We start from the raw sequence: 143,608 nt of genomic DNA, 5'->3' as shown, positions 1-143,608 counted from the left end.
TGGCAGTGTCAGTACCTTCTAGGTTTACAGGGGATAGATTCAGATACTATAGTATCATCTATGTAGCAAAGGTACTACCAACTCATCCTTACAGCTTGTTATTACCCATTGAATACACTTCAAGGGATCTCCTCTCATGTGTATTGGGTTCCCACTGTTGATGAATTATGATGGGTTGACAATCCCATCCCCAACCTTGACTTAAGGACCACTGCAGGTTCCAGTCCTTTAGTAAGAGGATCAGCTATATTATTCTGAGTTCCTATGAACTCTATAGCTATGATCCTATCAGTCACTAAACCCCTTATAGACTTGAGTCTAACTTGGATGTGTCTCTTAGTTTTAGCATTATGCTTTTTACTACTAATCTTGTCGATAGTTGTTCGACTATCACAGTGAATAGCAATAGCAGGGAGCGGTCTGCTTACTACAGGTATTGCAGACATAAGTCCGTGTAACCATTCAGCCTCCGTCCCTGTGGCATCAAGTGCACACAACTCAGCCTCAAAAGTAGACCGAGTAACAATAGTCTGTCTGCTTGACTTCCAGGATATTGCTCCACCAGCCAAGGTGAACACGTATCCAGTCACTCCATTGGAACCAGACTTCTTAGCTATCCAACTTGCATCACTGTACCCTTCAAGCACACCAGGAAATCTCCTGTAGTGTAAACTAAGGTACATTGTGCCATTTAGATATCTAAGTACTCTATCAAGAGCATCCCAATGAGTTCTGTTTGGACAGCTTGTATATCTCGCCAATTTAGACACAGAATATGAAATATCTGGTCTAGTACAGTTAGCAAGATACTGCAAGCTCCCAATAATCTGAGAATACCTTAACTGAGACACAGGCACTCCTGAAGTATTCTTGACAAGGGCAACTTTCGAATCATAAGGTGTACTAGCGATTCTACACTGTGAATAACCATATTTCTCAAGTATAGATTTCTCTATATAATGAGATTGATTCAAGGTTATTCCTTCAGTGGACTGAATCAATTTGATTCCAAGAATCACACTTGCCTCACCCATATCCTTCATTTCAAAATGCCTTTTCAAGAATTCTTTAGTCTCGTTAATAATCTCAATATTGGTTCCAAACAGTAAAATGTCATCCACATATAGGCACAAAATAACACACTCATTACCTTTAACTTTAGTGTAGACACACTTATCACTTTCATTAATCTTATAACTGAAAGGCAATATAGTTTCATCAAACTTTTTATGCCAATCTCTGGGAGCTTGTTTCAAGCCATAGATGGACTTGATCAACTTACATACTTTCCTTTCATTGCCTGATGCAACAAATCCATCAGGCTGATCCATATAAATCTCTTCCTCAAGTTCACCATGAAGAAAAGCCGTCTTTACATCCATCTGATGAATGATAAGACCATGGACTGAAGCCAATGCTAGAAGCATTCGGATTGTTACCATTCTTGCAACCGGAGAGTATGTATCAAAATAATCAATTCCTTCCTTTTGCTTAAAACCCTTAGCTACCAGTCTAGCTTTGTACTTATCTATTGAGCCGTCAGGGTTTAACTTCTTTTTAAAGACCCATTTGCATAGTAGAACACCCAGGAGGGAGATCAACCAACTCCCATGTTCCATTGGAAACAATAGAGTCAATTTCACTCTTGACAGCGCCCTTCCAGTGCCTTGACTCAGAAGAATCCATAGCTTGCCGGAAAGTTAAAGGTTCGTCCTCGATATTGTAAGTGATGAAATCACCTCCAAAATCCTTGACTATTTTTGCACGCTTACTTCTCCTTGGTTCCTCTAATTCCTTAGGAATAGAGCTACTACTAGGTTCCGCCCCCACATTTGTCATCTTTTCCACATGATCAGGAATAGAACTTGATGTGTGAGTAGGATCTTCCTCAGAAGTCGTTTTAGGTATTCCAGTCTTCATAGGGTAGACATCCTCAAAGAATGTCGCATCTCGAAATTCAACTATCGTGTTTGCCACTATACCATCTATGTCAGATTTTAACACTAAAAATCTCATAGCTGTAGTGGTTTCAAGATAGCCCAGAAAGATACAGTCAACAGTCTTTGGACCTAGTTTCTTTCTCTTGTGTTCAGGAACAAGCACCTTAGCAAGGCACCCCCACACACGAAGATACTTAAGACTAGTCATCCTGCCTTTCCATAACTCCAAGGGTGTTTTATCCATGTGTTTCAGAGGGACTCTATTCAAAATATGGCAAGCCGTATTTAGAGCCTCTCCCCACATGTATTTAGGCAACCCAGAGTTAATAAGCATACTATTAATCATATCTTTAAATGTTTTGTTCTTTCGCTCAGCAACCCCATTAGACTCAGGTGTGTATGGTGGAGTAACTTCATGAACTATACCATTGTTTGCACAAAATTCATTAAAAGCATTACTCGTATACTCACCACCTCTATCAGATCTCAATCTTTTAAGTAACTTACTAGTTTGTTTTTCTACTTCAGTTTTATATATAATGAATTTACTAAGTGCTTCGTCCTTATGTCTAAGTAAATAAACATAACAATATCTACTACTATCATCTATAAAAGTAATGAAGTATCTAAACTGGTCCTTGGTCAACACACCACCAAATTCACAAATATCAGTGTGTACTAAATCTAACAAGTCTGAATCCCTAACAACGTTATGAAAAGGTTTCCTTATCTGTTTAGCAGACACACATACTTGACATTTAGAATTCTTTTCTATGGTATATTTTGGAATCAACTCTAAGTTCATCATGTTCTTAAGAGCACCAAAGTTTAAATGACCTAGTCTAGCATGCCATATATTTGAGGATTCAATACAATTAACAGTAGGAATAACATTATTATTCAAACTTCCCAAAACGGGATCCGCATTAATAACAAATAAACCATTTGACAAGTAACCCTTGCCAAAGAATGTACCAGTGTGAATAAGAACTACTTTATTACACTTGAACGAAATTTCAAAACCACTAGAAACTAAACAGCTTCCACATATTATATTTCTACGCATGTCGGGAACATGATGCACTCTCGTCAGAGATAGAATACGTCCTGAAGGGAACTTCAGATCCACATTTCCAACTCCATGTACTTTAGCAGCACTAGCATTCCCCATCTTTACAGTCAGGCTATGACTCTGTTGATAAGATACAAATAAACTAATATCAGCACAAATATGTACATTAGCTCCAGTATCTATCAACCATTCATTTGACAGATAGGTAGAAAATATCACAGGGTTGTAGGATACATACCGGTCAACGTTGGTTTCAGAAGCCGTAGCCTCACCAACAACCATGTTCACTACAGGCCCACTTGCGGTTCCAAGCACAACATTTGCTTGTGCTACCTCGGTTTTCTTCGCTTTCTTCGTAGGGCAGTCCTTACTCCAGTGCCCAACCTGCCCACAAGACCAGCATGGTTTATTCGCCTTGGGTTTCTTGGCCTTGTCCTTGTCACTCTTAGGTTTATTACTATTAGCTTTCTTAGCAAAAGCCTTCCTCTTTTGTCCTACAGTTGCTATGTTTACCTTCGAGGTACCGTGTTCAGTTGGCATCACATGTCCCTGTTTGGACTTGTGTTGTTCTTGTACCGAGATGTCCAGCATAAGGTTGGTCCAGGTGATCTCTCCTTTCTGTCTTTTCAGGGAGAGAGAGAACTCTTCCCAAGACTTCGGGAGTTTTTCAATCACACTCATCACCTTGAACTTCTCCGGGAGATTCATTCCAGACTCCTTCAAAGCATGCACTATCATCTCGAACTCATGCACCTGCTCAGTCATGGACTTATTGTCCACCAGCTTGAACTCGAGGAACCTTGCCACAGAATACTTTTCTAGACCTTGTGAGTCAGTATTATGTGTCTGGTCCAGCTTCTCCCATAAGAGTTTTGCAGAGTAGGCATCAGAAGAATAGACATCAAACAAAGTGTTTGTTAGTGCCGCAAGAATGGCCGCTCTAGCCACTCCATCCTTCTCAGCCCACTTCGCAAAAGCCTTAACTGTGTCAGCCTTCTCTTGATCCACTACTGGTTTCTCATATTCCACAACCGGCCACAGACCCTTTATAGTCAACCACAGCTTCATCCTTTTCTGCCAGCGAGAAAAGCCAATGCCACCGTTGAATTTCTCCGGTAAACCGGTTAGTTCAACAGCCTGTGGGAAACTATAGGTGGTCCAATCAATGGCCCCAGCAGTTACACCCGAACTGCTACCACCACCAACGACAAGAATGTTGAGAATCTCACTAACAAGTATAGCAACATAGAGGCAAGTGTATAAAGAATTTAACAAGTTTAGGCCAAGACCACAGTTAACAAAACAAAACATGCAGGTAAACAAAATCAGTAACTGAAATAACGTAGAGAGAAAGAAAGATGTACCCGAAACCATAGCTTTCAACAGTGACTGAAATAAAGGTTTACAGATACAAAACGCCAAGAAAATGATTACAGCTGAGTCACCAGGCCTTGCTTGAAGTCCTGGCTGCTCTTGAAGAGATTATTGCCCCCTACCTGCTGCGTTTGGGATGTGCGCAATATCTCCACCAGGATAAAACAGCTCGGAGTTTATGTTAACAGCAGCAACAAAACCTCCACTTCGACCAGCACCTCAGTCGCCGGAAAATATCAGCACTTCAGTTCTTGTGGGAGAGAAATGCAGAGAGGTTGAAGAGAAGAGATGAGAATGTAGTGTGTTGTATTATTTATTCATTCAGTTTAGCCTCTATTTATAGGAGAGGAAAAATGAAACTGTCAACACACTTAATGTATGAATTAAACTGCTTCATTAATAAAAAATAAAAACTGATCAGATTTTGAATTCATAAATGAAAAAATCAAAACTGAACAGCTTTTGAATTTAAATTATTTGTAACAGCTTTTCACATTAACACCCACATTATTATCAGAACTTAAGTTAAGTTCTGATTCGACTCATCAGTACTTAAGTTCTGATTCGACTCATCAGTACTTAAGTTCTGATTCTGATATCAGAACTTGTTAAGTTCTGATTTTATTCATCAGTTCTTAAGTTCTGATTCTTATATCAGAACTTGTTACAGATCAGATTATTTGCAGGTTCAATATATTTAGACTACTTAGCCTATTTCAGAACCCAGCCCAATAATCCAATCACCGATAAATAAATTCGAATTAAAATAATTCTCAAATAAATAAAATCCTCGCCCAGGTCGCCTCGCGTACGCGAGACGCCGAGACATTCGCCCAAATCGCCCTTCGACCCGACCCGACCCGGTCCGGTGCGGGGCGGGCGCGCGCATGTGTGTGTGCGCGTGAAGCACACAACAACACAATGGACCATCAAACACCTTAGTAGTTGTATACTACTCATGTGGGTAATACCATATAAAGCACACAACCCCCTTTATTTATTTCAATGTGGGACAAACATTCTCAAATTTTCCAAGTTTTTCCAAGCTATTTTCAACTCTCATTTCATATGGATTTCATTAAGAAAATTCTTAAAACCATACATGAAAATTTAAGTTCAAATATCATTGAACAATTTCCAATCATTAGATTTTAGGATTAACATCAAGAACATAATTAAATTAAGCTCTAAAATCCTAATTTTCTAACAACTTATCAATTATTTTTTAACTAACAAAATACTTAAATTCTAAAAAAAAAATCAGATTATGGCAATACAAGTATGTATAAGATATAATACTCCCCGTGTTTTAAAATATTTATTAAATTTTGAAAGAAAATTTGTTTCAAATTAATTTTTAAAATCAATTCTATTTCAGATATCATTATATTATATTTCCAATACCAACTTCATTCCCATATGCGTGATTTCTGAAAATGGATATTTATATTAAAATGAAAGGAGTATCCACCAAAAATATTAAATCTACATCTATGCTACTATATTACAATACGAAATATTAAAATTTGCCGATAACAATCCAACCACCTGTATATTTTTATATTTTTTAATTAAACTACTTCCATTTTATAAAGACATCATGAACATAACTTTAAACCAACAAACTTCGCATTTTAAAACCTTTAATTAAAATTGAATTAAGAATCATATAACACTACAAAGAAAATTCGTACATGCTCAATATATAGTGCGTATTTAGCAACAAGATATATAATCATAAATGGGCACAAAGCCTTTTCTCAATTTTTGTGGACTGTTTACGAAAAATTGAAATGCCATTTCTTAACTGAAATGCTCAAACTCAAAATTAGAAAGTGGGTCTACAATTTTTTGGTTTTTCCCTTGAAAAATATTTATAAATTTGAGCCATTTTGATTAGTGAAATTTATGTGCATTAAGAGTCCATCACTATTAAAAAAACGAACAATCAAAATAAGTTAAATTTATTAATTTTTGTATTTATTGTGTGGCCTTGGTATTATGTAGAAAAATTGTTTTTTATATTATGTAAATCATGTATTTTTTTTTACTTTACCTTTTTGTTTTAAGTAATTTCTAATTCAATATTTATGTTCTAAATTTTGTCTTTTTGTATTTACTATTAACATATTTAATTATTATAATAAATTTTAATTTTTTATTAAATAATTATAACTTAAAGTTATGATTTACCAAAAACTTCAACAACTTATAAGTAAGTTATACGTAAAATTATTTAAACGCATAAATAACTTATAACTTCAAATTAAAAGTTTGAAATGACAAACATGCCCATAAACTTTTATACATATCCATTATGAGTACCGACAAAAAATAAACAACCAATGAAAGCCATCGGACTAGAGGTGTGAAGCATATTATGTAACCAAGTCAATAGCAATGAGGAGGGTTGACTTGGATTTCATTCTTCTTTTTCGTAGACTTCCGTGACATTATCACAAACTTATAAACAATTCGTTTGGTAATTTGGCATTTAATCTTTGCCTAATCCTACCCCCGACATCAAAATATATTATTTAAATATACATATTTACAAGGGCATGATTCAGATACAGCATTTTTAATCGTAAGAATAAAATTACGAGAATTTATCAAAAATTCTAGTTTTTTTAAGTTTTTTTGCGATTTTACTATCTTCTGATTTCTTTTGTAAAAATACGGAATAAACCAAAATCAACTAAAATCAATCAGATATGCAAATAATTGAATGAAGTTTTTTTGGTTGATTTGAGGTTGCATTTAGTTGCATAAACTCGTCAAAGATTGCGTGCGGTTGATTCCAGTTGTCAAAAAACCGTATTTTTGCAAAAAAAATTGAAAAATAGTATTTTTGCAAATTAAAAAATTTTTTTACAATTTTTTTTTAAAAATAACAGTATTTTTACAAAAAAATTTTTAGACTTGGGTATTTTTCAAAAAAACGCCTAAAATTATTATGCATCTTCTTAAAAGTGCGGAACAATTATTATACTTATTTTTAGTACCCTCTTCATTTTAAAATACAATTTTCGTTGATTTTTTACACGTACTTTAAGATGTATAAAAGTCATAGTTCAGCATATTTTTATAAACTTTGTTTGAATTAAAATTTATTATTTATACTTTTATTCAGGAAAAAAATTATGGAACTATCTTTTTTATTCATCTTAAAATACGTATAAAAAGTCAAAGATTTTTGAGACCGAGGAAGTTGCTATGTTAGGGAATGATATTGACCTCACTATTTTCATATTAATATATGTTCTCAGTAATGTAATTTTGGATAGTATTATTAAATCAAACATGATATTTTAATTACATTTCGTATTCATTTTGTTTTAAATCGTGTCTTATTATTCGTCTAACTTCCATATTAGTCTTAACAAAACTAAAGCTATAGAATAATACCTTATGTTCATTTATATAATTTAATTAACTCTTTTTTGTCTCCACTCCACCGTGCAGAAGTATAGATAAGCATGAATTGTCAACTATTTCAACTAATGGTGTGAAGTTGACCTGACTAACCATAATTATAATTAATAGCCAGATTATCTTGATATATACACGGACCTTTCGCGAATCCCGAAATTAAATTCTCGAAAATATCGATCATATTTTATGAATATATTTTTATATTTTTTTAAATTTTCAGGATATTTTTATATATTTTCAAAAATATTAATAATAAAAAAATATAAAATTTTATTTTAGGGAAACACTTATCCTCCGTTCCCCTTACTAGATCCTCCCCGTAATGAATGAACAATTAATTTAATTAAGTAATTAATTCAAATAGAAGGGAAATTGCAATTCAGTGAATCATGTATGAGTTAGACTTTTGATCAAAAAGATTCAAAACCCACCTACTTTATTCTGTTTGTGAGCCTACCCAACATTCGGAATTAAATATTATGTTATAACTTACACACGATTGGTAGTTAAATTCCCAAACATTCGAATTCGAAAATTCCCCTTTTATTTAACAATATTTCTGTTTATGTCTGACTTAACCACCTTGTTTTTCTACACAGATTAAAGTACACTTGCTTTTCTTGTTCAAGTTATAGCCATCTCATGTTTAGATCTCAAATTTTGTGGATACTTAAACACGGTCACGTTTTATGAAAACATGTTTTTATTAGAATTACATCCAAATATTATGACAGATAGCAGTACACGAGCTATAGAGCAAAAATTGAGATGTCCCGTTTTTTAGATATCTTTTAATAATTTATCCCTATGTAATTATGAAATTGCATTCGCGTTTATTTGTGGTTGTCCGAAAGTGAATCAGGACTGAAACCAATGAAACTATGTTTCACAATAATTTTCGTAGGCAGTAGTACACGAGGTATGGAGCAAAAATTGAGGCGGCCCGTTTTTTAGATATCTTTTCATAATTTGTCCCTATAGATTTATGAAATTGTATTCGCGTTTATTTGAGGTCGTCCGAAAGTGAATCGGGGTTGAAATTAATGAAACTAGGTTTTCAAATAATTCTCGTAGGCAGTAGTACACGAGGTCTGTAGCAAAAATTGAGGTGGCTCATTTTTTGGATATCTTTTCATAATTTGTCCCTATGAATTTATGAAATTGCATTCGCGTTTATTTGAGGTCGTCCGAAAATAAATCGGAGTTGAAACCAATGAAACTAGGTTCCGAATAATTCTCGTAGGCAGATAAATTTTTACTATTTGAGCTATCTAATCGTGTTCGATACTTTTTAAAAGAGTCCAAAATATAAGCTTGCAATTCTCACATTAAAATTGTTCGCATACAAAATTATTATTGTTACAGAATTATTATTGTTAAGTAAACAGTTCGTCTAAAATTTTTAGGTGTCGGTCCAAATCGGATAGTAAGATTCACTACTATTGATAACAACAATATAACAAATACAAATACACATATTAATAAAAAAAATTTAAATTAAATAAATAGGGATGAGAGGACTTGACCGAGTTCCTTTCTAAATTGAACTCTGATATCATATTAAGTAATCATTTCATATAAAATTTCAAGATGATAGATTAAGATCAGAACATGATTTTATTCTTTTTAACGAATATCTACGTAAAAATATATACTTTATCCCATTTAAGTGATTTTAGTAAAAATTATGATAATGACTATACAGTTTATAATGAAAATGACTTGACATAACATGCAGAGGCGGATCTAGGGGGGGTCCAGAGGGGTCCCTGGCCCCCCCTAAATTTCCAAATATAAGTTGGTAGTATGCAAAATTCATCACTTGTGACTGTAGCCTGGCTGGTTGTTGCTGTTTTGGTTCTAATGGAAAACCAGGGTTCGAACCCTATCTTTCTAACTTTCCTTCCTATATGCCTCTTCTATATTTACTTCTTCTTTTTTTATGCAAGTCTGTATATAAATCATGGGGAGCAGTTGATGATGCATCATGGTGACCCCTTGATGGATACAAATCTTCTTAGAATGATTTTCTAAAATTTTTTTGGACCCCCCTTAAAAAAATTCCTGCGTCCGCCACTGATAACATGTTTATGCAGTTTTTCAAAAGGCTTTTGTTTGATACCATAGTAGTATATTGGCCGGCACATAGGTGCTGAAAGACTGATGATTTTCTTAACCTGCATAGAAGAATTAGGCAAGTAGCTGTTTTCTAAGTGAAACAATTAGTTCAACGCATGACACTTGCTTCACCATCTTCTAGTACTTGTGCATCAAAAGTCTTCATAAGCTCCACTCTCCTTTCACATACATTACCCCAACTATACTACCAATCATTCCCCTATTACAATATGCATTTATCTCTAGTATATAATCTTGTAGACTAAGCCTAGCTCTCACAATATCTCTCCACATTTCCTAGTAAAATCAGCTCATCATCTTCTATACATGGCTTCACTTTTGAGACCAAACTTTTATCTTCTTGCTCTAACATGTGCTTTGATCACTTGTTCTTTCATTGAAGCAACCAATACTCAACTTCTTAGCAATCAAAGGCATTTTAGTAGTAGAAAACTACTTGACATTCAACAACAAGATCAAGATCAAGATCAAGAGGACGTTGTCGGAGCAAGTGCTGCAGTTATCATTGATCAAGATTTACCAATCAAGAAGAAAACACCAAATAATCTCTCTTTAAAAAACCAAACCAAAACCATCAAAAATGGTTCACCAAAGAACCAAACCAAGCTTCTCAACCTCACCACCACCACCTCATTACCCAAAAACAAAACCAAACTCATTAAACCAACCACAACTTCAACCCAACCCACATTCAAAACCAAGCTCAACACCACCTCAAAACCATCAAACTCAACCAAACCAAAACCTAAAGATCACTCAAATGAAGAACCAATGACCCAAAAACCAATCCAACCCATATGGGTTGATGTAGAAATAGGAGATGATGATTTGATCTCAGAGTTCACAGACCTCACCACAAGATTTCAACAAAACTTATTGCCTGATTTGGAAAAAATCTCATCTACTTCCAAAATTTACATCAAAAAAGCCAATAAAGAGATCACAAACAATGTTGCACCTATAGTAGGTAAAAAATATGCACCACTCATTGCCTCTATAGTTTCTTGTGCATTCATTTTAATCCCTCTCATTCTAGCCTCCTTCATTTTTAACCGGATCAAAGCTTATTTTTCACTCCAAAAAATATTAAGTTTCATCCACATATATTTATATATTTACTTTTTTATTCTCTCCCTCTCTGGTTTGCTAACTGGTCTTGAGCCACTAAGGTGCTTCTACAAGACTTCACCAACTATTTACATATTCATACAAGTGGTGCAAACACTTGCTTACATGTTGTATCTTTTGTTGGTGGCAATGTACATGATTTTAGTGTTCTCCATGAACACTGGGCTGGGCTCGAAAGTTTTGAGTTTGGGCCAGACATTTGTGGGCTTTGCAGTTGGGTTACATTACTATGTTACTGTGTTTCATAGAGCATTGTTACATCAAGTGCCCAAGACAAGCTGGAAGGTGCAGGCAGTATATGCCACGTGTTTTTTTGTGATTTGTCTGCTGGATAGGTTTGAGAGAAGGAAGAAAGCTTACCTAGAAGATGATGGTTCTGAGGGCAAAAAATGCTAGAACTTGAATTTTAATTTTTTTAAGTTGTTAATATTGTAAAGTAATTTGTGCAATTTTGTTTACAATAATGTATAATGTTCCCCAAACTTGCAATGTTCTCCTTGTAATAAGTTATTATTCGTTAACATAATCAAGGTTAACATTATCAAGGGTGAAACTCGAATTGAAGTGAGTTTCGATCTCTATTAATTATCCGAATTTAAAGTAATTTTAATGTAATCTTGGATAATATAAATAATTTGGATCAGTAGTCTTAAACATTATTAGGTACATATATTATATTTCTAATTCCGCCGCGCCGCACAACGAAGATTTCTTAGCCCGAGGACACAAATATATATTATTTGAATTTGATATATAACATATTTTAATTTATAGACGCACATGTATTTACATACATGTTCTTTTATTACTCAGAAATTTATTGATTAAACACCGATTATAAATATTTGGGTGATAATTAAAATTTTTTTGAGATATTTAATATTTCCATAAATAAATAATTTCATTAATTTATTCTAATTAAAAATAAACTAGGAAATGTGCCTATGCTACGTGAGAATAATTTAATCTAAATAAATTCGAAGCGAACCAACCCAAACCCAATTCTATAATAAGGAGAATTTTCAAAACCCAGACCAAATTGGGTTACCCATAATTCCATTACCCGACCCGACTGTCCTAATAGATACACACAAATAATCTAGACATACACACAGAAACCTCAGACTTCTTGCCAAGAACTCATAAAGGTACAATCTTTCATATCAATTGCATGTTTAATCATCAAACCCTAGTTTTAAATTTCATATTTTTTCACAATACGATGCCGTTTCATATTATGCACTTCAATTCTTGGTAGCCCAATTGCTTGAATTTACTTTTCTTGAATGATTGTAATTATTTTTACAATTATTGTTTTTTATTTCTTGAATTTGGGTATTTTTTTTATCTTGTAAAATTAGGTTTGATTATTGTTTTATATTTAAAGATTCTTGGGTGCTTATGTTGTGTGAAAATGCTTTCTTGGAATTTATTTATATTTTATTGTTGATCGAATTGTTTATCGTATTGGATGTGTTAGTTGATGTACTCAGAGGTCGGTAAACTATGTACATTGTGGTGTTTTGGAATGATTGTTGTGATTGAGTAGATTGTTTGTCATGGTAGAGGCATAATTGGTTTATGTGGTGGTATATCTTCTTTTGATGATCGAGAAGCAAGATAGAAAAAAGAAGTCGAGCACGAGGTGTTTAGATACTGCTATTTGTAGTGTGGAAAGTAGAATTCTACGGGTTATTAAAATTTTGCGATTTGTGTGGACTTTAAATTACAAAAATGGCATTTTGAATTTTGTTTACTTGTGTATTTGTTCAGCTACTTTTATATAAAGGATATATTGTTTAAGCTCTGTCTATTGACATCTTTCATTAAAAAGACAAGTTCATGTGTCCTGATCCCGGGACATGTTAAGTAATGTGTTTACAATGAAAATATATTTGATCAGCCCTCGTTTGGCCGTAACCTATAGATTTTAAGTTATTTATAGATGGAGACTCGTAATAAATGTTACTTATCAAGGACTTCTCAGAGTAGATAGATTCGATAATTACTTTTTTCCCATTTATATTAGGAAGTAGGGATACTTGGATCATCCAACGCGCTACATGTCGAAACTTGGGGATACGCGGATACTCACACAAATTCAACTATAATATCTTATTCTATAGTCGCTTTTATCCCGTGCATAACGGCTTTTTTTATATATATCTATTAACTTGATATGATTTAAAATCTAAACCTGCATTTATTCTTGGAGTTGATAGTATAAATTTTAATTTAATATGTTACTGATGTGATCCAAACCTTGATATGTTACAAATATTTGATTAAATATGTTGTACATGAGAATTGAACCCTTTAGTATAACTTCCGACTTTAATTTTTGTGTTTTAGAAGCTTAAGTTGTAGTTCTGTTGTTGGATTCTATTTCTTGTAACATCGTAGACATATACATATTATTCTATATGTTTTATCCCACCTGAATTCCCTTATCGTATTTGTTCAATATGTCTCCCCCCATTACGCACCTGCATCCACACACCAGTATCCATATTCCATGCTTCTTAGCATTTTAATAAGTATCATGTGCCATTTGTTAATGACGGTTTCATTTTTTAGCATATGTAAAGAATATTGCAGTTTTTAAAGTAAACCTTCGAAGATAAAGGGTTGATGCTATTTTCGTAGCAGTTCTAGGGTAATTATCTCTGATGCTAGTGATTAGGGAATCTGTCTTAATAGGCGTCTTCTTTTTGGTATACAATTAGGTTTTGGTTGTAGCCTGTTCTGTTGATCTGCTAATGTTGTGGTTTGTGTTTGGTTAGGGAGAATGGATTGGAATGAGTGAAAATAATGGAAAAAATGAAGGTAGGAGGGGAAGTTCGAAGAAAGATGAGTAGGTTAAAAATTTATGTGATGTAATTTGGGAATAAAATGGGTTATGACCGAGTATGGAGCATTCCTTCCCAAATTGGCGGGTTTGAGCTCTAATGTAGGTGTTTGGGAATGGAATGCGGGAAGAAATGCAATTTGTGTACATTTACTCATAATATAGTTCAGATCTCATTCCACTCCTTCCAAATTCATTCATGCCAACCAAACACAATTTAACTGTACAGCTTGGTAACAACCTTTGCTTTTTGTACAAAAAAATGTTTAATACTGACACTCTGAGGGGATGGTTTTGTACTTCTGTTGGTGAACCAGAAGAAGTGTATTGCTTCTAATATCTAAAAACAGCTACAGCTTCGACTTCTCCGCTACAACCTTGACCAGGCATATGCCGTGTTTTACTTATTTGTCAAGTATATTTTGTAACAGATCAATAATGTGCTCCAATTTTTTTTTCTGATTTTAGTTTTGAAGAAAGGAACTAGTTGACATACTTGCATGTATTTGTTTTGCCAAAGAGAAGCCAAAGTATTAGAGCAGAAAATTATTCTTAATGTCATCAATTTTTCTTTACCTTGAGGATTGCGGAATAGGTTTTTAAACTGAAAGTTTATAGAGGGAGTTCCTAGCTTATCTCCGTCAAAATTGTAATTAAATAAGATTTTACTTGTCATATTTCTCTCATGTGTCTTTTTTCTTAGGAGCAGAAAGATTTTCCAAAATTTGGATTAGCTTAAGTGAGATAGAAGATGAACCAAAGGCAACAGTTGGAAGAAAACAGACACGATGATGATGCCGCACTTTGCAATTTCTTGGCATCCTTAATGGACTACACACCAACTATACCGGATGAAGTGGCTGAGCATTATCTGGCCAAAAGTGGGTTTCAGTGTCCAGATGTGCGACTAGTTAGGTTGGTAGCTGTAGCTACACAGAAGTTTGTTGCAGATGCCGCCACTGATGCTCTTCAGCACTGTAAAGCAAGACAAGCTGCAGTGGTCAAGGATAAAAGAGACAAGCTTCAAAAGGATAAACGCCTGACCTTGGCTATGGAGGACCTTTCGAAAGCGCTGCAAGAGTATGGTGTGAATGTTAAGCATCAGGAGTACTTTGCTGATAGCCCCTCAGCTGGGTTAGATGCTGCCTCAAGAGACGAATGAGATGCTCTACCCATCATATCCTTTATCTGCATTAAGTGATCTAGTTGGAAATGAGCAAGGCATGATTTTGCAGGTACCAAACTGTAATTTCCAGACCACCAATCTTTTCTGTTGTTTCTGATTGTACTCGCATTGTTTTCAATTTTCTCACCCTAATGCAAGGAAAAATATGAATTGAAGATAGAATTTTTATTTGGCTATTCTTGTGTTGGTATTTTTACGTTTTATCTTTTATACCTTTCTATATGCTTTATAATCTTAAATTCACCAACTAGAAATTGTCAACTCGGAAATTTCATCCTCTAAACAATATATCAGTTGTGTAGTAATGTACCTGGCTTTTACGTGAAGTGGACATATAAAACAAGTGTACATTACGTAACAAGAGAAACTTTAGTACATTAGCAATTTAAGTGAAACAGAAATATGTCACACACACATACACAACCTTATTGATGACTGTATAACAAATTAAATGATAAGATTCAACATTGAATCCTAAGAATGAGTAATTATGTTTTTGTTTCTTCTGAAAATGAAGCTTTTGTTATAGTTTCTGTTAGTTTTTGGTACAGTAGTATCTTAAGAACAGGGTTGGAAAGGAACAGGTTAAATGTCAATTGCAGCCATTTGTTGAATATTCATGGGAAAGCAATCTGAAGGTGGTCCAGTATAAGCCCTTTGAGCTATTACATAGTTAGCGGCTTCAGTAGTATGATAAGCATCCCAAAACAGATGTGATTTCCTGTTGAAACAAGGAGGCTGAAAAGGCATACAAGTTAGTTGCCCTTGATTTCTTCCTGATCCACAGCAACCCCTGTTTACGACACTTAATCCTGTTCTCATGCACACAAAAATTTAGTCAAGTTCTCCGAAAAGATTTGTCGAATATAATGGGATGAAAAGAGTCCTAGTCAATTCTTACCAAAATTATGTGGATTGTAAAGAATGTCACCAACTATACCATAAATGTTACCATATACAAAAACTGCACCAGGGTGATCTCTGTTCAATGAGATGACTAGCGATCGAAGCCCCTCGTTGAATGTACCAAGAATCTGATTTACATAATCCACACACTCTCCTTCTGGAGGTTGACCTATGGCCAATTGGCTAGGGATGCATCCAAGAGGAGGAACTCCTGCTAGGTAGAATTTTCGTAAACCTAAACTATGCAGTGCCTGTACATAATATAGTTGGCTTTATAGCAGTTAAGGTAGAAATATTTACTATTAGCTAGACTAGTGCGATGATATAATAATAAATCTACTCACAACAATTTGCCGGCCATAGTGGTCGAGGAGTAGGTTGGCAAAGTCAGGGGGTGTGTATCGATAGCTGGAAGGATACATGGAAGGCATGAGATAATTGTTGATGTAGTCATTACTACCGAACACCATAAATGCAAGAGATTTTGCAAGGTATTTAGCGAGGTCTTCTGGTGTCATCAGTATTCGAAGTTGGTCTAGTGTAGCCTGAAAATTTATTACTTGTTGGCTCAACGTGAATCGTTCTATCTGCATGAGTATATCGTATCACCAGCAAACACTAGATGCTTTAGTTTATGGTATCGATTAACCTTTAAGTCGTTACATATTGCCCAAAATCTGAGCCTAGGGGACTAAGAAAAAAAGAAGAAAGAAGTAATGGTACATAGTGTTTTCCAGTATCTTCCAGGATGCCTGAGGCTGCTGAAGCATAACTGACTCCTCCACTGAGTCTGTCCCCGGTTGTTGCTGGATCTGCGAAGGGCGGAGGCACTGTGATCCCTAGCATCTCTCCTGCAATTAAAGTTGTTATGGTAACTTATAATACATTCACCTACTATCTGCACTTTCATCTTCTTCTTTTTTGCAAATGTTAGCACTACTCTTTCTTAATGAATATGAGATAGCTCAAGTGGTAAGATCTTATCTCTTGTCGTCCCACATTCTGGGCTCGATTCTTGCTCACCCCCGAGATTTGTTAGAACAGATTCAAGTGAGTCGTTTAAATTATTTGTTATGGTAACACGACGTCTTGTTCTGACTATGACTCCCCAACTGTTAGCTTCCTAACAATAATCAATAATGTAGCAATGGCACCAGCACCAAATTCACTGATATTGATAAACACTGTCATATAGTATTAGTTGGTTGCCTTCAGTTCTTCTCTCAGTTAGATGAGGTTGAGGGTTCGAAACTTGGTGGAGACGTGTGTGTTAGCGTATAACTTGTAAGTTTGTGTCGGGCTAAGGGTTCCTCCCAAGACCCTGCCTGGACATAAATTAGTTCATTTACAAGCATGAAAGCTTCATTTGGAAGGTTAGCTAGCTAATAACTTAATCTTACCCATAAAATCGACGACAGTTTTGCCGTTACAGAATCTTCCAGTAGGAAATCCGGAGAAGGAATCACAGCCATAAGGATAGTAATTCGCTTTAGCAATGGAATTGATAAAATTGTTATTGCCAGTATCCACGATTGAATCTCCAAACACAAACATTGCTGGAACCTGTGAAGCTTCTGCAACGAAATCATCCATTGAGCACCGGAGAATCAGCATCAGCAGCATCACCAGCACACGTCTATGGCAATCCCCAACCATCTTTCTGTTTCTTAGTTCTTGAATTGTGAACTTTGTTCAAGTGAACCGCTTGATATAATGTTTGTAAAGATGGAACAAAGGTTGTTATGAAATTATGGAGATAGGTCATGGCATGTCATATGTAAGTAAAGTAGTTTGGGTTTCGAATTCATCCATCAAACGGTTAAGGTTCAAACAGAAGACAATAATTTATGAAGCTCTTTTCATAAAAATTCCTAGTACATTTGCCTTTTCTGTATTCTCAATCTTCTCCATCTTATTCTCTTTTTTTTTAAGGTGGAATACGGAAATTTAAATACTCACACATTCGCACAACAAATTTTCCGAAAACATTTAACATCCCGAGAAAATCACCATACTGTTTTTTACATTAACAACTTTCACAAAATCTAAGCATCCTTAAAAAACCAACAAATGGATTTTATATATCTAGTAATATGTTTTTTTGTACATTGCAAGTAGTATGTCAAGTTGCAGCATTGTCTAATTTCAAAAGGAACTGATTATGACATGAGATAAGTTATACTCTGTGGGTTCTTGGATGTACGGAAACTTCTGTCAAAGTAAAATTGTAACTTTTATTCTAAAGAGTAGCAGTAAATCTATATGTAAACAACAAGAATTTAAACAGAAGCAAACTATATGTTTATGTTACTATTAAGTTGTCTGTCGGGAGATAACTTATGTGGTTAAAAATTTATCATATATTGTCCCAAGTCATGGGTTCAACTCTCGCTCACCCCACCCCCGAGAATTTTTTAAGAACAGATACTTATTTGTAAAGTTATAAATCATATTTGTCAAAAAAAAAATGTATATAGGTATTTACATGGAAAACCTAAGAACTTTATGTGAACGTTTGAACTATGAGATTTCAACCTGTTTAACAAAAATGGGAATGAAATTTCAATCCAAAAATGTATTATAACGATTCTCATTCCATTAACCAAGTTGAAATCCCATGATCTAAATGGCAAATGTTTACTTGAATCACCACCTAGTCACAACTTAAAGTAATTTAGATTGCAGACAGTCAGACATCATGAACCATGGGAAACAACAAAGAAAGACCTAAACATGTAATTGGTTAGTGTCTATAACCCACAGAACTGAAGGTTTATCAACATACGAGAGCACAAGACATCATAAAAATTTGCAATTCAAGATCTTACTTCTCCTTGCATTATCACAAGGGCCTCTTGTTGTTTGTGTAATTTCTGCTAATGGTGTAATTTCAAAGGTAAAACTTCAAAAATTGTCATCTGGGGAAACTTATACTTATACTGCAAATAATCTGTTCAGTAACACTAATGACAGCAGCAGGCAGCAGCTAAAATGAAAACCCATTTCTTAAACTATTATCATATTTAGTTTAGGCCCAATAAGAGTAGCCCAGGATGAAGAGCGTCCGCACACGGGGCAACATCCCCACCATCCGGGGCCACGTTGGCCCATCACAGCCATCCACGTGTTTCTCAATCCAGAACTCACCAACGGTCCAGATCCTATGTACAAACCCCTAAATCCTAATAGCAAGCCGATAAAACGCTGATCAAAAGGTGTATTGGGGGTTACTGAAACTTTACCACCTGCTCACCTATACACACACCACACCACTACTATCTGTTTAATTCCTATCTTATCCTTTCTTCTCCAATACCTTATCTTACTCTCACACCGGAGGTATCGCGGGGACGTCATCCCCCTCCGGTTTTGTTTTGCAGGAGCCTATCCCACAACTATACCACAAACACTGTCATCCCTGCACAAATGAAGGTTAACACTCTATTTCTTTAAAACCCTTGAACACGTAATTACTAATAAAAGGATAAAGGGGGAATTCTGTCGAGTTTTTTCTTTTGATGCAGAATCACAGTTACGACTAAACATTTTTCAGTCTATCCTTATATAAAGGAAAATATTAAATCCAGAGCTGTTTTTTAAGTTCCAGAGCAAATAAGTTGTATAAAGACAAAACTGCCCTCCCTGGATGTACGTCGACAATCACTGAAAAAATTAATTCGAGGGTAATATAGTCTTTTCATAATATATTTGCTCTAGAAATTAGAAAACGGCTCTGGATTTAACATTTCCCTATATAAACATCAAAGAATATTGAAAAGCAACTGCTATTAGTGCTAATCAACTCAAAGTCACCAGTGTCAATATTAGTCTCCAACAAGCTCCAGAACAAATTAAAAAGTCTCGGACCAGATCAACTAAAGTTTAACAGGACAGGTTCCAAGTCTGAGAAATTTACTAGCAAGACTAAGATCACAACAAATTCAACTTATGAAGAAATAAACTGTACTAAGGAAAATACTGTCCGAAAAGAGATGCCTTCATAACTTGAAATGCCCCTTAAACCTCATAGTTAGGTTATCAAACACGTGAAATTAACATAACAACCACAAAACAAACATAAAGTAGAAACATTATATTTCTGAAAGAAAAACAGCCCTAAAGAGGTGTAATAAGGCGAGTCTACTATGAGGAGTGAGGACTGAATAGGTACTTATAATTATTTTATTACTTGCTAATCAGATAATTTGTTTTGCTCAGCTATGGTGCAATTACGTACTTTTCCTGCTTTCCTTTCGTGTATACTCAATTGACAAATGTGCCGAGTCTGAAAGTGAGTATACTCAATTTGCTAATCCGCACAATCATCCCAATCGGCTAATCTGCTGAAATGATCTCGATTATCCAAACTAATTTGTACAAATATGTAGATTAGCCAATTGAGTATACACATTTTCAGACTTTTACATGTTAGCCGATTGAATATCTACATTTTCATATTAGCCACGAAAAGATACCTTAGTAATTTGAAATGCACTTTGAACATCGTATTCATTTTAATCAAACACTAAAATTCACATAATAACATTTCAAAATATCAAAACCACAACAAATAATAAATTAGTCAACATACTCCCTCCGTACCAAATTACAAGTTTCTTTGAATTTTTAGGCGTATTTTAAGATGAATAAGTCCGGTCAGTAATGACACGTCTATTATCTATTTCTAACTCTAGCAAACGAGCTATTTCTCGGCAACTTAGACAACTTATGCCTATGTTTCTCCCGCATTTCACTCGAAAACTCAGGGTCCTTACAAAAGGCCTTCTAGTGGTGATCTTGTATGTTTCGTTTCTCTGACACTGCTGACAAATAATGTGCTAAGTTCAGGGAGGACGATGGTGACGTCAGATCGGAGGATGGTGACGTCAGATCGGAATATGGTGACGTCATCCTGGAGGAGAGTTTTAGCAGGGTGTTCATGATTGGGATTGAGATTGGGGAAGACCTGGAAGTTGGGTAGGGTTGATTTCAATTAGGAGGGATGAAAGTTCTGGGCCGGGCTTTGATTGATTTTTACTGGGCTGGACTTGAAAGGAATATTTGGGCTTTCTATTTCATAGTTTGGGCTCAAATTTTATCAATTCAAGATTCATTAGAAAAATAGATTTGTTTTTTGGGGAAATAATTAGAAAAATATATATTATTTGTTAGTTGCTCATTCGAAATTTATTAAAAAAGTGATTCCTAGTTAGTAGTTATCCCTCTGTCCCATTCAATTATATACATTATTTTTTGACACGCTTTTCAATACTCGTTTAAACTATAATTTCATAATTATTTTTTAAAATATTTTTTTCTGAATAAAAGTTTTATGTTTAAACTTTTATTCACAAAAAAAACAAAAAATATTATAAAACTATACGTTATAGAAGTCTCAAAATACATACAAACAGTGCACATATAGAATCCGTTGGGACGGAGGTAGTATTATAGTTGAGAGCATGTCTTGAGATTTATTAAAAAGAATGCATGTCTCCAAATTTAAGAAAAACTCATACTTATAGCGTATTTTAGCTTTAGCGATGAAATTTTTTCTTTGATTAAAAAAAATGTGTAACTAACAGCATCTCCTAATGTTAGGTAAAACATGATAAATCGAAAATTATATAAAATTTTAGCTAAGGAGAAGGGTGAAACTTCAATGATATTATATATAATTATAATATCATAATTATATTTAAGAAATTTAGTGGTTGGTCAAATTTAGACAACCAATTGTAATTATGTATATTCTTTGTTAAAGAGAAATCTATATATTATAAATTGTTGGATAACCCTTTCCTAAAGTTTGGTATCCATATTCTGGTTCGGATATGATTTTTAATTTTAATTTGACTCAGTGGACTATCCATTTTTAGGTTTGATATCCATATTAGGTTTATGAAAGATCCATGTACTTATTATGATCCATTTTAATTATTATGACCCATTTTAATTATAGAAACTTTATAATACAATTTTAAATATGAATTATGTTATTTATGATAATTTTTTTTTTGAAAACCACTTATGATAAGCTTTTAATACAAATTTGAAGTAAAATTTAAATTTTAACAGATATATTTATAGAAATAATCTCATAAAATATATAATATAAAAATAACATATGTGACGAAAGTAGTTCTTAAATAAATTTATCATAATATGTAGATGTAATACACTTATTATATAGATAATTTAATATTTCATAATCATATTATTTAATTTAAATTATAAATTTATTTATTTATTTATTTATTTTATTAAATAATTTTTGAAATTCCCGTGTGCAAAGCACGGGCTATAAACTAGTATGATTGAAATACTCCAAATTTTACATAATATCTAAATATTGACACAACGTTAGGGATGACAGTTTTACCCGACCCGTTCCGACCCGATTGGGTCTACCCGAACTCGATTTTTTGGATTTGGATCTTATTTTTAGACCCGAAAAAGTTTTAATCTGGATCTGGATATGGATTTTAGGTGTTCCGAACCGAGATCCGACCCGAAACCCGAAACCCGATCCAGACCCGATAAAATATATATATATATATATATATATATATATATATATATATATATATATATATGAAGTGTGTATATATATACATATTATATGAAGTATGTATGTATATATATATTATATAGATATATATGTTATATTGTATTGTATATTATATATATAACATACAATATATATATGTATATATATTGAAATATTTTGAATTATTAAATTTGTATATTAACATTTTACTTAATTTTATATATACGCTACATAATTTACATTCATGTTATCGATATTGTGTTTTTCTTAAATATTACACATTAAATAATTAAAACGAGTGATCGTAAACAATTAAATTAGGAATGTTTCACACGTCTATTGTGCTAAATAAAACATGTGAAGTTTTTTTACATTCCTAAATTTAAAATAAATAAATTAATATTCATGTTTTTGATAGGAAGATAATTTTTTGTTTTTATTTAATTTTTTATTTTTTAAGTATCCAAATTAGATCCGAAACCGAACCGAAACCTGAAAAAACCCTACGATTCGGATCTGGATCTTCATTTGAGATATCCGGACCCAAACCCGCACCGAACCCGAATATAATGGATCAAATCTGGATCTTCAGAAACCCGACCCAATCTGATCCATTGTCATCCCCACACAACGTAGACTCTGCATATAATTTAGCCGAGAATTTTGTAATATTAGATATGCTCTGACAACACGAAAGGGGGCTTATTAAATTTGTTTAACCTAGTTCAGTTGAATTTTGAGTTACCTCCTTAACTAAATTTCCTTTCTTCCAATCATTTTTCTTTGCAGCCTTATATAAAATGATTAAGTTTAGAAATGGTCTCGACCACAAAACAAGCATTTCCTTCCCATTGTCAAATGTTTTTTATTTTCTCCATCTTTTACCCAAGTCAATATTAATAATCATAATATACACACCAATTATGCTCCGTAACTTCGTTTATTTGCCCTACAATCCTTCCGATCCCATCATCATAAGTTGGTTGCTTACGTTCAACTTTAATTTAGCAATTAAACACAAACCGAAAGACATTAATTATCAAAAAACATAAAACACCGAACACATTATTATAATCTATGTTATCTTTGTGACAAGAACAAAAAATTAAAGATTCAAATACTCCAGTACTCCTTCCCTCCGTATGTTAGATTGTCACGTATTTTAAAACTCTTATCTACTAAAATTATATTAATTATTTTAAAATCTTTTTTTTTGAATTAATATTAAAAGTTTAACATTTAATTAAAAAAAGAAAAAAAATTCAAACTAAATTATCAAACTATACCAAATAAGTGTATTAAAATACGTATTGAAATTTTTGTTTCAAATGTTAATAATCTATTGAAAATTACGGCTCATGTGTTAGAGTAGTTGGACACACGATAAAACATTTGTTAGAGTAAGGTCACGAAATCTTGTACCATTCAAAACTCTCTCTTAATTACGATTCATTTATTATGATTGATCGGTATTCTAAAAATTCCCGATTTTTAAAAAAATCTCCGATTAATTCACTACAAAGTATTCGATCGATTCGATCTTTGAAATCCGATTTATTTTTACGAAATTTTCTTTATTGCAGTATATATAATTATTTATTAAAATTAAAATACTATATTACTTTAAAAATGAATATTTATAGAAATTATGATATAATAAATATATATTTGTTAATAAATAACTAATATAATCATAATAATATATTAAATATAATTTAATATTATAATACATTCGATTTTTACTCCGATTAATCCTTCCGATTAATTCCCAATTTTTAATTAATTCTAAATCGGTAGTTCGACTGATCTTCCCCTATTCCTGATTTTTACAACACGACCGTTCATAAACCGAGTTATGATATTTTGACAAATAGTTGACTAATCTAAAATTTTAAGGTGTTTACGCGAAATTCTCCGCATAGTTCGGTAATGCTAAACAACAAGAAAGCGAGAGTTCGGATCGGTAAATAAGTTTTAGCAACATGCATGAACATTTACAAAATTTCAATTTCATAATTTAAAAACATGAGCACCCATGGCTACAAGTCTACCATGCATATTAATTCTTAAGTAAGACGTTAAATATGCATTATGTGTTCCGTAATGATGTTTAAGAAACTAATAATGCTAGTTGCCGACTCGAATACTTTACTACTCCCTCCGTCCCGCTCGATAGTTTACGTACACTGTTTGCATGTATTTCGAGACTTCAATAAAATATAGTTTTATAATAGTTTTTTTTAAAAAAAAATTTGAATAAAAATTTAAACATTAAACTTTTTTTCAGAATTTTTTTTTAAAAGAAATATATTATAGAAATATACTTCAAACGAGTAATGAAAAGCATGCTGAAAAGTAACGTAAACAATCCGGTGGGACCGAGGGAGTTTTGAATAGAGACAAACGTTCTTAATTTTGCAAGTAACATTTTAATTAGTGCACTAAGAAAGTTTTGCACCATTATATATACTATAATTTAGACACTAATTTTACTGAAGATTTTGTCGGCAACAATGGAACATTTGTGCATTTTCAGCTTATCGTCAACTTAATTTTCTTGTTAATGTCAACGCTAATCGTTTAGAACTTCTGATAATGTACCTTGAAGGCTTTTTAGAATAATTAATTGGACACTAATACAGTTCATAATGATGAAACACATATGACCTACTAAAAGCACAAGTAACTAAGATTGTGTTGTATCCGTAGTTAAAACCACAGGCGTATCTGGTAAGGGGTATTAGGGATACATATGAATTCAAGATCAGAATTTTACGTTTTTTCAACATTTTAAAATTCTATGAAAATATTTTTACAAAAATTTTAAAATATAAGAGTGTCCTTCCTAAATTTATACATACTTCCGTAAAAGAAAAAAATGTTAAAACTGTTCATGATTAAAGCGAGCTCCACTGCTCCAAAGGAGCATTACGAAGGGATAGATACAACTTCAAAATCAAAATTTTACGTTTTCTCAACATTTTAAATTGTATGAAAATGTTTCTACAAAAATTTGAAAATATAAGAGTGTCCTTCCCAAATTTACATATACTTCCGTAAAAGAAAAAAATGCTAAAATCGCTCCTGATTAAAGCGAGCTGCACTTGCTCCTGAAGGAGCAGTAGGAAGGGATATTAAGGGATACATACGATTTCAAAATCAGAATTTTAGGTTTTTTCAATATCTTAAAATTGTTTGAAAATGTTTTTACAAAAACTTGAAAATATAAGAGTGTCCTTTCCAAATTTACACATACTTCCGTAATGGAAAAATGCTAAAACCGTCCTTGATTAAAGCGAGCTCCACTATTCCGGAAGGAGCATTACGAAAATTCTGATTAATTTGCAATCTCGTTTTCATTCCCGTCATCCTGAATATTGATTTTCATTCTCGTTACTCATCCAAACAGTAGTTTGCACTAGATTTGTCGAAAAATCAAGCTTACTAAACTAATGGGAGACAAATGAAAAGTAGGAAGATTTGGAATGACTATAACACAAGAAAAGCAAGTTACCATGAATCATAATGAAGGGTGGCTAAAGCAGCAAAAGATTATAGTGGGATAACCGCTCGACCCCAAAAACTTGGCTATCCAACCAATATGATCATTGTGCTTTCTTAATTCATGGCTAGTGTTTCTTACGCGACATTATTCACTGTCCTTGAAACCCTTCCATTACAGTGACTTCCCAAGTGATTTGATTTTACACGTACCCCTTACGCTCCGGTGGAAAGTGTAAGTTAAGTAAAATAATTTCACTTTTATTCTTAATCGTATTCCCGAGTTTTTAATGAAAACATGAGATGATGAATGTAAAGTTATATATTTTCACTCTAAAATGAGATGAAAGTATTTTACCTCCTTATCACTTAATTCTTTCCTAGATAAAACTCGGAAATAAGATCTTAATCACTTATCTTTTTCCATATACATCCGCAATTTCCCCCATAAACTTGTTTTTACATGGAGACCACACAAAAGTTGTAACTATGGATACATTATGTGCATCGTATCATATCGCGCTAAATTATTACGATATGATATATATAGATATATATATATATATATGATTTTTCGTAGATACATACTAAAAATGTTATTATACACGTACAGTCAAGGGATGATCTAGTAAGGGGCATGACTATAAAAAAATATTTTATATTTTTTCATCATTAAAACTTTTGAAAATATTCAAAATTATTGAGATACATTTACAAAATATAATTCATATTCCCCGAAATTTAATTTCTGAATCCGCACTTGCATACTGTCACGTGTTGCGGTAAATTAACGTGGTAGGAACTATGATATGCTTCTTTCATGAATTATGTTGCTTCTTGAGCATATGTGGAGAAAGGCACACAAATGTTATGTAGATGCAAATGCAACTATGCAAGATTTGTCTTGACACTAAAAAAATCTTGTTTATTTCTTAAAACTGATTATGTGGTCTTAATAGCCTAAATGAGAAGCTGAATATTGGCTTTGTGGGCCAGTCCACTATTGCCAAAAGTCAACTTGCCTAAGAGGGAACCATAGTGTAATCTTGATGCCAGATTACACTATAAATACTGCCAATGCAGAAGCCATTTTGTAGCCTTATCTAAGATTCATTAATTTATAACACACACTCACACACACACAAGATTCTTTTGTCAACTAAATGATGAATGGAGAAGGTACGATGAAGAATTTCAAAGAAGAATCAGGAGAGACCTCTATTGATTGGAGAGGAAGACCCTCCAAGTCTAACAAACATGGTGGCATGTCTGCTGCTGTTTTTGTCCTTGGTACCTTTCTTAAACTATGTTACTTATACTATTTTTTCGATGTTGCAATAGTCGAGAGCTCCTCTGATAGGTTTTAGATGAGTTAGTTACTTAACATGGTATAATCCTAGGTTTTGGATGAGCTGGTTATTTAACATGGTTTATTTCTTAAGGTTTTAGATGAGTTGGTTACTGATGTAGTAACGTTTGTCGTTGATTAATGCAGGCCTGCAGGCATTTGAGATGATGGCAATTGCTGCAGTTGGGAACAATCTGATAACTTATGTTTTCAATGACATGCACTATCCATTATCCAAGGCAGCCAACATAGTAACAAACTTTGTTGGAACTGTTTTTCTCCTCTCCCTTCTTGGTGGCTTTCTTTCGGATTCTTATCTTGGTAGTTTTGCCACTATGCTCATCTTTGGATTCATCGAGCTTTCCGTAAGTCTTACTATAAATGGCTCTTGTTGTATGAATCCGAAATTATGGTACCAAGCACTAGCTAGGCTTATATCAGTAAAATGGTGTTTTTTCATGTGTTTTCAGGGTTTTATATTACTCTCAGTGCAAGCTCACTTTCCACAACTGAAGCCACCTAAGTGCAACATGTTATCATCAAGTGCATCAGCTCAGTGCGCAGAAGCAAAGGGCTACAAGGCTTTAATATTTTTTGTGGCCTTGTATTTGGTAGCTTTAGGAAGTGGATGTTTAAAACCTAACATAATCTCACTTGGAGCTGATCAATTCAGAAAAGAGGACTCCAAGCAATCCAGAAAGCTTTCCACATACTTCAATTGTGCTTATTTTGCATTTTGCATGGGCGAGCTTATCGCCCTCACGGTGCTCGTTTGGGTTCAGACACATTCGGGTATGGACGTTGGTTTTGGAGTCTCTGCAGCTGCGATGACTGTTGGACTAATTTGCTTAGTATCAGGAACTTCTCTGTATAGAAACAATCGGCCTCGAGGAAGCATTTTCACACCAATTGCACAAGTAATCATTTCAAACTATTGCCTTCAACTTGAAGCTTCTTTCTTTTTAGATTAGACTTTGGAGAATGGCACACTGAAACTTATGTAATGTTAGTTATGCAAATTTTACGTTTACACAATTTCATGTAAAAGTAATTCTCTGTTCCAATTTTTTACCAAAACTTTGTTGCATGTTCTTCTCTGAAAGGTGTTTGTAGCTGCAATCACAAAGAGAAAGCAGGTGTGTCCTTCAAATGCAGATATGCTTCACGGGAGCAAAACCATCGTTCTGCAACGCGTTTCTGTCACATCGCCAACCATCAGCACTCTTCTGCACACAGAAAAGTTCAGGTGGAGTAAAACTTACAGGCACGCGTGCACACACAAAATAAACAAATAAACATATGACCATGGTGGGACAACTCGAAATTTTGTGTTTTATAACCTTTTATCCAAGATTCTGGTTTGATCAAATGTGTTTGATTAGTAAATTTATTCTAAGAAAGGTGTGAGTGGCAAGATCATATTTGTCGATTAATGTACTATACTAGGAGGGCATCCATTATCTTGTAGGCTTTCTCCCTAAGCATATTATTCTTACTCTGAAAAATCTGCAGGTTCTTAGACAAGGCCTGCATTAAAACTGAAGATGGCAATCAGATGAAGGAAACGCCATGGAGATTATGCACGGTGTCACAAGTTGAACAAGTGAAAATACTTATCTCAGTTGTTCCTATATTTGCCTGCACCATCATCTTTAACACTATCTTGGCTCAACTGCAAACATTCTCGGTCCAACAAGGTAGTACCATGAACAAACGTCTCACGAAAAACTTCCAAATTCCACCTGCATCTCTTCAAGCAATTCCCTATATCATGCTCATATTCCTTGTCCCTCTTTACGAGACTGTTTTTGTTCCAATGGCACGTAGAATAACAGGAAGAGATTCTGGAATAACTTCTCTGCAAAGAGTTGGTATCGGACTATTTATAGCAACTTTCTCAATGGTTTCAGCTGCAATTGTAGAGAACAAGAGACGAAAATCTGCACTACTGAATGAAACTTTAACCATCTTTTGGATTGCTCCACAGTTTCTTATATTCGGTTTATCTGAGATGTTCACAGCAGTTGGACTAATTGAGTTCTTCTATAGCCAATCTTTGGAAGGAATGCAGTCATTTTTAACAGCCATGACATACTGCTCATACTCGTTCGGGTTCTATCTGAGCTCTCTATTAGTCTCCTTGGTAAACAAAATCACTTCAGGCTCTTCTGGTGGTGGCTGGCTCAGTGGCAATGACCTTAACACCGATAAGTTAGACCGTTTCTATTGGCTTCTAGCTGCTCTTAGCTTTGTAAACTTCTTCAACTATCTGTTCTGGTCGCGATGGTACTCCTACAATCCATCACTGTCCCTCACCAGTCCTCACAATCAGCCTTATGAAGTACGCGAATCCAATAAGAACAGTGTCGAAACTAAACTTGCTAATTTACCTTAAACTACATTATCATCACCATCAGATCTCAGTTGATTTTAGTTTTTCCACACATGTTGGAATTTAAGCTTGTTTAAGGAAAAAGAAATACTTGAATCACTGTCATGATAGCTTAGAATATCCAGGGACCTCTAGCACCTTTGAGCCAAGTTCTTAACTTTATTACTGTAATATTGTGATGCCTTTTCTTACTTTGGTTAATTTTTTAGTGATCAGCTGTGCAACAAAAAGAGTCCCTAGTATCTGATATTTGATATTAGAATCTGTTTGTACAAGAATGTTAGGTCTAGTTCCATGAATGGACTTTCTTGTGTTGAAAAGAATTTGTATATGCTAGTGGTAGGGTTTGTTAAACCTTTATGCTCTAAAATTACTACTTAATTTTGGACAAAAATCTCAAACCTTTTTTTGATTTGATTTCAAGGGCTGTAAATGTTCCCTGGAATATTCTACTTTTGGAATCATTTTCACCTTCAACAGCAAACATGTCTAATGCATGTTTTCTACTCTTATCTAAAACCTTTCTTTACCGGTCCTTCCATCATTTGTTGTCGAATGGTAAGGTTCGTGATTGGGGTGATGGTCGATTGTCTACTTGATATCCAGTTGATCAAGGGCCCGAATTTTGAAAAATAAGGGTAAAATTGCGTACATCAGTGTCTATACCATAGTACATTGTTGCACATCCCTTGCGCATAACCTTTTTTTACAACCTTTTTTTACAACTCATGATACCTTCCACTTCCATGTTTGCTAAAAGATTTAAAGGCTCCCCATTACCATCAGCTTTAGGCTGCATAGAATTGGCCCCATGCTCCATTATACTTTTAAAGTCAAGAACTTGTCGAGGATAGCATTTGGGAGCAGTAACGTGGTTGGTTGATAGCGCGACAAGGCTAAGGTTATGTTTTTTGTATTTGTCACTTGCAGGCATAACTATATGTTAACAATATGTTCAAGATAACCATCATGTGCAATTACAATAAGACATCATTAGTTCACCAAACAAAATAACTGGTTCGCTATTCCAAAGATGAAACATGTTACACAAACTAACGTCAATCAACTCAACTCAAAACCAAAGATGAAACATGTTCCACAAACTTTAAAAGGTATGCTGCATTATAGTTTATAGATAGTAAAGCGACCCGACCATCTGAAACATTCTTCAAATCAACTCTCTAGTGTCTCCCCGTAATCAAATGGCATAATTCCGGGCTATTATAGTTTGCTGTAACATTTCGTCTTGAGCACTCAATTACAACCATTTAGTTTCTTGCTATAACTGTTCCTCGGAAAAATTATACATTTTGTTTCGGTATATTCATATCCCTAAAATGGTCCTTATCTGGTCGGGAGGATGCCTCGCCAGTGACTTGGGTTCTGGGTACCGATTCTTGGGATCCATAATTGCCTCGTAAATAAGCTCGTAAGCTTCAGCTAGCAATCTGGACAACTGTGCACAAGCTTCGGATCTTAGTTTTGGAACTTGCATTTGTTCAAATTCTGGTAATGAACTTTCACTTCCCAAAACAAGCCCAAAGAAAGCTTTCAAGGACTCTGAAACATAGGCAGGGGATGTCTCCTCTGTCTCCGCCAATGGCAAGGTCTCGGATTTAAATGAATTACGAATGCGAACCATCTTCTCTGACAAACCACATCTACTTAAAATGGCATCAACTTCTTTTCCTACAAGATCACGGAGGTGATTATCTATCATCCCTCCAAGCTTCAGTGCGTATTTTGATGCAACGTCGTGTCCTAACAATGGCTGTTGGATGGCACATAAGCAGTTGATGAGGAAGATTTTGGAAGGCGTTTCTGTAGTCTGCACGCAATTCACTCAACTGTTATATTCTGTAATTAACGGTACCTGATTAGTTATAACGTAGGGAAATGTCACAATAGGGCGAGTTATACGTGAATAGGTGATGACAATCATATAATTATCAACCATATATGTTTTTTTCCTTCATATTTTCTAAATTTAACCATATATGTTATAATACAAAAATGAGGATAAAATATTAAGAGGTCGTGCAGGTATTGAAAAGTAATTTGGGAAAAAAATACAAGAGTTGCAAGTCAATAATCTAGCATGAGAGAGAAATTAGAATACAAAGACACTGATTTTGGCAGAATATGCATCATAATACAGAAGCTGGAAAATAATTCATATGCTTCAATGAAATGTCTCTGTTGCAGTGGTGTAAACGTAAGTGTTTTAACAAAAATCAAAAAGGAAACAAGGGCATAAGATAAACTGAACAAACAGTAGAAAAGCTATAAACAGCCCAGAGTTGACCTGCTCTTGCACATATCCAAATTGAAAGATCACCAGAGAAGCTTAATATGAACAAATATTTACCGAGTAGGGATAATTAAGTACATCACTGAATAAACTCATTGCTAAAATTAAACTGTTGAATCTATGAAGCAATTAGCACAAAATAAAACTTGGCATCGAAATAAATAACATACACCTAAATGCAGTGTCTATAATCATTCCTGGAAAGCAGCTACTGTCGGTTAACATTATTGTGAACACCTGAGCACCTATTAACTAAATTTCGTGTAAACAAATAGAAACTTAAATGACTATGAGTAGTTTTATAAACAAAGTTAACCAGGTAAATCAATAAACGTAAATTATCATGTTTTACTTTATTACACTTTAATATGTGCTCTGTATCTAGCTGTCATTTACAATCAAATTACAGTAAATTTTTAGTATTAATGATGTAATAGCTGTGTCAGAATAGTTTTTATCCTATATTAAACAAATGTCATCACCAAACACAAACAGACAGCTACCATTACATAATAAGAACCTTCCAAGTTTTGTCAAGTTTTCTTGAAAATGGATTGGCGCCAGACAACTAATCAGGCTAGTTCTAATATAATTTTTTCAAGATTGATAGAGCATAACAAAGTATACTATGCCACACAGTAGAACTGCAAACAGGAATCACATTTCAGTATAATGCAAGCATGAATGGCATTTATGATATGAAATGAAATCCGCATCCATATAAACATCATTAAGTGCAAAAATATGAAACGTCAACATAATGTAACCAGAAACATACCTGGTATGCATGAGCGGACCTACTGTGTACCAACATTGCATCAACAGAAGATTTACTGAATTGGCCTTGATCAGTACTTGTTTTACTTCGTCTTGATGACTGAATGGATCCCTTGGATTTGTGTGCCTCAGCCGCTTGCTCACACATCTACATTAATTAATTTATGTTGAGATAATTTATTGTGAATATTTGTCATATGTAGATGTTTTTATCTTACGCGTTCTAATGAAAAATGCAACTTGACATATAAATTTGAATTGGAGTTCTGTTAAAAACAACTTTAGGTACAAGGTTAAACTCACTCCAGGAAAAGGAGAAATATCATATAACCATTAAGGTGACGGCATGCTTGATCAATATGTATCCTCTAGGCTTAATAGAAGCATTACATACTATTGTATTCTCTTATGTATTCTTTTCATCTTATTCAGTATGAAGGTGAAGGGAATTTAAACATTTTTTTTGTCAGGAGGGAGTTTAAACTTTTTTTTTTATCAGGGAGTTTAAACGTTGAATGACACTACATATCCTATGATAATTTTTCATACGAAGACTAAAAGTTGGCACTAATACAAATCTGGATTCAGACAAGTTAACCATTTAATAAGGAATTAGGTTTTATAGACTTAGATCCGTGTGTGTAACAATTAAAAGCATGTGGTTGTTCCATCAATTTCTTTTGTCTGTGCTAGTGAAGTTCAGGGTAAAGTATTCTGCTAATCTGGCACCAATTTATCAGATGTAACAAAGAAGAGTAAAACCCTTAACCGACTGTTGTGCAGAAGGATTATGAATGTACTCTGGATAAGGAAATTATATATAACAAAACATTTGTGCTTCTATTTTATCCATCAAACTCTTCATATAAGTCAAATCAGCCAATCAAGTGTAATATGATAAGAATTATTAAGTATCTCATAAAACAAACCTTAATAATTGGATCCAGTAAAGCAGATATTACTGGATCAAATTCAGGCTTCTTTGCTGATGCAGGAACCATCATGCTGTCATGTATCTCTATTATTTCAAGCAGAATAGATACACCATCCCTAACAGCGGGTGGTGGAGAAAGATCAACAGAAACCAGGGGAGGATATCTAATAAGTTTCTCTCCTCGAGCTTTTAGAATGTCAAAATATGTTTTCTGTGCAGCATCCTTAAGTGCCCATACAGTTTCACAGAGAGCTGTCTCTCTACCTAGTAGGTCCGATATCTGTTACAAAATTAAACAATTAAAGTTAAGATGTAGAGATACTCTAAGAACGTGTTAGTGATAAATCCGGAGCATATGATTGTAATACTTACAGTATAGCTGTAGAACTCCAATGTGTTACTGAGTTTGTACGAAATTATAAGATTTGGCTGTGACTGAAGAACTTGTTCAACTCTCACTTTAAAAGGCCGGCAAACTCCTTCAAATATCCTGTCTAGTACGAATGTTAAATCAAGTTCAGTTTTTCCTGAATCAGTCTCCGACTTCGTAGAAAATCGCCGTGCAGTTGGTCCGGTATCAACTGTTGCATCAGGATCAAGCAATACAAAGACTAGTTCTCTTTCTGATGCCAAGGCCTGCATCGAGTACAAGAGACATTATTAACGTATAATTATACACTCTTGCACTTAATTTGATAGCAACATTACAAACATATAAAGAAGTAGAAGAAAAGAGAACCTAAACTAATTTTCACCAAACCTGATGAAGCCAACCAAGCATATCGCCTACATATCTTAAAGGATCATGTGCATGCACTTCGATTGGTCTGGGCATTCCACCAGGTCCTCCACGAGTAAGGGCGCTTATAAACCTTCTGAACAATGCGTTATGTCTCATATTTGCTACCTATATATTTGCACATAAGTTAAAGGAGATATAGCAACAAAAAAAAGCTGGAGGAGATATCAACTGTAACTTAAAATATAATAGATACCTCTTCTGCACAATATTTAAAAAGCACAGGCCTCTCTTTGAGGCAACGAACAGCTGTTTTTAAAAGGTCACCAACTTCGGGATTGTCAGTGTCACCCAATCTCCGGCATTCATTTTGAACCCACCTAGATATAGTGAGAGTAATGAAGCCAATACTTGTGTGACCACAAAAGAATGAAGACTAATCATTGCTCATATGTCAAAGGAGAGGTACAAAAATACAGCTAGTGACAGCTGAGAAAAGATGAAAATACTTGAGCAATTTGGGATCTCGCAGGACATGAGTATACACAATCAGTGAACAATTAATCTGTTAAGTATAAGGCATTAGCATTGTGTGGCTGCAGAAAAGGAAAGTTGCATTTTCTTAAATAGCCCTTTTCTTTCTACCACTTATCCTTTATACAATTTATACATACCACCTCCCAATACAAGAGACTGATATGTGATTACCACCTACAGACCCATAGAATCAGAAACTAATGAACTGAGAAGCTCACAGTATTTAATGATTGAGGTAAGGATCTAAATTAATTTAGAAGAATGAAAGAGTAATAAATTAAAAAACAATTTAAAGTAATTGCTGCACCCGCTTTTGCAACATATTCGTAAAATAACAATTTTACATTCTGTTTTGTAGTAGGGCTCCAAACAACGGAATATTGATGGAAAGGAAGAGTAAGGAAGGTTCAATATGCTTCATAGTTCAAGGCATATGCTATTTAGGTAAATTTCACCTGCAAAGGCGCTCATAGGCTCCTTCTTGGTGCACTGCCATCATATCCATAAGCTCCAATCCTGCACGCTGTCAATGTTCTTAAAGTGAGAAGCAATAAGCTAGGCCAACTGGTTTTCAATTAACATATTGCAAATGGGAGGAAGGAATATACTTATAGATTATATGCCTAAAATCAGTTATAGCATTCGAATCTTACCACTTATCTCTTACAACTACATTTTTGCGAATACAGTTAACACATTTTTTAAATTTAAAGCATCTAGGTACTCTAATATAGCATTAAAGTGTGAGATTGCGATTCAGGTATTCAAGTAACTGATAATTTAACAAGTGTATCTCATAAAACTCTGGCACCCACGTTTTATGCATCCGTTTTCCATGCTTTCAACCCTTAACATCATGTAGTTTTGTCATTGCCCTTTAGTATAAACATCCACAGCAAATTTTTTACATCAATTTTACAAATAATGGATTCCAAATTTGAGTGGGGTGCTTGACAAAGTATACAACTATGTAAAAATTTATTTTTAACATCTACATGCAAATGAATTGTCAAGAATAGGACATAGTATGGTGAAAAACAACACTTGAGACTGATAGCGAGAGCCAATAAGTGAGTGCAGTCACCTGGTGATGTGTTCTGAGCAGTACTTTGCAGTTTGCATGGATCTCTTGGACATGAGAAAGTGCCTTAAAAAAATTCTCGGTCAACTCTTCTTCCCTTAGTGCATTTATCTATAGGATACAAAACAAGACATTTGATAAGTTGAGTCCACCCTAGGCTTTCTCTGAAGACGATAACCAAGTTTATACAAAGTAAATGATTAAGCTATCACCTCCTCGCTGGAAAGCTGATAATCACGTAGGAAACTTTCCACGATCTCTTGCCTCTGCGTAGTGATTTCAAGGTCATGCTTGAGCCTCTCTGTGGTACTAATAATATCACCAGTTGTAGCATTACAACTGCTCAGAGCCTTTGAAATACTGAAAGGTTCAGCTTCTCATCTCAGTAGATATTCAAATAGATTAATCAAGTGAAACATAGTTCTTTTAGAACAACGGCTATTAAAGTAAAGAGGGCAACAAAGCGGGAGGGGCATCATAGAGTCTAAGTGCGCTAAAATTTGAATTTTTTATTGATAATCAAACATATACATGCAATAACTAAATAATTTACACAATTTGGAAGAAATTTACATTGTTAAAGAAATATGATAATACTTATAAAAGAAATAATAAGAATGATAATAAATAATAATAGGGTTCTTTAACTGTAAAAAACAATAACATGTATGATTTTCAATTTTTAACAAGCAGGCAGATAAATTTGAGTGCAATTAATTAGAAGCCAAGAATAGCACTAACGACAGTATAAAGATATATTACAGCAATAAAACTTACCACTTTTTTGTTGTGAAAGGAACGATTTTACAGGCTACATCTTTTAACAACCCTAATGGTCTAATTTTCTGAATCTATTTAACTTCTTTGGTATGTAAAAAGTTGCCTACTCTTCGAATCATTTAAAGGCATTATCATATCATACAAAGAGAAATTATTATTTAATTATAAGGATTCCGATTGCAGACTAGGTGTTTTCCTAATTGCCTCTTATCTAAAAAATAACAATTTATAATCCTTTGTATAAATCAAATCAGATAAGAAGCAAAAACTTACTTATCACAACACTCGGTAATAGCATTAATCTCTTCCTCCACCCGATCCAAAGCCTTCGATTAACAACAAAAAAACAATCAATTACTTATAAACACACACATTTATATTGTTGAAATTAGAACTCAAATTGCTATTACGAGAAAGAGACTAAAAATGAGTACTCTAAACCAGTAATTTATATAGCTGAAACTGTTGATTCAGATGCAAATCGTGTGACTGTAGATCGGTATGCATATCACAATCACTCATTTGCATCCAAATCACCAATTTCACACAAATCATCATTTCTCACGTATTCTCATTAGCACAAGCCAAAATATATAAACAATATGTCTTTCCTGGCAAATTATACAAATAAATATAATTGTGTGTGTAGTGTTTGTACAATGTACATATAGGTAAATTCAATCACCAATTCACCATCACTCATTCGCACCAAAAGTTGCCACATTTCTCATTTTAAATAGTTCCAATTCAAGCATACACATGTGCGGTATAGTGTGTATGTGTAAATGAACTCGAAGTCAGTAATTTGCATCTAAGCATCCAAATCAACAGTTTCATTCTCCTACACGAATCACCAGTTCACAACTCTCATATTATAATGCTCTGATTCAATCATATGTGTGCGAGCGTATTCGCATTTACTAATTCTCATAATCCAAATCAACCAATTCACCTAAATAAAACATCAGTTCTCAATTCTAATTTTAAACCGTTTTAATTCAAGCATATGTAAAAAAATGTTGTGTGTGTGTATTCGAATAATCTAAATCAACAGTTTCACATAAACCAAAAACTAGTTCTCAATTCTCATTTTCAAACCATTTTAATTCAAGCATATATGTGTTTGTGTGTGTGTATTCGCATTTGCTAACTCGCATACTCCAAATCAAAGGATTCACCTAAACGAAACACTAATTCTCAGTTCTCATTTTTAAATTGTTCTAATTCAAGCATATATATAAAAATATATAAATGTTTCGTGTAGTGTGTGTACATTTAACGTAATCACAATCCCTCATCCACATCCACATCCACATCCACATCTAAATCACCATCAGCTAAAAAATCACCTACCACATTTCTCGCACTTCAAATTAAATCATTCTAAACTAAACTCCCCATGTATACACACATGTAATTACGTTTCACCTACACGAAACACCAGTTCTCAATTCTCACTTTAAATCATTCTAAATATCGCGCTCGTGCGCTCGTGTGTATATGCAAATGTAATTGTGATCACTCATTCGCATCGAAACGAGACACCAGTTCACACAACAATTCACATTACAAATCATTCTAAATATCGCGCTCGTGTGCTCGTGTGTGTATATACAAATGTAATTGTGATCACTCATTCGCATCGAAACGAAACACCAGTTCACACAACAACTCACATTACAAATCATTCTAATCCAAACAAAAGCCTAAAAAACACACAGAAACTTGTAATTTGACCTGTTGAGCGGTGGACGAAGCGAGGAGAAAGTCGCGATTGATATCGAGAGCGCGATTCTCGATAGTAGATCGGAGATTTCTCCGAGCAACAGGTGAATTATCAGTGTAAAATGAGGAGAGTGTGTTGAGAGACGCAAGTAGATCCGGCGTGTCAGTACGAGTTTCCAGAACTTTCTTCAGCTTCCTTGATAGTCCCGGCGCTAACACCGTCGTCATTGTTGTGTTAAATATAGACACAATGTTTTGTATGTATTGAATTGAATTGAATTGAATACCAGTGATTGCTTCCGGTGAGATCTTGGATTTGGGGTTTTGATTGTGATCTATCTTTTATACTGCTGATAATTAAAATAAAAATAAAAATAATCAAATTTACCGCTATATAATTAATGAAATATCAAATTTATCACCGATTAATTCGGGGAGCCATTTTTCACAAAAAATATTAATTTACGACGATAAATTTGAGATATATTTAACATATAACTGACTTGAAAAGTGACCGATTTGACACTCACTTACTTGAAAGTGGTCAGATATCACGAATTTGTTGTTGATAAATTTGAAAATTTTCTAATTATACATTGGTCAACTTGATATTTAACTCAAAATAAAAGTTCTTAATATTTTATTAATGAGTTTCTTATTTGATATATTAAAAAATAAAAAAGTCTACTCTCTCCGAGAAAATATAAATAACAAAAATTTAAAGCATGTCATTTAATAAAGTGCTATTTGTTGATTATATATTTTTCAGAAATACTTGATGACACAATAAAATTAAATTTAGATAAAATATTAATTGGAAATAAAATAAGTTAGACGTGTATCTGTCTAAATACATATAGTATTTTTTGAAAAATAGCTAAGTTCAAAAATAATTTTGTAAAAAAATATTATTTTTAGAAATTTTGTAAAAATATTTTTTTATTTATAAAAATAATATTTTTCTTTTCCTCAAAAATATGATTTTTCTGCAACTTGATGAAGTACCTTATATCTCGATTACAAATTCATGCAAATTAAATGCAATCAAAAAAATTGAAGATAAATATATTTGGTTAATTTTGATTGCATCATATTTTACAAATATTTTCGGAAAATATTAAAATTGTCAAAAAAAATTAGAGAAATTAATATTATTGTTAATTTGTTAATACATATTCGGTTAATTGGTCATTACATTCTTTTTTTGGTAAGTGAATATATATTAACCAAAAAATATATAAATATGTACAAATACTATAACAAAGTGATGTTTGACAAATTCATTTGTCCAAAAATTAACCGAATATGTATTAACAAATTAACAATAATATTTTAACTATCTACTTCCGTTAAAAAAGATTTATCACTCGTCCAAGAATGTTGTTCTTGTAATCAGAATACACGGTGTTAGAAGTAATCTAACAAGAATTCACACTGTTAGAAATGATCTACAATTTTCGGTAATAAAGTACACAGTGTTAGAAGTGATCTACACATAATATTTGAAGTGATCTATAACTCAATACCGGTAATAAAAATACAAATACCGCTAGGAACAAAGCATTTCAAGATAAATTAACTCACAAATTCCGCTAAGAGTTATTTAAAACTGCTGAGTTTGTTAGAATACTAATATTCGAGTTTGTTAGAATACTAATATAACATTGTAGAAAGGACCTTCCTCTACCACCTTGGGATTTTAAAGTGATCGGTTTCTTGACATGGTATATGAGGCTTCAAATAGCTATTTGATCCTTTTTTGTGTTGTGATCAACGAGTAATATATGAAGTGTGGTCCAAGCAATATCTTCTAGTGCTATTCAGTAGAAAAAAGAGAGAAAAGATGTCTAAGCGAGTGGCGATTATGCCGGCTGCCACCACCTCTGTCTCTGATCCACCAGTTCAACGTCTGATCGCGGACCTTCCAGATGAAATGTCTCGCCTAATTATCGGATGTATTCCAAAAGAAGAACATGATGTAGTTGCCCTTGTGTCAAAAAAATGGAACTCTGCCTTAAGTCCATTCGAATGGTCCAGCACTCGTTCAGAGCTGTGCTTGGAGAAAGAATCTCTTTACATCAGATTCAAAGTAAATTCAACCTACTTATGGCGCATCTTAAATCAAAGTCAAAACCCCAAGTTGCGTTTAAACCCTGATATCTTCACTTGTTCTAGCTTCCCCAATGATCCTATCAATTTACAAACATCTGGCTCTACGTTCGCGGTATTAGGCACTAAAATTTATGCATTTGGAGGTACAAGCAATGATATTCCGATAAATAATGTGTGGACTTATGATTGCAGTACTGATGCTTTAGAATGTGGACCTGAAATGCTACTAGGTAGAGAGTCTGCTGTTGCTGAAGTTGTCGATAAGGTTATTTACGTGATGGGAGGGCGTTTGAGTGAAGAACTTGATGAAAATTTGAACCAAGTTGTTGATGGGATTACACATGTGATGGGTTGGATGGAGAAGTTTGATTATGATATTCATGTCTGGCAGAAGGTATCAACTCCGATTAATATTAGTAAGATGCGGGTTTGTACAAGTTGTGTTGTAGATGGTAGAATTTACGCGAGGACAGTTAATAATTGGATAGTTTTTAATCCAAATACAGAAAAGTGGAGTGTTATTGAGTCGAAAAAGAGTAAATTAAGGTGGAGGGGAAGGCCTGCAGTTTTAGCAGGGGTGATATATTTTCAACGATTTACAGGCGATATTACTGGTTATGATGTCGAAAAAAATGTGTGGAAGGAGCTGAAAGTGGAGTTTCTAAAGTTTTTGGATGGTAAGGAGCTGAAAGTGATGTTTCCAAAGTTTTTGGATGGTGTTACTGTGGGTGCCTTGGATGGGAACTTGTGTGTGTTGTGGGAAAAACAACATAAAACAGAAAAGGGTGTGAAGGTGGACATTAAGTGTGTTGAGATTGAGGTTTCCGAGGCTGGTGATGGTGAATTAAACGGGCTGGTTTTGAGGGAACGTGTGATCATGCAGCTTCCTTCTAAGTCATCAGCTGTGCATTGCCTGTCAGTGTACCTCTAGCTTTCAGGTCATTTATCTTTATCAACTCTAGCTTTGTTATACACCTTTGTGCACATTTTGAATACTGTTTTGGCAATTCAGTGTACTCTGCTGGCATGATGTAACAGAATTGTGCACAGATATGGCCTAAAGGACTATGTAACGATATGAGAATTACTTATTTTAATATAGACTATAATGATGTACTTGCCTGTAAACTTATTGAAATGGTAATGTGCTTCGCAAAGATTGTTGTCGTTAAGGTTTTTATTCAGTTAGGATGTTCTTGACAGCATATAATGAAGGTTTTCCACCTTTTTTAGTACACAGTTGCTATTCGCTAAAGCTAATGTCGTAAAGGTAGGAAAACGCTCTACTGTTTCAGATACATCTAATACATGGATCAGATCACTGGCTCTGGCATTATCTTTAAGCTTACCGAGATCATAAATCTGATACTATGTCAACTTCACTTACACACCTGCAATTTTATTGACAACGTGGTCTGGTTTTGCCAGTTTATAGTCAAATATCCATTTGTCTAAATCTTTTAAAGTAGATTAGGTTGCCAATTTTATTTGTCCAAAAATTGGGATGGTATAAGATAGGTGTCAATTTCATTTGTGGTCCATTATGGTCCCAGTGCTATATAAATATTATTTATCTAATATATTTTTATTAAGAATTTTTTTATTAAATTAATGAAGTTTATATTTTGGATGCCTTTTTTTAAAAGAAAATGCTAAAAATTACATGAAAGAGAAAAAAATTAAAATATAATATTTTTATTAAATGACAAATTTGAGGGGTGCTAATTATTGGAGTGACAATTGGGCACACCTCCATGCGGTCTATCATTTACAAATTAGAATCAACAATGGACCAAAATGTCACCTTTGAGTGCTAAATGGTTCAAAATGTCACTTTTGAAAATAATGGCCCAAAATGTCACTTCATAATGGCACTTCGTGTTCTGTTTTGTATTTTTAATGCAAAACGGTACATAGTGTGCCGTTTTGGTACTTTAATTTTTTTTTTTTAATATTTTTATAATATGGAAAACGGTGGTTGAAGTAGTGTTTTGACTCTAAACGGTACATCATATAACGTTTTGTACCAAAACGGAACTTTATCTACCGTTTTACGCATAAAAAAAAATTCAAAATGTCAAAACGTTACGCGAAGTTCCGTTTTAGGTGTTTTGCATAAACGGTACATAATGTACCGTTTTAAAGTGACATTTAGGACTATTTTTAACCCACAAGTGACATTTAGGGCCAGCACCCCCATTAAAATAAGCAGCAACTAAATTGAATACACGACCCACCTGCACTTCAGTGCTGTTACATTTCATTGCAGACAACCAGGCTCCGTTTGCATACCAAAATGCAGCACTCTATCCCTGGCAGTCTACGTTCTAAAATAAGCCACATGATGAAAGCATTCTTTGAGCCTAAGAATTTTAGTTTAGTGGGACACCCGTCAAATTTTGAAAATATCCCTTCATATTTTTGAATTCCGAGAAGGTACTTTCATATATTTAAAAAAAAAAAATTAATGATAAAAAAATATAAAATTTGATTGGGGACACGTGTCCCTGATGTCCTTACTAGATCCTCTCCTGGATATCGACAAATTATTCCACGCCAAATCATGCCAACGAATCAATGAAGCCCGTTCTCGAGTAGAAATCCAAATATCTCAGACTCTCAGAGAATCTCATCCCTTGTTACAATGTTACAGTGGCATTAATATGGGATTTCCAATACTCTGTTGTCTATCAAGTATCAACACAAGAACTTAAAAAATGTACAGGAGCGGATCCAGAAATTTTTCTTTATGAGGCGCCTATCGCCAAAACCTCAGTTACTAAATTTTTGTACTGCATGTTAAACAAATATGAAAACCAGGTGTGATGCCTGTTATGATAACTCTTTTGTAATAAAAAAAGTAGCAGATAAAATTGCTTTTGGATTCAAACACTAGCTAGCTAGGTTACAATAAGCTCCAAGTAAGAACTTCAGAATAAAACTCGATTACAAATCAACATTCCACACAGCTTTATCGCCTTCTCCGCAAGTATTGTGTATGAATTCCATCCTCTCTACTGACTTGCATATTCCGCTGCATGGCCAATCAAACGATGCCACACAAGTTTTTCCTGATCTTGATTTCCATTCGCAATCTGGCCATGTCAATAAAACAATATTGTTAAAGAGTATAAGATCTTGTTGGGGTCTTCCTCTACTATCTTAAGCTTTTAGTGTGACTGGTTACTTAACAAATATAAGTTAATATTCCTGGTCCTAACATGCTATAAAACCAAACATAACCAGTATGTCCCATTGGGAAATAGGGTCTCGGAAGCACAAATGTAGTACTGATCTCAGGATATGAAGTTACCAGGAGGAGTTCCACAACACATGGAACGGTCATTAACATGCTCAACTTCCAAGCCAATGAACCACGCACCCAGAGAAACATCCTCATTTGCATATCTATGCAATATTGGCCTGTATATTCATGTACTTTGAACTATTAGATTCAATGTAAGTTCAATGCATGCATAGGTAGATAGAAAAACATTAGTACAGACCAGTTTACGGAGATGTAGTCAGCAAGGCCCTTAGAGATGGCGTAAATTTGGCCAGTAGCATGCCTGAAATACTTGTTTCCTTCTTCCCCGAATTTCCAAAACTCTGGTTCATGGTATTTCTCCTCCCTGTCCATCCCAAAACCACGCGAATTTGAGATTTTACACAAAAATATAAAGAATCAAGTCGGAGGCCTCTAATTACAGAACCACAGCAAAAAAGACTGAATTTCAATAGTGAATACGACGATATTAAATGAGAGAAAAATCTGATGATATTTCAACCAGGTAAAAGTGGCGTTAACTGATTCATACACGAACTTATGCAAAAGATTTTTTGTTTAAATTTGATATACCTAAAAAGACTTACTTTTTAGAAAGAACTGGTCCAGATTTCATGCATCCAATGTAGACCCTTGGCTTAGCTCTGTGTTGAGCAAGTGTATTCACTAGTGCACCTGCATATACAAATGTATGTTGCATTTGAGCAGCTCACACACTAAAATGTTTGAGTAATCGGTTAAGCACAATCACCATTTTTTTTGTACTTACCCAGATTTACATGGACATCATCATCAACCTTGACGTAAAATTCAGCGTCCCAAATGGAAACAATTGATGAGAAATACAGCCTAGTCTTGGTGGACAACTCATGGTACCCTTCAACATGCTTTAGCCTAAGAAAATCATTGTACTTGGCCTCTTCTTCATCAACTTCTCGATCAAGGACTCCTCCTGGTGTAACACTATGTCCTATAACAAACCGTATAACAATCCCTTTTTCTTTCTCCAGCTTCCTCAGTGCAGCTCCTGCATGTTAAATTTTTTGCTCAAATAGGTTGGTCATGTCGTCATAAAAAAATAAAAACAATTCATTTTGACTGAACTCGTGAAATGCAGAACCTGTAGGCATCCATGTCTGTCGAACAGAGTCACGACGTTTCTTGCTGCTAAAAGCTGTATTGATTCCAATGAACACAAAGGCTTTTTTTGCTCTGTTAATATCTGATGTTTTCTCCAGCACAGGTTTGCTTCCAGCAGTTTGGCTTGTTCGCGAAAGCATCAATTTAGTTTCCAGTGATTTTATTGTTTCATCAAGCTTCCTAATTTTAGTCCATGGAATAGTAACAACATTAAGCATTTGCACTAAAGAAAATGGTTACAGCAGGAATATGAATGATAGAAAAATTAAAAAGTTAGACGTCATTATAAAGCATAAAAATCTTACTGAATGGCTTGATTAGTCTTTGTAATATCTCCGTCAAGTGAACTCACTTCCGCCAATTTCTAGAAATAATTAAACAAATTATTTGATCAGTTGAGTAATTCAGAAATAGTTACATAAGCAAAGTTTTCTAACATTCACTCTAAAAAAAATACTCTATGCTAAAACTTACACGTTTGTGGTCACAATCAGCACCGACTAAGCTGAGCTTCTCATCGACATGGTGAGATATTCCACGTTTAATTTCTGAAGTGGGAGTCCAACTCCGTTTGGTTAAAAACGAACCTGCAAGAAAGCTTGTGATGCATAGCACCAAAATGACCTTTCCAGAAACAGATTTTGACCTCATTTTCTTGTTCTGGTTTTTGTCCAACACTAGCTGTCCTGGCCACAATCTTATTCCCAAATTCCGCGATAATACTATCAACTTGTTATTATCGCTCAGCAGCACTCTAAAGAACTCTGGTTTGGCAATATTGTTCATGGAGATGCCGAAATGAAAAATGTCACAAAAATTATGAATACGCCAAAAATGCGAAGTGAATGTTTGGTTAATGATCAAACAGAAGTACTGTAATTAGGCCATATTTATGCGGTTAGGCCAGGAATGTTTTTCTTGCATGAACATTAAAACCTGTTGAGTTATGAGTGGCCATGATTCCTCAAAACCTTAAAACATAGTTTGAATATATAGCATAGTTTGCTTAAAACATGTCATGTGAAGGAAAATGGGATGTTATCTGAGGTTATGATAGATTAATTACTCCAGCTTCAGCCACAGAAGATTTAATCACTACTCATTTTGAAAGGCAAATATGTGTTAAATAACATAAATTTATTTCTGCAGATGCAAAACCTTAGCCCAGGGGTGGCCTTGGCTATAGGCGAGCAAGACTTGCGTTTAGGGCCCCCCGACATATAAGGGCCCCAAAAATTTCTAACTTCTTTAAGTAAATATATATGAATTTCCATGATATATGTATATTAGGGTCCCATAAACTGATTTCAACTAGGGCCCCTCGAATCTCAGGTCCGGCCCTGCTTACCCCTACGTTTACTAAAAGAGTAGAGAGGTTGTTTCGGTTAATACATCCGACTTTAAGGGTGTGCGAGTGTGCTTAACTATCAAAAAATACATCCGACTTTAAAAATTAAAAAACTTGAGAAGTTATTGTACTTTTACATATTCAATCACTTTGACATATATCATGTGTGAAAATGTGAAACTATAACCAGACAAAAACCAAAGCAACTATATGAACCACAAATCAACCTAGTGAGTTAACAAGTGTGTATTTAAAAGAAACAGCATATGCAATGTTTTAAAGTTTGGCATCTAGTACTAATAGAGTAATTACATGTTAATTAACACATGGAAAATTTACTAAGATGATTAGAAGAAATGTACCTGATACTGACATGCAGGTTCTTGGGAATCACCAGAACTGAAGATTAAGATTAATTAGTAGTATTTCATTGTTATAAGTATTTTGAGAGTTAGTTAGAGTATGCTATGCTCTTAAATGGATGGCTCAGCTGGTTGCATAGAGTGGCAGTTCAGTCATGTGAGTTTCATGGTTCAACAACCTGTTTGTGTGATACATTTAGAAGAAACTCATGTCCATGAGTAGTAATGTAGACGTATTTGTGTGCCTCCTCTTCCTTGCACACGCGCATCACATAAAATCCGAAAATTTTAAATTTTTAGGTTATTGGAGTTTCGACATTATGAGAAAAAAATCAAGTCTTAAAAAAAAGTATCTTAATAGTCATGCGGGAGAGCGGTAAGATAGTTCAAGTGCTAAGAAGTCATCTCTTGTCGTTTTCGATCACTCGTTTCGAAATTTATTATATTAAGGCTCTGTTTGGGAGTGCCGTTAAAAACGGTTGTGCTGCCAAAAAAAAGTGTCGGTGGAAAAAGTGTTTTTAGCAAAATTAGTTGACTGTTTGGTATTTTTTTTAATTTATCCATATTTGAGAGATATAATATATAAAAATAATGTTCATGAAAAGATTTGATGGTGAAATTGATAACTAATTCTTGCAAAACTAAAAAGAGTTGTTTTCAAAAGTACAAGTTACACGTTTTTGCTAACAAAAGTTTTTTACCTTTGTGACAATTTTTCAGGAAAAAAACTGTTATAATACCTTTGTTGCTCACTGATGTTACGTTATTTTATACCAAACGGAGTCTAAGTGAAAAATTGTTCTTGCAACTTTCAAGTTTCAAAAAATACGAAAAAATTTACTTAGCACGGATATTTTTAAACAATTCAAGATTATGAGTAATTTTTTACGCCGTTAGTAAAAAAGTTACTTTTTACGCGAGTATAATAAGTAAAATCTATGTCGTGTTCTTAGTGATTCAAGAAGTGACGGAAAATGGTGTTGTCGGGAGCACAAGCAGAGCATCGGATTTGCAAGGGTATATAGGTGCACGACCAAGGGGGACAGTTGATTACCTACAAGTATCAAAGCTTGTTCAAGGACATACAATCGTGTTGCAGTCGCTCAAGGCACTGTTTAGTTTCTGGAATAAGACTAGTTTTAAAAAGTTTACATGCAATATTTTACGGGTTTAATTATAATTTAGCCCTTAAAGTATAACATAATGTACATATAAATTCCTGAACAAAAAAATTGTACATTTTAACTATTTTCTTAAATTTTTTACCGAAATCACCCTCGAGGGTTATAATGTTCACAATTGTATATTTTAAGGGCAACATTGTTTGTAAATCATTATTTTATCCCTTTTTATTTATCAAAAAAAAATTAAAAAAAAATGAATTGTGTATTAAAAAGTGATAAATGTCCACAAATTAATTGTTATTATAAGGATTTATTTAGTAATAAATTTTTATTTAATATACTACCTTCATTAACTTTATTTACAATTTTTCGATACTTTGAAAATTATTTCAATCTACACAATTTGTACTTAAATTATATATTACATACTATTATTTATTTATTTATTAAATATTTATAATTTGATTGTTCAAGATATAAAGAGTTTCAAATCCAATCAACTATTTATTATTATATTATTATAAAATTATTAAAGGTGATAGTGTTCAAAACTAGTAGTTAAGGGGCAGAAATATTAAAAACTCGTAGTTAAGGGGCAAAAATATATAATTGTGAGGGTAATATTGGAAAATATTTTAACAAAAGGGTTGAAATGTACAAAACTTATAATTAAGGGGTTACATTATACAACTTTTTTCTTTAAGGGTTCATATGTACAATGTGTTATACTTTAAAGCTAAAATTATAATTAAGCCTATTTTGCAACTTAATAACGTTCTCGCTTCTCCGCTTCTATTCAAAATTGATGTATGTATTCATAGCATTGTCCTGCACAAAAATATGGAAAATATTTATCTAACAAGAAAATGTAAACCAAATTGTATTAGAGGTGGAGTAATTCTTTTTTCTTTTTGCAGAAATAGGTGGAGTTACAAAAAAAAATTGTTATAAAATGACGTGACATCAGTGATGTGACACTATATAGTAATTTAATTATTTGATTCGACTCGGTTTTTACTCAAAACTGTTGTCGTATATGTCGGTATGATTCAGTTTTTAGCTATTAATCGTAATCGAACCATTCACAACGGTTTTTGTCGGTTCGATAATCCGTTTATCGATTTTGGTTCTTTTCTACTTTTAAGCTAATTTAAAAGTATTGTGCAAATTTATTAGAATTAAGTTTATTTTATAACAAAAATGAAAATAAATAATGATTTTACAATTTCTGTTATTATAAAGATACAAGGGAGTCTATAATTTACTTTAAAATTAAAAATCAGAATAGTAATAAATATAAGTGGAAACAAACTTTAAAAAAACTAAACACGTCTTATTTTTTGACATGGTAAAAATGTTTTTCCGTTAGGGTTAGAGTTTGTGTTGTTCTTTTCTTCGTGATGGATACTGTATTTATAATTGCTCTGAATCTGTTTTGAAGTATATTCAATTTTAAATATTAAATTCAAGGATGGCTGGGCCCGCAAGGGTTGGCTCAGTTGGTTAAGAGGGGATAATTATCCTCTTGGTCACCTGTTCGAATCTCACGGGAGGAGAATTTATGATTATGCCTCCCGAGCCAGAGCATGTCGCTTAAATGCGGTTTACCTTGATTCACGTGGTTTGCAGGCTATTACGTGAGCCCGTAGGGTTTACCCAGTGCGCACCCGAAGGGTAGCGGCTGCGGGTTATCTACGATAAAAAAAAAGGTAATGTAATACAGGAGATGGAAGATGTTTTTGCTACGATTACCATTGAGGATGAGGAACCGGGGGAATCACGTATGTAGAACATGATGAAGGCTTGAGTGAGATGGATACTAGGCGGTGCCTGGTTGGTCGGTTTCCGACGGAATCATCGATTGATTTTCAGGCTATGTAACATAAGATGGCCTCTCTGTGGCGTCCGGGTAAAGGAATGTATGTAAAGTAGCTAGAGGCTAATCGTTTTCTTTTCCAGTTCTATCATGAATTAGACATTACAAGAGTATGTAATGGCATCCCTTGAACCTTTGGACGTTTTCATCTAATCTTTGAAAGGCTGCAAGAAGGTGATAACTCACGTACTAAATTAACCAACAACTTGGAGATATAAGTTCAACTCCGTGGGATGGGAACGGGATTTATGTCACAAAGGGTGGTCACAGATGTTGGTAATTATATTGATAGGTTTATCGAATCTAATACAAATAACTTTGTTGGTGTATGGAGAGAATTCTTACGTGTTTGAGTGTCAATTCTCCTTGATAAACCACTCAAAAGAAGAATGAAATTGAAGAAGACTGGAGATAATTAGTATTTGGTCAATTTTAAGTATGAAGGTATTCTTACATTTTGTTTTATTTGTGGCATGATAAGTCATAGTGATAAATTATGTGAGAAATTATTTCATACGCCGGAGGACAAACTGGAGAAACCTTTTGGGACCTGGATGCGTGCATGTTAGGCACAAAACACGCGCTAATAATTCATGCAAGTATACGCGTTCGCAAGTAATATAGAATAATTTCTAGTTCGTTCCCACAGAGATTCAGACTAATTATGTTCAATTAACACTTACTCACCAATGTATGATTACTTCTCAATGTCAAGACAATAACACATAGATTTGATTAACTAATTATTAACTATAATTAACTACGAGAATTAAACACTTAGTTGACACTTGAATTAACAATATTAAACATACATGAGATCATAACTTCATTACTACTTCCTTCAATAGTTATTGTTATTACCCTTAGCATGTAACGGTGATGATATTAATCGAACAACACGAAACTGATAAAAGCCAACTTTCGTTGTACTAATACCATTCTACCAAACATCCACAATTAAGATAGAAGTTGAATATGCATCAATTATGTTGAGATCCTATATGTCTACAGAATTTGACAACATAACGATTTAAGCACAAGTTATTCCTTATGATTACACAGGGCAAGTAAAACGGTTAGAGTTACCCACTAATCATGCATACACATACATGAACCTATGCTAGCATGGCAAGTTCTAAACCTCAAGATCCACCGTCGCATCACAAGAGATTAACACCCTATTTTATATGTTCGCGACACACATAAGACGAATAAGCGCAACCTATACTGAATATCATACAATCATCACACACTAAGATATTAAACAACTAACTAAAGAATTCCATAGTAAATCCGTTACGACCCCATGATCACGATTAGCCCATGATAGAACTCATCGTCTTCATATGAAAACATGATAATAACACACAAAATAAACTAATAAAAATATTTATTAAAATCAGAGTACGTCACAAGAGTAATAAGGTTCAAAGTAAAGAAAACTAGCATCCACCGATACAACGAATAAAAGAATCACAAGAAAACGTATACTTCCTCTTCTTCGTTGCGATGTGCTAAAACGGTCTTCTTCCTTCTCTCCTTGCTCCTTGATTGATACCACGATTCATATGTGAAACGTCTCTGAAAACTACTTATATAGAAGCCCCACAAGACCCATCTATCTCAGAAGTCAGAAGTCCAACAGAATCAGGAGTCTAAAAATCAGTATTTTAATTTACGCCCCTGAGCGGCCACCCAACAATCCTGAGCGAGCGCCCAGCTTCCTGAGCGGCCGCCCAGCCAGGCTGAGCGGGCGCCAACACCTTACTGGAAAAAACTTTATTCTGCTCCCGTTTTCTGCTACGTTCTACTCCTAACTTCCCACTTGCAATGCCAAGCACTCCCCTAGGCTTATTCCTAATGAAATCTCCCCACAAACGCAAGTTATACCCTGAAATGCACAAATACTAGAAAAACGCATTAAATACACAAAATACTTGATTTTAAGACATCAATTCAAGCCATTATAAGACGTTCTAAGTGGTATAAAATGTCACTTATCAGTGCACAACCTCGATGTTGTGTACATACGATGGAAAGTAAGTGGCTGAAACAAAGTAGGTCAGTTTTGGTGAAGGATACGTATGACAACCCGGGTCAAATCCCAAACATTTTTCGAAAATCGGGTCAAGTCCCGATTACGTGTCTGAAATAAGCCGAAGCATACTGTCCCGAGAGCAGTCAACTTGGGTTACGACAAGCCCACCACAGGCCCCTAAAAGATCATGATTTGTTGGTGCATATAATAGTAGCACTTTGCCTTATAAACTGAACAGAAGTGCCAAATCTCCTCGATGTGAGACTGGAGTATTACAAACTCCCCCACTTAAACTCCTGATGTCCTCGTCAGGCCCGAACAGACAGCCCATAGGACCAAGATCATACCTCTCTAGCCATTGTGGGATAATACCGGCTGGCTTCGTGTCCCCACCTCCAGACCTCTTGCCATTGTGGGATAATACCACCAGCCTTCGTGTCCCCACCTCCGGCAACTTAACGCATCAAGCTTTCGAGAGTCGGCTCTGATACCATATGTGACAATTCGGGTCAAATCCCAAGTACTTTTCAAAAATCGGGTCAAGTCCCGATTACGAGTCCGAAATAATCCGAAGCATACTGTCCCGAGCGCAGCCAACTTGGGTTACGACAAGCCCACCACAGGGCCCCCAAAAGATCATGATTTGTTGGTGCATATAGTAGTAGTACTTTGCCTTATAAACTGAATAGAAGTCCCAAATCTCCTCGATGTGAGATTGGGGTATTACAATACGATAGCAGAGGGCGGTGACAGAACTGAAAGTGCAACAAACACGGAGGGGATAAATCACGTAAAATCAGGAATCAAATTAGATGGTAAGTTGCTCGGAACAACATTATCAGTGGGAGAAATAACAGAGAAATATTAAAACAGATGGCCATTTCTCAAGGTTTGGTATCATAAAATCAGGTTTAAACTTATCCAAAGAAGGCAAGTTTAATGAGATAGACGAAAATGAATTGATTGTTATTGATCCTAAAAGACGTAGAATGGATACTACTCTTGGGATGGAAATAACTGACAGCCCAGATATGGTGTTGGATTCAAGCCCGCAGGAAAATGAAGTCTCAAACAAAAAAAACTTATTTTTGGCGGGTGTTGCATTATAGGCCCGCCATTCCCCATGAGTACTGTAAGCTAGAACTGTTAGGGTATGGGGTCTCCCTGGAAACTTCATTTTCTTAAAGATGTTTGAAAGGACATCTTCGATTAAATTATTTATTTTGGTATTTGCATAATTTAACATAAAATTTAAAACACGTATATCCACTCCAAATATGCATGAATTTAATTGACATAATCAAAAGTGAAAAGCCATATCTAGCAAAATATTTTCAAAAATGTTTTTCAAAATATATTTATATTTTAAATATAAATACAAGAGATATTCCAATTTGCTGAAAATTAAAATATATATTTCTAAAGGAAAATACTCCAAAGCAATGAGATCGGAAATATGATCTTTCTTAGGCTCTCTTGCAATATTAATAAGGCAACAAGTTTGAAAAAGGAATATCAAAACTTGGATATTCTTTAGAAGGCCCGTGCTAAATTTATTTCAAAAACAGATGTTTTTAAAAGGAATAAAATATATATCTTTCACTCCATAAATATTTATAAATCTAAAGATATATTTTTACTCTCTTAGAAATTAATATTTGATAAAGAAATATTAATATCTCATTTTATCCCCCTCCTCATATTTTTTAAAGTAATTTTCTCTTTTATCTCAAATATATTATTTATTAGAGAAAATACTTTTATATACTTAAAAATATTTCTCACACTCTCAAAATAATTTATATTTAAGGAAATATATTCTAAGTATTTATCTTAGCCCAAACTGAGCCAACAAGGTCTATCTGCTTTCATAAAAGATCGTTCATATTTTATTTGGAAACAAACCCTGATTTAATCGTTTTAAATCCAAATAAAATACTTCCACTTGCTAGAAAATCTTGAAACTTAAGATTTGTCACTTAAATGGTATTTTCTATGCATGGTTAAAGTTTCGTAATTTTTGAGAAATTTTGTCCGGGTGTGATTTTTCTAGTTGTTGACTAAGACTTTGACCGAGCGTTTGACCAAGCTACCTTTGATCAAAATTGACCAAAACTTGCAGATCATCATTTTATGATATTTAGGTAATTATCATATTTTTGATTATATTTATTAAATGGTTTTCAAAGTCATTATATTTAATGGTGCTAATTACTTAATTAATTAAGTAATTAATGATTAATTGAAAAAGTTAAAAACCATTATTAAATAATTAATAGTTGTTGGGATTTTTCTTATTTGTCTTATATGCAAGTTTCAAACAAACACACCTTATCATCCATGTCATCAATCCACACCACTCTCTTCATCCATCATTCATTTTAACTCAATCTCAACCACTTCCTTCACCTAACTCCTTCTATAAATAAACACCCACCCCCTACCATTTTTAACACAAGCTAAGAGCTAATTAATTGCTCGGCATTTTCAAGAAGTGTTCTCTCTACACACTCTCTAATATCCAAACTCAAATACTTCATCTCAAAAACCTTCTCTCTTACAAATATATATAATATATTCAAGGTTTTTTATCTTCAAGCTTAGTTCCACCAACCAAGCTCTATCGTCCCAAGCAAAGCTCATCCATACCACTTTCTTGCCTCCCGAAGGGCTGCCCAAGTTCGACCAACAAGCCAAAATCCGGCCGAATCTTCGGCAAATTTTTCCGGCGAATTTTTCTGTTCATCTCTTAAAAGTGGTAAACCTTTTAGCTTTCATCCGAGTCTTAATTGACCACTCTTAATATTCATATAAGAAACTTAACAACACCTTCTCTTCATCTCTACAATCTCTTATATAGAATAACTTAAAGAAAAAAAAATCCGTACAAGGATTGTTTTCTACAAATTATACACTTATAAGCACGAAGTGATAATTTAATATAACGCTTGGTTTATATTCCTAATAGCACCTTTAGTGTTTCGTGGGAATTAAATTACAAAGCTAGCATTTTATTCTTTAAACTTAAACGCACTTACTTTGGCCATATATTGATATATTTGTTATAATTGTTTAACATGACTTAAGCAACTTCCCTTACTAGCACCTTTAATGTTTGGTGGGAAAAACTTAAGGCTTATATTATATATATACATATTTATTATATTTAGTTAAAAGATTTAAGTGAATTCCCTTACCGGCACCTCTAGTGTTTCGCGGGAAGATCTTAAAGCTTTTAAGTAAATATAAGTATATATATAATCATATAAGAATTAAGCGATTTTCCTTACTAGCATCTTCAGTGTTTCGTGGGAAAAACTTAAAGCTTATATTGTATTATATATATACACATAAAAACTGTGCTAATATAATTTAAACTATGCTCTTATATATTGTGATATATTGTGTTTAAATTACGCATCTTTTATTCTCTCGTCCAAATATTTTATAAGTGCAAATAGTTAAAGAATAAGTGTAATGTTCTCGATTTATAAAAATTTACACACGACTATATTAAACGAAAAATTATTTTATCAAATATCTGAAAGCTATAACGCTTCACCAATGACTTGATATATTTATTACTTCGGAAATAAGATATATTATTCAAAACGAAGTAAAACTAAGTATACTTTAACATTCACTTAATCTAAAGAAACATATACATTAATATTCCTTTAAGAATATTTGTTCGTCGTCCGGTCTAGTTAAGTGTATTACTAGTCCAAACTCTTTTTATCTATAACGGGTATTGTTTCGTAGATATTGTTTTCTTCGTTTTGCAGTGAGGTGAAGTATAGTGAGGTGATTCTCGTTCTAAGACCCAAGTCCTAGACGTAATAACGAGGAGTTAGTAGTCTTCGCACCGTGAGGAAGAGGAAAGACCAAAGACCAACTACTGAGATCCAAGACCGGCAAAAGCTTAGAAGGACAAAGACTACACCAAGGGTTCTACATCAACTTTGAATAAATAACAGAGTGTTATTGTCTAGGATAGGTTGTGTAGGTTTGCACATTTATTTTGAGGTGGTAACCCGGAGTTAAGCGCCAAGAAAAATATTTGTGAGGTTGTAAATGCTTCTCCGTCTACTTAAGGAGCAAGGTTATTTTAAAGGAAAAACTTGGGTCCTGGAGAGGAGTCGGGGACTGGACGTAGGGGTGAGCGAATCTATTAGAGGTTGCGTCATCGCGAACCAGGATAAATCTGTCGTGTGGTATTTTCTTCCTTGTCTTTTATTTTCGCATATATAATCTACATCGGTAAAATATTTAAAACGGGATAAATATTTTTAAAACGTCATAATAATTTTTAAATTGGTAATTAAGCTATTCAACCCCCCTTCTAGCTTAAAATAGCCCTTTAACGGGACCTAACAATGTTGTACGTCAAGAAAGACCTTCATTTATTTTTATGTGAAACGTTAAGTAGCAAGGAGAAGATGGAGTGGGTAAGATCTCGTTTAAATTTTTAGGGGATGGTAATTTGGGAAGCAAAAGGTCGAGGTGGGGGTTTGGCTTTTTTATGGAGAGAAACATAACATGTCACTCTTCTAAGCTTTTCATAAAATCACATTGATGTAGAAATTCATATTAAAGGCGTCCAACCTGGCTTTTAAGGCGAATGAAACAGGAATCTGAGATGCAGAACATGGGATTAACTGAGAAATTTGGCTCGAGATGCTAATTTGTCTTGGTGCGTTATAGGTGATGTGGACAATGTAGCTAACTAGGAGGAAAAAAATGTGGTGCAACATATTCACAAGGCCTAATTGATGGTTTTAATAGAGTTCTTAATGACACTAAATTGGTTGATTTTGAGTTATATGGTCATCCATTTACCTGGGAAAGAGGTCATGCTACAAAATATTGGATATAAATCAGATTAGACAGAGCTTTGATCACCCCCTACCTAGGATAATCTGTTCCCATTAGCGACACTGTACAATTTGGAGGGATCCCCCTCAGACCAAGTCCAATAATTAGGCTAATAGATAAAAACATAGCCTACTTACGGCTGACAGCAGGAAACTGCAACAGTGTCTAAGGCTCTGAAAGTGTTTTACTCTTTTTGCGAGACATAAACTCATTATTTTGTTATGGTCCCAGAAAATTGCTCGCATTACAATTCTTCTTCTGTAACATACTACCACTGGAACTCAGAGTTGGATTTTTTTTTTCTCCTTTACTACAGTAAAAATATCACAACCACAGAATGTTATTGGACTGACTAAGTTTGAGCCATAAAACTGAAAAAATAAATAAAAAATAATGAAAAACTATTCTCTACATCTATTGTTATTGCACTTTCTCTTCACACCCCGAAAATACCGATTCAACGTGTTTTTCACAGGCTTGGTTTTCCCCTTAATAGGAAAAAGGGATGTATATCATCCTGACATGACCTTGTTTACTGTGTGCACATGCTCCTCAGTTTGGTAGCCCCCTACATGGAAATAACAAAACACTGCTAAACAAAATAGCCAGCGGGAGTGATAAAAAGCTTGCTCACACATAACATTTATTATAAACCTATTCATCATTATACATAACATTGATTAGAGAATGATATTTATACTGAATATATATTATAGATATAAACTGATACTTTTCATTGATCATGACAACCAAACAAACAAGCTCCAACTTAACCAAAGAATCAAGCAGCTTAAAGGTATGTACGTCCTACAGTTTGAAAGCACCCACGGGCCATCCAGAAACTCACATACACACACACACTCACGGATAACAGAGAAAAGAAGTTGCAGATGAAAAGCAGAAGGGAAGCTGTAGATCAAAGGGAAGCACGAAGAACAGAATAAAATGAAGACGAAGGAAGACTAAGCAACTTTGCACAAAATATCAAATAACCCATAAAATATGAAAAAACTGAGGCAAGACCAGAGAAATAAAGTTGGTAGAAAAGGTTGGTAGGCCAAAGTAAATACCAAACCAAATCCGAAAGTGATAAAGGTGTTAACAAATCAAATGAGATGGTACATAATTAGTAGCTGATGAGAAGTTCCAGTTGATATGAAACTAAATGACCTCACACACAGCTGCCACTTTATCACGTGCTCGAGGCAGCAACAAACGTCAGCCGAGCACGTCACGACGGAGGTCATCAAGGAGGAAGCAATACGGAGAGAGATGGGCAGCTTCCAGACCGTATAAAGAATTTGATAGCGTATTCCTCGGTGCCGTTTTGAGCAGAAGAAGGTGTAAATAGAAGGAACAACAGAAGGGCAAGACAGTAATTTTACACCTATTTTGCCTTCAGGCTTTATAATTTAAGTAGATAAAATTGTGAGTTCAAAGTTGAATTTTCAGCTTCAATTTACTTGAAAGAGATTCTAAGATATCACAATCTTAATCACACCCTCAACTAAGAAATAAAATAAACATTATAAATAAACGGTGTATCCCACTTATTTTAAGAAGTATCCTTTTCTAGTATAAGACAAATTTGACTACTGCATTTGTCTATGCTAATTTAGAATACTTCACATGACATCCGTTCAATTTTTATGAAGTGTCATAATTAACCTTAGTTTCAGTTCTTCTAAAATCCATCTAAACTTTTTATAGGTTTTTTCATGTGCACACTGCAATACATGACAAATTGTTTGGATTCTTGATATTTATTTCTTGGAATTCTAGAGTTTTGTCTGTGTTGGAAAATGTGGGTTTTAGCCCCATATTGTCGAGTCATGTTTGAGCCATACTTGAGTGAGCGAATGTTGTGTGTACGCAACAAGTGACGTCTGGAATACGTGTTTCTCCTTGAGAGCTTTTCAATACACTTTGAATTGCTCAAAATGACCAAGAGATGAATGAGATATGGGTATCTAAGGATTATCCGTTGAAAGTGGAAATGTTGCTAAGAAACCTTATATCCCACATTGAAATAGAAAAGGGGCTTCCACTGCTTTATATAGCACAACATTCTAGTAGTGTCTGAATGTGTTACTAAAGTATTGTTCCATCCTCTACGTGTGTGCAGAGGACACTCTAGAAGCTTGCAAAGGCCGCGTGAGCGACGTGCGGACACGAATGTAGCTTAATATTGGGTCGTTTAATCACGAACTAGTTTTGCTAATTCTTATTTCCACTGGGCTTGGGATTTAAATGATTAATTTATTTTTTGATACGGATAATTATAATTTATTTGAAGGAATATTAATTTGAGGCGGTTTTGGATTAATAATTAATTAATTTGAGGCAGTTAATTAATTAGTGGAGTAGCACACAAGTTTTGATATATATATATATATATATATATATATATATATCCTTAAGTCGTGGGGTATTTTAATTCGAAACCCTAGCCGCTCTCTCTCTTCTCTTCTCTATGGTGATAGTCTTCTTACTCGGTTCAAGCTCGCTGATAGTGATGCCCTGCTTCACTGCAACTCATTTTATCCTGGGAGGCGATTCACATATATATACGGTGAGGGATAATACGCTTTAAGGAGACAATCACGCATTGTACTCGGGTTTTTGGGTTCCTGTCTCCTCTCTCTTTGCTTTTGTTAACTGTTTTATACACGATTTGTTATTCACACACACTAAAACGATTTTTATATTTCTAACTTGTATTTCGCAGATTATACAACAGTCTGTTGTGACAGTTTAAAATTTGTCCAAATATATATATCGTGAACTACTATAGAAATGCTAGACTTTGTGACACAATATATCTTTTCACAGGGTTGTTAGCCCGAGGACCTTCATAACAATACGGTTTCGTGGCATTTGTTATAGCATCTGTATGACTTCGAAAACAATCATTATATATGTAAATTTATTGATATACATACTAAGTTACTAACTAACAATTACACTAATATAATTAAATAAAAAGCCATTAGTTATAAATAAAATATAATACCAAATTACCAAGTTATATAGGTTAATAACAAAATAACTAATACACAAAAGGTAAAACATAAAATTATCATTAATTCAAAAGATGTAACAGTAGCTAGCAATAGTAGCAGTAGCAATATCTGTCAGGCAATAGCATGCTAACATCATGCAATAACTTTAAAGGAAATCATCAAGCACCATACCTTCTCAAACGCCACTTTCACCTCCATTAAGCCTACTACTTTCGTGTGCAACAGGTTATTCACCGTAATCATCAATTTCTTCATCATTTTGGAATATCTTCATCCTCTATATCCACATCAATCTCCTCATCACATCTGATTCAGACTCATCTTACTGAAATTATGTTCCTTATTACATCTCCGAAGATGAAATATTTTCATTACATTTACACCGAGTATATTTAAGATCACCCCATCACCACGAGCAGAAGACATTTCGCGGCTCATTTGTATCTGATGCACTATTTGCATCATCCACATGTAACCAAATAAGGTCATCAGCAGTTCATTCATTTTCACATTTCAAGTCCTCAAGTCCTCAATGACTAATGAATTAAAACTCTTATTACAACTATTTGACACATAATTAATCAAACATTGTTGTTATCCTTCGATTACATTATACTAATACCAAGCCATTCAATCGCTTCCATTTTAATATATTTCTCCTCTTCGTATGATTAATATATGAGAAAGAAGCAACAAAGTTGATCGAGATTGACTTAAAATATTCAAAAAAATTCATACAATTATTTTATAGGTAATTGGTACTTAAAAATTAGAAGGTAATCCAATTTAGTTCACATCCCGAAGAAAACTAAGTCTAATAAATTCTTTTTGCAAATTTTGAACTTCTTTAGTACGTTATGCGTACCCGCTTCATTAATCAACAAATTAAATGAAAATTTACGTGATGAAAGATCTAATATATAAATTATATATAATATTGATATGTCTAGTTATGCATATTATTTTAATTATATTGCATTTTCATCTTTCAAAAATCAATTAGTATTTCTCTTGTAAAGTTGTTCCTTTGATTATCGTACTCATAAACCTGGTCGATTACAGTAAATCGCAAATCTCTATCTAACACCATATGTTCAACAATATCATTGAAGTCTTCACGTAGAGTGAAAGTATAATCAATAGTGTCCCTTTGTATATCAAAACACTTTCAGGCTTTAAAAATAAAGCAGCTCCGTACGACTTTGTTCCCGTATGATTATTCTACCTCATTATAATGATTCATGTTAATTTTTTTCGATTCTTTTTCTGTTATGAAATGATTTTGAGATTACGTCTTTAACATGCTACATCACAAAATGTATTTTGAATATTAAAGGTTTATAATCACCATCAATAATATTTAATGCTTGTTGGAGAGGCCGTGAAGTTATAATGCAATCAAAATGCATTCCATAATTTAACAGAAAGCACAAAAGACTCCACCTTTTGTCCATTTAATATATTGGACAATTGTGACTCCTTCAAATCACCACTAATAAACAACAGCCTAGAACCTAGAAAATTGTACAAACATTGCAAAAATAAGAAATGAAGTGACAAGCCCGGTAGCTCCAGGTCTTACAAGGTCCATTTGATTGGTTTTTTCTGTTATGAAATCGAGAATCCTACCATGCCTGTAAATTATCGTAGTGATCCTTCTTGCATTTGTACTAATCCTATTGAATTCTTTGATTCCCCAATTTATTCCATCATAGTATCGATGCAATGGGTGATACATGAAGTCCATCAAAGTCCTGAAAGCCGACACTCAAGTATGTGACCATCCATCTTATAGTTGGCAATGGGTGATATATGGAGTTTTTGCATTTACTTCGTTATTTTTTGAGTTTCATTTATATCATGTCTATCTTTAACAATGTCTTCAGAATTTTTTCTCAACATTTGCATGATTGTTTTGCACTTATTTGTCGAGGGCTCTAGCTTGAAAATTTTCAACATCAAAACAACATTTTTTTTTAACTTTGTAGCTATACCAGAATTTTGACATTTTAAAGAAGTCAAAATCTCTCACAGAAGAATATTATTCATCCTGCTCCTGCACATGATCTTCATTGTCGTACTCGCCACAATCGTCAAAGTCTAATTAAATTATTTTTTCTCAGAATATATTCAAACATCTCTTTTCTTAACTCTATTTTTTATCTTTGGACAAATTAGAATGTCTCCAAAACCTCCAGCAAGATGTTGTTTTACCTGGTTAATTTCACTGATCATTTGTCTTCCACATAAGATACATTCGACAAAGTCTCTCTTTTTATATTCGGAAAAAAAATATATTTACATCCCAGATCACTTAAATTCTTGGTTTTCTTTTCGAGTCATCTTTAGAATTAATTTCATTAACACTGTGGGAATTTTCCATATTCTACAGATGACGCATAACAAAGTTCACATCAATTCTCTTTAAAAAAAGAATAATAAGATATGAAGTGAATTAGAAAATGACATGTCATCTGGAGAAGAATTAACAAGGAGAACTACTTTTTTGTGCGGTGGTAAAATTTTTGGGTTTTTTTCATCCTTTTGTATGCAATTAGTTAGTGGACCCTGTCAAGCCCAACTTTTAAAAAAAAATATTAATAACAATTTTGTGACATCTTGTGACGTCCTGTAACCCCTAAGTCTCCCTGTGACGACTTGAGATGCTCGATTGATACACGTTGACAAGGCGATAATGACGTTTTAAGCTTTTTTTTATGCCACACGGACGTCTAATGAACGTCACATGAACATCGTAACAATCGTTCCTTCATTGCTGAGACACGATATAACTAAAGTGAGTTCCATTTTGTGATACATTTGAAATGACTTGTCGACAATTAGTTTGACTAGTCAACATTTATAATTCACGATGTAAATTTTAGAGTCTGCTACATGTAGACTTCTTGATATAATTATCAGAGTTTAATTTCTAGATATTGTTATTACAATTAGGATTTTATGAGATGACTTATTAGAGTTTCCTATATGACGACTTTACAACATAATTTTATTGGCTTTGCTATACATTGACTTTATGATATTAGCGAACTTCTCGATATAAGTTTATTTAAGACTTATGGACATGTAAACTTCTAGAAACAATTATTTTAGACTTTGCAATATCATACATTAGTAGATTTTTTCACACTTTCTATAATCACCTTAATTTTATTCTAAATATTATTTCATTCATGGACATATGCATACATTCAAGAATTGGGTTTTATATCAAGTCGGCCACCCAATTCGTAAAAATATCTCACATAGACCACCATTTTCAACGACGACTCATTTAAATCATTGAAAAACTAATATATATCACGCCGTTATATTAATAAAAAAGTTAACGGTAATGCTGATGTGTCTGCTGATATGGCGTTGAATAAGCAACGGCTAACTTGATTGACTTCACTTTGACCCCTGTATATATAGCAACCATACAAACACAGTGTATGTATTAGGATTCTTGATAAAAATTATAATTTTCTCTTCAATTTATGCATAACTTTGTAAAAAACTTCTCACAATATCATCATCTTCCCTCATAATCGTAAACCCCCATGTCTGCTTTGTCAAACTCATCAGTTGTTAAGTCTGATAATAACTTGATTTTTTTGTTTTTGTGGTATGAATGCTCGAGTACTTACGTCATGGACTTCCAAAAATCCAGGAAGACGTTTCTGGAGTCGTGATAAAAGCAAGGTAAATGGAGACGTTTTTTGTGTTTTTATTTTTCTTTATGTTTTATTAATTTTTTGCGTGTTTTTTAGGAGGATAAAAGTTGTAGTTTTTTCTTGTGGATGGATGAAGAGTTCTGTGGTAGAGCAACAAATGTAATCTCCAAACTGACCCAAAAAAATGAAAGTCTCGAGGAGAGGATGTCAATAATGGAGGAAAAATTGGTGAAGTTTGGACATAAATTGAGTGAAAAAAGAAGAAAATAAAGGTGGTGAAGGAGCAAAAATAAGTCCAACATAAATTTTATAGTACTTTTATAATATGTTTACTTGCAATCATTGTAATGAGATGTGTTAGTAGGGAGTAATTGTACTGAACAAAATAAAATCAATGAAAAGAGTTCAAATTTAACTTTACAATGACATAGTATACCACAAACATACCACAACTTAAGTCATTAAAAAAAATAAAATCAATTGATAGTTTAAGCCAAGCAGCAGCAGCAGCAAAAGCCATAAAGGTCATAAGTGCAAATAAGTTAAAAGCTTAAATTAATCATCCAAGTGAATTGCTTCTTCTGCAGTGGAGTGAGATGTGGTAATTGGAACTCTAGTTGCATTTCCAAGCCTGCTACTTCTTCTTGCTGGCATGGTACTTGCTCTTGATGGACCCGAAGTAGCAACAACTATTGTGGATGTTCCTGCAGTAGTTGTTGTAGGAGTGTACAATGCAGAATAGCCCACACTTCCCAGAACTTGCTTCATGAAATTGCTAGTCTCAGGTGATTCAGTCATTAGAGGTGGTGTCACTTGTGAACCTTGAGTTGGAATTACATCTGGCTCAACCCTTATATTCTTAGTTTTAGACCTCCTAATAGTTAGTTTAGGTTTTCCTAGACCCAATTTCTTCCTTTTAACAGATGAATGACCTGCAGTCTCAGAACCTTGCTCATTCTGACCAACACTTTATTCACCATGAACTTCATTTTGAGCCCCTTCTTCACCTTCACGCTGATGTGCTTCTTCGCCCTCATTCTAATGTACTTATTCAACCTCATTTTGATTCACTTGTTCACCTTGCAGATCCGGGCAGTCTCCTATGACCAGTTTTACCACACTTATTACAGTGATGCACCCTTTTTTCACTCCACCTCTGAACCTTTTTACCTTGTTGTGACAAACCTTGTGTTGTACTTCACTTGATACCTGCTTTATCCATCCCAAGAAGCCCTCCACTTTATTGATTGAGTAATCCCGCCATCAAGCAATTTTTTAATCTTAGAGCATAGCTGCAAGTTAGAGGATATCATTTCATCCCTTTTCTCTCTAACTCTTGACGTCAGTTTGAAATGGATTTCTTGAAGCATATCTAGAATTGGCATAAACCTTAAATAAAAAGATGCAAGAATCAGACTTAAACATTTAAATAAGTACAATCACACATGTATATTTGAACAAGTCCAATTAAATTACTACCTCTCATTTATTATCTAGGAGTTAAAGTATTTAGACATATTATTCTCAATGTTGCCAATTTTTGGAATAGTAGATATGAATGTTTTAGGCCATGCTTTGGCATCAATTCTGTTCAAGTGCTCAGCAGTTAGTTTAGAGGTGTTCTCAATTTGCTTCATAAAATTTTTATGTGCAGCTGGGTGTGTTTAGCAAGCAGCATTCCAAAAAGCTTTTTTAATAAAACCCGATGGGAATCTGCACTTGTATATGTCTAAATAAGTGATGTGTACATGGAACAAGTATGACAAGTGACATTAAATTAACTTACTTTTTTCTAAAATTGTTGTAGACGTGTCTGGTACATAACCTATGTTCAGACCTAGGTAATAGCTCCTTAACAACATTTTCAAGACCCTGCAGTGCAATAATGTAACCACATATATATTAAATACAAATACAATACAAAGATATGATCAAGTTTAAAAGCAAAAACTTTAAAAATGTTGACCTTCTGTTGATCAGATATGATTGTCAGCCCCATTTCATCTGCCAGGTCCAATTCATCTTGCATGAAGGATATAAACCATCTCCAGGAATCAGTGATTTCACTCTCAACAACAGCAATATAGACTTGGAACATGCAATTATTCCCATCTCTTCCAACTGCACTGAATAATTGTCCTCCAGTAACAGTTTTAAGGAAACACCCATCTAACCCCAATATGGGTCTACAACCAGCTTTCCACCCTGATTTTAAAGCAGCATAACAAATGTATATTCTTTTAAATCTATTGACATCAACCTCATTCATTCTTGTCCCAGAAATTTTTACAGTGTTGTGTGGATTATTTTTCAACACTTCATACCCAAAGTCCCTAACCCCGGAGTAGTGCACCTTAAGTTGATCAACTACTCCATCAAGTGCAGCTTTTCTTAGCCTTATTATCTTGATCCAGGGGACTTTTATTTCCATTTTATTCCTAATGGTTTCAATCATCTCCTTTACCTTCCATTGGAGGTTTTTCCTTATCCTGTCACCATATCTCTCATTTAAGTACTTAACACTTGCTAGCTTGTTTTTGAATGGTTTAGTACAGAGATGCTCATTAACCAGTGTTCTTATCTCCACAGTGTCAACTCCTTTATGTTTCCTTACCCAAATCCTAAAAGGACATCCAGGGTCACATTTAACATGATATCTATCAGGCTCATTGCACACAAAATGCACAACTCTCCTCTCCTCCAACCCATATTTTCTGATAGTGCTCCTAAATTCTTCCATGTTTATAAAGGTCATTTCAGGACTCCACTATATTTTGTCCCTCTTTTTATTTGACCCACCAACAACCTTTCTTCTCTATTTCCTGGACACAACTGGGGTCCAATATACCCAATTTGACAATTTTCATCCTCACTTGAGGATGCAATAGACCTCAACTCATAAGAGTCAAAATCTGACTCTTCAAAAGGTGCAGTGGCCATTGTTTTCCTAAGTTCCTCTCTAACCAGCTTACTTTTCCTCTTGTTCTCCCTCAGCTCTTCATCACTCTCAGTGTAGAAAGATTCCTCACTATCACTATCCTCACTCTCAGTTTCTTTGTATTCATAATCCTCATCTTAACTATCACTATCCTCCCCATACCCTTCATCTCCATCAGAACCCTCACCCTCCTCATTAACAATAACTTTCTTGCCTTTGTCATTAGTAGCAGTAAGGTCAACAGTAAATGAGTGATCGACATATAACACAATTTTACGAAAAGGCGTACACACATCAACACACTCTCGAATTGTAGAATCATCATAAAGAAGCCTCATTCCATTCCCCATATTATTCCCATCAGTCATGAAATTAACTAAGCAATCAACACTATAGTGATACTTTTCAGCAAAATCATTTAAATCTCTAAACGATATCACATCAGTATGATTTTTTTTTATAATATCAACATATCCCCCAATATATCTAGGGTTTCTTGAATCCGAGTTAAAGGTCCCGTGGTGATGAATCTCTATATTTATCAACATACACTAACATGCATTCAACATATAAGCAATTACATTCGTATATTCACTTATTACTAAAAAATAACAACAAAATAAACAAGTCGCACAATACGATCGAATGAAACAGTACTACAACACAAAACACAAATAAACAATACAAAGAGGATTGATGATTACCTTGTCGAATGATGTTAATGAGTGATAATTGGTGTCCAGATTTTGTTGAAAATAGATACAAATGACGATTGAATGATGATTGATAGTGACGATTGAATGAACACGCTATTTAGGGTTTTTGTTTAACCCCAAATTAACCCGCCAATATGTCAGTTTATTTGTTTATTCGGGTTATTTGTTTAATTTATTAGGGTTTATTAGCCCAATGTGGAACATACGTGGACTACCAACTCATCACTTCTGACTGTTTCTGCTTGAACTAATGAAAATTTTAAAAAATTTAACATTTTCTGTTAATTTTTTTAGAAAATGATAACATCATGATATATATATTAATATTTTAATATTTTAAATGAGTCATCCTGGGAAATGGTGGTTTATGTGAGATATTTTGATGAATAGGGTAGCCGACTTGATATAAAACCCTTAAAGAATTATAGAAAATAACATAATTCTATTAAATAAAAACACTTAAAGTACGCGAAAATAAAGGGTTTTTCGATTAATAGTCCGTGCAATACATTATGATACCTTATATTTATTACAAGATTTATTTATACAAGCATATAAACTAATTTGGCAAAATTTACAATAATTAAGTAAAATTAATTAAGTAAAAATAATGAATTAAAGTCGATATAAAAATAATTGACCGATCGACTATCAACTATTAATATTTATTTTTATAGTAAGTTAAATGTTGAAGAAATTATATATACATATATATGTTTAATATTATTTATATAATTAAATCAATAAGTGTAACAATATATAATATAGCTTTATTGCGTTTTGGTTAGATTTAAATGTGATTTTAAAAATAACTAGAAATTAAATCGCAACCAAATTTTTATTACATTTTTGTTAGATTTAATTCATAGTTAATTTGTTTTAAAAAATTACTCAATGGGGTAGAAAAATAATAAATGAAAAACATGAATTAAATTAGCATTAAAAAAGGGTGAAAGACCAAAATAACCATTTTAAATAACAATCTCTCAAAATACCCACCATAATTTTAAGCTGCCCAAAATAACCTTAAAAAACTCCATTTTTAGTGGAGTACGAGTTTGATACTCTACTTCCCCATTAAAGTATCATGTTTGATACTCTTCTGTCACTGGATTAAAGTATCGATCCATATATTCCTTTGATCAGTGGAATAACATTTGAGATACTTTTTTGTTAGTGAAGTATCATATAAAATTTTAAATTTTATTTTTATTTATTTTCTAAATATTTCTAAACCCCAGATGGGAAATTGTTAAACCATAAAATATTAAAAATCTAAAATATGGTACATGTTTAAACAATAAAATATTGAATAAATATTTATTTATTTTTTTAAAAAATAATGTACAAATGACGGTGGAGGAGTATTAACCAAGACAATCTACTCACAAAGGAGTATCATTCTGATCTTTCACCGAAAGCGACCTATCATCCCGATACTTCAGTGCAATATCTGGTTGGTATTTAGGGCACCTTATTTCGGAAAGAGTATTTTGGGCAAAAATATATCTAAAAAGAGTTATTTCGGTCTTTTTTCATTAAAAAAATAAGAAACTAATCTAAACGACACCGTTTAGCAACTTAAAGGAACATGGCGAAGCAAGATAAATGGGTTCGCACATGAATCTGAGTAGTGTATGTATAGATTAGTAACATCGCAAGCTCTCCCAACATTACATCTCGCTCGTAAGTCTCTCTCTGTCTTCACACACTTTTAATTCATCAAATTAAATTTACATTTTGTGTTTTATATACACTCGTTAATTATCGATTTATTAACAATTTTATTTATTAGATCTCAATGTATCGATTTAATTTAATTCAATCTCGATGTGAATCACTGTAATTTATCTCTCGATCTGTTACTTCTATTACTTGTTTCATTTTTATGTAGGTGATTTGTTATTGAATGACACGATTACATGAATTGTTTCGATTTCGAGATTTCGAAAAGTTGTGTATTATCGTAATTGCTCCTCAGTTGTTTAGTTGATTAATGTTTTAGTGCTGTAGAATGACCTAATGTTGCGGATATTTTAAATTGACAAAGCTTCGTGTTGGTATTCATTTCACACTTGTGTTTACATTACTGTCGGTTATTCGTGATTTATGTGTCGATTTGTGGTTGCTTAGATTTGAATTACGTGATGCGAAAATGTGCTTAGTGGTTACGGATCTTGTTAAATCGAACAAAGCTCAGTGTTCTTATTCATAAAACTCACGTGTACATTACTATCAGTTATTAGCGATTCATGTGTCCATTTGTGGTTCCGTAGATTTGAATTATGTAATGCTTAAATGTACGTAGTGATTAGGGATTTTGTTATTATTTTGTTTGTTAGATCTGGATGATTCGTTTTCGTGTGTTGATTAGTTACGTTCATTTTACTGGATCTAGTGTTATGAATCTTGTACTTCGATGTTTTGGTTTGTAAATGTGATTTCATATTGGATTCTTTTGATTACATGAGGACTTTAGTTATTGTGAATCTGTGATCGGGAAGTGCTATAGTTTCGCAAATTGTTCAATTTGGTATTGCTTTATTGTCTGATGTTGTAAATTAAAATTATGTAGTCGTTCTATTAAGTTGATATTGGAAATGAAAAAGCTTTTTGGTTTCTTTTTTAATGTGCAAACAAAATTAGATGCTGTAAGTATGCAGAGCTCGATTGTAAAGTAATCGGATATTTGGCTTTGATTTTGCAGCATTGGATCAAAGATCTTTGCGTTGTTGTATTGTTAAGTGAGTGAGATATGGAGAAATCTTGCTCTCTACTTGTTTATTTTGATAAAAGTACTCCTGCTATTGCAAATGAGATTAAGGAAGCGTTAGAAGGAAATGATGTTGAAGCAAAGGTTGATGCGATGAAGAAAGCTGTCATGTTGTTACTTAATGGAGAAACTCTTCCGCAGCTGTTTATCACAATTGTTAGATATGTGTTACCTTCTGAGGACCACACTGTTCAGAAGCTATTACTTCTGTATCTTGAAATTATTGAGAAGAGAGATGCTAAAGGAATGGTTTTGCCGGAAATGATCTTAATTTGCCAAAATTTGAGGAACAATTTGCAGCACCCAAATGAGTACATTCGGGGAGTGACTTTGAGGTTCCTTTGTCGGCTGAACGAGGTGGAGATCATTGAACCGTTGATTCCTTCTGTTTTAGCGAACTTGGAGCATCGACACCAATATATTAGGAGGAATGCAATACTTGCAGTGATGGCCATATACAAGCTCCCTCATGGGGAACAGCTTTTGGTTGATGCCCCGGAGATGATTGAGAAAGTTCTTGCAACTGAACAAGACCAATCGGCAAAGAGAAATGCATTTCTTATGCTTTTCAATTGTGCCCAGGAACGTGCTATTAATTATCTTCTAACTAATGTTGAAAAGGTAGCTGAATGGGGAGAACTGCTTCAAATGGTTGTTTTGGAATTAATCAGGAAAGTATGTAGAACAAATAAGGGCGAGAAAGGAAGATATATTAAGATTATCATATCTTTACTAACTGTTCCTTCATCTGCTGTTGTGTACGAGTGTGCCGGAACACTTGTATCTCTCTCATCTGCGCCTACAGCAATCAAGGCCGCAGCAAATACTTATTGTCAGCTTTTGTCATCTCAGAGTGACAATAATGTCAAACTTATTGTGCTTGATCGGCTAACTGAGCTGAAATCATCACATGGAGAGATAATGCTTGATCTAATTATGGATGTACTTAGGGCTGTCTCGAGCCCAAACCTTGATATTCGAAGGAAAACACTAGATATTGTTCTTGAATTGATCACTCCCCGAAACATCAACGAAGTAGTTCTTACTCTGAAGAAGGAAGTCATGAAAACGCAAAGTGGGGAGCTTGAGAAGAATGGGGAGTACCGCCAAATGCTCATTCAAGCTATTCATTCTTGCGCAATAAAGTTTCCGGAAGTGGCTAGTACTGTTGTTCATCTGTTGATGGACTTTCTGGGGGACAGCAATGTTGCTTCGGCTCTGGATGTTGTTGTATTTGTCCGAGAGATAATTGAAACTAACCCAAAGTTGAGAGTTTCAATTATAACAAGATTATTGGACACCTTCTACCAGATTCGAGCAGCAAGAGTTTGTTCATCTGCACTTTGGATTATTGCAGAGTACTGCCTTTCCCTTTCTGAAGTTGAGAGTGGCATTGCAACCGTCAAACAGTGCCTAGGAGACTTGCCCTTCTACACCGATTCCGAGGAAGGGGATTCTGCTGATTCTTCGAAGAAACCTCAGCAAGCTGACTCCATTACTGTCTCGTCTAAAAGGCCAGCTATACTTGCTGATGGAACTTATGCTACTCAAAGTGCTGCCTCTGAAACTGCTTTTTCACCTCCTACTGTTGTTCAAGGATCGTTAAGTGCTGGAAATTTGAGATCTCTTCTTCTGACTGGAGATTTTTTTCTCGGGGCAGTTGTGTCCTGCACATTAACCAAACTTATCCTGAGATATGAGGAGGTTCAACCATCAAAAGCTGAAGTCAATAAAGCTTCTACCCAAGCATTATTGATCATCGTCTCCATAATCCAACTAGGACAATCTTCATTTCTTTCGCACCCAATTGATAATGATTCACAGGACAGGATTGTCATTTGTATAAGATTGTTGTGCAACACTGGGGATCAGATCAGGAAGATCTGGCTGCAATCATGCCGTGAAAGTTTTGTTAAGATGCTTTCAGATAAGCAGTTGCGTGAAACAGCAGAAATCAAAGCAAAGGCACTGATATCCTACGCACAGCCGGATGATCTTATTGATTTCTACCATTTGAAGAGCAGGAAGGTAAGAATCTACCTCAGCTTCTAACAAATTACAAAATGCAACTATAAATCAATGCTGTCACTTTACTAAACGCAGCGCAGGGATAGGGAATAGGTGCTCTGTTTTGGGTACTTATTGACTATATATAATCTCTCTTATAGTTACTAATTAGTTTGAGCAAAACAGGTTACATTTTAAGTGGTCTATGCCATTGTTGTCACGGCGGTCGACTAGTCGCTACTAGTTGACTAGTCGGTTTGAGAAAGTCGACTGGAGAGCTCGACTTGCGAATTGCGGTCGACTAGTGCAAAGTCCAATCAAAATTTAAAACGAAAACAAATCAAAAATTTTAAAAACCTACTCAGCATCAGCAACAATCAAACATGCTAATTTCAACTTATATATTATTATGTATGTGTGTTTATGTATGTATAAATTGATTAAAACTGAATATGCATGTAGTATAATCAGTAATATTTTTATAGAAGTCATCTTATTTATGTGAGTATATAAAAGGGAAAATAGATATGTTTGTGTTTAACATTTCTATTTTGCGATTTATATACATACGAGTACGAGAATGTTAGACTTTTGTTGTGGAAAGCCACATATATAAGATATATAATATTATATATTATTATTTTGTCAGCGACTAGTCCACGACTAGTCGACAAGCTGGACCTCCATCGACTCGACTCGACTTATCGACGTGACAACCATGGTCTATGCTAAGATGAAGTTGATGTAGTCCTGCAACATGTTATGTACTTGTTTTATTTGTTTAAAATAGTTATCCATTATGATGGTAAATCTACTATTATATTAGTTTATATGTTGGTAGTAGTACATGATAAGTGCTGGTTGTTCTTTTATTGTGTGGTGTGGGTACTGAATGTTCTCTAGCCATGCAGCCATGAAGGAGCTTAATATTGTTTTGAAAGAGTTTGTTATTCGATATCTAAGAGATACAACTAGATAATATGAGGAGTAATAAAAATTTGTCTTCTACTAAGGATATCCTAAATGTATCTTATTCAGAAAAGCTTTTCATTTATACACAAGTAGATAGCTTCCCAAATTTTGTTTCTAAATAATTTGAAGTTCCATACCTTAAAAGAAAAATTATTTTGTCTGGTGTTTGACGCTCTTCTCAAATGGTTGCTTCTATAGTAGTATTTTGTAATTCGAAAGAAGCAGTGCAATAGGCTGTTAGCTGGGACCTTGCCTTTCCCCTAGGAATTTGGTGATGCTTGAAGTTTGATCAAGTCAATGGTCATTGATCGATTACTAAATAGTATATGCGTCGTGCTTTTGTTCCGCTTGATATAATTTCTATCGTTACATTTTGGAAATTGTAATCCTATTTTCCTGAGGGTTATAACTTTATCAAGTTTTAAATGAAACTCCATCTATCAATTTTTTTGACGGGAATCTTCTGAGCTACCAGTAGCTGAGTATATTAATCATGGAAAAAGAAGCGCGCAGGCTTGAATATTTTTTGCAACTCACACAAAATTATATATATATATATATACACACATAAATCTATGTATATATATGTGTATATATACATACATATGTATGTATATATGTACACACATTTGTCTGAATATGCAAGTCCTGACTCTCTTTTTTTTAAAAAGCTGCATCTTTTTTATTCTGACTTCTCTTAATCCGACATCAGATGTAATTTTTATGTGGTAACTTCGTAATTTCATTATGTTATTGATTAATATCAGTTCAAATGAGTTAATCTCTGTGATTGAGATCAACTTGACATCTCTACTTGTATTCTTATATTTCTTGGTACATGTTTCAAATCATTTTGTCCTTGCTTCTGTTCTCTTCTGTCTTTTGTGTTTTTAATCTGCTGTTAAAGTTTGTACTTTTATTCTGAAATTTTGTTGCATCATTTTTACAAGGGTATGAGCCAGCTAGAGTTAGAGGATGAGGTTCAAGATGACCTGAAACGTGCCACAGGGGAATTTTTACAGGATGGAGACGGTGCAAACAAGCTGAACCGTATTCTTCAATTGACTGGATTCAGTGATCCTGTTTATGCGGAGGCCTGCGTGACAGTTCATCACTATGATATTGTTCTTGATGTGACTGTTATTAATCGAACTAAGGAGACCCTCCAGAATCTGTGCTTGGAGTTGGCAACCATGGGTGACCTTAAGCTAGTAGATCGTCCTCAGAATTATACTTTAGCTCCAGAATCAAGCAAACAAATAAAAGCAAACATTAAGGTGTCGTCAACAGAGACTGGAGTCATATTTGGAAACATAGTTTACGAGACTTCCAAGGTGTTCGACAGAACTGTAGTTGTCCTGAATGACATTCACATTGACATAATGGATTACATTTCTCCTGCAGTATGTGGTGATGCTGCCTTCAGAACTATGTGGGCGGAGTTTGAATGGGAAAACAAGGTATTAGACTCATGTCCAAATCTTTGTATATTCTTATCTTGTTGTTCTAAGGCATCTAGTCTTTTAGTAAATATAGACATAAATCATAATGTTCATGAATATTAAAACATGAACAACATATAATGCGAGATAACTTGTGTCTATCTCCGACTTGTCCTCCTATATGTTATCCATTCTAAGAATCGTCTGGACTTAAAACTTGTTAGTTTTTTTGTCATAGGACCACAAACAAATTTCTCTTTTGAATAATGTATTTTGCCTGTGGCTAAAAAAGATGCCTGAATTTGTTTTTTGTGCATAGAAGGTGGTTTGCAGGAGTATGTGTGTATACATGGGTTTCACATGATTCTCACGAGCACTATGTAGTACTCCCTTTTATTCCAAAGATTGTATATGTGCTTTAATCAATTTCACTTTTTTACAGAACTCCCTTTGACATATTTTAATCATCTTTAGTTGTACACTTTGTCTTATTACTGTTGGTCACTAGTAGTTTCTTATTTTTTCACAGTTTGTAGTGTGCTTTAAGTTGGATCTAACGTCCTGAATTGCAGGTTGCTGTCAACACTGTAATTCAAGATGAGAAAGAATTCCTTGATCATATTATCAAATCAACCAACATGAAGTGCCTCACAGGACCGTAAGTCTTATAGCTTTGATTTCCTTTTCCCTTTAATCATGTGTTTTTACTTATCCACTTGGATGATCGTAATAGTTATGTTTCTTGCAATAAAGCTTAAACATGCCAAAAACATTTGTAAAAAGCAGAGCATAGGAAGCATTTTTTTTCTTTTCCAAACCTGTTGAAGGGATTATAATAGAAATGGGAGATTCAAGCTCAAAGCTACAATTTGACATTTTGCGAATGAAGGAAGCTTGGGAAGGAAAGCTCGATGATTAGGTATTTAGGTTTGGGTGATTTGGGTTTACTAGCTATCCAAGTATGACAGAAATGAGAGAAATTAGAATGGACAGGTCTTGTGGGTCCCTCCCTCCAGACTTATTCTAGATAGACACAAAGGGTCTTTACAGTTGTCCTCCAGACTTATTTTCGAATATCATTGTACTGTTTTTGGTAATATTAATGTCAACGAGCCTTTTGAGTTGTGTAGCCTTCCAAATCTGATCTTTCTTTATTTATCAACTGTCGAGCTCCTTGAACTTTGCAGTGAGCTTATATATGTAAACCATCTGCCTAGTGTTGATAACCTGTTATAACTTGATCATCTGAATGACTTGATTTTATATTGTTGTTTTTTTATTCCGTAGGTCCGCTTTGGAAGGTGATTGTGGATTTTTAGCTGCCAACTTGTATGCAAAGAGTGTATTTGGGGAGGATGCTTTGGTAAATATAAGCATTGAGAAACAGGCTGATGCTAAGCTGAGTGGATATATTCGGATAAGAAGCAAGACTCAAGGAATTGCTCTAAGTTTGGGTGACAAGATTACTCTGAAGCAGAAGGGCAGTGGATAATCATCGTTGGAGAAGGGCATAGTTTATTTTCTTATAATATTGGTATGTTGACCTCTATTACAGTAGCTTGCCAATGTTGTGGTTTTTTTATGCTATTTTTTTAAGAATGCAAAAGAAATTAATTAGCTTTCAGTTTGTTTAGAAAACAATTGAGGGAAAACAAAAATTTCCAAGTTTCCTCCACTTTTCCTCTTGGTAGAAATATATATCGAGTTTGCTGATTTTGTTGTGTCTTTCTTCTTTCCTCTTCACTTATAATTTTTAATCTCGGTTTTCTTATTTGTTTCTGATCCTTGCATTTGTGGTATTGCAGATTTTTGCATTTGAAGAACGTTCTAAGAGAATGAAATTTGAGGTTTGAGGACTCTTTTTGTACAAGTGTTGCCTTTGTTTATAGTTACAAATACTCCATCAGAAATTTGTTTGTAGCAAACTGAGAATAATTGGATTTAGGCTTCAAATGTTTTTTCATTAGTAAATTTTTCTCGAGCATTTGTTTTATTAATTTCAATTAATTTCAAGTTCTTCAGCCTAAGTAGCAAAAGTAATTTAGTTTCTCCAACCTTGTGCCATTACATGGTTAATATGAAGTTCATTCTGTATGTGTGATTACAATATGTGTGATCAAACTGATTTTGTATAAGAATAAAGTTGCAAGAGTGAGGCGTAGAAATATGGATCCCAGGCAGATACTATGTATGTTTTCCTTTAGGCTGAAGCACAAGCTTTGTGGAAATCAAATGAATTTCAAACTATAATCCATTACAAAGTTACAGCTTACAAAAATTACATCTAGCAAATAATTAGAATCTCCTCTCTATTCGATGAGTAAGAGTCTGTAGCAAAATGAAGAAGATGTAGCTCTCGGGTAACAAGAGATTGATGAAATTACAAAGTGGTCTCTACACTGCAATAAGTGAAATTCAGTCGGTATAAGTGAATGCTGTCGCTTTTAAGTAATTACGATTAACATGACTTAGTTGATGTCTCGTGGTCGGTATTACAACTTATAACGACAATAATTAGGTTGATGTCTCGTGATCGGTATTACAATAACATGAATCAGTTGATGTCTCCTGTTTGATCTTACAATAAAACGTCATAAAAATATTAATTTTCAGCTAATTGTCGAACCCACAAGGTTGCATCGAAGAGAAATTAACCACTGTAACAATAGTAGATTAAGGTCAACAAGATCATTTATAAAGATGAATCAACACTCAAGCTATTGATAAACCAAAATGTCAACACACTAACGAAGGAAAAGTCCACTATTACATTTAAGCTGCACGTGTGGTTCCCTGTACTTTGGGGGAACATAAATTTAGGCTAATGAGTCGAAAAGATGGAGAATTACAGTTCTACCCCTCGATTAAATGTTGCAGGAACATCAAGTAACTTTGCACATAAATCTACTTCGTTTGTCATGCAGCCGGTTTTACAAGTTACCAATCATTTTTATTACTGTACTTAACTCAGATACACTCTACAGTGTTTGTTTTCATGTCAAGCATATATCTGATTTTGCACTGTGGGGAACAAAGATTAACAACATTTTGTGGTGTACCTCGCTGTGAGACAATTAAGATGTACACAAGCATGAAGCATTCATTTATTCTATTAAAGGGAGCCGAGAGCTTGTTTCCGTAAAAATGTTTCGCTTCTAAGAATTATAAAACGGGAGTTCAAGGAGGATCGACCCTGAAATTTACGGACCCGAATTACATTCGGTGGTTTATGAGACGTAATTCATATTAATATTATTATATGAAAGACGGAATATTAAAAAATTCGTTGTTGATCCTTTATCACTCAATTCAGAGCCGTTAGATTAAATTGACGGGAATCGTTAAATATAGTCTTAAAATTATTATTAAAAAGGTATAAGGTTCGAACTCAATCAACAACATATTAAAATTATAAATTAAAAATATAATCATAAAAATGACCGTGTATCGCACGAGTTATATACTATTATATGGGTCTTCCTCTATCACGATTTTTGATAAAAATTTTGACAAGCTGAATACTCTACATGCAATTAAAATTCCGGTGAACTGAATCTCAAAGACAATTTTTGTTCAAAAATTACTCGATGTGATATTAAAACTCTGGTCGACAGATCTTAAAGACTAATTTTGTCTTAAATATTACTCGACATGATATTATAGGAGCTCTGGTCGGTAGGATGATAAAGACAAATTTTATCTCAAAATTTTACGCTCCGTAAAAATAAATTTTATTACATGCCAAAGAAAAAAATTTACAAGAATTTAAGTTTACCTTAGTTCGCGTGTTTTGCAGGCTATTGCGTGAGCCCGCAGGGTTTACCCAGTGCGCACCCGAAAGGTAGCGGCTGCGGGTTACCTACGATAAAAAAAAATTACTAAGTCATTAGTAGACTTTAAAACGTGAAAATGAAACAACCTAACTCATGAGAAAATTCTTCCCCCACATGTGAATAGCCCCAGCTATGGCGACTGCATGTATCTCTCTGCGTATTTTCAATGATTTATTAAGTATAAATCATATTAATCCATGCTAATAATACATGTATAAAAATGGGCCGTCCAATGAAGATTGAGAATTCCAATAAGGTTTTAGCTGTTATTCAGAAGCATTGCTTGGATAACAATCAAATATCCCATGATTATAATCTTTAATATTCCTCGGGATCGTCTGTTTTACTTATCTTAATCACTGCACTTAAACCTTCTGTCAAGCTCCTTCAACGCGTGTAATAACAAGTGACTTGCAGTCACTAAAAGAATGTACAGTTACCTTTCTTTTTTCCATTTCCATTCATATTTTAATTTCGTGTACAAGATTCCGCGTGAAAAGTAACATGTCGTTCTAAAATTGTAAGGTAGTAAAAGAAGATCCGAACAAAACCTTATACTCAATTACACTCCCTTCAATCGTTCTACACATTTCGTTATAATTGACAACAACAAATATAACCAATACAGATACTATTCCAATAACAAATATTAAATTAAATAAACGAGGGGAGGACTCGAATCCGAGTCCCTCTCTAAACCGAGTTCCGATATCATGTTAAGTAATCGATCGCTCTAAAATTTTAAGGTGGTAGAGGAAGACCGAACATGATTTTATACTCATTAACAACTAGAATTACAAGAATCTAAGACCTAATTATTAATAGGATGCGATGAATGGCTAACGATTTTTGTAACATATTATACCGTAATGTAAGCCCGTGATACGTGACAATACGAGTCTCCCGTACTGCCATATGGGACAAATTCTATACGTAAACCAGTCTAAAAACAGCTGAACAGATATACAGAGCTGAAAGTATATCTGCTTTACGATCAGATGTGTTCCTTCTTGTTCTCCTAGTTAAGAAAGCTGCCTGCAGGCCACATTAAAATACATCAGATCTCTGTGTGAACTGTGAACATGCATGTTTGTTGTACACTGTGAAAAGATTGTAAGATTGTTGTGTCCAACAGTAAGAACAAAAGGTGCAGCTATATCTAATTTTACTTGTTGTTTGTGCTAGCACACGATCCAACACTTGACCCTTATAAACATGATGGGTTTTGTTTCACATCATGTTAACAAAGCTCCTACAGAACCCCATGCACTGAATCTTGAAGTTCAGCATCCATGTAAAAGTCATTTCATTCATTTGAGTAACCCAAAACAAGTACTATAATACAAAGAGTTCTAGATGAAACCTCATAAATAATCATTTTGGATATTTACGAGTCATTTGGATATTTACGAGGGTGATGGCCCAAAATGTGCCATACCCAAATTTCAGAATCGCCTATCACATTTCAAAAATCACGATCCTAAATGCCTTCTAATTACGGAATTTCGTCTGTTGTATCTCCTAATACGCATATTCGTGTGCCGTTTCTAACTTATTTCATACGCATTTTCATCTGCTGCACCATCACCACTGGCACACAAAAATGCGCATTATGAGGATTTTTTTTTAAAATCAGATACGACATACGAAATGCAGTGTTTGAAGTGTAGGTCATGTCCACACATCCCGAAAATGAGGCATTTTGGTGATTTTATCTATTTAAGAGAGCTTCTCAAATACTATTATTTAAGAAAAAAAGTAATGTAATCTTATTTATTATTTAGTATCGAAATATATGATCTGCTAAATTATATTCGGGTTCACATTACCCAAATTTTAACTTAAAACTATTAATATATATTAACAAAAAATTATTATCTTAAAATACATTTTTATATTTATGTATTATAATACATTTTCAGTTTATTATATTTTTAATATATTAAAGAGAAGAGAAACTACCAAAAATTATTACCTTATTTAACTTTATTTGTTATTTTACTATATTTTGAAAATATTCCCAAAAAATATGGTATGTAATAAAAAACAACCAGATATCCAAAAAATTTTACGTTTCCAAAATCGTATTTTTTTCCCAAAAGTTTTAAATAATTGTATTTTTCTAATTTCGTTTTGAAAACATATTTTTGCAAAACTAAGTGAAGAATTCCTATTTTTTAAAAACAATGAGAAGAGAGAACAGATGGTTCCATTCCCTGCACGCTCCGTAGATGCGTTTAGAAATAGCATTTCATACTACAACTAGGGTTTGCCTATCTTATATATTATGCTAATAATATTCATTCCATTCTACGTTAGCTTTTGCTTTTAAGCTTCCCCGCCGGCGTAGTCACCGGCCGTCAACCCAGTTACACACGCAGTTGACAATTTGATATGTGCATAATAAATAACTACATGCATGCAACTTCCAATGAGATACTCATATTTAAGTGCTCCCCATTTTGAAGAGTACTAGAGCTAATATACCTCCAATACAACAGTAGAGAAGTTTAGAGAGAGCAAAAGAGGCTGCAGATGGCTTCGTCGAACGGCGGGGTTCCACCGGGGTTTAGGTTTCATCCGACAGACGATGAGCTTCTTCATTACTACTTGAAGAAGAAGATTTCATTCGAGAAGTTTGAGATGGAGGTTATAAGAGAGGTGGATTTGAATAAGATTGAGCCTTGGGACTTGCAAGGTATAAAGACTAATTACACGCCCCTTCCAATTATTTTCTTTCGGTCTTTCCAATGGCACACATTAGTCACTAACTCCAATAAAAATTGGCTCTTTTTATTGGTGGAATTGATGTGAATGCAGAGAGTTTATTAACATTTATTATTCAACCATCAATAAGAAGAATCCATTTCTATGGAAGTTAGTGACTATTGTGTACCCTTGGTCACACTATAGAAAATCCCATTTTCTTTTCTTTTTATTAGAGTACACTTTGAACATCGAACCCCTCTAAATTATTACTCACTCCGTCCCAATGAATTCTTATGTTCATATGCATGGCTTGTATATAATACCTTTCTCTGGGGCTAACTGGCTAGCTATGTATATATCTTATGCAGTTTCTAGTTATATAATTCATTGGCAAATTAAAGTTTTTCTGTTGTTTTTTTCTAAAATTTAAAATTCTTGTGCTTTTTGAAATCATGATTCGTGAATGAAATAAATTTAAGTACTCATATACTTCCTTTATAGATGTCTGCAACCCATGAACATGTGATTAGGGATAGGATACACCTAATTAAGTTCTATAAGCAACAATAAAAATTCAGAGACTCGATCTTATATATTTTCGCCATAGCTAGCTACTGATGAGGTTCTTCATGTGTGGCAAAAACTAAGGTACTGTGTTGATGTGAATGATAGATTACATTTTTGATTCGATTCATCTACCTCTCCCATGTAATTTGTACCGTCCTTATAGCTCGTTAGCACCAACATAGTAAATCTCCCACCAGCTAAATACATTTTAATACATAAGTGAACAACTTAAACTGCAGAGAAATGCAAGATTGGATCGACACCACAGAACGAGTGGTACTTTTTCAGCCACAAGGACAGGAAGTATCCAACAGGATCAAGAACAAACAGAGCTACAAATGCAGGGTTTTGGAAGGCAACAGGAAGAGATAAATGCATCAGGAACAGCTTCCAGAAGATTGGGATGAGGAAAACCCTTGTGTTTTATCGCGGCAGAGCTCCTCATGGCCAGAAGACTGACTGGATCATGCATGAGTATAGGCTTGAAGACGGTGAAAATGATCCTGATGGAAGTCTCATCTCCAATGGGGTAAGAATCACACTGTTTTAGTATCAATTCTTTTGTTCTCTATAATATAGCCAACTGTTTTGGTCTTAGCAGAATATATAAGATCCTGAAAATGGTCATTCTCTAATGCCTTGAGGTTTTAGAGTAACTGGTTCCATGACAGCTACTAATTAATTAGTGGATCATATGTTCGTAATAAATCTGAGCAAGGCACACAGCACACAATCACAATAACACCGACAAAAAACAAAAAAGTGTCTATAATTTGAGTACATCAAATTTGAGGATTTGAACGAGAGAAATTTCCTCTAAAGTGGCGGAACCAGGATTTCAAAACAGTTCTGACTAAATTGAAATATTGTCAATATTTTAATGCTATCCGGGGCTTATTAAAAAATTTCAATTGATTTTTAACTAAATGGATGGGCCTGATCTGCAGGAAGATGGATGGGTGATCTGCAGAGTGTTCAAGAAGAAAAACTTGTTCAAAATCGTAAACGAGGGAGGAGGAGCAGCAAGCTCAGTTTCAGATCAGCTCATCAACATCAACTCATCCACTAACATGCTATCACACCGCGAAAATCATCACCAATATCTCCTCCACCAGCAAAACCAACAAAACTTTGATCTCGGCCTCAACAACTACTCTCACATTAACCCTGCAGTCACATTGCCTCAATACCATCACCAACATAATCTGGAACCACAAAACTTCATTCCTACTACTCATCACAAAGCAATTGGCTACGACTTCCCCTCGATCCCACCCGAGTCACCCTTAATGATCAAACAACTCATGACAAATCCTAGAGACCAATGTGAGAGTGGAAGTGACAATCTCAGGTACCAAAACTGTGACACTGGACTTGAAATTGGCACGTGTGAACCGTCGTCTCAAAATATGGTTGGAGATGGAAGAGATGAGCATGATCATCAAGGATTGAATGAATGGGGAATGATTGATAGAATTGTGACTTCTCAGCATGATCAAGATATTTCCAATGCAAGTAACTCCTCCATGCATCAAATTCATCAGTTGTCACTGCGTGGAGATTTCTGGAATTATGGAAAGTAATTTTGTGTTCGATTATATATTTTTTAATGAATTTGTATTGATTATTTTCTTCATACACAATTGTGAGTAAATATATATGGGAGCTGCTTTACATAAGCATGTTATAAGTGGCTCTCAAAGACTCAAACTATACCTATTTATTAAGAATATTGTCAGTTAATCTAATCTCCTACTGCTGGCTGTATTGATTTGGAAATAGGAGTTTGCTCTAGTTTTTCTAAATATTTTATTAATTTATTTTGGAATTAAAATTTTTCTTATGACTTACATATGGTTTTTATTCTTGAAACAATATTTATATTTTTTTTGGGGAATTTATAAAAAATAGCCATGTTTTTAAACTTATTTTCAAAATACTATAAAAGTTGCACGGTACTGATGGAAGTTGTATATGAGATTGCAAATGTTGTATTTCATGTTGCACCATATTTTTGAAAATATTTTCTGTAATTTGAATATTTTTGAAAAAACCATTTTTTTGAAAGCATATTTATAATAAAATATTTATAATTTTATTTGATATCACATGTTTTAATCAACTACATTAGTACATTAGTTGATTGCTTGTATTTCTATTTTATTGGAGGAAAGTAGATACGTTTAATTTTATATTACAAAATTTCATAACTTTCGAAAATTTTGATAATGTGAAAAAATAAAAGTTCTTCTATCCAGTGTTCGGGAAAGAATTACTAATTCTGTTAAAATTTTTCATAATTATGATTAATGAAACACAAAAATTATATTAACGCAGAATATTAATCCTCTATAAAATTAACACAAATTTACACTTTAAATTTAAATAATTTTTTTATTTAAATTTGAATCTACCGTAAAATCATACAGTAAAATCATTTTGATAAATTTGAAATCACTTTAGACAACTTATTTTCTTCTTCATCATCATACCCAATAATATAATACTTGCGCAGCCTTATCTCATTCCAAAAAATGAAAAAATGAAGAGACTGTTTTTTCAAAAAACCCCAGCTTTTGTGTGCATAAATATACAAATATGTGTGTCCTAAATAAAAAAAAATGATATATAAAAGTAAGTAAAAGTAAGCGAAACAATCCTTTGATTTTTTTCACATGGGACTTGGCTATTCGGTAAAAAATTATGAGCCTAATTGTGGTAAGTACTTTCTATTTGTCATATTGCAATCCTTCTGATGTCCTAAAACCCAATCTTTCCCATAGAGATCCCGCTCAAAAAATTATCCCTAATTCGCCGCTAATATGTTTCTTTTCTTCTTTCTTTAAATATATGTAACTTTTCCGAGACACAAATCCAGTGTCCATCAGTAGTCGCGGTTTTGTTCTTAAAGGAGAAGATTGTTAGTGGAACATGATATTATCAAATTGATAGAGAGTTTGACACATAAAATTTGATGATGTAAGATGTTAAAGGAGAGTTTGACACTAACCATTATTTAAAAAATATAAAATACATAATTTATTTCATTTTTCATCTTATACAGTTACAAATTTTAATTACCAAATTAAAAACGAAGTTGCACAATTTTTTTATTTAAGATATTATTAAAATTTGATGAAATAGTTTAAAGTGGTTCTGTAGTAGAATTACATTCTAATCACACTTATCTAAAATTATTTTACAATATAATTAAATTATTATTTTTTTTTAAATTTCAATTGTTAAATGTTTTATTATATTTAAATATAATTATTATTCTATATTAACAACGAATTTGATCAAATTTTATAATAAAATCAAGGGTTTCGTACGGTCTATATAAAGAGGGTTCTGTCTTGTATGCGACTTCATTGTATAACTTCAGCCCGAGTAATTCATCGCGACTCCTATTCGATAAAAACATACCGTACTACTGATGGGCTGGTATCCTCAATCCTTTTTGGTTAGCCCAATCTTTTGGCAAAAACAGTTCTCATGGGCCGTTCACGGGCCGTTTTGCTTAGCCCAATTAGTAGCTCATATTTTTCACCTTTCTTTTTTTCTCTTCTCCAGAGCAGAAATTGAGCTACTGAGAAACACACCATGTCAGAGAATGAACAAACAGCAAACGACAGTTCTCTAAACGACACTACAAGTAACCAAACGACGTCGTTTCGTCCACTTCAACTAGACGGCGAAGACGAATACGCCGATGACGACGGCGACGAAGAAGAAGAGGAAGAAGAAGAAGAGGAGGACTCCAATTACAAGATGCGATTCGACGGAGAGATTGATCCGTTAGATTTTATCGAAAACGACGCTGTTGAAAAGTATCATCAGTTTCAAAGGATTGAGAATGAGTACGAAGCTCTCGCTGCGAAAAAGCGAAAGTCTCTCTCCGCTCCTAGGTATAATAATATTCCCTCTCCTTTTACCTCTTGCTCGGTTATTATGTTTTTTCGAGTGCGGATATGTTAAGTTACCGGTTCTTCTAAAATCTCGAGAAGTTAGGTAGTAGGATATAATGTGACTTAATATCCATTAAGGGGTGAAGGACAAATTTAGCCTATTTTTACACAAAATTGACAAAAATAACCAGTTTCTGAAAAGTTGGTCAACTTTAGCCGATGGGATACCCAACTGTCAGTGGAGTATCCACTCTATACAAGATACCCAACTGGCAGTGGAGTATCCCATATATGAAATACCCAACTACCAGGGGAGTATCCTATACAAATTGGGATACCCTACTGACAGTGGAGTATTCAATCGGCCAAAATTGGCCAATTTTTTCAGAACGGCTATTTTTGTTAAATTTTTTCAAAAATCGGCTATTTTTGTCATTTTTTCATAGAATATGTTGCGACTTAATAGAATTTTAAAAATTACGAGTGCGGAAGTGTTAAGTTAGCTGTTCTTTTAAAATCTCGAGAAGTTAGGTAGTAGGATGGTAGTAGAATATGTTGTGACTTAATAGAATGTTAAAAGTTACGAGTGCGGAAGTGTTAAGTTAGTGGTTCTTTTAAAATCTCGAGTAGTTAGGAGGATATGTTATGGCTTAATAGAATGTTAAGAGTGTGGAAGTGTTAAGTTACCGGTTTTTCTAAAGTCTCTACAAGTTAGGTAGTAGGATATAATGTGACTTAATAGAATAGTTAGGTAGTAGGATATGTTGTGACTTAATAGAATGTTGGAGTTACGAGTGCAAAAGTTTTAAGTTACAGGTTCTTTTAAAATCTCGAGAAGGTTAGGAGGATATGTTATGGCTTAATAGAATGTTACAAGTGCAGAAGTGTTAAGTTACCGGTTCTTCTAAAATCTCGAGAAGTTAGTTAGGAGGATATGTTATGGCTCAATAGAATGTTACGAGTGCGGAAGTGTTAAGTTACCGGTTATTTTAAAATCTCGAGAAATTAGTTGGGAGGATATGACTTGTACTTGATAGAACGTTGAATTGTAACATTTTTAGCGAGGATATGACTTAATACTTAATAGAATGATGAATTGTAACATTTTTAGTGTGTGAACACGTCTATTGTTGTGAAGTTCTTTGGACTGTTAAGTCGAGTTAAAAAAAAATGTAATACGATCTATTAATTCAGAATGCGTAAAATATCACTACTAGGGTAATACAGAGACACTGTTAGTTTGAATGACATAAAATGCAATGCAATTTGTCAATCCAAAATTCCTAAAAAAATACTATTAGGATAGTACAGAGGCACCTTTTTCGGAATGTTTATTTGAGTTTAAAAAATTTGGTAAAGGTTTATTAATTCAGAGTTTCTAAAATATCACTATTAGAATAATAGAGAAGCAATATGAGTTTCATCTTAGGATAAATGTGATATGACTGGTGGTCTGGTCGAAAAAGTTGCGTTAGCTTGTTAATTAGGAGCAGGTAAATGTATGAAATTAATAAAGATGTTTTATTGACTTATATCAGTGAAGGCGTGGGATCCCACTTAATCAGATGAATATTTAATGCTCGTTAATTGGACGTTATACAAAATAGATCACAGTATAATATTGTAGATGATTGTTCCTTGATATATGTAAATAATTTGTTGCGCTACTTGAAGAACCTATTAATATTTTACAAACTAACAAATATTTATTCATTCTAAGAAATTAATACAAGAGAACTGCATCTTGTGCAATGTGGTTCAATTTAAAAAGATTATTATACGGTCCCGCCCTAGTTGACCAGTCCCCGTTTAGATAGGTTTAATTGAGCTCTAGTTCATATTTAAGTCATTTCATGCGGAAACCTGTTTTCTTATAATATAACCTGTCCCGTGTCTTGTACTGTTTCATAGCCCTTTATTTCTGAATATTTTGTCTGTGTGCTTATTGCGGACATAGTTAAGCAACTCTTATCTATCAAGTGCCTTAAAGATACACATCTGTAAGTTCAGTTATAATTGTAATGTGTTCACTTCAATAGTATTGAATGGAGTTGACTGGATGAAAATAGATAGGACTGTTAAAATGATTTTTGCAAAAATGGGTTTAAATGATGCATCAAAATGTTGTGGCAGCAATCCAGCAAAAAAGCTTAGAAACGATGACGATCACGTAGAAACTTTCGAAGAAATAATGGAAGCAATGGCTTATAATTCGGGAAGAAAACGGAGAAGGAAGGTATGTCGCTTAACAGCCATGTTGATTATAGTTAATTCAATGAAGCTCACTTTGCTATGTTTTTATTTAATTGATGCCTCCAAGCCCAATAACTGGGAAAGAGTGGCAAGTATTGTGTTTCCTTAAGAGCAATCTTCTGTTCATTTAGTAGTATTTACGTTTATATTCTTTGGACTTCTCGGTACAGGGATTGTAGCCTTTCTTTGTTGTTTAAAGAACTGTTTTAGGGAAAAATTTCATTGTTTAGTTTGTGTAGATAGCTTATAGGAGTTCCGCTGAAGATTTTGCTTATGCAATATCTTTTATTAGTCTTCTACATTGGTATCAGTATGCAGCATGTTAGTGTATATTTACTAATACGATTTCCTCCTATTTATTTAAACGTGGCATGTTATTACTACTAGCAGCTTTGTAGTTGTCTGAACATTACTTGTTATAATAGCTGGCAGAGGCATGAAAGTTCTACCTTTTTTTAGCTGCTCGTTATTCGTTTTGCTCTGTGCATTTGAGCATCAATATATACTTTGATAATCTTTCAGTTTATGCTTATATGATTTATCTTTTAATGCATGCAATACAGTAGCCTGTTAACAGTTTCTATCTCTGTTAATGAACAAATCATTTCTATCTTTTTGATAACTATCCTGCAGAACAAGAAAAAAGGTAGGAGAAGGGGATCAAAGAAGAGAGTTAATCCAGAAGTTGCACGAAAGCTTGGTGAAGCTACACTTCATTATTCAAATGAACGTTATGAAGAAGTATGTTAGCTAAATTCTCAATTATTTGATTCGTATATCAATTGAAAGTAGACCTTAGATTTTGATTCGAATATAGGTGTGTGTACAGGCATATTCTCAGGGATTAATTAGTTATTTAACTCAATATAATTGATCCTTCATTCTGCTTACTTCCAGGACTGCAAGTATTCTACTTGTCATTGTATCATAATTCATATCAAATAGAACTCTTAGTTAGTTTTTCTTTCTTTTCTTGCCTCAGTTTTTCTAATCTGCACCCTTAATGTTAGAAAGGCACTTGATTGCCTATTGTATGCATTTTTCTTTTAATCTACACCAGTAAACCTTGTTTGTATTTGGTTGTGTAACGAAAATATTTGAATGTGAGGACAATATTTTTCTCGTTTAATGCGTCCAAATATATATTTCCCAAATCACACTATTTATTTTGTCCGTGCAATTTCTACTTTGTGTTTGTTGGTCTTTTGTTTCTGCTATTGGGTAGAGTTATAGTTTATACCCTGTGATGTTTTCAGGGTCATTAAATCATCTTTATGTTTTTTTAGCTGTTTTCTAGGTGAAAATCATGTCCGTTGTGGAAGCCATGTGTTCTTTTCGACAATGACTGTTTTGATACTTTACTTTTGATTGGGTCTAGCTTTGAAATGTCCAGTAATTGAGAGAGATTAAATGTGTCTATACGATTGAATCTTATTGTATGATATATAGTTCAGGCATACCACTTGTATATTTTTGTACTGTTAACTGGTTCATTTATGCGAAGATATAGAATTATGTCCGTTACCATATAGGACATTGGAACTGCTTACTTTTGGATGATAATTTCTTGCTGACCTGTATACCATTTTCCTGTTATCTTAATTAGATAATTATTTACTTCTGATATGTAGGCCAGATGTCTTTTAAAAGAAGTTATTCGGCTTGATCCTTATCTGCCTGACCCTTATTATAAGCTTGGCCTTGTCTACGAGCAACTTAATGATAAAAAGAAGCAAATGGGTTGTTACATGCTTGCTGCCCATTCGTCACCAAAGGATGGTTCTCTTTGGAAACTCCTTGTTTTATTGTCTGTGTAAGTTCATCCAAAGCTTTTGACTTGTTATCCATAATCAAATATTTGGTTCTAATCAAATTTTTTCTTAATTTTATCTTTTTGACTATTTAGTGGTTAAAACACAATTGAAAGTACAGGGAAATGTGGGATCAGTAATTCGTTTTCTTGGGGAGAGTAATACAAAGTAAGAAGTTTAATTTGGAAACTTTGTCCATGTCCCTGTGATTGAGATTGGTGAGAATGAAGTATCTATTGTTTTGTGAATCTTCAAAGCTCGAGATAATGCAGAATTGCACGATTGTGTTTTCTGTTCTGTTAACACTTTTCAACTGTTCACGATTTATTGGTGTTAGTATGACGATCATAATGCTTTCACAGAGTGTCTACAAGATTTTTGGGTTAATTTTGCAAGAAGCAAGTGAGATTGTCAGTTTGATGTTATTACAGTCAGTCAAGAACTCAAGATAACATCTCTGTCAAAAGTAATTTGTTGTGTTATGTCAATTTTTTCAATCCTATCTTTAGCTAATACAATGGAATATATGCAGAGAGGAAGGTAATAATGAACAGGCGATGTACTGCCTTTCTAAAGCTATAACAGCAGATCCACAAGATATCAGCCTTAAGTTCGACCGTGCTTCACTTTATGTTGATCTGGGAGATTATCAAAAAGCTGCTGAATCATATGAACAAATTTCGCGGTTCCCCCCTGAACTTGTTGAAGCGGAGCTCCGCCCTGAACTTGTTGAAGCACTTAAAAAGGCCACAAAGGTCAACTTGGTCTCTTTTCTTTTAATCTTAATTAAGCCTTGTCAGTTTCTCTTCACATTAGTATTTTGTTATGGTTCTAATTTTAAAGGGAATTTAAGAGAACCTTACTGCGTCTTACTAATAGACTACTCTATTAACATATTTCTTTAGAGGTTTATATATCCTAAGACTTATATATGATAATTAGTGGTTATTGGTTACAAGACACTGCATATTCGCCATTATTATGTTTGTGTTTGGTCGCAGTCGCTGCATCTTACTTCCTTCTTGGCATCTTTCTTCCAGTTTTTGGTTGCTGAGTAGATTACATTAATTGTTAAGAAGATATTTTTTTGGTGTCATTGGATTATTGTTTTATCTGTGTATGCTATATTCTTGCTCAAAGCTAACAGCTACCACTCTCTTTCAGTTCTATGAAAAATGTGGTCAGCGTGAACGTGCTGCGAGTATCTTAGAGGAGTATGTTAGACGTAATCAAACTGAAGCTGAAATCAGCGTTGTTCATCTTTTAGTATCAATACACATAGAAGGCAAAGCATATCTGAAGGCTCTGAGTCATATTGAGCATGCACAACAGGTGTATCGTGCTGGAAAAGAATTTCCATTATCTTTGACTATCAAAGCAGGAGTGTGTCATGCCCATTTAGGGAATCTTGAGAAAGCAGAGGTTTGTTGCATCTTATATATATATATAAATTTATTCAGAGTAAGGTTTTGTAGTTTGTCCAATGGACTTGGCTTTTGAGTCTTGTGTTTTTGCTGTTACTTCAATCTTTTGAAGTAAGTGATTTTACCTCTTTACTAATACTTAACAAGTGTGTCTAGGCTATTTTCAGTGTCTTGCAAATGGGCGATGCATGTGATCATCCACACATAGTTACTGAAGTTGCTGATTCATTGGCAAGCCTTAAACACCATGAACTTGCATTGAAGTACTACAAGATGTTAGAATCAAATGATGACAATGTCAGTGTAAGAATAATCATACTTATTCCTATGTTTTTGGGTAATATAAAACATTATTATAGTCTCAATTACTTGAATATTCTGCACGATTTACATGCCAAATGATTCAATCTTGTCTATAATATCTCGGAATCGATCAGGGATCATATGAAAACAAGGATTTTGCTGTAGTATTCAGTCACATGTATTGGTTAGAATCATAGTTAAATTGTATAGCATGGTACAGAAGCGCTTGCATAGACACATTCAGGATATTATTAAGTTCTATGCTGTCAACATGTCTAGGACATGACCCTGAAGCTATTTTAACATAATATTTGTACATAATTAATATAAATTATTGTTGTGACCTTTGGTAACTGATGTGAGACCTGATTAAAGTAAAGTAATTGTTTATTATTTTAAACTTTTGTTTAGATGTATGTATTTGTAACTTAATGTTGGTATTGTCCATAGTCACATTAATTGATGTTTACAAATTACAAGCATCCTTGTTTTTTTGCTCAAATTTGTATTTACAAACACGGCCCTGTAATAATTTTATGCTACACTTAGAAACCTTGTAATGTTAGGTGGTTAGTTCATCGTGTTGACTCTCAATTAATATTTTTAAGTGATCAAAGCATCCACTAGAAATTAAACCCCCTTCCCTCAAATTAAAACTACTTACAAGTCATAAGCATTTTTTTTGTTATTGTGTACTTTTTGCATTATGGTTTACTTTGGGAAAATCAGTTCAATTTTTCTCTTACTTATTGTAGCCCCCCATCCCACCCCACCCCAAAATTTCATAAGCAGTTTTTGTTGCTGTGTACTTGTTGCATTATGGTTTACTTTGGAAAAGTCATTTCAATTTATTTTTTTTATTTTTTTTGTAGGGTGTTCTATATTCGAAGATGGCACAATGTAACTTTTTTCTAGGTGATCGACTACGATCAATTGAGTACTACTATAAAGGTATTAATTTATTGTCTGTTGGTGGTAATTGTGTGCATATTTATACACTAACTTAAATGGAGAATATCATTTTCAATGTTCAACAAGCAGTTGATGTTCTGCAGAACAATATGTTTTGCAAAGTTTGGTAGAACATAAATGATCTGTAAGTTTGAGACCATGCAAGATGATTCTTTCTATCCAATATAATGGATGAACACATCAAATTGTTACCATTGACAAGCATCCCCTTTTTAAACACTGTTATCCATCGGCAATCGCTAATAAAGATACTAGATTGTGCCATGTAAAATTGAGAAGATGACAACATGAGATAGATAGAAAGGTGCATCACCTTGTGTCAAGAACGAGGGTTTATGCACATGTTTAGTAATAAGTAATGGAATGTTAGAAAGGGTATTCTAGTCGATTACTATAGATACTATATATACTAGTTACAACTTGTAATCTCGGATGTTCAAACTATTATCAGAAAATGGAAATACTTTTCCATCACTTCTTTCTCTCTCAAAATTCTTCTGCACTCTCTATAACTGATTTCTCTCTCTCTCTAAAAGCTCTCAATATCTACTGTTTTACCTGCATATCTACTTGTAATTCCTGTTTCTTCACTTGTTTACTGTTCTATACTATCAAAAACATACAAAAACACCAAACATAATCCACAACCACCAGTAACAGTATAAAATCAAGCATAAACCAAACAGCAGTGATAAGCAATACCAAAGGGATTCTAACCTAGTTGTACCCCCTTGCTCCGAGTAGGGTGAGGGTTCATGTCTTGTCAAAGGTATATTGGGCCGATAGATTGAAATAACAGTTAGGGATACAACCTATTGATGGAATCATCTCTAATGTAGGAAAAGAAGATTAATTTTTGAAGGGATAATGAAGCTACACAATCAAGCCTGTGATATTTCTGGATTATTAGCTTTCTATTTAGATTATTGTGTCTTTATTTAAGATTCTAACATATAATTCTTGATTTAGAACTGCATGTGGACAGTCTACAACTTTTTCTGTGCTCAAATATATCATTATGATATAAAGTAAATATAATTTTTTGACTTTCAGCTCTGCCTAAACTCAATGACAGTGTTGATGCACGGTTAAATCTTGCATCACTTCTTCTAGAGGAAAGCAAAGACAATGAAGCCATTAGCGTACTTTGTCCTCCTAATCATGGTATGCTTAGTTCTAGTTTTGTTGGCACTTGGCACGCTTATTGTATTCATGTTGCTTATTTTTGGCTAAATCTTATGGACTTATTTGCTTGTACACTTCCAGATTGTACATTTGAACAAAACTTAGACAAACATGAGCCATGGTGGGAAAATTTTACGATAAAGCTAAAGCTTTCCCAGATCTACAAAGATAGAAAATCCTGGGACTCCTTTGTCGATACAATATATCCCTCTGTTCGAAAGTCGTTTCTTGAGGCAATTCAACAAAAGGTAATATATGCAAGCTTACTTATGTTAAACATTATTTGAACATTTTTAGGTAAGTTACAGCTGTTTTTTGAGATGGCGGAGTGAAATAAGCATTTTGTTTTGTGCACGGATTAATCTTACTAATTTTAGAAAGTATTGACGAGGATAAACATCCTAGCAGGTTAGTTGACCAAGTGTCACTTCAGTCGACCCTCATTCTGCATCTGAAATCTGAATCTTCTATTATGTGCAAAAAGAAACGAGGGACTTCTTTAGCCATACACTTGATGAGAAAAAATTGATAAAGAATCATGGTAAAAAGAAAGTAGGATCATCAGCATTCATCAACTTAAAACTTTTATTCCTTAAGATATTTTTATTCCTTAAGATATATGCCTTTCATTTTGGAAAATAGTATAAGTTTATTAGGCCCTGTTCAACTTCAAAAGTGGTAGGAATCCTGGTTTCAACTACATGTTTGAGCCCCGGGTCATTTGGAATCCTGGTTTTGAAATGTAACTTGATCTACTAATTTGTTATGTACTCACTAAGTTTTACAACATAGGAAGGCATCCCGCACCAGAAATATTGTTTATTGTAGCTGCAGGCCGCAAGTCAATTTTGCATTTTAATATTTCTCTTGCACGGTCTTGATAACTACCCAAGATCACATATCTTCATAAAGTTTAAAACTCAGAAATAAGGGAACAGGTAAATTAGCGTGCCTAATACATTACCACATCTGTAAAATTAAATTGAACTCCTCCCCTGTACTTGGAATGGGTTGTCACACTCACAACCTCTTGTTTCTTTTATCCTCTATGTTTTTAGTAGATATATGCTAACTAATGGAATTATGCTAGTAGAGCTGATTTTATGCCTGAGGTAACATGCTCTGAAGCATGACCTCTCTCACTAAACTATAGAAGAATGTGGAATTAACCTGTAAGACCATTTTGAGCCATTTTACTATACTTTTATATGCTCTCACTCTGGATTTAACAATCTATTAACAAGGTAAGTGTACCATAGTTGCACATGCAAGCAACAGGAGTGCTTTTAAAGATATTTTGTTGAAATTAGATGATCATATATAGATTTAAGTCAATTAACATGAATTAAACATGTTACTAAGTAAATGTAACTAAATGCAGCATGTAATTGAATTATAGCTTTGTTTGATAACAGTTACATATGGAAATAAGATTAATTTCCCCATTGATTTTTATTATGTTACTATTGAAGCTTTGACTATTATTGCTTTTGTTTATATAGAATCTATGTTTTTTAGGATAGAGCGAAGAAAAGGTTAACAAGAAGCGAACTATATGAAAGAGTCAAAGTGCTTGGTAATCGCAAAAATGATAATATATTCCAAGGATTTAGACCTATGGCATCAACATCGGAATTGTAAGTATTACACTTATTCTTTTCCATGATAATTATCATTTCTAGTATATGAGTCATATTATTCTAGAATTTTTAACTTTTCTAGTTAATTTTTTTTGTATAAATTACAGAATTTTATTAATTGATGATCAACCTTTATTTCTACTCTATTTTTGAGTAACATATGTGATTGTTGAATGCGGACAGTTTAGAAATTTAGTTTAAGCTTCTTACAACTCTTTTTTGCTTTCAATTATGTTTTACTGTGCAGTGAACTCGAATATACTCGATAATCGATATAATTTTTCTTAAAAGTTGCGCAAAGAGTTCTTTAAAAGTGTGTAACATCTAAAAGATATAAGCTTTTTATGTGAGATGTGATGATATTTAAACTTATAGTACTTTTAAATCTGTTTAATTTTTTGAGCCCGATAATCTATAACATGTAGGTACGATTGATGAACTTGTATAATTTGCGACCTTGTGATACTTATGTTTTGAATTGACAATAAATGGTCAAAGCTAATATATCCTTTTGTCAAGGGTGAGAAAAGGATGCCCTTTCCAGTTAATTTAGTTTTTCAACAAATGGCTTACATCTAAATGGTACTCGTGAACGTTCATTAATAGTATAGAATGATATAGATTTTTGGTTCTTCTATTAAGAAAACTAGCTTTATTACCCATGCAAGGCACGGGTTAGCTTTAATAAAAAAATTGCTATTTTTTGTGTACTTTTACGATATTTGCGTGTTATTTCATACAATATTGTGTGGTTCATGTTAGAAGGACTACTGTAATGACGAACATCCTTAAATTTATATTGTGTCGCGAATGTAAAGTTTAGAGTGCACCCTTACCATTAAAAATAATGGTTTTCTATCAAGTCTCAATGATTTTTTCAACTGGAGATACCAAAAATATAATAATATTTAGGTGCCATGTTTATCAAAATATAGGGCAATATAGTAATTTTTTTTGCACGGTCGGACTCGAACTTCAAATTACTCGACTCATAAGTTTCACGAGTCTTATCGAGCCGATATTATTTTTTAATAGAAATATATTTTTATCCAAATATTTAATATTTTATTCATATTTTATATATTTATTAGAATCGAATTCGAGCATAACCTATCATATTTCGAGTTTTTGTCAATATTTAGTGAAATTGATTCAAGTTTTCGAGACTGGACTATTTACGACCCGGGTTTCATGCTTGATTTAAGATTCAGGTGAAACCGAGCTCGTGCTCGAGCCCGAACATTTTTAATCGAGTTCAAGTCTGAAAGTTTTCGACTCGGCTTGGCTTGATTATACTCTTAGTTGTTGTAAAGTTGGTATTTCGAAGTGAGTTAATTACCCAAATCTCAATATTTAATAAACTATTATTAAATGGTAATATATTATCAATAAGTTAATATGTTAACATAATATCAACAAGTTATTTATTTAATATTTGTAATTTTTTATAAATAAAAAAATAATTAAAATCACGTGGTTGTACATGATTATAAAGTTAGTATATTGTAGTGAGTTAATTACTCAAGTCTTAGAATAATTTTATTATATATCAATATTTAGATTATATAGGTTTAGCCATCCAATATAAAGAAAAAAAATATATAACTCGGTACTTGATGTTATCAAAATATAATCAAATGAGGTTCTAGCTCAATCGATTGAAGTCAAATGTTTGGATATAGGTGTCACAGGTTCAATTCTACAAGTCAATAATATTTTTCCATATTTATTCAAATAAGGGCGCAAAATATTAATTTCGAATTATATGTTTTCCCTAAAAAATTTGAACCTATTGAACTTTTTATGACCTGAATTTCGAGTTTAAAATTTAAAGTTCGGTTGAACTCGAGTTCGTGCTCGAACCCGAACATTTTTAATCGAGTACGAGCCTGACAGTTTTCGGCTCGACTCAGATTGATTATACCCTTAGTTGTTACACGAGTATAAAGTTAGTATCTCGATGTGAGTTAATTATCCGATTTTCGATAATTAATAAATTATTATTATATGGTAATATATTATCAACAAGTTAATATAATAATATATTATTAACAAAAAGTTATTTATTGAATGTATAAATCAAAAAAATTATAGAGTAAAGTTCTATGGAGTCCACTTTTAATTGGAGTCCTCGGAGTCCATATATGTTCTGCAAGTAAAATATAGCTTAAAATATTGCAAAACATATTATTTTTCGACAAACATCACTATTCTATTAAAAATCTTGTAGATTGCATACATTTTACAAGCAGAACATTACAAAAATATATTATTCTACAAAACATGTTTAGTTTGCAGAACATAAATGTTCATGTTGCAGAATATATTGCAGAACATACATATTGTACTGTAAATATATGAGATTTGCATGATTTTGTTAAAGTTATGCTATTTGTGTGACATATTTTGCAAAATAACACGTTTTACAAGATATTTTATTTGCAGAACGTAGATGGACTCCGAGGACTCCGACAAAAATGTGGACTCCATAGAACTCAACCCATTCTATATAAATATTGAATTATATAGGTTTAGTCACCCAAAATAAAGAAAGAAGTATGTAACTCAATACTCGATTTTATTAAAATTTAAACTCAATTGGTTGAAGTCATATGTTTATTATAAGTGTAAAGTTAGCATATTGAACTGAGTTATTCAATCAAGTCTCAAATCATTATGTTTTATATAAATATTTAAAAATATATAAAATTTAATATAAGGCAAGACACCTCTTGTAAATAAGTAAGTTCTAACTCAATACTTAATGTTATAAAATTTTAACCAAAAGTGTCTCTAGCTCAAGTGGTTGATGTGTTTAATTTGCAAATAGTTGGCATAGGTTCAATTCTTATCAATAACAACTATTTTTAATATTTATTAAAATACATGGGCAAAACAGTAATTTCGAATAAAATATTTCCCCAAAAACTTGCAGCAGGTTATAAAGATAACATATTTTATATAAATATTAAAATAAATATAAAATTTAATGTAAGGCAAGACACCTCGTGTAAATAAATAAGTTCCAAGTCAATACTTAATGTTATAAAAGTTTAACCACAAGTGTCTCTAGCTCAAGTGGTTGATGTGTTTAATTTGTAAATAATTGGCATAGGTTCGATTTTTATCAACAACTATTTTTGATATTTATTAAAATACATGGGCAAAACAGTAATTTCGAATAAAATATTTCCCCAAAAACTTGATAAGTCAATACTTAATGTTATAAAAGTTTAACTACAAGTGTCTCTAGCTCAAGTGGTTGATGTGTGTAATTTGTAAATAGTTAGCATAGGTTTGATTCCTACCAACAACTATTTTTGATATTTATTAAAATACATGGGTAAAATAGTAATTTCAAATAAAATGTTTCCCCAAAAACTTGATGTTGCAGTATTATAAAGATAATAGATTGGCGTGCGAAGTTGTAAATCTTTTTTGACTTGCAATAGGTTTGGTGACCAACAGTGTTTTGTTAGTTTCTTGTCTTACTCTGAAATTCCAGGATGAGTTGGAGGTTATAAAATTGAGTGGAGTATCAGTAGCAGTAGAGGTTACAAATGGAATCTGATTTCTCCTACTCTCTTCCCTTCCTCCCCCCATTCCTCTCTATAAATATTCTCTCTATTCTTTTTGAATTTGAACTACTAGTGCCCCTCGGTATTATGTTTTTTATCTCTATCTTTGCCAGTTTCCCTAATATTTGTGTGGGCTACTCTATTTGCCATTTCTCAATTTTAGCCATGTATTGTATTGACGAGGAACGAAAGTGAAGAGATTACATATCTGCAGTATTTGTTAGTGTATATATATTTAATGTAGAGGTAAATAGTATATTATCAATATATGTATTACATATGGGGTTAAACTTTTATTTTATATATACTAGGTTATTCATAATAAGCCCAACTGTCTTAGTTCATTAGGTTTTTTAAATAGGGTTCCTATTTTCTGTATAAGCAGTGTAATCCCCACATAGTATTAGACTTGATTAATGTACAGTGACTTTTTATATTAATATTGATTTGGGTCTCGTATATGGGCTGTGATCCATAGTCTTCTCCCTTCGGCGGTGGGATACCCTTGGGGTCGTAAATGTTTTGCGGTTAGTTCACCCAAGTTCTATCTTGTTCTTATTTTTATTCAATAATTCCATCTTTTCATAATCTGTCTTGCATCACATGTTTGATGAACTGATAAGAGATTTAATATTTAGGGACATATTATACTTGCACCCACGTCCAAAAATAGATATAGACTGTAAGAAGCTTTATTGTGTGTTATGTTTATGAAATAAAGCTGCATATGTATTCTTTGCTACTTCTTCATATAATATAATGTTACACATTGTCCAGAAGTTGATCTGGTTTTACTTCTGCATTCCATCCACATCTTGTTGGAGAAAGTGTCAATTAATACCTCTATGTGGCAATACAATAGGACCAAAGCTGCCAGAGCAAAGAAGATGCTTCAGAAGAAAGAAGCATTAAGGGAAGAAAAAAGAGCCGCTGCATTGGCTGCAGGAGTTGAATGGAAAAGTGATGAATCAGATGTTGAACCTCCTGTGAGAACTTTTATTTATTTTGTTTGTGGTTGGATGCTTGAGCTCCTGAATTAGTGTCAAAATTTCGGCTTGTTTATTCAGTGTATCTACTTTTGTGATTTTAGAGTGTTGTATGATGCAGCAAGTCTCAAGGAGACGTCCTTTGCCTAATCTCTTGGTAGACGAGGAATATCATTGTCTCATTATTGATGTTAGTGTTCCTTCTTTCCTTTCTTCACTTTTCTTGTTTTCCCTTCTGTACATTTATCAATGTGCTATCATTTGGTGCTTCATTCTGATTTATATGCTACCATTGATTTTGTCTAATGCTTCCTCTTCTCATTTTCCACACTCAAACTAGCTAGTAGCTGTTGTGTTCTCACCAGTCTTTACTTGTGTGTTTTTCATAGTTATGCAAGTCATTGGCAACTCTTCAGAAATACTGGGAAGCACTTGAAATCATTGATATCAGTCTGAAATTGGCATGTAGCGCACTCTCTGTAGATAAGAAGGAGGAGCTTCGGGCCATTGGAGCTCGTAAGTTCGGTTCCTTGATATCTATATTATCTGTTTGCTTCTTTTCTTGCCACCCTCTATGTAATCCATATGTAATATATACTTTGTACGTCATTTATGTAATGAAGTATAGCTGAAGACTTATTTCCCTGCACTAAAGCATTTTCTCATTGTTGGTAACATACAGAAATAGCCTATAACATTGGTGATCCTTCTCAAGGATGGGAATGTGCACGATACATTGTCAATCAGCATCCATACAGCTTCGCTGCATGGAACTGTTACTACAAAGTAATTTCGAGGTATCAAAGAGCTGGTTAACAAGTTTCTTTTTTATTCCCTTGGTCTGGGGTGATGATGGGTTGGATTTTATATTTTTACTCCACCGTAATAAACTTTATAGTTTTTTGAAAATGACTCTTTTGTAGTTAATTGCCTGTTGAAACAGTGGAGCAGCTACTGCATGTGACAGGCCCTGATGCCGCGATGATACCATTTATTAGGGTTGTACATGGGTCGGACAAATGGGCCAAAGCGAATCAACCCAACCCTTTTTTTTGCCAATATAACTGGAAATTATAGAATGATATTAATTTAGGTTAGCACTGTCCAACTTGAATAGGTTGAGATGGTTATGGGTTGTACATTAGTTGGATCAACCCAACCCGATCCGAACCAGCTTGCAATTAGTAGGGTTGGGTTGTACAATAAGGGTTGATATTTTCTAGGTAAAACGAATCAGGCTGGGTTGTAAAATTTTCTTCAATCCGACCTATGTATGCCTCTACCACTAATATTTGGGTAAAGTAAGTTTACAAATTGTGTCTTAGGGTCTAGGTGAGGGACACAGCTTATTACCCTAGGTCTAGTGTGTTCAGAAATTAAGTGAATTCCTGACTTTTTTTGTTATATTTGGTGTTTTATGTTGTCTCAAGTAAAATAACAGCTATTGATTTAAGTTGGAAACAAAGAGATTAGACAGATTAGAGACAGATTAAGAGAGATATGAGCAGAACATACAGTAGAGCGATAGAGAATTAGGAGAAACTTGCAAGAGAAGATGAGTTTAGAGTGAGAAACCCTAGAGAGAGAGTGTGTGTTATAGAGAGAGGAAGAGAAGTGCTGAAAATCAATTCCATTTTGTGTATATTCAACATAATCTAAAATGCAGGACTCCAACACCTAATTATAGAACTTCACACTTGTAACCTACTCTTGAATGACCTGAATTGACTAAGCTACCCTTCCTATATAATACTACTATACTATAGTGTTGCTAAGACACAGATCTTGACATGGAACTAATTTAGTGCGAGTGAGGTTCCAGATAAAGTAAAAGGTGAATGTATGACAAACAGTTCCTAATTGATGAAAGGTTATGTTTTTCTTTTATAAAGTTAATCCTCTTCCCTACATATGAAATGTTATTATTATGCCCAAGTATTTTGAAATTTAAATAGTTGACAGCAATCATTATATATCAAGCACACACATATCTTTTAATTCCAAAGGGAGTGTGAATAACACAAATAAGGGCCCACCCACCCTCACAAAGGCTTTACAAGACTTAAATAAGGTATGCTAACTAGACCCATGAGCTAAACCCAGTTTGTCTGTTGAGCTATCAACCATGAACCACTAGCTACAGAGCTTTAAACCGCTGAACCAACCTAAAACCTTCATAATTTCCCCAGGGATTGAGCACTGCAACATATTATTGTTGGCGAGCAATGTTGTACACTTGACCTCTTACAGGTGGAGACAAGGGTCACTGGTGGATCAACTGGCACAATCATTTTGTAATATGGCTTGGTTTTCACTACTGTACGTACTAGAGGTCAATTCTTAAAATGTTATGATGAGTCGTACCTGCATAAGGTGAGAGTAGAGAATTGATCACTTTGATTTTACTGTGGAGTATTTACTATGTTCGCAGTCCATCTGCCTAGTAGGTTAATAGAGGAAATCATGTATTCTGACAATATGGTTTTAATATGCATTTGTATACCGGAAGGTACGTATAGCCTACACCTATAGCTGAAGTTTCTTACAGCTATTTTTTCATAACAGGCTGGATAATCGTTATTCGAAGCACGGAAAATTTCTTAATTCTATGCGAGCGAAACACAAAGATTGCATACCACCATATATTATATGCGGCCATCAGTTCACTATGATCAGTCAGCATCAAGCAGCTGCAAAAGATTATTTAGAAGCTTATAAACTGATGGCCGACAATCCCCTGATCAATCTATGCGCCGGTATGATTTTGCGTGGGATCTAATTATGTTTTGACATGTAGCATTTATTGCTTATAACCCATTATAGCAAAAGCAGAGAGAATTTCTTATCCTCTATTCTACAGGTTCTGCCTTGATTAACTTAGCCCTTGGGCATAGGCTTCAGAACAAACATCAATGTGTTGTGCAAGGCTTGGCATTCCTTTTTAAGAATTTGTTACTTTCTGAAAACAGTCAGGTACGCTTTCTGATGCTTATTTGCATGTAATTATTTAGTTCTTTATATGGCAAGTACAATCTCTAGTATCTGCATTTGTTTCGACAAAAATCATTATCGCTATTGAACTTTTTTGAGTGTTATAGGTTGTCTTTGGTTGCTCGTATATGTGATTGTTCCATGTCACACAATTCAAGCTTATGAGTTATATTACTGAATGGTGCATTGCATATATTTCCTTTCTTTAAGATTAGCCACTATGGACTAAATTACCCGGACTCGGGTACGGGTGTCGGATACGGGTGCGGACCCTAGTGTCAGACTTCAATTTTAAAAAAAAAATAGGATTCGTGGATATGGATCCAAAATCGGACACGGGTGTGGGGATTCGGATATAACCTTCACATAAGCGAAATTATTACATTTCATTTGTAAATTCGTTCTGCTACCACATAAAGTAAGATATACACAATGGTTTATGTCATATCAATAACATTAATCAAAAGGATAACATGAAAATAGTAATCTATAGAGACATCCCTCCCCATAATTAAGAAAATTGAGTTGTTGTGATGCCTTTTAAATCATGTTGAATTTGATAATTTAGATTTCTTAAGGTCAAAGTGTCAGGTTTCTATCCGAAGGATCGGGACTCAGATCCCATACCCACACCCATGTCATATCCGATGGACATGGGTATGAGGGCAAAATTGAAGAGTTCGGGTAACTTAGACCATGGATGCACTTAGTCCATAGTATTGAAGTACAAACGGTGGTAACTGGTTAGTACAAATTAATCGCAATAACATAGTAGAGAAAATGACCTTGGGATCTATGACGGTTTCTTGTATTTAACTGAGTGGGGGGTTTTAGGATATCCATATATATATATATATATGCTTCATGTACACAATGTAAAATGTAAACAAAGGAGAACGAGGGATGAAATTTGAATAAAAACAATCTCTCGTTCTCCTTTGTTTACATTTTACATTGTGTACATGAAGCAAAATTCCCTCAATCTTTTAGTATTGCTGATTGCATACATAGATATCTGGGAATTTTTCACTTTTGTCAATTTATTAGATTGGTAAAATAACTTTTAAATGTGTATCGATTAGTACTGTGAAATTTACAGGAAACTGCTATTTCCCATCCTCTCTTGCAGGAAGCATTATATAACATAGCTCGTGCATATCACCATGTCGGTCTTGTTACCCTTGCTGCTACATTTTATGAAAAGGTACTTACAATTCATGAGAAAGATTATCCTATACCTAAGCTACCTAATGAGAATCAAGATGATATTGATAGTCGGAAGCCTGGTTACTGTGACCTTCGTAGAGAGGCTGCATACAATCTACATTTAATATATAAAAGTAGCGGAGCAGTTGATCTTGCTAGGCAGGTGTTAAAAGATCATTGCTCAATTTGATTATGAACTCTACATGTAGAATCTGGTTTCTGTTTCAAGTTTATTTTGATAATGTTGACCGAACTTTACTGCTTATTTTCTAGTTTATCCATCTTGTTCAGAAAATTTAATCATTGTAGGCGGTGTAACAAGGTGCCTTGCTCCTCTTGGGTTATGAAGGCTTTTTGTTTAAAAAGAAATGCATATTTTCCACTGCATTGGCAAATCTTCTTCATAGAAAGGTTAAAAAACATTTTGACCAAATATAGAATTTCAAATGAAAATTTAGATTTCTAAACAGAACATAAAACAAATTTTCTAGTGAGAGATATGTATGAGAAATGATTAGAAATAAAAATATAGTTTGCAGAATTGCGGCTACATGGCATCAGTTGCATTTGAAGATCAAATTCATAAAGAAAAAGAAGAAAGAATTAAAATATGTATAGCTACAAAATTCCAATTAGATTAAAAATTTAATACTTCTTTTGATTGGGATTTTTGTTCCTAAAGTAAAAGAAAAAACTGAAAAATAGACTAAACTGTAACTAATGAAGGAGAAAATAGAAACTATATCTCAATTTTAATTAGAAAACAATTTATAAATACATTTCCAAATTAAAATCGCAAACACAACAAAATTATTAGACCTTGCTCTGGAGTTTTTTAAAAAGAATGAAGCAAGTGATAAACTGGTAAAGTAATTTTATCATATTTTTGGAGTGAAAATTTGTTAAATTTATATTAATTACCATTTATTTTAGTTTCTTTTAAAAATTCGGAAGGACAATTATGAATACAAGTGAAACAATTTCACTGACCCGGTACTTGCTTTCCTTTCTATTTCAAAGTCAGGAGCAAGGGGTTAGAGCTTTCCAATCTTTCTAATTACAATTGTACTAAATTAGAAAATATTATTAATGTAATTGTTACTATAAACGGAATTTATATTCCTCACCATCATGTAACAATTTTTTTTCAAATGCAAAATTTGTTAGTACATAATAAATCAAAAATAAAAAAAACCCCATTAAATAACTACTTCTTTCATGTAAAATAAAATTTATTTTAAATTTTAATCTCAAAAATCAATATTTAATTTATTTATCGAGATTAACCTTAACTGTACAGTAAAAAAATCACAGTAATTTTTTTTAACAGTCTTCTCTGGTTATTCAGCCACAAAATAACCCAAAAACCCACTTTAATCTTACAATTTGCAGAGCAAAAGCTCAGTGCTTTACTTTATGATATACACACAAACACATGTATGTATAGTTGCTTGTAGAATCTAAAGAGAATGGGTAATATATTTGTGAAGAAACCCAAGATCACAGATGTTGATAGAGCCATTCTTTCTCTCAAAACCCAAAGGCGCAAGCTTGCTCAATATCAACAACAGGTCTTTTTTATATTTTTGTATGTAATTTTATATGTATTTTTGTTTAAATATGTTTGTGTATGTATGTTGTTGAATTTATGTGAATGACTTGTGTTTGGATTATGATTGTTGGTTTTATTAGTATTGTGTAGTAAAGATTTGATTTTTAAGTTCAAGAAAAAGATTGGGTTTTTTATTTGGTTTTCGAAAAAATTAATAGAATTCGAGAAGGTTTTGTGGTTTCAATTGCATTGTGTAGTAAAGATTTGATTTTTAAGTTCAAGAAAAAGATTGCTTTTTATTTTGGTTTTTGAAGAAATTTATAGAATTAGGGAATGTTTTGTGGTTCCAATAGCATTGTATAGTAAAGATTTGATTTTTAAGTTCAAAGGTAAAGATTGCTTTTTTATTTTGGTTTTCGAAGAAATTTATAGAATTAGGGAAGGTTTTGTGGTTCCAATAACATTGTACAGTAAAGATTTGATTTTTTAGTTCAAGAAAAAGATTGGGTTTTTATTTTGGTTTTGGAAGGAATATATTGAATTCGAGAAGGTTTTATGGTTCCAATAACATTCTGTAGTAAAGTTTTGATTTCTAAGGTCAAGAAAAAGATTGGGTTTTTATTTTGGTTATCAAAAGAAATTTATAGAATTCGAGAAGGTTTTATGGTTCCATTAACATTGTGTAGTAAAGATTTGATTTTTAAGCTCAAGAAAAAGATTGGGTTTTTATTTTGGTTTTTCGAAGAAATTTAAAGAATTAGAGAAAGTTTTGTGGTTCCAAATTCCAATAACATTGTGTAGTAAAGATTTGATTTTTAAGTTACAAGAAAAAGGTTGGGTTTTTATTTTGGTTATCAAAAGAAATTTATAGAATTGGAGAAGGTTTTGTGGTTCCATTAACATTGTGTAGTAAAGATTTGATTTTAAGTTCAAGAAAAAGATTGGGTTTTTATTTTGGTTTTCGAAGAAATTTAAAGAATTCGAGAAATTCCAATAACATTGTGTAGTAAAAATTTGATTTTTTTAGTTCAAGAAAAAAATTGGGTTTTTATTTTTGGATTTAAAGAATATATTGAATTTGAGAAGGTTTTATGGTTCCAATAACATTCTGTAGTAAATATTTGATTTTTAAGGTCAAGAAAAAGATTGGGTTTTTTTATTTTGGTTTTTAAAAGGAATTTAAAGAATTCGAGAAGATTTTATAGTTCTAATAGAATTGTGTAATAAGGATTTGTTTTTTAAGTTCAAGCAAAAGATTGGGTTTTTATTTGGTTTTCAAAGAAATTAATAGAATTAGAGAAGGTTTTATGGCTCCAATAAATTGTGTAGTAAAGATTTGATTTTTTAGTTCCAAGAAAAAGATTGGATTTTTATGTTGGTTTTCGAAGAAATTTAAAGAATCCGAGAAGGTTGTATGGTTCATTTCGAGATAAATGTTGTGGGTTTTCTGAGGGAAAGAAGGTTGCTTGGACATTTTTTATAGGATTAATTGTTAAAGTGGTGTGCTTAGTTATGATGATTCTACGAGACATGTATTGATCATTGGAAAGGCGTTAGTAGTCGATGTTTCTCTTTTATTTAGCTGGGGTAATCAAGAAATTAACTTATTACGGAGATATGATTGAATTGATTTGGGTTGTGAAGTTTTTTAGGTTATGGAATATTAGTTTTAGATGTTTTCTGAAAATATTCGTCAATTAGAATTTGGTTACGGAATATTTGATTTTTAAGTTCAAGAAAAATATTGGGTTTTTATTTTGGTTTTCGAAGACATTTAAAGAATTTGAGAAGGTTTTATAGTTCATTTCGAGAAAAATGTATTGGATTTTGTGAGGGAAAGAAGGTTGGTTGGATGTATTTAGTAGGCCTAATTGTTGAAGTGGTGTGGTTAGTTATGATGATTCTACGAGAGATGTATTGATCATTGGAAAGCTTACATAGTCTATGATTCTGTTTTATTTAGTTGGTAACTGAGAAATTAACTTATTATGGAGGTATATGATCGATTTTGATTTGGGTTGGGCAATTTTTAAGTTCACGGAATATTTTTTAGATGGTTTTAAAAAAAACAAGATTCAAGTTGACTTATTGAGTTCAGGTAGGTAATTGTAAGTCTTTTCTTCGAATTTTGGTCTGGAACCCCTTCCCGTCAACCCATCTTACACCACTTGGTTACCAAAGCACAGCCTTCCTGTCAGTGTCATATGATATAAAGAAAAGGGAGGGGGAAGACGCGGGCAAACCCGGACTCCCTGACAAGAACAAGGAGGAGTCTATGTTACTGCAGAACAAGAAGAGCAAATCTCGCCACATGGATCTGGATATCCAAAGATAAACTGATCTAAGAACTAGGCAAGCAACTAACTAATTTTTGCCAGAACCGTAGTGCAGAGCAATCTTTAGTTAGCTAAAAGTTTAAATGGAGCAGAACAACCATAAAGACCAAGTTTAAATTAAATGTTTAGAGATAATTGCGTTAAACAACAATCCATACACAACTTAATGCAAAAAAACAAAACCCAGTACACATAGGTTAAATGCAAGCAATAAGAAAAACATCAAAAGCAGCACCCTTTTCGTCCGCATCAACCTTTTGTCAAGCCATTCCATATTCAAATTCTGCTCAGAGCCGGAGCTTCGGGAGACCAGATCAGTGATACTGTGAGGGGACTGCTGGCTAGGATCTTTCTCTTGGTACTGCAGTTGGTTAATGTCATGTTGTATTATGATTTTATAAAAAACCTTCACTGGGATTTTAGTAGCACAACCAACGTGCTCATCATCCATGACTGCTGCCCAAATGGTGGAGGGCCTAGGAGCATTAGCCTGCAAATAAACCGAAATTCTGGCCACTGAGACGGGAATATTATTCCGCAGAGTTAAGATGGTTTGAAAATCCAAATCACCCGGGGGCCCTAAAGCACTTGCCAAGTAGCTCAGACCTTGTGGGGATGAATATTTCAGTGGTATACCCACTAGAGTAACCCAAACTTCCTTTGGAACATTACCATGGTTATCTGTAGGCATGGGGTTACTGTACCAATTAGTCAGGGTAAGAACATGATTCTTAGTACGATTAGAGTAACAAATAACCGGACTGTGTTTCATGGCTTCATTCATTGTTTCGGAAGAACTGAATTGAAATATGAAAATTCTCTCCCCTCCATTGAAAACATTGCATAAACCAACATTACCCCAAGTCCGAAGAGCGAACTCTCGAATTTGGTGAAACCCGAGATGGTTTTCCTCAGAAATTATACCCAGACAACATTTTAAATCAACTTTTTCTAAAAGGAAAGCTTTTGGGGGGTTACACTCGACCGAATCATGGGAATGAATAACATAATCTCTACAATTAGACAAAGTAAAACGGCGACACATGTCCTGAGTAAAAGAATCGAAAATGATGGGAAAGGGATATGTTTTGATTGGTGAAGAAGTACCTTTGACCAAAAGAGGAAAGTGAGGATTGGAATCAGAAGAATGATTATCTCTAAATTCCGGGTCACGCTTGTTTTCCATTATGCAGATCTAATTTGTCGGAGTGGAGGGGCGGATGTAGCTTTTAGAAATATAAGATCTAGGGCTTGTCGAAGGAATAGAAAGAAAATGGTGAAAAGTTATATTTATAACGAATCGAGTGAGTGGATTAGAGTTGCAAGGGTGAGTGGGTAGTTGGTAGATGAACGGGTGGAGTAATGGAGGCTGGGAAGATGGGAAGTGAGAGATAGAGTGTAGCGGATATTTTTCTTTTTGTTTAAGTTTATCTATAGTTTCTGAAAATTAATTAGAATGTCTAGAAACTTCCTTAATAGGGGAACTTGTGGGCAGCGGTGGAGCTTGCAAAGATTTGATTCTTGTGGGTAGCGGAGGAGCTTGCAATGATTTCTCGCGGGGCCCATATCTACAACTACATATATTTTAAGTAATTGATTTTATTTTTCTAATAAATAAATTCTATATATAAAAATCTCAAATATAGTTCTTGACAAATTTTTCATATATTAAAATGCATTCTTTGACTTGTTTTTTCCTTGAAAAATAGTAATAATTTTGGGTTTAAACATTATAAATTTTTCTTTGTTATTTTGGCTATATTCTGTAATACTTATTCTAGTAACATTATGATTTCGTAGATTTATTTTTTACTTCTATTTTGTTATCTTTCTTTGTTCAGGTTTAATTTATTTTTTTAAAGTTATCTTACTTCTTTTTCGCATTATTTATTAACCTTTTGAGTAGTATGGAGTATGTTTTATCTTTATATATAATATCACATATTAATGCATAACACGCAGCTGGATTGGTCAACATATATATAATTGATTTCAGTGTGTTTTTATTTTGCATAATTATTTGATATACAGTACTCCTTTCTCTTACACCCAGCTGGATGCTGTGATCAATGCTGAAAAGCAAGCTGCCAAGGACTTGCTTCGTGAGAAGAAGAAAGAAAGGGCCTTGCTAGCATTGAAGAAAAAGAAGGTGCAAGAAGAATTATTGAAACAAGTCGATACCTGGCTCATTAATGTTGAGCAACAAGTGAGTTCTTGTAGTATTAGGATCAATTAGGTCTCCATGTAATTTGTTTCTGACTGATTAATTTGCTGCCTTCTCCTTGGTAAGCTTGTTTAACATCCCTAAACATTAGCACGTTTTATAACTACAGTTTGGTTTAGTTGGCAGATATTGAATTAACAAGTAAACAGAAGGCCGTTTTTGAAAGTCTGAAGACAGGTAATAATGCAATCAAAGCTATACAAAGTGAAATAAACTTGGAAGATGTTCAGAAACTGATGGATGACACTGCTGAAGCAAAAGCTTACCAAGATGTGAGTGTAATTTGTTTTACCTTCATTTACCAAAAACAGATGGATGATACTTGGTCAGTTAAACCTTTTATCTTTACTTTCTCTGAGTTCATACCATCGTATCAGTTTCACGTCTTGCACCATTGTAGTTTTATGCCGTAGTGTTTCTCAACCACCATTTTATGCAGTGGGCCACCATAACTTGCAATTTATTGTGTAGCCTTTTTATCATTTCGGATTCTAAAATATAAACATACATGAAATTTGGAGTAGAGCTCCGTGGGTACATTTTGATGTTTCTGTTGTAGTAAAGGTCATATCCTTAACTTAGTGCCTTGGGTGTATTCCATCAAATTAAACCTACACATTCATTTTGTAAGTGATGGATTTTTAATTTAATAACAGACAAGAGATTAACTTATCGCTGCCACTATGAAACCATCTGATAAAATTTATGAAGTGGTCTAGTTACTACTCCCTTATCTCATTTTATGTCCTGTTTTGACAGTCTGTGGACCAAATTTGACTGTAAATCACACATAATATACAATTTTAAAAAAAAATTAAAACTTATATTATTATAAAATATATCTTATGCACTTTAAAATGTATTTTTCAGTGTTTTAAAAAATTAATAATTTTCTTTAGTTGTCAGCCAAAATTTGGTCAATTTGACCACACAATAGTCAAAACAGGGCACATAAAATAAGATGGAGGAAGTATATTCTGACACGTGTCCTGTACTTCTGTCTAAGTTTCCACGCCAGCATTAAGCCGCATTCCAGTAATTTAACCTTTTTGTTCATTAATTTTTTTTTCTGTATGATCACTCCTTTCATGAATTAATATGAGAGAATGGTGACCATAATTTCGCAGAGGAATCGTTTATATCTTTTTGCAGCAGATTATGAAGAAACTGCATAAAATTATTCAATTGGTTTGCTAAGTTTTTCTTGTTGCTTTATACCAGATGCTGGTCATGAATGTCTTAGTTGCTGCCTTTCCTTTTCCCTTCACTAATATATGTTACTTATCACATAATTTCACTATGACATTCATTCGCCATCTAATTTTATACTTGCTTGATTATTTTTCTGAAGGAAATTAATGAAATTTTGGGCGAGAAGCTATCTGCAGAGGATGAAGAAGAAATTTTAGCAGAATTTGAGAATCTTGAATCAGAGGTATGAAATTGTTTATTATTATTAAGCTTCATATATTGGAAAAGAATACTTCAGGTATGTGAGTTTTGTAATACTTATTGGCTCTAAAGTACTTTAGGTTTGTGAGTTTCCTTGTCATTTTGAAGTTTACATAACTCTGTAGTTCAAATGCTGTCACAAGAATCCATGTGTGAGTTTCTAAAATCTCAAAAGGCAAAAACTCAGCTAAATGATCCTCCCTCCCCCCCTCCCCCTCCCCCTCCCCCTCCCCCCATCCTCCACATGGTTAGGGACAGTTCTGAATGCAGTCTAGAACTCTGAGCCTGTTCAGGTTGGCTAAAAATTATTAGGAAATGAGCGGCAATTATTTTTTGGCAGGTGAAACTCAAAAGCTCACTAGTGAGTAAGTAATCCGGAACGTAATGAGGATAATGTATGACAAGAATGTTCAACCATAAAACTTTAACTTTTCAAAATTTACACCTTGCTCTGTTTCGGTCAATTTTCCTTCCTCTGTGATTGGATTGTGTAGGGCAATTTTTCTGTTGGCTAGTTACCCCTCATTTTATAAGAACTGATAACTCTCTCATCTTAATAAAACATGACATGTATGCAACGCTTTAATGTTTCTGCAGATGTCTCTACAAGAATTACCAGAAGTTCCTGCAAAGGCTCCGACATCTGAAGACCTTGAGGAGAACTTGGACCTTCCAGATGTACCAACTAAAGCACCAGTTCCATTGGACGTGGTTGAAACGAAAGCTCGGGATGCTTCGTCAGCTGGCATTTATTCAGCAGAAAAAGGTTATATTTTCCAAATTATCTCCTTTTTACTGATAATGTTACTCCCTCAATTCATCAAGACTCTTGGATAAAAGAATGTTATGCAAATACTCTGAAGTCATAGACGATAGTATTAAATTTCAGGAAATCCTCATGTTTGAGTTACAATTGCAAATTCATGATGCAATTACTCAAACTAACTAGTTATACCTTGGAGATGACACGAGAAGTTACAAATCCTTGATATTCATGTCAGACCTATCCTGTCAAGCGGAGGGGTTATAAATTTACCACCTCCGATGAAGCACTACCTGTTGAATACTTGAATATTAGCTTGACTTAATTCCGGTCAAATCACAAGTTCATACTGAGTACTGAAAGTATATTAAATAAGATTAAATTTTGACCTATTCAAGTCAAAATGGGCAAAGGTTGCTGAGAAACCTGTTTTTTGTCAAAATGGCAAGGTGCAAGGGTTAATGGAAAAGATCATTTTTTTTTTGCAAAATCCCAAGCCCAGATTGCCACTTTATGTGTTACATGACGGGTCAATATTCAATTAATCTATTGATGAAAACAACCGAGTAGAAGATAATATATACCTTATGCTCCACTTCTCCATGGGGTCTGTAGACTGCCTTTGTTGCATTTTTTGGCAATTACCGTTTGATATGAAAGCGTAGCAGAACAAACTTCAGATTTTCTTTCGCTACACTTTCCAGGAGTTGTTGTTACAGAGCCTTTCATTACACTTTCTATAGACCACTGCTTGATGTTGATATCTAGACCTTTCCCTTCTATGCTGGGTGTGTGGGTGTGCGTGCAATGCAAGCTTAACATTTTACTAAAGATACTTTTGTTATGTTCCCCTTTATCTTTTTGAAACAGTCATGGAAGAACCTTTGCCAGCTTAGGAAGGTTTACGGTTATTACATGCAGCCGGGAGATCATTATTTATGTGGCTATCTTGATGTGGGATGTCTTTTCAATTTAAATTTTACCAGTGATGATGTCTCTTGGCTGTATCTCCCGGCTTCGGGTGCTTTGTGGAAATGTATACTACACATAGCCTGATCATCACATCTTCTCCATGTACAGAACAATTCTTTCGGTTGCAAAATGATCATTTTTCTAAACCAGATTGCTTTTACTTGTATAAATTTTGTGTCGTTTTTTCAGCTGGTACTATGTGATAATAGTTTTCTGTAATATGATTCACCTGTTTAGTTCTTAGAAAGAAATGCTCAGTTAGGATTATATCTCTATAAAGAAGTAGTAGCATAACTGTAGTAATGTAGTTCAACTGTCCTTCAAATTCACCCTACAGAATTACACAATACATCTGGTAATGGAGTTGGGACATCAAGAAGACAAGCAAGCGATGGAGAAGCAAAAACTTAAAGAGTTGGAACTCTTTCTGCAGCGCCACCGATAACACTGAGCAAGTTGTTGCCAAAAGGATCACTGAGATGAGCCGAAAGGTTCTCCACAGGACCCTCTCCAGTGACATAAGCTTGTATAAAGAAGCCAAGCATCGCGAACATTGCTAGTCTTCCGTTCTTTATCTCCTTAACCTTCAGCAATGCGGCCTGGTCTGGATCATCGGCTAGCCCCAATGGATCAAATGGACCTCCGGGGTGTAGTTTGTCCTCCAGATCCTGACAGTTAACGAAGGAATCTTGCTAACAATATGAAGGATGTGTACATTTACTATGAAACTAACATAAGCTAAATTTTGTGCATACCAAACCATTGGTGATTCTGTAGTACTCTGCTCCACCAAGAAGAACAACCTCAGCAACGACAGCAAGAACAAGATTAATAGGAATGTTCTTTCCAAAGTAATTCAACGTGTTCCCGTCAAGGAGTAGTGCTCCGGTCTGCATATATGAATGTAATCCGTAAGAATTCTGATCAAGAAACATTGTGATTCATCTCTAGCATTGTGAGTACAAGGAGTAGTGAATTACTTTGAACCAAACAGCTTCAGGTCCGCAATTAGCTCCATATTTGTTGAATGCCTCAGGGATAATGAAGCCTGCAGCTCCCAACATTGCCCACCGGGCATGGATCAGCTCATAACCTTGGTACCTGCATTGTTAAATAGCTATGGTATTATTCCTTCTTTCCTTGTATTATGTTTACAAGTGGATTAAAAATATTTTGATTTTATCAATGAAGATCGCAATGGAGATAGAAACTTACTTGGCAAAGTCCTCCGGTTTCTTGCCAAGGCCAAAAGGATCATAACCATAGCTGCATTAAAACATTAAGTACATCAGTGATCTTGATTGTGTGTTATCATACCAACTTTATATGTTAAGATTCTTTAGTTATCGACTGACTAGGCTGGCTTTCCAACTCTACCAATTTTCTTGTTCTGTGGTTTTTGCTAGCTTCTACTCTGTTTTTGCTTCTTCGATTCATGTATATGTTTAATCTATGTCATATATCTGCAGACACAGGTATATAGATGCATATATGAAAATTAGAGCAATGATCAGTACTGAACTAGTGAACTTACTCTCCGGGAACTTCTCCTGTCAAGTACTCAGGAACTTCCGATCTGTCCAATAGGCCTTCAGGTAAGAAAATTCTTCTTTCGGGTCCTGAAAGTAACATTTTTGATTACTAAGCTAGTAAGCTTGCAAAAAAAACATCAGTGAAATCTCCAGCATTGCAACATAGGGGACATATTTTTTGTCTTGGTAATACTAATACATGAGGATTTGAGTGAAGCAGTAATACTAATACAAAAGAATCATGTAGACTTACCATACCACTTGGCAAGCTCATCGCTAGCCGGAGTTACAGCAACAGCCTTCTTTGGAGGTGGTGCAGCCTTTTTCTTGCCAAAGAGTGCAACTGTCTTGAAAGTGACAGGACTAGAAGCTGATGGAGCTGGCCTTGACGCCACTGAAAAGTTCCCGAGCATTTCCGAAACTCCGATGGATGCAGCCGCAGTAGAGGCTGCAAGAGAAGCCATTGCCAGAAGTGGTGCTGGGAAGTATAGTCTTAGCTTATGGAGTGTCAATGCAAAATGCAGAAGTAACAAGTACTATTTGTTATTGTTTTTGAAAGGTGGTGGTAAGATTGATATATGTTGCAAGTAGATGGTTGATCTGGTGGATATGCACTTGCCACGTTGGATCCTGGTTCTTGTTTTCTGATTGGTCTACTTGGATTAGGATAATAACATCATATCTTTTATATATCCACATTCATTTGTGTCCAAATTCTCAATCAATGTACACTAGTGTCTGACATTTATAAACTCTATACAATTTCTCTTCAATAAATTGAAAATATACACAATGACCTGTATTGAATTTGGTACCTCTGGCCAAAATGTCTCTCGACCAAGTAATTTTACCAGGCTATATGGTAAACCAGTAATGGCACGACACATATCGCTGCAATAGACTTTTGCGCGAAGAATGGCCATTGGAATGTTCTGCAGTGAATACGACCACTGGAGCAATTCTGGATAGAACTAATATCATCAATTCTAAATTCGATATATCCATGCACCAAACGTAGAATTTAAACTTTACTAATATCATTAAGTTAATTTTACTTTGAAATAGGATATCCATAAGTTTACTTTGTACAACTGCTTACATAAGAGGACTACTGCTATATGATGTCGTGCCTCCCAACTCCAAGCAGGAATTACAACTAACTAAAAACAGTCAAAATGTATATGAATCGCCATTAACCATAGAATTCAACCAAGTGATTCTCCCAAAGAATGGTCAGTCTACTTTTTACCTCGACTTTGATATTGGTTGTTTCAATGCATACCAAAACATGGTACCTGTATTCACATAGAATGCAAACAACTAAGATGTATGCCTCTGACGTTCTAATGACCCAACCCAATAACCATAGCTGTTCTGCGTATTAGGCAAGGGACATCTGTTGTTCGGACTTCCAGCTTAGCGCTTCCTATTTTTCAACTTATTAGCCGGGCCTCCAAGAGATCTACTAGTGTACCCTATGTAAAAGATCTGCAGATATCAGACAGAATGCAGATGTTATATATCTTTACTTTGTTAAGTACCTCGGTCAAAAATTGCATGACCTGTCAACCAATCAAGTAATTTATGTTTTCTGCTCTCAAACTAGGGAAATCACTAATATACGAACTTTTTTTTGCTTAGTGTTAATCACATGATTCTTATATAGTTCGTAATAAGGACTAACTTTAATTTTACATTCAGTCAATAAGATAAGTTCCGAACACCTTACAAGTCGTCATGATCTTTATTATTTATAATTACTATTTAAAAGATCCACAGGATACACTGCCGAGCAAGTGAGAGGGAAGAGCCAGATATAACACCATACTGAATTTTCCATGAAGCAAGATCTGACACAAAGCAGATGATATAGGCTTGTAAGACATGCTTATCTAATGCAAGAATTGAGACGCTAGCAATGAGCAACCATTTGTGTATGTGTCTTTGTCCATATATACTTCAGCTATAGTTGCTGGAAAACTAAATATTACCCTTCAAAAGAGCTGATTCTTTTTTTTTTTGTGCTAAATAGAGCTGATCTATCTTGTCCGCTGAATTATAATTTAGGAGGTCAGAAATTAAGCACATGCAGACAACAGACAATTATTCTTAATAATACTGAAACAAGTCCCAAGTGTAGAAGGGAGGACAAAAGATATTGAAAAACCAACTAATATTTACACAGGAGGCATATAGATGTATAAAACTTTAAGACTTGATACAAAGACAAATTTTTCAAAATAAAACAATTGTTACACTTAAATAGAGTTCTAAGATAATTCTAACCTCTCCTAATGTTAATGAGTACTCCAAAATGGAACATGAACAAATGAATTATAACAGAATTACCTTTAGTCAAGCTTGCAAGATGATATATATGATAACTTCTGTGCAGCAATTCACATCTAATCTTTAAGGCTTAGCCTTGCATTCTGAACTTTAACTGATAGCTTCAGCTTCTGGTCCTCCATATCTCTCAATACTGAAAGTAGCTTTGCACGATAAACTTCACATTGCTGATTTGCAGTATCCAGCTGAGAAGTCAATTCAGAAATTTTCTTTTGCTTCTCAACCTGCAAAAGGTTTCATTGTAAACGCATTCTGTGCAAGTAATGTAGTACCGAGGCATCTTATAACATCTTTCACAGTATTCTGCAATAATTTAATACATGAGTGATTATTAGAGATATCTGTAAAAAGAATGGTCATAGTTTACAACATAATAAAGAGTCCCAAACAAGAATTTGTAAAATGTAAAAAATTAATCAGCACGGTTGTAAGAGAGCAAGTAACAATGATTTAAATAATGATAGACGTTTTCAAGGAGGTAAGCATACTAAAATATTCTCAACAGTTGGACCAATGGAACAGTTAATTTTCATCTTCTCAATAATTGGTGTTTGCAGGTCACACACACACACACATATCTAGGTGGAGTCTTGCATCATTTTGGGATCACTGAAATTTAATGGGGAAATACAAGTACCAAACCGAACAAGTTCATTTGCTGTTATCAAATATTTTTACTCTATTTAATATAAAAAGTTAAACATAATCCTCATATTAGGTACCAGCACGGTCTTGTTAACAACTCGGATGGATATAATATACAATAATTGACCTATTAGGCACCACTGTCAGTTAGTGGTCATTAGGCAAAACATACATTGATATTCAGTTGATAATCATCAATACGATACTTATACTTTTCAGAAGAGAAATCCTAGAGGTTGATGTACATCAACAAAAACAATCGTGTATTTTGGAAGTGAATTGCTAGAATCAGATAAGTATGTTCACAAATGTAAGATACTATGGACAACATTATCTATACTATACTATTATAAGCATTATAAGCAGAACACCCTCTATTTGGTAGTCGGTTGCTCGGTACAGTTGTTTGGTACGACAAATAACAACCGTCAGATCTAAAGTTAGAAAGATGAGAACCGTTGAATGCAATAATAAAATATTATTATATTAATATTTAAACTGCTCTCATGGATTCAGGGTTCGAACCCTGCAAGAACTTATTATATTTAAACTTTTATATTCTTTATTTTAACAATTTCTACAGGGCTCGAGTCCCGTGAACAACATATTATATTATATTATTTATTTTCAGTCAAGTCTCAAATTATTATAAAACATATATTGTTATAACTTATTATGTTTTTCAATTTATATTATAAAATATATTATTAAAAATTATCGAATGTTAAAAGCAATCCGTGCATCGCACGGGTTATAGGCTAGTATAATATAATTGAATGATACACCCACTCAACAATATATAAAACTAATTAGAAAAAGTAAATGAATGCGGAGCAAACTAACCGTTGATTGATGCAGCGTCATTGGATGTTCGCATGCATGCTGGTTATTACCATTGGCCAAAGTTTCCCCATGTGCTGTTGCAAACTTGTTCTTCTTTGCAGTGGCAACCTTCTTTGCCGCCTCTTGCAAAGCATCCATTGCTACATTATAAATATGTATGGACTTAGCCCCTTCTTCAACAAACTTGATTGCTTCTTGGCGGAGATTGTTGCATCGATCAATTACAGGATCTTGTGCATCAGTAGGCAATTCTGGAGCAGTTACACTGACAGGTTTTCCACTCTTTGCATTTCTTGTCCATCGTGTCAATATATACTGCGAAGGAAGTGTTAGAACATTTTTTGCTCGAAAAACTGACAATATATGTCTACAGATAATGCCAGAATACTCAAACAGTTGGCAGCTGCAATTAGCTTTCATAAGGCTATTAAATGTTACGGTGTGCGCTTTCTGGTCTTGCCCAAATTTTGCTACCCGATATACGGCGACTGTCCCTGAATCATTAATTTTTGATGCAGGATTAGCCATAGTTTCCACCAGTTGATGCTGGAATTTAAGGAAAATTCTCCGGGTATAAAGATTTGCAGCTTGTTTTTCCATAGGAGACGGTGTTTTAAGAATTGGCACAGTAATCATAGTATCATGGTCTGCGTTCAGTTCCTTTTCGTGCCAAGTCGCTACAGCTTTCTCATATTGTGTCATCAACATCTGAACGGTGGTAGCTACATCTATATACCCACTGAAGAACGAGCTTATATCATCACTACTCTCTGATGTACACAATTCTCCAAAGAACGTGTCCCTCATGTAGACTGGAACCCACTGATGACGAGCACCATACATAGACTGGAGCCATTCATTATCCATAAGATAGTATCTCTCTAAAAGAGATTGCCAACACAACTCAAATTCTTCAATCGTCTCAGTGTCATTAATGCACTTCTTAAAGTCTGCTTCAAAAGTCAAATGAGTCTGATAAATATGAATCAGTTTCTCCTGTGTTTCTTTCAAGATACACCACTTGCAAAACCGCTGACGGGTTCCTGGTAAAACCTGTGCAACAGCCATCTGTATCATACGATCAGGATCAGTTGTAACAGAAATCGGAGGTTGTCCCGACATGGCATGTAGCCAAGTCTGCAATACCCAAATCAATGAGGCGTCGGACTCATTAAAAAGTAATCCACATCCAAACAATACAGGCTGACCATGATGATTCAATCCAGTAAACGTAACCAACGGTAAGTTCGAATGCTGGCTCCTAAATGTAGTATCAAATCTTACAGTATCTCCAAAATGGGTATAATTAGTTCTTGAAATAGGGTCAACCCAAAAAATATTCTCATCATGAACAGCATAATAGAATTCAGGATTCTCCACCTGCATTAGTTTCAAATACTCCAATACATCCTCACCCCGACCCTCAACGGGACTATGTGTGCCACTTCCACTCATCAAAATCATACCTTCAAACTCAACTCGCACACAATTATCCAAGATTTAGCAAGAATCAATCTGGGTACAACAAAAAAACAAGATAAAAATAAGCAAATTAAGTCGTAAAGTTTCAATCTTTACACAACTACTCATCAAAATCACATCTTTAAACTCCACTTACACACAATTATCCAAGATTTCAGCAAAAATAAATCTGGGTATAACCAAAAACACGAAAAAAATAGAATATAAGCAAATTAAATTGCAAAATTTTAATCTTTACACAACTACTCATCAAAATCACACCTTTAAATTCAACCCACACGCAATTATCCAAGATTTCAGCAAGAATCAATCTGGGTATAACAAAAAACAAGTAGAAAATCACATACAATCAAATTGAGTTGTAAAGTTTCAATCTTTATTGTCCTTGCTATAAGATTAACAACACATGTTATCAACTATCTTCAAGGTAATATACATACACATATATAAAAAAAACAATATGTAAACATGTAATAGTTGTAAGACAAGAAAGTATACCATTTAATAAAAACATGAATAAAATGTAAGTAAATGTAAGATGAAATTACCAGTTAAACAGAACCTAGGGTTTACACTTTACAACAACAAAAAGACCTTTCTTGCTTCTTCTTTAGTACCTCATTTTAATTCAAAAAAGTTGGTTTTAATTGATGTATATTTTGATAAGTTTCGGTCTTCAAGTTCTAACACTCAGATTTTAGAGCATTGATATTGAATGATTGTTACTGATTCTTGCGGATTTTAATTATATATGATTTAGCGGAGTTATTGAATAAATTTTGTAGAATTTTGTTGATTTTGAGAGGTAATTTCTACAAATTTATCAAAAAAAATTAAATTTTATTAGGATTTTTCAAAACATAAAATCTACCGGTAAATTTATTAAAATCTACAATTTTATAAAATTCAAAAAATATATAGAATTTTGAATATTACTAGATTTTAATGAATTTTTAAAATTTAAATTAAATACCACCATATTTTAATTGAGTTTGTAATTCCAAATTGAATATCCCAAATTAAAAAAAAATCAATTTTCATTGAATACCATCAAATTTTAAAATATTTATTAGAATCCAGATCGAATACTCTAAGATTTTCGAAATCCAAAAAAAATAATTAAAAATCCCAATTGGACCCACTTATTTTATATATTTATTTATTTGAATTTTTATGTGAGAGTGTGACTAATTTATATGATTTTTTTTCTTAAAATAAATAAATTTTAGATGATCCTTTATTACCCATCTTTATTTATTTTTACATTTATTGCGAACTCTGTAATTTTTGTATGGACAGTTCTAGCCATTTGTCAGAGTGGGCGAAACAAAACTGAAAAATAAGTTTAAATAAATGATCTTTTGCCCGACAAAATAAATGATGTTTACAGAACTATCTGAAATTAAATTGGTCTTAAATGAGAAATTAGTCATGACCTTAAATTGACCTAGGAAACATGAACTTGTCAATTAAATTAAAATAAATAAATATATAAAAATAGCCAATTAATTTGTTAAATTCGCTCGATTCGGCTCGAGTTCGAGTAGCTCGTTTGGTAAGTTTATCGCACTCAAGTTCGAACAACATTTCATGTTCAATAAGTTTAACAAACAAAACCAAACTTTTAAGGTATTTGGTTCGTTAAATCCGTGTTCAAGTTCGATTCATCCATTAGATTCAATAATAAAATATATTTTTAATAATTTTTTCAATGTTTCAATTATACGGATGTTAAGATAAATAGATTTTAGTCATGTGAAAAAATTAATAAAAATATTCAAATCTATCTCATATGAATTTATAAAGAAAATTCAGTAAAAATACATTCTTTAAAATTGATAGGGATAAATGAATCCTGAATGTGTAAATTAAATATTATATTAATTATACATGATTTGGGCTGCTAGGCCCAGTAAGAAGATGTATGATATTCAGACAAAAAGGTTAACACATTGATCGGGCCTGATAGACCAGATCAGGCCTGATGGAACAAAGAAGGTCCAAAACCCTGATTATTAATTAATTTCATAATTAATTAATAAGGGAGAAAAACAGCTATTAAGATAAGTCCTAATGGGGATATAAATCCTTGTAGATTGGCCTCCAAGGAACCTCATGGGATAAAAAATCAGCTTCCTACTTTCTAGGACTCCAAAGTCCATTCTAATTCAGAGACTTGACCACCAAGTCTCCTATACCAAGTCCAATTCAAGGACCACCAACATCTATATAAGGGGTCTCACCCCACAAATCGGAACTACGTTTTTTGACTTGATCATTGGCATATAGTAAGGTACGTAGGCATCTTGTTAAGGCAGATTGAGTCACGAAACACAAGAGCAGTCAAATCGAACCTCGAAACTCACGTTCCTTAGTAATAAATACAGCAATTATATATCTTAGTTTTTAATCCATAACATTTGGCGCCGTCTGTGGGAAAACACAACAACCATGGCGAAAACACGGAGAACAGTTAGAGCCCTTGAAGGAGGAACACCAACGGGGACAACCCAAGTGATTTCTTCAACTGTGGAGGTACCTCCTCATTCAACTTATGCAATTACGCAAGGAGAAGCCCAGATAGGGGCAACTGAACCTCATCCACAAGGGACGATTCCCTCGGCTACTCAAGGTACGAATCCCCAAGTTTAACAACTACATGCACCTGTGAATTCTCGACCCATCGGGTACGAATATTCAACTGTTGTTACTACTAACCCCCCTTATGGGATGCCCCTTTACCTCGAGGTTGGAGGAAGTGGACATGTTGGACGGAGTGAAGCACGAGGGCGATCGCCCCCATGCATACGAGGTTTGGCTCCTATCCCTAAGGATCAAGAATTTTCTGGTCCTTACACTGAGAGAGACTCCGAATCTTCGGATGATGAAGTATCCCCAAGAAGGAGACGTGCTGGCAAAGAGCCGATGGCTGATGGTAGCCAACGTCCTCAAAGCACCCAAGGGACGAATCCCCAAGAAGTGCAGGAAAGGATCAGGGCTCACGAGGCTGAGATTCAAAGGCTGAGGCGTGACTTGGAGGCGCACCAGACCACCAGACCCCCAGTACCTCCTAGGGGGAGAAATCCTACTCCGCCCTTCACTGAAGATATAATGAATGCCCATATCTCAAGAAAGTTCAAGATGCCAAATATCAAAGCTTATGATGGCACGGGAGATCCCGCTAATCATGTTAGGACATTCTCTAATGCACTGCTGTTGCAGCCCGTGAATGATGCTATTAAGTGTCGGGCCTTTCCTCAAACCCTGTCGGGTATGGCTCAAAGGTGGTATAGTCGTTTTCCCCCAAACTCTATTGGGTCGTTCAGAGAATTAAGTCAGGCTTTCATTAAATAGTTCATCAGTGGGAGAGTGCATGTGAAAAGTTCAACATCCCTCATGAGCATTGTGCAGGGAGCAAAGGAATCTTTGAGAGACTACCTGAATCGTTTCACAAAGGAGGCTTTAAAAGTCCCAGACCTTGATGACAAGGTCGCAATGATAGCACTGCAACAAGGAACTAGGGACGAGTTTTTCAAGATGTCCTTGGCCAAACGCCCTCCTGAAAGCATGTTGCAGCTCCAGGATAGGGCAAGGAAATACATCAAGGTGGAAGAGAGCATGAGGAAGACGGTAGTGAGTAATGAGCCCACTGGAGGCATTAAGCGGAAAACTGATCTGGAGTATATCGCTAAGGACAAGTATCCTAGATTAGAGCAAAACCCTGATAATCAAACCACGCAGACCCACCGCACACAGTAAAAATGCAATTTTTAGTTTTTTTTGGTGTGGTTTGAATTTTTCACAGTTCGATATACGTTGTGATATGTGGTTTGATATTTTAAAATCGGTCTTTCTAATGTGTGCCTAAATGCACACAATAGTCACTAATTCTAATAAAAATGGGCTATTTTTATTGGTGAAATTGATGTGAATGCAGGAGGCCATTAACATTTATTATTCAACCATCAATAAGAAGAACCCATTTATATGGAAGTTAGTGACTATTGTGTACTCTTGAACACACCATAGAAAATCCTTTTTAAAATTATGGTTCAAGCTACATCGTAATTTCATGTTATATATAAATTTGTTTATAATGTATATTGATATATAGTGTATATATATAAATATATATTATAGATTCATTTCTTACTAATTATAATTTATGTTATAAATATTATCTTACATATTACAAATATCGACATATTTTTATTTTTAATCAAAAATATATTATTTTTATTTTTCTTATTAGCTAAATTTTTATTATATTTGCTTGTAAATATTAATTTTTTTAATATATAAACCGCACAGACCGCACCACACCGTATTGCATGTTTGTGGTGTTGTTTATGCGGATTTTGAAGTTACGCCGTGCAGGTGCGGTTTGAAAATTTGATCAAACCTAGTTTGCGATTTGAGAAAAAACCGTACCACCCGCACCCTTAATCACCCCTAGTCTTCAAATTTAACACTTATTTTATACTAGCTAACGGCCACGGGTATTAATTAATAATTATATATTTTTATTCGGTTTTGTATAATTTTATTAAATTCTATATAAATAATTAATTCTAAATAATGATTATATAATTATAATTTCGTTGTTTATAATTTCAAGTTGGGTTCGAATAGTATAAATAGTATATGATTGATAAAATCTTATTCATAAATAATAATGTAAATGTTTGTTGTTGGTGAGTGAGATTTGACTCTGAAAACTTATACGTATCTTTATAAATAATATAAATGTTTGTTGTTAACGAGATTCGAACCTGAGAACTTTTATGTATTTTTATAAATAATAATACAACTGTTTGTTGTTAACGGGATTCGAAGCTAAGAACTTGTGGAGTATATTTTTTTTAGTATTTGGATCTAACGACTCTGATTATTTGATTAATAAGATCTTACGCTCGTGATGGAAAGAGATAACCAAAATGAGGAGTTAACCAAAATACTAATTATATCTCATTCCGGTTATTATAGTATGATAAAAATATTTATTTATTTGAATTTTTGTGTGAGAGTGTGACTAATTTATATGATTTTTTCTTCAAATAAATAAATTTTAGATTATCCCTTACGGATTTTTTCAAAATTACCTTTTTAAAAAAAAATCAAAAATACTGTCATTTTTAAACATATTTTAAAAATACACTTTTTTTAAGTTTCATTTTCAAAAATACAATTTGTAACCTCTGTGACATGTATTTTTTCTATTGTGGTCCTTCCGTTAAAATCTGAGTAACGCCGTTAATTTTACAGTGACGTGTCAAATCTCTAAAGAACATTTTTAAAGTTTTAGACAATCAAAGAAAACTTTCAAGATGATTTCAATGTCAAAATTCGAAACTTGAGTAACCAAAATACTCATTTTTCAATCCTCTATCTATCTACACCATCAAAATTCAGTTTGGGAAACTTTCAATTTTTGAATGAAATTAGGGTTTTGATTTGATTAATTTTTCAGTGATGTTGACGATGTTGATGGATAGAATATTGAAAAATGAGTGATCTAGTTACTCAAACTTTAAGTTTGGAAAATGAAATCATCGTCAAAATTGTCTTTGATTCTTCGGATCTTGAAGAATATTCTTCGGAACTAACGGCGTCAATCTGATTTTAACGGAAGGACTCTGATGAGAAAAAATCAATAGTTGAATTACTTAAAAATTTATATTTATTGTTCAGATACCTAGAAAAAAAGTGTTTATAATTCAGGGACATTAGATAATTTTTCCTTTATTTTTACATTTGTTGCGAACTCTGTAGTTTTGTATGGACAAGTTATAGCCATTTGTCGAGTGGGCTAAACAAACCGAAAAAAGCTCCCACATAACACTATTTAAATAAAATGATTTGTTGCCCGACAAAATAAATAAGTAAATAAAATGATCATTTATAAGAAATTACATTGATCCTAAATTGAGAAATTAGTCATGACCTTAAATTGACGGGTTAGAAAACTTGAATATATCAATTAAATTAAATTAAATAGATAAAAATAACCAACCAATTCGTTAAAATCGCTCGATTCGGCTCGTGTTCGGTAAGCTCGGCCGGTAAGTTTACCGCACTCGAGTTCGAACAACATTTTATGTCTGATAAGTTTAACAAACCGAACCAAATTTTTAGGATGTTCGGTTCGTTAAACTCGTGTTCGAGTTCGATTCGTTCATTAAGTTCAATAATAAAAAAAAAATTAACAATTTTTTCAACGATCCAACTGTACGGATGTTAAGATAAATATATTCTAGTCATGTGAAAAAAATAATAAAAATATTCAAATCTATCTTAGATGGATTTATAAAGAAAATCCATCAAAGGTACATTCTTTAAAATGATATTTATTTCTCGTTAACAAAATAAATTTTTTAACTAATTATCACAATGATCTAACCGTACATATATTTAGATATACTGATTTTGGTCACGTGAAAAAAATAAATAAATAAATTCAAGAAGATCATAATACTACCCCTAAATGGAAATTGTCATTGATTAATCAAATTAAGTTTTTAAGTGATGATTTCAACGATCCAACCGTATGAATGTAAAAATACATTTATTTTATTCATATAAAAAATAATTATTATTTGTTTACATTTTAGTTTAAGTTAAAAATTGGGTTTTTTTTGAAAATATGTTATGGTAATGAAATGTTCGTGTTCGGTTCGCTCGAAAAGTTCGCCGGACAACTCGTGCTCGATTGGGTAATTAATGAACTCGAGTTTGAACACAAAAATACATTTGACAGTGTTAGCGACCATTGTTCAGTTCAATAGGTTTTTTCGTGTTCGTAAAGAGTTCGTCCGAAATTGTCCATGTTTAGTTTCTGATTTTTGTTGAAAGTTAATGATTTGTGCTTAAATTTTAGTGACTAATGTTTAGAAGGGTGGAAAATCAAAATACCCACCATTTAGGGCAAACTGTGACGGCCTCAACCCCGGGGTCAGGAGTTGACGTCATCAATAACAATAATAACAACATAACATAATCCAACTCAACATTATTATATAAACACAACCCTTTTTTACCAAGATCTTTTCCAGGTTTAAGTATGACTTAGGTTACAATCATCACAAAATCAAATTAATAAAGGCAATCCTGACAATAATATCTTAATACAGCAAATCAACAGACACAACTACCCCAGAGGAGCCTGATACGGAAGGAACTGGAACTCTGCCCTGACTATCACGGAAGAATCCCCTAGGCATCTGCAATACATATATAAAACATTCTGCATGGGTGAGCAATCAATTGCTCAGCAGTACCACTATATAAATAACAAGAAAAAACGATTTAAAGTAAAGCAGTTATAGGAACATAATTCATAACTTGTTAAAAACATGTAAAACATGTGTAAACTGGATATCAAAACTAGCATGCTCTGTAAAACAAAATCAACAGTCGTGTGCTGTGTATAAATGCCAAAGTTCAATTTTAGCATGTTATTTTCATTTCCAAATCTTCCGTTCCATTACAGGATCCACAAAACCATGTGTCCCGTTACGAAGACCCAAAACCATTTGTTCCGTTACTGGAACCTCAATCACTTGTTCCGTTACTGGAACCACAAAATCATCTGTTCCGTTACGGGAACCACTAAATTACAATCAGATATGTATTGGATGTTATCTAGGGACGGCTGATCAGGCCTCCACACAAATTATCTAGGATAGTTGGTCGGGCTATCACACAAAATGTCTAGGAAAGCTGATCGGGCTTTCACACAAAATCACTGGATCCGCATAGACTAGCTAGGTCTCTGATTAACTATGTTGGACTAATCGGTTAGGTAATGCGCGCAACCGAATTAGCCACTTATGCAACGTTATCCAATATCTGATTCGTTTTATCCAGTTTTCAAATCTACTTTTACCCATCTCTTTTCAAAACAATTTTATCACAACACACTATTCAAAACTTCCTTTCATTTTAATCACATTCTAGACATAGGTACTTTCAGAAGTACTTTTCCCCAAAAACATATTCAAACAACATTTTAAAATGCAGGGGATACGTAACTTAAACCTTTATATTCCATTACGAGAATAAAACAACAGTTAATCATATATACTAAACCATAAAAGAATGGTCAGGGGTACTTGCCTTGCAGAGCTTTACAAACTATTATTGATCGACTCTGAGCCGATTCGGACGCTCAGACTTTAACGTCTAACCACTAGATCACCTTGGATTCGACTTCAACACTTATGTTCTTCGGTGGAAACCCTATTGAGCTCGTTGACTGTCCACTAGGTTATCCCTAGTCCGACATCCACTTTCGGTTTCCCGAATAGAACCTACAGAGTCGAAATACTCTATGTTAGGCGTCTAGGTATGCTTGACATATCCTCAATACCAATTCTACCCAACGATATCCAATTCCGACTCGCAATTATGCATATTATAATAACACACGCAACAATTAGGGTTCACATTCTCGAAAATCAGTTCAGTGTTCGTTTCCAGAAAATACATATACTCGTCATTTTACGAAATTAGGGTTATTGGTGTTGGCAAAAATATTTCATCACAACGTACAATCAAATTTCGTATAAAATATATGTATGTACGTATATATACTCGATCGACGTTCCGATAACTACTGGATATGCTTCCGTGTTTCCGTGATTTGATTTTCCGGAAATCGGACAGCACCTCCTTTATTTATCGGCCTATCCCGTCGAACAACTCGACGTCAAACCAATTCACAACAACTACAACGACAACCCAATCACAGTCCAATTGCACAAATCCCAATCACCGATTCATACCAATAATATCAATCGAAATCCATAAATTCCAAAATTCCAATTCAATTACCATTATTAATTTATTAATCGTATTTTATATTTTAAATCTTAGGACTCATAATTGATTCATATTCGCCCACCGTCGGCTCGCCGTGGCTCATTGCCGACGGCGGTAAAATTCGCGGGTATCCGATTAAATTCGGGTTTCCAACGCAAATTTCACTGATTATCTTTTATAATTTTCCTGCACGAAACAAATTTTATTTCACGAATACTAAAAAATAATTTCCCTGTAGAAATTTAAAACCCAAATTAGAACACGCGCAACAGGAATTAACGCCGCAATTGAAATTCAACTGCATAAATAAATATATATACACATTACACGCGCACTACACGCGCCACCATATCCAACCTCTCCGGAAAACAAGGCTGGCGGCGGCGATACCAGAACAACCGCGGTGCTTACCGAAAAGAAGAAGAACAACGGCGGAACCAAGCGGAATCAGGGAAGGATCAGAAAAGAAGGAAAAGATAAGGGAGAGGGAAGATTTTTCTGTTGAGCAGGGAGAAAGACCATGCGCGTAGAGAGAGTGAGAGAGACGGCCAGAGAGAGTGTCGAGAAGAAGAGAACAGATTAGAAAAAAAGTTGTGTTTTGTTTTTATTTAATTATTCAATGATTATACATTTAAATAATACAAAAATACACGAGTCGTTATACAAACTGCCCAAAATACCAATTGGTGGTACTATGCGCCCAAAATACCCATGATACACGCATCTGAGGGATGCGTATTCGGCCTTTAAAAAATTAACAAAAAATACGCATGTTCAACATGCGTATTCACATTTTGTTTTTTTTGTGAATACGCATGTTGAACATGCACATTCTTTTTAAAAACAAAAGTGAATACACATGTTCAACATGCGTATTTTTTATTAAATTATAGAAGTTTAAATACGCATTCCTTAAATATGTATTCTGTGGGTATTTTGGACGGTTTTCGCGCATCTAAGTATTTTGGACAGTTGAAGGCCAAAAGTGGTGTATTTTGGGCATTCTTTCTGTTTTTAGAATTGGTAATTTTGTAGTAATGGTTGTTTTAATTATTGGTAATTTTAATTTTAATTTTGTGATTGTGTGTATTGGATAGGATTGTTCAAACTCGTTTTAATAAACTCAACCCGGCTCGAACCCGTAAACGAGTCGAGTTCGAGCACACTTTATACTCATTTTTCTAAATGCCTCGAGCCGAGCATGTGCGGAGCTCGAATAGAACTTGAATCGATAACCGAAACTCGACCTGACCCGACTCGAGTTTATTTAAAAAATAAGTATTATAATAAATCTAATCAGATTTATTCTTTCAGTAATATAAACAAACACTTTGTTTACAAGAAAATAGTAGAAGAAAATAATATAAAAAATAAATATATATTACCTACAAATGAGCAATATCAATATTTCAATATCATACACAAATTGAAATTACCTAAATACCCAAGTAAACACATAACACACTCACTACCAATATCAATATAGAGTAGGGTTTGAGTTGATTCGCTGATTGATGGAGGGGATTTTGAGTTTGAGTTTGTGAGAAGTTAGGATTTGAAGAGCGTCAGTGAATATGAGTTTGGGGATTGGAATTAAGCCGTGCTCAAAAGGCTCACGACGAAGATGTATGTATGTTTATTTTGTGTTGGAGGTGGTGTGGAGGTTGAGGGTAGTTCGAATGAGTCTGGCTCGGTGATCATAATGGTGATATTGATGGAATTGACTTTATATTAGTCAAGCACACTCACTCTGATGGCGTACTTTATGCATGATAGGTCGGCAAGGAAATGGGAACAGTGGCTGAAGCCATTAGGTATAGGCGGTTTCCAGAGGTACAATCTTCTAGTTCTTCCTATTTGACCTGAAACTGATCGATCTACTCATGAGCAGGATGAAGAGAGGTCTAACAGGCCTAGGAGGACCGAACCCACAGAGATTCCTAAATAGATAAACCTTTCAAACTACTGTTGAATTCATGGGCAGACAAGAGACATAAAATTTGAATGGTGTTTTGCCATTTAAAAGAAAAAATATTATAATTCTTAAGAACTCAGATCTTTGTATTGCAGGGGGGGAGAGAGAGATAGATTGTTGTGATTACAAATTGGTGTGGGGAAGGAAAAAGAATTGGTGTAGTGTTATTCCTAGAAGACTAACAATGAGATTTACAGAAGGGGGGGTTGAATGTAAATCTCAAAACTTTTTCAAGTTTTGAGCAGTTTATAAAGTTGTGTGTTCAAGAAGAACAAGTGTGTGAATTGCTTTAAGCTAATACAGACAGATATATATTCAAGCACAAATGTAAAGAACACAACAGACCTTAAAAACTTTTCTGGTGGATTTGTTGTTCCACCAGAGATGGTATATTAGAAAATCTGTGTTCAACAATGTTGATCACAGCTGCATCCTAGTACAAACTAGATGAATTTTCTCTCAAGATATTTCTTAACAGCTCTGGAAAAAATCTCTCCTTTTACTAGCTTCTTCTTGGTTCATATATATTACCAAGTGTACAAGTGAAAAACAATATAAAATTACAATAGTAAAATAAGTTCTTCACTTGCTTCTTTTCCTGTTCACTCAAGTACTTTGTTGACTATTGCAACTTTGTACAAAAGAAGAACGGCTGCTTTTTCTGTTGATCCTGAAATTCGGCTACCACATCTCAGTTTTCTCTGTCAACCCACGTGCCTCTGCTTGTAGGTACAACTACCACTTATCAACGGCTGATTAGCAGAACATCCGTTGAAGCTTTCATCCGTTGATGACTTCATCCGTTGAAGGATGTTATCCGTTGAAGCTTTCATCCGTTGATGCTCTCATCCGTTGAAGGATGTTATCCGTTGAAGCTTTAGAGACATCCGTTGAAGCTTAGCTTCTCATCCGTTGAAGGTCTTTTAAGTCATCCGTTGATACCACTTCATTTATACAAAATTACAAGGCATGAAATATTTACAATTGGCCTTCCTATCTGCATATCATCTAGTAGTCAACATGACTCATAGTTTCTCTCAACTTCTAAGAATTACAATTTTAAATACAGAGACTGAAATATGCTACAATACTAGACTTATTTCTAAGTAAAGCTACACCATCAACGGATAGCCAAAGTGGTCTTATCCGTTGAGGCTACAGACACTAAATTTCTACTTAAGTGTTTTGTTAAACATATCATCAAACTAATGCACATATATTCCTAACAATCTCCCCCTATTTATGTCTATAAGAACTGTAGGCATAAATTCAGGGTTAACTTGATGATAACAAAACACTTAACAAATATTTGAATTGAAACTAAGTAGAAATATAAAAAGTGCTGCAAAAGTGTATGTACTAGGAGGTAATTGAAGATTTACAGTATTTCCAAGGGTGCTCCTCTAGCCTGAGCAAATCATCATTTTCTTCTTTGTTCCCTGGTTTTCTTTCCTAGCCCTTTGTCATTTCCCTCAATTTGGAGTTGGAGTTTTCTGAAGAATTCAGCTTCATCTTCATCACTGATATCCAACTTAGATTGCATTTCCTTGAGAGTTTCATTGCTGGCAATCTTGAGTTGGTCTTCAAGTCTGAAAAATCTTCTGACTCCTTTGTCATCTCTAAATTCCATCAACCAATGAGGTGATTTGTGAATTTTAGTTCCCCTTTCTTGTATGAGTAAGGTTCTGGGCAAAGCATTTGGTTCCCTCCAAGTCTTCCTTATGTTGGCAATCTTGTTGAGAATTTCAGTCTTGGCTGTTCTGGTAAAGCCAGAATCCTTTTTGATGGCTGAAAAGACTCTGATCAAGGTAGAGTAGCCTTCATTTAGAATCCTGTGGAGAGGCCATGTTCTTTCCCCAGCTCCTTTATATCTGAACACTAATCTTTCTGGTAACTGTCTGTAGGCAGCTATTCCCCTTACATCCTCCAGCTCATCCAGATAGAGTTCAATGTCTGAAATTTCTTTTATGTCACAGATGTGAACATAATCATCTTTAGAAATGGGTGACTTAGGCTTAGGTTTTTGTTTTTGAGTGAATTTCTTAGAGGTTGTGGGAGGTGTAGATTTTGGTTTTCTTTTCTGTTTCTTTGGTGGTGGAAGAGTGGTTAGAAAGGTAGGCAATGTGATGTTGTCCCAATCAATAGGTTCCTCTTTTGGAATGATTGGTTCACCATGGATATTTATAGAGGGATCAGTGACAAAAGGTTCAGGTATGGAAGGTAGTGGTTTAGATGTAGATTTGGTATCTTCAGGGTTATCTTCACTCCTTCTGTGTGCCTTGGCCTTTCTTCTGTTTCCCTTCTGCCATTCCTCTCTTTCCTCCATATTTTCACCAAATATGCTCCCAAGAACCTCATATAAGTTAGCAATCTTTTCTTCACCCCTGACTTCAATTCCTTTCATTTCTTCAACTTGGCTTGACTTTAGCTGTTTTTCAAGCTTTGCTTGTGCTCTTTTGTCAGCCTTTAATTGCTTGGCTTCTTCTTTCTTAGCTATTGAGAATTTGGGATGTCCTTGCATCACACATATGCTCTTTCCCTCTCTAATGATAATAGCTCTATTTCTCCTTACAGCCTCATCCATGGACTTTTTGAGATAGGCAATACTCCTGCCTAAGATCTTGTTCTCATCATCTTTTGAAGGAGGAAAGTCCACTTCTTTTAAAGGATTCTTTGTTGAGTCCTTATTGGATCTTTCATTGGGCTTGAGGATTATAGCTTGTAGCTCTTTGGAAGAAGCTTCTCCATCCTTAAGACTCCCTACTGGCATGAGCTCCATGTTGATTGGTTCAATCTTTGTGCTAAATTTCACAGATGTTGATTTATTTTGTGTAGAACCAAACACCAATTGCAACCTTTCATCAATTCTCCTCCATTGTTCTTTCATTTGTATTTCAGCTGCTGCTAGCTGAATCAAATCAATTCCATCAGATTTTCCCTTGATTTGAATGATTGGAGAGGTAGTGATGGCAGGAACTAGCACTTTAGATATCTGAATCTTTGTAGAGGGCTCTCCTTCCCCTTCCCTTTTATTCTCCCCCTTTTTGTTATCATCAAGGAGAGGGGTCAAGCCTTGTGCTTTTGCCAGCTGCATTAGGAGATTGGTTTGAGATTGTTGGTTGAGAAGAAGGGTGGCCACAGAATCTTCAATTCCTTGAACTCTGTCTTCTAACTTGGCCAGCCTTTGTTCAGTAACTGATTCCTTTTTCAATCTCGAAACCAAGTCCTGCAAAGTACCATAGGGCATGACTGAATCCAATTTTTCTGAAGTGAAGGATTTCAAGTCAGCAATATCTTTCCTGAGATCATTTAGACTCATATCTTGCTTTACTTTCTGCAACTTCATGAGATGCAGTGAGTCCAGGTGAGCTTGGAGGATAGCCTTGATATTTGCATTTGAAGTGTTCTGAATGGCCTGTTGAATAGTGATGATTTGTTTGACCAGGTGGACATTGAATTCACCTGTTCTATGCTCCTTAGTCAGGGCCCATTCAGGTAGATTAGGAATGGAACTAGGGTCTTCATCTCCCCCTATGTTCATGCTTCCATCAGAAGAGATAGAGTCATCATCATCAGAATTTACTCCAAATTCCTCAGATGGCTCACCAGCTGTAGAAGGCATCCTGTTAATAGCAGCTTTATCCCTTTGAAGAGATTCTGTTGAGTGCACTAGATGTAGTGTCCTCTCTGCCTCCTCATTGCCCTGAGCAGCCAACAGTTGATAGGCTGTCACAGGATGAGTAAAAGTGTCAGCATCCAAGGAAATGTTATCAATTACAGCTTTGTAATGTTGCTGAAATTGTCTTTCCTTTTCAGCATCATCCACAATCATTGACTCATGAGCAATGGCTGGTTCCACCCTTGTATCAACTGTACCTGCTTTTCTCTCTTTTTCTCTATGTTCTTGCATCAGGGGCTCCCCCTGGCTCACACATCTCACTCCCTCACCTTCACCTTCTAAGGTGGTACTCCACTCACTGACTTTTGCCATGCTGGAAGAAATAGCATGCATTTTTGTGCTCTCAATCTCTCCTTTTGCCTGGGAGCAACCCAGCCTCTCACTCAAATTTTCACTCCCTGCCCTCAATCCTAAAAGTGATTGCACAGTATTCATGTCTTCGACACTTGGAATCATTTCAGTTATTTGTGTAGAGACTATCAACGGATGTGGAATATCCGTTGAAGTTGAAACTGTTGTTATCAACGGATAACTGCTGTTAAGCTTATCCGTTGAAGAGCAACCACTTGTCAACGGATGAGTGATATCCATTGAAGAAGGAAAAGAAGATGAAATTGAAAGTGATATAACTGTTGAATCTGTATAGATTGATTTGATATGTGTTGATACAGATCCTTCAATTATATCTGAAAGAATTTGCGGGTGATCCAACAAATCATCTAAAAGATGATGATCACCTGTATTTGAGTGGGGCTTCTCCCTGAGTTGTAAAGAGGGAGAATCAGGAATTGATGGGAATAGCATATCCACATCCAGAGATGGTGAAGAAGTATTTGGTGATTGATGTGTAGTTATTGTGAGAGAATGGGGCTGTGACTCCACATTTATTGGAGTCACATCAAACTGAGTTTGAGAAGGCACAGAGACAGATGGATGTATCTGTGCAGTGTGTGCACCCTGTGTAGAAGATTGGGTTCTAGCCTTCTTTCTTCTAATAAAGGCTTTTGTAGGTGAGTGTTTGGCTTTAGTGTCCCTCCCTCTTTTGTTCTGTGTTCCTGGATGGGAACTCTTTTCAATAGTAACATCCTTTTGGGAGGATGCTACTAGGGATGTGCTAGAGACCTTTTCAACCACCACAGCTTTTTGAGAAACTGGGGCTTGGCTAGCTTGGGAAGCACTCAACTCTCCTTCCTTATCCTGGGGGTTTCTTTGATGTTCACCCCTCCCCTCACCACTCACACCCTGATCACTTCCCTCAGGGTTAATGGTTGTTGTTACAACTGTTGTCTTTTGAGAAACAACAGAGGTGGTTTTCTTTGTCTTGGATTTTGAAAGTTTGGATTTGGTGACCTTGGTAGAAATCTGTTGGGGCATTGACACAGATTTCATGGCCACATTAGAAGATAAAGAAATAGAGGGGTTGGAAGAAGTAGGAGTTGTAGAAGCAATTACCTCACCTACCTGGGGTGCATTCATGATTGGTAAATATACCAATTGCACACTGCTGTTAAGATCCATTCTCTTCAAGTCTGCAAGAACTCTTTTCTCTTGTGCCCAGCACTTGAGTTTATTATTCTCATTGATTATGACTAAACCTTCAGCAACATGGTTAGCCAATAACATAAAGAATCTAGCATAATAGATGTTATTAGGTCTATTAGCTTTGTTACCTAATCTAGTACCTAATTCTAGCATCACATAGTTGCTAAAGTTAAAGTACCTATCAGAAACAAGCATATAGAACATGTTAACAAGAGATGAAGTTATGGCATCAAAATTACTAATTTTCCCAGAGAAAACCTTTATGAAGGCATCCCCAAGAAAACTCCATTCTTTCCTAAGGCCTTTTCGTCTAATACCCCCTAAATTAGCAGAGTTAAGAGAGTAACCTATGGAATCTAACATGCTGGATACATCACTATCAGTGTGTGGTGTCATGGCATTGTTCTCAGGTAATTTAAAACATGCTTGTAAGTCATCACAGTTTATACAGTGATTTTTACCTTTGAGAGTGAAGGAGATAGTCATATCCATGGAGTTGAACTCAGCAGTTGTCCAAATCTCCTCAACTACTTCACAGAAAATCGTTGGGGCTTCCAGCATTGCATAGCTAAGTTTACAGTTTTTGATGAAGTCCATCATTTTGTGATAATCTGAGTGGGCTTCATTCTTCTCTACCAGAGCTATGAAATTATTCTTCTCGTAGATGAACCCAGATTGAGACATAATCTTCACGACTGGTGCCATTGTTGTGAGTAGAAATTGCAGAGAATAACTTGAGGGTTTTGCAGAGAGAAAATGGTAAATGCTTGAAATTCTAAGAAAGCGTAAAGTAATAATGAACAATCAGAAGGGCTTATATGCTTTTAAAAAAAAAAAAATAAATAAAGGATTAATCAATAAATAGGTGTTGGTGAATTTCAGCCGTTTAAGAATAAACTGTAAGTATTCTAATAACTACCTTTAAAACCAATACATACAGATGTATGTATGGTATCAACGGTTAAGAAAATAGAATCAACGGCTGTGAAACACCTCAAACGTCTGATGTGACATTTCAACGGATAATGTAAATTGTCATCCGTTGAAAGGTACTTCAGCTTTATCCGTTGACGGATAAAAGTTCCAGAGATATACTTGTCTTTCAACGGATAATGAATATCCGTTGATAGAGCAATTTTGACTTTCAACGGATAGGGAACATCCGTTGATGGAATAAACTTTGTTAAAAGTCAAATTTGTTCTAGCAACTAATATATTTCAGGCTCCACATCAAATTGCAAAGAAGACATGAATTTTAAGAGTAATTAAGCATACCTAGCTCACTTACCAATCTTGTGAATGTTGATTCATCAAGTGGCTTGGTAAATATGTCAGCAATTTGTTGTTCACTTGGAACAAAATGTAGTTCTACTGTACCATTCATGACATGCTCCCTGATGAAGTGGTACTTAATATCAATGTGCTTGGTCCTTGAGTGCTGCACAGGATTCTCTGTTATGGCTATGGCACTTGTGTTGTCACAAAAGATAGGTATTCTATCAACATGAAGTCCATAATCAAGGAGTTGATTCCTCATCCATAACATTTGAGAACAGCAACTTCCAGCAGCAATGTATTCAGCCTCAGCTGTAGAAGTAGAGACTGAATTTTGCTTTTTGCTAAACCATGATACAAGCTTGTTTCCCAGGAATTGACAGGAGCCTGTTGTACTTTTCCTGTCTATTTTGCAACCTGCATAGTCTGCATCTGAATAACCAATTAGATCAAAGCCAGATTCTCTAGGATACCAAATTCCTAAATTTGGTGTACCCTTGAGATATCTGAAAATTCTCTTGATAGCAATTAAGTGAGACTCCCTAGGATCAGCTTGAAATCTCGCACACAGACATGTAGCAAACATTATATCTGGTCTGCTAGCAGTTAAATATAAAAGTGAACCAACCATGCCTCTATAACTTGTAATGTCCACAGACCTTTCAGTCTTATTTAATTCAAGTTTGGTGGCAGTGGCCATGGGAGTTTTTGCAGATGAACATTCCATTAAGTCAAACTTCTTTAAAAGATCATGAATATATTTAGTTTGACTAATGAAAATTCCATTACTAACTTGTTTAATTTGTAAACCAAGAAAATAGGTTAGTTCTCCCATTAGGCTCATTTCATAATTACTTTGCATTAGCTTAGCAAACTTCTTACAAAGATTATTATCTTTAGAACCAAATATTATGTCATCTACATAAATTTGAACAAGTATACTAGAGCCATTAACATTTCTAAAGAAGAGAGTTTTATCAACAGTACCTCTAGTGAAGTGATTCTCCAAAAGAAATTTTGATAATGTTTCATACCAGGCTCTAGGTGCTTGCTTCAGTCCATAGAGTGCTTTCAACAGATAATACACATAGTCTGGAAAATTTGGATCTTCAAATCCTGGAGGTTGACTTACATAGACTTCTTCCTCTAATTTCCCATTTAGAAATGCACTCTTGACATCCATTTGATAGACTTTGAAATTGGCATGGGCTGCATAGGCTAGAAAGATTCTGATAGCTTCAAGTCTTGCAACAGGAGCATATGTCTCATCAAAATCTATTCCCTCTTGCTGAGAATAGCCTTTGGCAACCAATCTGGCTTTATTCCTTATGATAATGCCATTTTCATCCATCTTATTTCTGAATACCCATTTTGTATCAATAGGACTCTTGTTCTTTGGTTTGGGTACCAGCTTCCAAACTTGGTTTCTCTCAAATTGGTTTAGCTCTTCCTGCATAGCTAATATCCAATCTGGATCCAATAAGGCTTCTTCCACTTTCTTAGGTTCCTCCTTAGATAGAAAACTACTATACAGACATTCATCTTGAGTAGCTCTTCTTGTTTGCACTTTAGATGATGCATCACCAATGATCAGTTCAAAGGGATGATTCTTGGTCCATTTCCTTTGAGGTGGAAGATGAGCTCTAGATGAGGTGATCTCAGTATTGTCATGATGTGAGATAGAGTTTTGATTAGTTGAAACTCCCCCTGAGTTGTTGGTCCTTTGCAGGGAACTTGGAGTTCCATCAATTAATGATGTAAATTGATTATCAGTTGATGAGCTATGATCAACGGATGTTTCATTAAGTACTTCAACGGATGATGCACAATGTCTTTCAACGGATGCTGAATTTTGTGCATTATCCAGGAGCAAATTTTGTATTCCTTTTGAAGTGTCGTCTCCATCAATCTCTTCTTCACTATCATCACAATATATTTCAATATTGTCAAATTTGAGTCTCTCATAATGTTCCTCATCTGTTAGTCCATCAATCTTTTTATCATCAAACACAACATGCACAGATTCCATAACAATGTTGGTTCTTAGATTGTAGACCCTATAAGATTTTCCAGCTGAATAACCAACAAATATTCCTTCATCAGCCTTTGCATCAAACTTCCCTTTATGGTCAGATTGATTCCTTAGTATAAAACATTTACATCCAAAGACATGAAGAAAGTTTAGAGTTGGTTTTCTTTTCTTGAACAACTGATAAGGAGTCATGCCTTTAGCTTGATTGATCAGAGAAATATTTTGAGTGAAACAGGCACAATTAACAGCTTCAGCCCAAAAATATGTTGGTAACTTTGATTCTTCAAGCATTGTTCTGGCAGCCTCAATTAAAGATCTGTTCTTTCTTTCAACTACCCCATTTTGCTGAGGTGTTCTTGGAGCTGAGAACTCATGCATGATTCCATTTTCTTCACAGAACAGCCTTAATGTCAAATTCTTGAATTCAGTTCCATTGTCACTCCTGATGTTTCTTACTTTTAAGTCAGGATGATTATTGACTTGCCTGATGTGATTGATAATGATTTCACTTGCTTCATCCTTTGATCCAAGAAAACAGACCCATGTGAACTTTGAGAAATCATCTACAATCACTAAACAATATCTTTTTCTTGCTATTGACAATACATTGACTGGTCCAAACAAATCCATATGTAACAGCTGTAATGGTTCATCAATTGTTGTTTCAAGCTTCTTCTGAAATGATGCTTTCCTTTGTTTGCCTTTCTGACAAGCATCACACAGACCATCCCTTGAGAATTCAACAAGAGGAATTCCTCTTACTAAGTCCTTTTTGACTAGATCATTCATTGTCTTGAAATTCAAATGGGATAGCTTCTTGTGCCATAGCCAACTCTCAACTGAACTTGCTTTGCTGAAAAGACAAGTAATAGATTCTGCATCTGTAGAGTTGAAGTCAGCTAAGTACACATTTCCTTTTCTAACTCCAGTTAGAACCACTTTGTTGTCTTTCTTACTAGTGACAACACAGGCTTCAGAATTGAAGGAAACTGTATTCCCTCTATCACATAGTTGACTGATACTCAGTAAGTTGTGCTTGAGACCATCAACTAATGCAACTTCTTCAATGATGACATTCCTTGTTGAAATCAAGCCATATCCCATAGTAAACCCTTTGCTGTCATCTCCAAAGGTTATGCTGGGGCCAGCTCTCTCTTTAAACTCTGTGAGCAGGGAGAAATCTCCAGTCATGTGTCTTGAACAGCCACTGTCCAAGTACCATAGATTTCTTCTATTTTCCTGCACACCACAAAATCAATCAATTTGATTTTGGTACCCAAGTTTCCTTGGGTCCATTCTTGTTAGCCTTTCTCCTAGACTTCATTCCTCCTGCATCTTTAGACTTAGGTGAGTTTGAGTCAACCTTGGTCTTAGATGTGGTTGGTTGAGGTGTAGGGTTAGTCACAACATTATCCAGCACATTTATAGTATTATTAGGCATGGATTGTGCATACATGTTATTCCACATTGGCATATTGTATGGCAATTGAGGCATACTGAATGCAGCAAGATAAGAATTGTTAAAATATGGCATGTTTGCAAAATGTGCATAAGGATTTTGTTGAGACATAACAGGCAGAGCATGTAGAGGTGATACAGACATGTTAGGCATGGAAGAGGGTACAGTTATGGGAGATTTCTTAATAGATTTACAGTTAGCAGATAGATGATTAACACTACTACAATGCACACAGCTTTTTCTAGGAGCATACTTGTCAGGTGTGTAATTGTTATGTTTGTTAACTCCTACCTTCCCATTTCTGTTGGATTTCCTTTTGGATTCCTTTTTATCCTCAACCATCTTGAGCCTATTGTTTAACTGTTCTAAGGTCATGTGCCCTACATTCACCTTTCTGACATCTTTGGATGTGCTTGCTCCTTCTTTGACAAAGTTCTTTGAAGTTGAACCAAACTTTTTGTTGAGTTTCTTTAGATTTTCTCTTTTAGAAACATCTGCCTGTTTTAATTGAGGAACCTTCAACGGATGTTCCTTTTCTTCCTTCAACGGATAACTTTCATCATCCGTTGATTCCACATCTGTTGACAGTCCATCAATTAATTCCAGTTTCTTTTTATTTTTATCCCAGGCAGTTTCACAGAATGATTCAATTCCTTGGACTTTGGCAATTTGAGCACTTACATCCCTAGATGTTTTCCAGGCTTTAATCACCTCTTGCTCTTTCTCTAATTGATTGGAAAGTATTTCTACTTTCTTAATAGATTCAGCTAGTTCATTTTCAACAGATACACAATGCAGCTTAGTCTTTTCTAGGTCAATTAACTTATCTTCTAACACAGCATTTCTATTACTTAAAAACAGATTGTTCTCTTTAATCCTACTATTTTCTTTAGCAAGAGATTTAAGAGATACACGCAAATGATACAGTTCAGTAGACATGTCATTAAAAGCATCATTGCACTCTTCTTTAGTAAGCTGTGTTATATCAGTAGTAATTACCTGGTTGCTTGATGAACTAACTTCATTCTCCTCAGAATCAGCCATGAGAGCCAAGTTAACATATTCCATGTCTTCATCCTCTTCTTCTCCATCAGCTGCCCAGTCTCTTTCTTGAGTAATGAAAGCCTTTTCCTTCTGTTTGAGCAGATCAAAATATTTCTTTTTGTAATCTACTTGTTCAAATTTCTTCTTTTCAGAGGTTGGCTTTCTGCACTCACTTGCAAAGTGTCCACTCATACCACAATTAAAACACTTGAACTTGGATTTGTCCACCATGTTCTTATGGGGTTTAGTGGCTCTAGTGTTTTTCCTGAACTTCATCTTTGCAAATCTCCTGGACAGAAATGCAAGATGCTCATCAATACCATCAGAGTCATCTTGACTGGAGTTGTCTTCATTTTCAGCAACTTGCCCTTTACCCTTGTCTGATTCTGGATTTCTTACACCATCTTTGGAGCTTGATGTAGATCTCACAGTTTCTTTTCTGCATTCTTTCTCATTTTCAGCTACCAATGCAACTGAACCTCCTTTCTTTCTCCCCCTCTCCAATACCTCATCCTGTTCCAACTCTAGTTCATAAGTCTTCAAGATTCCATATAATCTTTCAAGAGTAAAGTCCTTATAATCTTGAGAGTTTCTTAAGGAAACAGTCATGGGTTTCCATTCCTTTGGTAAGGATCTCAAAAATTTAAGATTTGAATCCTTCACCTGGTACACTCTACCATACAGCTTCAGTCCATTCAACAGTTTTTGGAATCTATTGAATGTGTCATTTAAAGATTCATTTTCTTCAAAATGAAAGTGCTCATACTGTTGAATGAGAAGCTGCATTTTGTTCTCTCTTACTTGTTCTGTACCTTCACACAGCAGCTGAACTGTGTCCCAAACCTCTTTGGCAGTTGAACAATTTATCACATTATCAAACATATCCTTGTCAAGACCATTAAACAAAATGTTCATAGCCTTCTTATCCTTGTGGACTTCTTCTGTGTCTTCTATTGTCCATTCTGCTCTAGGTTTGGAATGGATTGACCAACAGCAATTGTGGCCGTAGCAACTGTGGCTACTTTGTGGGGAATGTGAGGACCATTCTCAATGCAGTTTACATAACCTTCATCTTGGGAGAGTAGATGAAGGTGCATTTTCACCTTCCAGTGGTGATAACTGTCTTTGTCAAGAACTGGGATCTTTACTCCAATATCCTTCTTACTCATCTTTGTAGATTCCAAGATCTTTAAACTCTTTGTGTGTCAAGAGCCTGCTCTGATACCAATTGTTATTCCTAGAAGACTAACAATGAGATTTACAGAAGGGGGGGTTGAATGTAAATCTCAAAACTTTTTCAAGTTTTGAGCAGTTTATAAAGTTGTGTGTTCAAGAAGAACAAGTGTGTGAATTGCTTTAAGCTAATACAGACAGATATATATTCAAGCACAAATGTAAAGAACACAACAGACCTTAAAAACTTTTCTGGTGGATTTGTTGTTCCACCAGAGATGGTATATTAGAAAATCTGTGTTCAACAATGTTGATCACAGCTGCATCCTAGTACAAACTAGATGAATTTTCTCTCAAGATATTTCTTAACAGCTCTGGAAAAAATCTCTCCTTTTACTAGCTTCTTCTTGGTTCATATATATTACCAAGTGTACAAGTGAAAAACAATATAAAATTACAATAGTAAAATAAGTTCTTCACTTGCTTCTTTTCCTGTTCACTCAAGTACTTTGTTGACTATTGCAACTTTGTACAAAGAAGAACGGCTGCTTTTTCTGTTGATCCTGAAATTCGGCTACCACATCTCAGTTTTCTCTGTCAACCCACGTGCCTCTGCTTGTAGGTACAACTACCACTTATCAACGGCTGATTAGCAGACATCCGTTGAAGCTTTCATCCGTT

The 143,608-nt window shown here is 34.2% G+C and overlaps 12 protein-coding genes across 21 annotated transcripts; 8 read left to right on the top strand and 4 right to left on the bottom strand.

Moving 5' to 3' along the window:
* The first annotated feature begins 10,133 nt into the window (after positions 1-10,133).
* Positions 10,134-11,674, top strand: LOC141672130 (uncharacterized). Its single transcript, XM_074478629.1, has one exon. The coding sequence runs from the start codon at positions 10,267-10,269 to the stop codon at positions 11,482-11,484; it is 1,218 nt and encodes a 405-aa protein (XP_074334730.1). The 5' UTR covers positions 10,134-10,266; the 3' UTR covers positions 11,485-11,674.
* A 408-nt stretch (positions 11,675-12,082) lies between these two features.
* LOC141672848 (transcription initiation factor TFIID subunit 10-like) lies at positions 12,083-15,298 on the top strand. 2 transcript variants are annotated; one of them, XM_074479533.1, is made up of 2 exons: positions 12,083-12,236; positions 14,646-15,298. In XM_074479533.1, the coding sequence occupies exon 2, from the start codon at positions 14,688-14,690 to the stop codon at positions 15,096-15,098; it is 411 nt and encodes a 136-aa protein (XP_074335634.1). In that variant the 5' UTR covers positions 12,083-12,236; positions 14,646-14,687; the 3' UTR covers positions 15,099-15,298. The 2 variants fall into 2 exon arrangements, with proteins under 2 accessions (XP_074335634.1, XP_074335635.1); XM_074479534.1 differs by having other exon boundaries at positions 12,086-12,236; positions 14,640-15,298.
* Positions 15,299-27,180: 11,882 nt separating this feature from the next.
* On the top strand, positions 27,181-30,031 carry LOC141673383 (protein NRT1/ PTR FAMILY 4.4-like). Its single transcript, XM_074480129.1, has 5 exons — positions 27,181-27,369; positions 27,575-27,792; positions 27,898-28,344; positions 28,531-28,673; positions 28,940-30,031. Exons 1-5 carry the CDS (start codon positions 27,243-27,245, stop codon positions 29,820-29,822), a joined length of 1,818 nt encoding a protein of 605 aa, XP_074336230.1. The 5' UTR covers positions 27,181-27,242; the 3' UTR covers positions 29,823-30,031.
* A 725-nt stretch (positions 30,032-30,756) lies between these two features.
* Positions 30,757-39,030, bottom strand: LOC141673382 (conserved oligomeric Golgi complex subunit 6). The gene is made up of 11 exons (XM_074480128.1): positions 38,716-39,030; positions 37,252-37,304; positions 36,411-36,558; positions 36,202-36,309; positions 35,573-35,640; positions 34,837-34,960; positions 34,602-34,748; positions 34,214-34,477; positions 33,837-34,121; positions 32,909-33,055; positions 30,757-31,647 (listed from the first exon to the last, which is right to left on the bottom strand). Exons 1-11 carry the CDS (start codon positions 38,929-38,931, stop codon positions 31,144-31,146), a joined length of 2,064 nt encoding a protein of 687 aa, XP_074336229.1. The 5' UTR covers positions 38,932-39,030; the 3' UTR covers positions 30,757-31,143.
* Positions 39,031-40,546: 1,516 nt separating this feature from the next.
* On the top strand, positions 40,547-41,746 carry LOC141674943 (F-box/kelch-repeat protein SKIP6-like). Its single transcript, XM_074481641.1, has one exon. It carries the CDS (start codon positions 40,547-40,549, stop codon positions 41,744-41,746), a length of 1,200 nt encoding a protein of 399 aa, XP_074337742.1.
* A 1,875-nt stretch (positions 41,747-43,621) lies between these two features.
* Positions 43,622-47,110, bottom strand: LOC141670826 (putative beta-1,3-galactosyltransferase 8). Its single transcript, XM_074476848.1, has 9 exons — positions 46,952-47,110; positions 45,716-46,005; positions 45,547-45,605; positions 45,222-45,421; positions 44,871-45,128; positions 44,689-44,776; positions 44,322-44,447; positions 44,129-44,238; positions 43,622-43,910 (listed from the first exon to the last, which is right to left on the bottom strand). The coding sequence occupies exons 1-9, from the start codon at positions 46,962-46,964 to the stop codon at positions 43,762-43,764; spliced, it is 1,293 nt and encodes a 430-aa protein (XP_074332949.1). The 5' UTR covers positions 46,965-47,110; the 3' UTR covers positions 43,622-43,761.
* Positions 47,111-68,779: 21,669 nt separating this feature from the next.
* On the top strand, positions 68,780-76,396 carry LOC141675207 (coatomer subunit beta-1-like). Its single transcript, XM_074481917.1, has 6 exons — positions 68,780-68,904; positions 69,926-72,019; positions 73,921-74,430; positions 74,985-75,070; positions 75,700-75,946; positions 76,218-76,396. Exons 2-5 carry the CDS (start codon positions 69,974-69,976, stop codon positions 75,902-75,904), a joined length of 2,847 nt encoding a protein of 948 aa, XP_074338018.1. The 5' UTR covers positions 68,780-68,904; positions 69,926-69,973; the 3' UTR covers positions 75,905-75,946; positions 76,218-76,396.
* Positions 76,397-80,780: 4,384 nt separating this feature from the next.
* Positions 80,781-83,104, top strand: LOC141671451 (protein BEARSKIN1-like). Its single transcript, XM_074477706.1, has 3 exons — positions 80,781-80,943; positions 81,761-82,050; positions 82,469-83,104. Exons 1-3 carry the CDS (start codon positions 80,781-80,783, stop codon positions 83,102-83,104), a joined length of 1,089 nt encoding a protein of 362 aa, XP_074333807.1.
* Positions 83,105-85,064: 1,960 nt separating this feature from the next.
* On the top strand, positions 85,065-104,165 carry LOC141671450 (uncharacterized). Of its 3 annotated transcripts, none has more exons than XM_074477704.1 (18): positions 85,067-85,429; positions 87,563-87,665; positions 88,316-88,423; positions 89,314-89,495; positions 90,026-90,248; positions 90,658-90,915; positions 91,074-91,214; positions 92,093-92,171; positions 93,246-93,356; positions 93,459-93,625; positions 94,896-95,014; positions 99,458-99,581; positions 99,703-99,771; positions 99,971-100,097; positions 100,264-100,378; positions 102,147-102,337; positions 102,442-102,554; positions 103,702-104,165. In XM_074477704.1, the coding sequence occupies exons 1-18, from the start codon at positions 85,125-85,127 to the stop codon at positions 103,966-103,968; spliced, it is 2,802 nt and encodes a 933-aa protein (XP_074333805.1). In that variant the 5' UTR covers positions 85,067-85,124; the 3' UTR covers positions 103,969-104,165. The 3 variants fall into 3 exon arrangements, with proteins under 3 accessions (XP_074333806.1, XP_074333805.1, XP_074333804.1); XM_074477703.1 differs by having other exon boundaries at positions 85,068-85,429; positions 91,074-91,220; XM_074477705.1 differs by lacking the exons at positions 102,147-102,337; positions 102,442-102,554; positions 103,702-104,165 and adding an exon at positions 100,505-101,927 and having other exon boundaries at positions 85,065-85,429; positions 91,074-91,220.
* Positions 104,166-105,171: 1,006 nt separating this feature from the next.
* On the top strand, positions 105,172-113,680 carry LOC141671642 (vacuolar protein sorting-associated protein 20 homolog 1-like). The gene is made up of 6 exons (XM_074477929.1): positions 105,172-105,349; positions 109,720-109,872; positions 110,010-110,162; positions 111,242-111,325; positions 111,940-112,108; positions 112,976-113,680. The coding sequence occupies exons 1-6, from the start codon at positions 105,248-105,250 to the stop codon at positions 112,999-113,001; spliced, it is 687 nt and encodes a 228-aa protein (XP_074334030.1). The 5' UTR covers positions 105,172-105,247; the 3' UTR covers positions 113,002-113,680.
* Positions 113,342-115,164, bottom strand: LOC141671641 (chlorophyll a-b binding protein CP26, chloroplastic-like). The gene is made up of 6 exons (XM_074477928.1): positions 114,863-115,164; positions 114,612-114,696; positions 114,293-114,343; positions 114,058-114,178; positions 113,833-113,967; positions 113,342-113,745 (listed from the first exon to the last, which is right to left on the bottom strand). Exons 1-6 carry the CDS (start codon positions 115,071-115,073, stop codon positions 113,485-113,487), a joined length of 864 nt encoding a protein of 287 aa, XP_074334029.1. The 5' UTR covers positions 115,074-115,164; the 3' UTR covers positions 113,342-113,484.
* A 480-nt stretch (positions 115,165-115,644) lies between these two features.
* Positions 115,645-120,625, bottom strand: LOC141671639 (protein FAR1-RELATED SEQUENCE 9). 7 transcript variants are annotated; one of them, XM_074477926.1, is made up of 5 exons: positions 120,477-120,625; positions 118,447-119,961; positions 116,959-117,182; positions 116,394-116,459; positions 115,645-116,132 (listed from the first exon to the last, which is right to left on the bottom strand). In XM_074477926.1, the coding sequence occupies exons 2-3, from the start codon at positions 119,908-119,910 to the stop codon at positions 117,015-117,017; spliced, it is 1,632 nt and encodes a 543-aa protein (XP_074334027.1). In that variant the 5' UTR covers positions 119,911-119,961; positions 120,477-120,625; the 3' UTR covers positions 115,645-116,132; positions 116,394-116,459; positions 116,959-117,014. The 7 variants fall into 7 exon arrangements, with proteins under 7 accessions (XP_074334027.1, XP_074334024.1, XP_074334025.1 ...); XM_074477923.1 differs by lacking the exons at positions 116,394-116,459; positions 120,477-120,625 and adding exons at positions 120,065-120,097; positions 120,190-120,329 and having other exon boundaries at positions 115,645-116,097; XM_074477924.1 differs by lacking the exon at positions 116,394-116,459 and having other exon boundaries at positions 115,645-116,097; positions 120,427-120,625.
* Positions 120,626-143,608: the final 22,983 nt, after the last annotated feature.

This window comes from Apium graveolens, chromosome 7, assembly GCF_009905375.1.
Source record: "Apium graveolens cultivar Ventura chromosome 7, ASM990537v1, whole genome shotgun sequence".
NCBI lineage: Eukaryota > Viridiplantae > Streptophyta > Magnoliopsida > Apiales > Apiaceae > Apium > Apium graveolens.
The sequence above is the reverse complement of the archived record's forward strand: the minus strand, read 5'-3'. Positions and strand labels throughout refer to the sequence as shown.

Bases quoted from the DNA above. Each gene is read 5' to 3' on its own strand.
- LOC141671451 (XM_074477706.1), top strand. From the start codon at position 80,781: ATGGCTTCGTCGAACGGCGGGGTTCCACCGGGGTTTAGGTTTCATCCG. The intron at 80,944-81,760 runs GTATAAAGACTA...CTTAAACTGCAG, and splicing joins TGAGCCTTGGGACTTGCAAG to AGAAATGCAAGATTGGATCG. The intron at 82,051-82,468 runs GTAAGAATCACA...CCTGATCTGCAG, and splicing joins GAAGTCTCATCTCCAATGGG to GAAGATGGATGGGTGATCTG.
- LOC141673382 (XM_074480128.1), bottom strand. From the start codon at position 38,931: ATGACGACGGTGTTAGCGCCGGGACTATCAAGGAAGCTGAAGAAAGTT. The intron at 34,478-34,601 runs GTTTGGTGAAAA...TACTCGATGCAG, and splicing joins TGCTTGGTTGGCTTCATCAG to GCCTTGGCATCAGAAAGAGA. The intron at 31,648-32,908 runs GTATGTTTCTGG...AATTGCGTGCAG, and splicing joins GGTCCGCTCATGCATACCAG to ACTACAGAAACGCCTTCCAA.
- LOC141671642 (XM_074477929.1), top strand. From the start codon at position 105,248: ATGGGTAATATATTTGTGAAGAAACCCAAGATCACAGATGTTGATAGA. The intron at 105,350-109,719 runs GTCTTTTTTATA...TCTTACACCCAG, and splicing joins TTGCTCAATATCAACAACAG to CTGGATGCTGTGATCAATGC. The intron at 111,326-111,939 runs GTATGAAATTGT...ATGTTTCTGCAG, and splicing joins TTGAGAATCTTGAATCAGAG to ATGTCTCTACAAGAATTACC.
- LOC141671450 (XM_074477703.1), top strand. From the start codon at position 85,125: ATGTCAGAGAATGAACAAACAGCAAACGACAGTTCTCTAAACGACACT. The intron at 87,666-88,315 runs GTATGTCGCTTA...ACTATCCTGCAG, and splicing joins GAAGAAAACGGAGAAGGAAG to AACAAGAAAAAAGGTAGGAG. The intron at 99,582-99,702 runs GTGAGAACTTTT...TGTATGATGCAG, and splicing joins AATCAGATGTTGAACCTCCT to CAAGTCTCAAGGAGACGTCC.
- LOC141671639 (XM_074477924.1), bottom strand. From the start codon at position 119,910: ATGATTTTGATGAGTGGAAGTGGCACACATAGTCCCGTTGAGGGTCGG. The intron at 117,183-118,446 runs GTTAGTTTGCTC...AACCTTTTGCAG, and splicing joins TGACGCTGCATCAATCAACG to GTTGAGAAGCAAAAGAAAAT.
- LOC141671641 (XM_074477928.1), bottom strand. From the start codon at position 115,073: ATGGCTTCTCTTGCAGCCTCTACTGCGGCTGCATCCATCGGAGTTTCG. The intron at 113,968-114,057 runs GTAATTCACTAC...TCATATATGCAG, and splicing joins CTGAAGCTGTTTGGTTCAAA to ACCGGAGCACTACTCCTTGA. The intron at 113,746-113,832 runs GTATGCACAAAA...GTTAACTGTCAG, and splicing joins ACAGAATCACCAATGGTTTG to GATCTGGAGGACAAACTACA.
- LOC141670826 (XM_074476848.1), bottom strand. The intron at 45,129-45,221 runs GTTCTGCATTTC...TTTAACATGCAG, and splicing joins ACAGACATGGATGCCTACAG to GAGCTGCACTGAGGAAGCTG. The intron at 44,448-44,688 runs GTAAGTCTTTTT...TGGGATGGACAG, and splicing joins GGACCAGTTCTTTCTAAAAA to GGAGGAGAAATACCATGAAC.
- LOC141674943 (XM_074481641.1), top strand. From the start codon at position 40,547: ATGTCTAAGCGAGTGGCGATTATGCCGGCTGCCACCACCTCTGTCTCT.
- LOC141675207 (XM_074481917.1), top strand. From the start codon at position 69,974: ATGGAGAAATCTTGCTCTCTACTTGTTTATTTTGATAAAAGTACTCCT. The intron at 72,020-73,920 runs GTAAGAATCTAC...CATTTTTACAAG, and splicing joins ACCATTTGAAGAGCAGGAAG to GGTATGAGCCAGCTAGAGTT. The intron at 74,431-74,984 runs GTATTAGACTCA...CCTGAATTGCAG, and splicing joins AGTTTGAATGGGAAAACAAG to GTTGCTGTCAACACTGTAAT.
- LOC141672848 (XM_074479533.1), top strand. From the start codon at position 14,688: ATGAACCAAAGGCAACAGTTGGAAGAAAACAGACACGATGATGATGCC.
- LOC141672130 (XM_074478629.1), top strand. From the start codon at position 10,267: ATGGCTTCACTTTTGAGACCAAACTTTTATCTTCTTGCTCTAACATGT.
- LOC141673383 (XM_074480129.1), top strand. From the start codon at position 27,243: ATGATGAATGGAGAAGGTACGATGAAGAATTTCAAAGAAGAATCAGGA. The intron at 27,370-27,574 runs GTACCTTTCTTA...TGATTAATGCAG, and splicing joins TGCTGCTGTTTTTGTCCTTG to GCCTGCAGGCATTTGAGATG. The intron at 27,793-27,897 runs GTAAGTCTTACT...ATGTGTTTTCAG, and splicing joins TTGGATTCATCGAGCTTTCC to GGTTTTATATTACTCTCAGT.